At 37.5% G+C, this 105,470-nt stretch overlaps 1 protein-coding gene across 7 annotated transcripts; it reads right to left on the reverse strand.

The window, feature by feature from the left end:
* Positions 1 to 4,582: 4,582 nt before the first annotated feature.
* On the reverse strand, positions 4,583 to 89,695 carry RPRD1A (regulation of nuclear pre-mRNA domain containing 1A). Of its 7 annotated transcripts, XM_058557003.1 has the most exons (9): positions 89,423 to 89,694; positions 86,241 to 86,339; positions 55,882 to 56,011; positions 52,612 to 52,718; positions 52,424 to 52,521; positions 49,290 to 49,416; positions 49,005 to 49,180; positions 19,920 to 19,989; positions 5,877 to 6,045 (listed from the first exon to the last, which is right to left on the reverse strand). In XM_058557003.1, exons 1-9 carry the CDS (start codon positions 89,571 to 89,573, stop codon positions 5,954 to 5,956), a joined length of 1,050 nt encoding a protein of 349 aa, XP_058412986.1. In that variant the 5' UTR covers positions 89,574 to 89,694; the 3' UTR covers positions 5,877 to 5,953. The 7 variants fall into 7 exon arrangements, with proteins under 7 accessions (XP_058412988.1, XP_058412992.1, XP_058412986.1 ...); XM_058557005.1 differs by lacking the exon at positions 19,920 to 19,989 and having other exon boundaries at positions 4,583 to 6,045; positions 89,423 to 89,690; XM_058557007.1 differs by lacking the exon at positions 86,241 to 86,339 and having other exon boundaries at positions 89,423 to 89,688.
* Between the last annotated feature and the right edge of the window lie 15,775 nt (positions 89,696 to 105,470).

Genomic DNA, 105,470 nt, shown 5'->3' on the forward strand with positions numbered 1-105,470 from the left:
ATTGCTTTTGTTGGACCAAGTCCTTTTACTCTCTCTAAAGGCTTCCTATACTTGAGAAGGAATCGATCTGAGGTAAAGCGTTGGGGGCCTAGAACAGTGGTGCATAAAACAAACCTGCAACTTGAGTGTGCATCAGAATTACCTAGAGAGCTTGTTAAAAAGATATATGGCTGTCCCCCAACCTCAGACTTTTCTGATTCAGCAGCTCTAGAGCACAAGAATTTGCACTTCTAACAAGTTTCCAGCTGAGGCTAATACCGCTGGCCTATGGAACCACTGGCTTAGAAGAAATATGAAAGTAAGCTTTGGTCAATTCTAACTGTCACTGTATTCCACTCCCACTGGATTGTAAACTCTTTGAGAGCCCATATGCAGTTGAATAATCTCTGTATATCTCAAAAGATTTAACAATATGCCTTAATTTTATTTATTTTTTCCCCCAAAGCCCCAGTAGATAGTTGTATGTCCTAGCTGCACATCCTTCTAGTTGCTGTATGTGGGACGCGGCCTCAGCATGGCCGGAGAAGTGGTGCGCGCCCGGGATCCGAACCCGGGCCGCCAGCAGCGGAGCGCGAACACTTAACCACTAAGCCACAGGGCCGGCCCAACAATATGCCTTAAACACGTAGGTTTTCATTAAATGTTGTCTAGAATATCCTTATCAATAGTTCATTCTAACTCTGTTCATGTGAATGCAAATAACTGCTTTGAAAAAAGCAATTGGAAATCAAAGCAGGAAGTTGCACAAATATTTATACACCCATGTTCATAGCAGTAATATTCACAATAGCCAAAAGGTAGAAGCAATCCATGTGTCTATCGACAGATAAATGGATAAACAAAATGTGGTATATCCATACAACAGAATATCATTCAGCCTTAAAAAGAAATTGACACATGCTACAACATGGATGAACCCAGAGAACATTATGCTAAGTGAAATAAGCCAGGCACAGAAGGACAAATATTTTATAATTCCACTTATTTGAGGTACCTAGAGAAGTCAAATTCATAGAGACAGAAAGTAGAATGGTGGTTGTGAGGGGCTGGAGGAATAGGGAGTTATTGTTTAATGGGTAGAGTTTCAATTGGGGGAGATAAAAAAGTCCTAAAGGTGGATGGTGGTGGTGATAGTTGCACAATATTAATTATCAATGTACTTAATGCCAGAGTACACTTAAAAATGGTAAATTTTACATTACATATATTTTACTTCAATAAAAATAAAACAAAAAGCAACTAGGTGTAACATCCTTTCACAAGCCCCCATCCTTCAGTAGTGCTTTTAGCTAAGCTGTTGCTTTTTAATTTGAATACTTGCACAGTTATAATTTCACTGTAACTTAAAATGTTATGCAAAATGTGGATTTGCATAACATAACATTTGATGGTGGAGCTGCTACACAACATATCACTATAACAGGCAGCATCATGTAGTGGTTAAGCAGCACAGGCTCGGAGCCAATCTTGGAGCTGGATCTCAATCCCAGCTTCACCACTGTTGTTTAGGGTCACACAGATTTTACAGTGTCTTAGTTTCGCCATATGTAAAACTGGAATAATCAGAGTATCTATCACAAAGGATAAATGAAGTGCTTAGAACAGTTCCTAGTGCACAGTAAGTACCATATATGTGTGAGCTACCATTATTATATATTTATAGACTATAATTTGCATTGTAGGGCATTGTTTCTCAAAGTGCAGTCCATGAATTACCTGCATCAGAATCATCTGGGTAGTTTGTTTAAAATGCCGATTTCTAGATCTATCCCAAATCTTCTGAAACAATAGCTGGATATAGGTTCCACTGTATAAAACTTACTGCTGCAAGGAAGAAAAAGTGGAATGGGAATGGGAAGCACCTGAATTCAGATAGTGACCAGAGGCCATCCAGGAATGGAGAACCAGGGGCACTGGCCAGAGGATACATCTCCCAAACTTTCTAGATGATGAGAATCACAGAATTTTCTGACTCAGATTGTGCCTCTTCTGCAAATGTCTTTTCAAAAAAGTTAGTCTTTTCAAAGAAAGTTGGGCAAACACTGCTCCAGAGATTCCCACAGATTTCTAGTATTCCCCAGTTCTGCTTTAAATTCCAGGTGTGGCTAGACGGCCTGTGCTCTAGGAAGAAGTTCAAGGTACCAAGTGAATCCGCTCACTGAAAAGCACTTAAGCACTACTGAGCAGTAGGTCACAAAAGATGTGGTCTTGTTCTCTACCCATAAAGAACTTGCTATATAGTGAACTGTAAAACCCGTACTTTATCTTCTTACCTGGAACTTTAAATTGTGAACCAAGTCATAGACTTCAAAGTTGGTCTAGAGCAATGTGGTCCCTAAACCCAGCGGCATCAGCATCAAACTGTTAGAAATGTAAACTATCAGGTCTTATCCCAGAAGCTCTGGGGTTGGGGCTCAGCAATTTGTAGTTTAATAAGCCCTCAAGGTGATTCTAATATTCTCTCAAGTGTGGGAACCACTGGCCAAACAAAAGGAATCTCCTTCAGCACTTTCTCCACCATAACGTAGACGAATACTTCCAGTACTTTGCTTCCCTCCCAGTCTATTAATCTCTCCCCTCCCCACCCCATATCCAATTAATCAGATTCACAAAAATAATCTATACATTTCAAAAAGAACATAAAACTTTATTAAGAACATCTTATATTGTCATCAGATACAGCCAAAGAAAAAGGGGTAAAGAAACAGGGAAACTTCATCTTCCCATGTGCTACTGCCACCTCAGAACAGACTCGTGTGGATGGCTAGATTACAGATGGCAACAAATGCTCTGTATAAATAAATTCAGTAAGTAACACAATGCTCCCTTTCTACACAGAGAACTGGGTTTACTCTTTAACAAGCTTTCATATAGTGCAACAACTATGAAACAAGACTACATCTTTAGGAGCTATTTCTTAATAGAATACAAAGCAGTTTAGTAGCTTTATGTTATTTCATATAAATTTTTAAAATGGAAAATTCAGAAAGGACATTTTAACCTTCCCAATTAATTTGTACTTCTGAGTTTTTAGATTTCTCAGAACCAGTTCAATAACCACACTTTAATAGATGAATTGCTCATCTACAGTGACAACTGACAAACTAGTTTTGTTCTTTTAATTTTGCAAATCAAAATAACCAGGTCATCCCAGCTTTTGCTGATTCTGAAGTTCTTATAGAAAAACCTGATTCAGAGTGCACGTGAGAAGAGGTACCAAAATAGCTGCATCTGGACTGGTTTTCCTAGAGGGGGAGGTTGGCTATTGAGCACAGCTGATTTTCTCAGACTCCGGGGTTCCCCCATGTGGTTCTTTTATTTACTGTAGTAATGGAAGGAGCAGAAGGAACGCCAGGGAATCTGTTCAAATTGCCAGTTCAGACAGCTCTCTGCACTGTTTATGGAGAAATGAGTGATGGCATCCATTCAAACTACAGTACCCCTGCTGCAAGTGTGGTGACACGCTTTTCTCTGGAGGGGCCAGGCCAAATCTAACCCCATTTCTTGAGAAAATGTAGTCTACCTTTTAGAAAGGAAGACTCTTTACTGCTAAGGCTTACCATGTTAACTATCATAAGGCTGAAAACGTAACTTCTAATGCAGACTATATCATTTGTGTTTACAGTCAGTGAATTAACCAATAAGTGAAGGTTTGTGGAGGATTGGTCAAAAGGTGGGATTGGGGGTAAAATTCAGGTTGAGTACTATCACTTATCACAAATCGCATCAAGCTCTTTAAAAAAATAATGCATTTTTATCATAAATATTTAGAGCAGATATTGTCATTAAAATCAATATCTAAGTCAGAAGTCTGTCTTAAATGGTGAAAATATTCCAACAAACTTCTAACAGATTTCAAATCTTCCCAGGAGTACATAGTTTATAAATTAGTTTTAAATGGAAAAAAATAAATTTTGAATGGATAAATCACTTTAACAGATCATAAATAAGGTCAAAATGTTGAAAATAAATTAATACACAAGTTTTTGCTTTCACTTTAACAACAAAAACTAATATGGTATACTTTTATAACAGGTATAACCAGGTTTTTATAACTGTGCATTTGTTACCCGCCCCCCGCCCCCCGCTGAATCTTTTTCTTACATATCCTACACCTAGGGACAGACGTACACAAGTGAGACACCCCAATGTGTGACTCTGGCTGCTGCACACCATATCCTTAATTAGAGTGACGGTACAAATGCTGGTCAGGCCCTACTATTAGTAATTTGTCAACCACTTTACAAGTTAATTACATTCATGATTAATTAAGTGGATTAGGTTCCCAGGTGAGCTTTCTGTGGTAGTGTTCACAGGGAACCTAACCACTGTTTCTGTGAGAAAATGTGCCCGAGTCCCAGAAGCCGATTAAAAAACTTTGGAATATAAACCATATATGGATGGGGACTACTTATACGTGTGTCTGTTTTGGAGAAAGGTCAAATTGTTAAAAGAACTGTTACAGAACCACTGGCTATTAAAAATAAACATTTGCCTTCTCCTTCACATATAAATTCATTTTAACTATAGTCTCTAATACTGAGAAAGAAAGAGTGAAGCCATTCAGACTAGTGAGACATAATTGGCTTGTGGGATTTAAAAGATGTTTTATTGACTATCTAATTTGAATCTGCTTACAATGAAAAGAAAATGTCTAATATGTAAAGTAATGAATGAAAAAAATGTTTATCCTAAACCATTATTGAGTACAAATCCACAGCTTAACAATGTGATTTAAAAAGGAAGCAGGAGAGCATGCAACTGCTCTAACACACAGGGTTAGAAATAAAAGGCTAAAGTACATTTGTTTTGGTAATTCTAAATATACAAATATAATATTTACCAGATCTACCCTGTAGTGTAGCACTGCTTAATTTCCAAATATACAGTCATTCAAAAACCTTAAGGAAACATTAAAAATGTTCCAGGCTACTTTACTGAACGTTAATGAATATTGTTTTCATGAGATATTAGAGCTAAAAATGCTATTGTTTTAAAGTTAAATGGCTAAAGGAATAATAAAAGTATCATTATTTTATGTTTCTTTTAATCCCATGAATGGCTTTATGTTAAAGGGATCAATTATGTTAAAAGGAGACTGATCTGACAAACAGAAATCAGTTCCAGAATCAGAGTTGTCTTCTTGGTAGGATGTCAAAATTTACAACATCTCTAAAGCATTTTCATATTAATCTACTCAAATAATTCTAAAGTTAATCAGGGGGTCCCTATTTAACACTCCCTTTATTCTACACTGGCAGTTGGAATGGAACCCCTATAGTGCTACTGAGGAAAAGTTCTCTAGGCTATGATCTGACCCTCAAAATGACATCCATGTTTAGTGTTAAATTACTGACCTCTAGGGAATAAGGAATCAAAGACATTGAGAGGCACAGAAACGATATTTTGGTGGGGGACAAGGGTGAAGATTAAGTTGGAACATTTAGTCCCTTCTACAATCAAGTCCTAATTATACCATAATAAAGTCTCAAACAACCCCTGATTAGTTCTTCCCCTTTAGGAATTACATACTATATAGTGATTAGATACTGAAGAAAATAAAGAAAAACATTTGAAAATACATGAAGAAACAGAAACATGGAATTTCTCACAAGGCCCTGGATCAAAAAAATTTACAAAGAGATCTTTTGAAAATAATCACTATTTGTGAGCTTATTAATACACAGAGATCATCACTTTGTTTAAACTAAGTCAATGTTAACTTACCAATAAAATAGTAAACAAACCAACATTTTAAACAATTTTATAAATTACTTGTCGTTTCTTTTGTTAGTGTCACTCTCTCAACAATATACAAAAATAACGCTACAGGACTATCCACCTAACCTGTCTCCATCTCTTGCAAAGTCCTGGGCCCTAGAAAGAGACTGGTCATCAATCTTCACTGTAGATGTCCCCCGCAAAGGGCAGGTGCATGTGGCTGCCAGTGACATTAGGCAATCGAGATAAGTCTGGCAGGCTCTGGATCCGGGACCTGAGTTCTTTGCGCACCAGGGAAACTCTGGCTAACTTGCGCTTGTATTCCTGTAACATCAAACCACTTTCATTAGCATTCTGGGAGTTCAGAGAAGAGCTATCTAGCTAATGCTCTGCATAAAATCTGGTACTATACTCAGTTAATTCTGAATAAAAAAAGAGGATTACAATGCCAGCTTTAGGATCAAAAGAGGGACTTGGGAAATATACAACTAAGTAAATTCTATTATTATTATGAAAAACCACAATCTTAATCTGTTGTTTCATACCTGTAAAAAGACTAGTGTATTAATATACTTAACCTCAGCACATAAGATTTTCACAAGTCCTTGAGCTGGGACAAGAAAAATTACACATTTATTTTCACAAACCAAAACTGAAAGTTAGCATTGTTTCCATTGTAAATGTTGGCAACAAACCAAAGAAGTATTATCAGGACCTGTGCATTTATCTCCAATAGACACCAATTGCTTTAATATTACATTACAGTTTTTTACAACTATCTTGAAATACTGTTTACATTTATCATTACTTTGAAATCATGGTAGTAGTTAGACCGACCACAAAATGTTATTTAATGTGTCAATAAAGAAGCATATATTACTGTACAAATTTTATTATTTCAATAACTGCGCTTCAATATAACTTGTTTCCTTTGTAATGCTATGCATTTTATTTCCTATATCTAAAATATTTAACTTGAGAAGGGGTCCAAGGCTTCACCAGACCACCAAAGAATTCCAATGGCACAAAAAAGGTTAGGAAACCCTGCAACAGTAGCAGCCAGAGACGGGAAACCAATCAAGATCATGTTTGGCTTAGAGGGAAACAGCCCATTCTCTAGAGTGGAAATATCTCTTTTTAACTGAAGTTTCCAGACTTCCACATGGGGAGAGAGGATCTTTCTATAGTCCACTACCTAGTGGACGTGGGATGTAAAGGGGGGAACCTAGAAAATGGGTGTTCTTCCTTCTGGAAAGAATAGAACCTCTTCCCTCCCTCTAACCAAGGCTGATCTCACAAACAAGACAGAGCAGGTGAGTGATAACCTTTCATTTTGGGTAGAAGGCCTATCCACAAAGAGCCATTCTTCTTTAGTGTTTCTCAACTCTGACTGTACACCAGAAACACCTAGGAAATTCTGGAAGAAACTCAGATTTTTCGAGAGAACTCCAGCCCCACTACATATCAATTAAATGTGAATCTCTGGAAGTGGGTCCAGAGCTCGTGAATTCTGTAAAAGTTCCCAAAAGCATGTTAATACACAGCCAGAGGGGCCGGCTCCATGGCTTAGCAGTTAAGTGAGTGCGCTCCACTACTGGCGGCCCGGGTTCAGATCCCGGGTGCGCACTGACCCACCGCTTCTCCAGCCATGCTGAGGTGGCGTCCCACATACAGCAACTAGAAGGATGTGCAACTGTGACATACAACTATCTACTGGGGCTTTGGGGAAAAAGAGGAGGAGATGTTAGCTCAGAGCTGGTCTTCCTCGGCAAAAAGAGGAGGATTGGCATGGATGTTAGCTCAGGGCTGATCTTCCTCACATACACACACAAAAAATATACAGCCAGAATTGTGAACTACTTCTCCAAAGTTTTTCTGCCTAAAATGAAATCAACCAATGAGGTTTCTTTGTATTACTGACCTCCTCTTTTAAGGAATAACTACAACTGGGGAAATGGAAAGTGTTAAACAAAACAGATGAGGTCTCCCGCCTTCACAAAGCTAACATTTCAGGGGGAAGGAGGCATAAAAAACATGCAAATACTATTTCATGTATAAATACAATGAAGAAAAGAAAGTTGGGCAACAGGAGAATAAAATGGAGCAATGTAGGGGGGAGAGTCAAGGCTACTTTACAAGTAAACAAAAAAAAAGAGGATTAAGGGTTTAAAACTTTTAAGTTTCAGAACCACTGACCTAGAGGAGACTGACTTCCAGCACAACAGCAGGAGGAGCTCAACTGACCCACTTCCCAGGGAAACTGGTGAGGACTATTTTTAAAAACCACAATAATCACTTAAAACCTCTGGAAATGATCCTAAGGGCAAAGAAACATCTATTCAAGAAAATGTATGAAAATTCAGTAAGAAAGACAAGAATCTGTGGCATCTAAACCAAGATGCTCCCTCCCTCCCCACACCCAGCTCAGTACTGCAGCCTCCACTTTAGACTGCTGCAGACCAGATCACAGGGATCACTCTCCCTGCAGCACCCAGACAGAGGGCTTTATTCCTGGGAGGGCACCAGCATTTCTCAGCCTACCCCCAGCTACTTGATACTAAGGCTAAGTCTCAAGAGAGTGTGTAGTTAAGAGTCTCATTTGTGAAACAGAGGCTCTACCTTGCATGTGGCAAGCTGAGAATACTGGGGCACTGGTAACCCTTGCCCCCAACTCAAGAGGTGGTGCTCTACACCAGAAGAGGCATGCTGAGAGGAACAAAGGTTGCTGCACTCCTCCCCTTCACCAAGAGCTCAGCCCCTATAGCGGGGTTTTACTCCAAGAAAAGCTTGCCATTGTCCCCACCCCTAGTTCCAGAGCCCTGACTCAAAGATTTGGCTGAAGGAAGAAGCAGACAGTAAAACAGATAGATCCTAATCTCTTCACAAAGGAACTGACTTTATTAACAAAAACAGCAAGCAGAAATTCAAGCCTAAGGGTGCTGTCAAGAACAGTGGAAGTTATGATGAAAGGCAATTAGGAAGAGATTATGATAGAGGCTGAAGTGTAGGCCAACTAGTTTGCAGGAGAGAAACAGGGAATAAGACAGCTCGGAAGAGCCCTCCTGGTGTCCGAACAAGTATCTAACACTGACATGAGAAACAAAATCAGTACCTTGAAGAGATATCTGCACCCCCATGTTCACTGCAGCATTATTCACAAAAGCCAAGATATGGAAGCAACCTAAGTCTCTGCTGACAGATGAATGGATAAAGAAGATGTGGTGTATATATATACACAATGGAATATTATTCAGCCGTGAGAAAGAAGGAAATTGTGTCGTTTGCAACAACATGGACAAACCTAGAGGACATTATGCTAAGTGAAATGAGCCAGACAGAGAAAGACAAATACTGTATAATCTCACTTCTACATGGAATCTACCAAAAAAAAAAAAAGGTGAACCCACAGAAATAGAGTAGAATGGTTACCAGGGGCTGAGGTGGTGGGGCGGGGTGGGAGGGAGATGGGGAGATGCTGGTCAAAAGGTACAAAGCCTTTAGTTATGAGCAAACTCTGCAAATCTATGTACAGCATGGTGACTAGAGTTAATAATACTTTGTTGTGTAGTTGAAATTTGCTGAGAGCAGACCTTAAGTGTTCTCACCACACACACAAAAGTTAACTATGTGAAGTGATAGATGTGTTAATTAACCTGATTATAGTAATCATTTCACAAAGTATAAATACGTCAAATCATCATGCTGGACATTTTAAATTTATACAATTTTATTTGGCAATTTTACCTTAGTAAAACTGTGGGGGGAAAAAAGAAGAAATAGCTCTCTTTTTTCTACTAGTAAACCAAAGAAAACTACCCTAAGCATGACAGAGAAAACAAACATAGGCCCAGTGGCAAATATGTATCAAAGAAAGTGAGAGGTGTTGCAGCCTCATCTGAAAAGCCAATCAATAGGTAAAGCCACTACATGTTTTATAAATCCCTCTCACACTCTTCTCATTCTTTTCTAACAAAACCAGCATTTTGCAAACAGCTTTCAAAATGCTTATTTTGTGTTTTAACTTAAATAACTTTTCTTTCTAAATGAATTTAATTCTGTTCCAGCCCCAAAGGAGAAGGACCTGAAATTTAAATTTAAATAAAAAATTGCCCAAAAGCCAAACCATTAAAACATTAAGCCTCTCCTTTTAGCAGTGAATACTAAACTGATATATACTACTTTTACTGCAAATTTATAATATTCTAGCCATTTTGTGGGTTTAAAAGCCTTTTGATGCAAATCAAAAGCACAATGAGGTGACGTACGGATCATGGCGGAGTGAGCTTTCCCCAATGAACTCTCCCCCTCTAAGACACAACAAACAAGACATTCATATACCAAGAGAAGTTATTCACACAACACAAGGGACATCTGAGGGACCCACACAGCCGTACATCCAAGGGCGTAGGCGCTGGAATCCCCAGAGGAAGTGCAAGGAGGTAAGAGGAGCTCCCTGCCTTCCCTAAGGACTGCGAACCTGAGACGGAGACCACGTGGCTCTCTGAGTGAGGCGGGTAGGGGCGGCCCTCCAAGGAAAAACCAGTGCTCTCCAAGATCCCTCACAGCCTGTGGGGAACTCCCCTATGGAGGGAGCAGAACTGTGGCACGGATGCCTTTGACAAGCCAGCACTTCAGGAGAGCACAGAGTGACAGGGAAGCAAGAAACCCCTGGGACTGGGGAGGCGAAAGTAAGCGCCCCGCTCCCCTCCACCCCCGACGTCCACCCGGTGCTTCAGCACAGCAGCCCTGCAGCTTCAGCTCAGCGGTGCTTCAGCTTGGCTCTGACCCCAGCCCCAGTGGCTCCGGCTGGCTGGGACAAGATCGCGCCACAGCCCCAGCTGCCCTGGCTCGACCGTGCCACAGCCCCAGCTGCTTCTGCTTGGCCGCACTCAGGCTCCAGCTGTTTTGGCGTCAGCTACTTCGGCCCAGCTGCACTCCAGCTCCAGCTTCTGTGGCCCACCTGCACTGCAGCTCCAGCTGTTTCGACCCAACTGCACTTCAGCTCCAGCTGTTCCCTGTGCTCCAGCTCCAGTTGCTTTCGCACTGCCACCCTGAGGCTTGGGTGTGCTCCAGCACCAGCTTCTACTGCCCAGTCGCGCCCGAGCCAGCTGCTTTGGCCTAGCCATGCTCCAGTCCCACCTGTTCCCAGGCTCCAGCTCCAGCCCCAGCAGCCTCCGCTTAGCCGCACTTCAGGTCAACCATGCTTCAGCCCAGCCACAGGCCAACCAGAGTACCCGCAGATTGAGGAGGGCTCAGAAGACACAACTCTTGACCCTCACTGAGTGGCGGCAGGAGGAAATTGCGACCAGATATCTTCAGAGTGAGGAAAAATAAGCCAACACCATCAGGCACTATGCAAAAATATATTAAATCTTCAAACGAGAAGAAAAATGACAAACACCCAGAAATCAACCCTGAAAGCACAGAAAGGTATAACCTTAATGACAGAGAATTCAAAATAGCTATCATAAAAAACCTCAACAAAATACAAGAAAATACAGATAGACAATTCAATGAAATCAGGAATTTTTTCACAAAAGAGATTGAAACTATAAAGAAAAACCAATCAGATATCTTGGAGATGAAAAACAGAATGGAGAAGATAAAGACAAATCTGGAAGCCTTAAGATCACAGGTGACAATACAGAGAAAAGAATTAGCAAGATTGAGGACAGCAATGCAGAAATGCTCCAGATGGAGGAGGAGAGAAAACTAAGACTTAAAAGAAATGAAGAAACTCTCCTAGAAATATCCAACTCAATTAGAAAATCCAACATCAGGATTAGGTAGTCCAGAGGAAGAAGAGAGGGGAAAAAGGAGCAGAGAACTTGTTCAAAGAAATAATACCTGAGAACTTCCCAAATCTGAGGAGGGAGCTGGAAATACCAGTGAATGAAACCAATAGATCTCCTAAATATATCAACACGAAAAGATCCTCTACATGGCATATAGTAGTACAGCTAGCAAAAGTCAACGACAAAGAAAAAATATTAAGGGCAGCTAGACAAAAAAAAAAAAAAATAACGTGCAAAGGAACTCCTATCAGGCTCTCAGCCGATTTCTCGACAGAAACTTTACAGGCTAGGAGAGAGTCGAACGATATATTTAAAATTCTGAAAGACAAAAACTTTCAGCTAAGAATACTCTATCCAGCGAAAATGTCCTTCAGATATGATGGAGAAATAATAACTATCCCTGATAAACAAAAGCTAAGGATATTCATTGCCACAGACCTCCACTACAAGAATTGCTCAGGAAGGCCCTCAAGCCTCAGAAAAAAAAAAGAGAAAGGGGATACGAAGCTTTAAACCAGGAAAAAAATAGGTAGACAAAATCAGAAAAATTGCAGCTCTATATCAGAATAGATTAGCAAACAATTATAAAACCAAAGATCAAGGGAAGGAAAACACCATGAATAAATATAACCTCATCACTTTAAACACAAACTCACAACATAAGATGGAATAAGTTGTGACAACAGTAACTTAAAAGGGGAAGAGGAAAGGGATCGAATCAACTTAGTCTAAGGAAATAAGAGGCCATCAGAAAATGGACTATCACATCCATGAGATTTTTTAATACAAACCTCATGGTAACTACTAATAAAATCATCAGAACAGAGTCACACACGATAAATAAAGAGAAAACTAAGAGAACCACCATACAGAACTACCAAACTGAACTGGTAGCCTGAAACACATGGGACGAGGAACAAAAGAAATGCAAAAGAACCAAAAAATGAGCGATAAAACAGCAACAATAAGCCATCTTATATCAATAGTTACCCTAAATGTAAATGGACTGAACTCTCCAATTGAAAGACAGAGAGTGGTGGGATGGATTAGAAAACAAGACCCAACAATATGCTGCCTCCAGAAAACACATCTCAGCTCTAAAGGCAAACACAGGCTCAGAGTGCGAGGATGGAAGACAATACTCCAAGCTAATGGCGAACAAAAGAAAGCAAGTGTTGCCATACTTATATCAGACAAAGTTGACTTCAAGATAAAACAGGAAATGAGAGACTAAAAGGGGCAATACTTAATGATAAAAGGGACACTTCCCAAGAAGACATATTACTTATAAATATATATGCATCCAACACAAGAGCACCAAGGTACATAAAGCAACTATTAACAAACCTAAAAGGAGATATTAACAACAACACAATAATAGTAGGGGATCTTAACACCCCAATTACATCAATGGATAGATTATCCAGACAGAAAGTCAATAAGGAAATAGTGGACTTAAAAAACTTGATGAGATAGACTTAATAGACACACAGAGAGCACTCCATCCAAACACAGCAGATTACACATTCTTCTCAAGCGCGCATGGAACATTCTCAAGAATAGACCACATGATGGGAAACAAGGCATGCAACTATAAATTTAAGATTGAAATCATAAGAAGCATCATTTCTGACCATAATGCCATGAAGCTAGAAATCAACTACAAGGAAAAAACCGGGAAAGTGACAAAGATGTGGAGACCAAACAACATGCTACTGAAAAACCAATCGATCACTGATGAAATTAAACGGGAAATCAAATCATATCTGGAGACAAATGAAAATGAAAATACATCATACCAACTCAGATGGGATGCAGCAAAAGCAGTCTTGAGAGGGCAACTCACAGCAATACAGGCCCACCTTAACAAACAAGAAAAAGCCCAAATAAGCAACCTCAAACTACACCTAACAGAATGAGAAAAAGAAGAATAAACAAAGCACAAAGTCAGCAGAAGGAGAGAAATATAAAAAATAAGAGCAGAAATAAATGAAATTGAAACCAAAAAAACAGTGGAAAGGATCTAAGAAACAAAGAGCTGGTTTTTTGAGAAGATAAACAAAACAGACAAACCCTTAGCCAGACTCTGCAGGAAAAAAAGAGAGAAGGCTCAAATAAATAAAATTAGAAATGAAAAAGGAGAAATTACATGGATACCAGAGAAATACAAAGGACTATAAGAGAATACTATGAAAAACTATATGCCAACAAACTGGACAATCCAGAAGAAAGGGATAAATTCTTAGACTCATACAACCTCCCAAACTGAACCATGAAGAAACAGAAATCTGAACAGACCAATCACAAGTAAAGAGATTGAAAGAGTAATCAAAAACCTCCCAAAAAATAAAAGTCCAGGACCAAATGGCTTCTCTGGAGAATTTTACCAAACACTCAAAGAAGATTTAATACATACCCTTCTCAAACTATTCAAAAAAATAGAGGAAGATGGAACACTTCCCAACACATTCTATGAGGCCAACATCACCCTGATACCAGAAAGAAAACTAGAGAGCAATATCCCTGATGAACATAGATGCAAAAATCCTCAACAAAATATTCGCAAACCAAATACAGCAACACATAAAAAGAACATACATCAAGGCCAAGTAGGATTTATACCAGGGACACAGGGATGGTTCAACATCCACAAATCAATCAATGTGATACACTACATTAACAAAACAAGGAATAAAAACCATATGATCATCTCAATAGATGCAGAGAAGGCATTTGACAAGATTCAACATCCATTTATGATAAAAACTCTCAAAAAATGGCTATAGAAAGAAAGTACCTTAACATAATAAAGGCCATACATGACAAACCCACAGCCAACATCATACTCAGTGGGGAGAAACTGAAAGTCATCCCTCTGAAAACAGGAACAAGACAAGGGTGGCCACTCTTATTCAACATAGTATGGGAGCTTCTGGCCACAGCAATTAGGCAAGAAAAAAGAATAAAAGGAATAGAAACAGGCAACAAAGAAGTGAAACTCTCACTGTTTGCAGAAGATGTGATCTTACATATAGAAAACCCTAAAGAATCCACTGGAAAACTATTAGAAATAATCAACAACTACAGCAAAGTTGCAGGGTACAAAATCAACTTACAGAAATCAATTGCATTTCTATATGCCAATAACGAACTAACAGAAAGAGAACTCAAGAAGACAATCCCATTTACAATTGCAACAAAAAGAATAAAATATCTAGGAATAAATTTAACCAAGGAAGTGAAAGACCTATACAATGAAAACTATAAGACATTACTGAGTGAAATCAATGACGACATAAAGAAATGGAAAAATATTCCATGCACATGGATTTGAAGAATAAACATAGTTAAAATGTCCATACTACCTAAAGCAATCTACAGATTCAATGCAATCCCAATCAGAATCCCAAGGACATTCTTCAAAGAAATAGCACAAAGAACACTAAAATTCATCTGGGCAACAAAAGACCCAAAATAGCTAAAGCAATCCTAAGAAAAAAGAACAAAGCTGGAGGCATCACAATCCCTGACTTCAAAATATACTACAAAGCGATAGTAATTAAAACAGCATGGTACCAGTACAAAAACAGACACACAGATCAATGGAACAGAATTGAAAGCCCAGAAATAAAACCTCACAGCTACAGACAGCTAATCTTTGACAAAGGAGCTAAGAACATATAACGCAGAAAGGAAAGTCTCTTCAATAAATGGTGCTGGGAAAACTGGACAGCCAGATGCAAAAGAATGAAAGTAGACCATCTTCTTTCACCATACACAAAAATTAACTCAAAATGGATCAAAGACCTGAAGCAGTGAGACCTGAAACTATAAAACTCCTGGAAGAAAATACAGGCAGGCAGTACAGTATTCGTCATCAGTCATAAAGGGATCTTTTCAATTCCATGTCTACTCGGACAAGAGAAACAAAAGAAAAAATAAACTAGTGGGACTTCATCAGATTAAAGAGCTTCTACAAGGCAAATGAAACCAGGATCAAAATAAATAGGCAACCCACCAGCTGGGAAAAAATATTTGCAAACCATATATCTGAAAAGGGATTAATCTCCATAATATATAAAGAACTCACACAACTGAATAACAGAAAACCAAACAACCCAATCAAAAAATGGGCAGAGGAAATGAACAGACACTTCTCCAAAGAAGATATACAGATGGCCAATAGGCATATGAAAAGGTGTTAAACATCACTAATCATCAGGGAAATGCAAATCAAAACCACACTAAGATACCTTATACTCTTTAGAATGGCTATAAACACCAAGACAAAAAAACAACAAATGCTGGAGAGGCTGTGGAGAAACGGGAACCCTAATTCACTGCTTCTGGGAATGCAAACTGGCACAGCCTCTATGGAAAACAGTATGGAGATTCCTCAAAAAATTAAAAATAGAAATGCCTTATGATCCAGCTATCCCACTACTGGGTATCTACCCTACGAACCTGAAATCAACAATCCAAAGAGGCTTATGCACCCCTATGATCACTGCAGCATTATTCACTATAGCCACAATGTGGAGGCAACCCAAGTGTCCCTCGACTGATGATTGGATAAAGAAGATGTGGTGTATATATACAATGGAATACTACTCAGCCATAAAACAAAGAAAACTGTCGCATTTGCAACAACATGGATGGACCTGGAGGGTTTTATGTTAAGAGAAATAAGCCAGAAAGACAAACACCGCATGATTTCACTCATAAGTGGAAGATAAACCAACACACGGACAGACAGAACTGTTTGGTGGTTACCAGGGACAAGGGGGGTAGGGGATGGGCACAAGGGGTGGAGGGATGCACTTATATGGTGACTGATAATAACGTAGAACAAAAATTTCACAATAAAGGGAAAAAAAAGCACAATGAGATACTACTTCACACCTACTAGGATGGCTTTAATCAAAAAGACAGACAATAACAAGTGCTGACAAGGATGTGGAGAAACTGGAACCCTCATACACTGCTGATATAAACGTAAAATGATGCAGCCAACGTGCGGAACAGTTTGCTAGTTTCTCAAAGAGGCATACAGGGGGGCCAGTCCCGTGGCACAGTGGTTAAGTTTGCACACTCTGCTTCAGAAGCCTGGGATTCACAGGTTCAGATCCCGGGCGCAGACCTATGCACCGCTCATCAATCCCTTCTGTGGCGGTGTCCCATATACAAAATAGAGGAAGATGGGCACAGATGTTAGCTCAAGGCCAATCCTCCTCAGGAAAAAGAGGAAGATTGGCAATGGATGTTAGCTCATGGCCAATCTTACTCTCACACACACACACACACACACACACACACACACACACACACACAGAGTCACCATATAACCCAGCAATTCTGTTTCTAGAAATATACAAATATACGAGAAATAAAAATGTATGTCCACACAAAAATTCATACATGAATGTTCATAGCAACATAATTCATAATAGCCAAAAAGTAGAAAAAAATGTAAATATCCATCAACTGATGAATAGAGAAACAAAATGTGGTCTATCCCTACAATGTAATATCATTTGTCCATAAAAGAAACGAAGTACTGATATATGCTCCAACATGGAAAACCCTGAAAACATTATACTAAATGAAATAAGCCAGTCAAAAAGACCTTATACTATATGGTTCCTTTATATGAAATATCCAGAACAGGCAAATTTATTGAGACAGAAATGAGATTTGTGGTTGCTTAGGGCTTGGAGTGGGGTGGAATGGAAATGAATAAGAGGTTTCCTTTAGGGTAGACAAAAATATTCTAAAATTACAGATTGCAGGAATGGTTACAAAATCCTGTGAACATAATAAAAAAACTGAACACTTTTACATGGCTAAGTTACATAGTATGTGAATTATATCAATAAAACTGTTAAAGAGAGGGGGGAAAAAAGGCTTTGTGAGTTAGTCTGAGAATCTGAGTACTACTAACAGTAATGTTTTTTATTGGGAAAATGGATTCCAAGTTCTGCTACTTTACTAAGAAATTCACTTTTTTTTTTTTCCGTGAGGAAGATTAGCCCTGAGCTAACATCTGTCACAGATCCTCCTCTTTTTGCTGAGGAAGACTGGCCCTGGGCTAACATCTGTGCCTATCTTCCTCCACTTTATATGGGACACCACTACAGCATGGCTTGACAAGTGGTGCGTCGGTGTGCGCCCCGGATCCCAACCTGCAAACCCTGGGCCGCCAAAGCACAGCGCACAAACTTAACCACTACGCCACTTGGCCGGCCCCAAGAAATTCACTTCTAAAATACAACTCACAAAGAGAAAGGAAAAGGTGAACTGGTCATTGTTGCAGTAAATACCAAGCTCATATAATATAAACATTCTCCACTCATTTCTAACCTGACTTCCTGGAAAGACCAATTTGATACCTCTTAACACAAATATTATAGTCCCAGTGATGAACATGAGAGATGGTCAAGAGGGTCAAAAGCAATTCCTTAGAAAATACAGATACTGTTTATGATAACTGTATTCTAGACGTCACCCGTATGTAACATGTAACACCTACTAATTTACATACTAACATCGTAATGTCAGTTTGACAGTCTTCTGACCTTAGATTCTAGCTCTTATAGCATATCACATTTTTTCAATCATGTGTACTGTTTTCTTTTATTTGATACTGAACTCGAAGGTCTCAAGTGATACACTTCATACTTCACTTCAGCAAACATTTCTTGAGCATCTACTATAGAATGTACCAGTCACTGTGCTGGGAACACAGAGATGAATCACAATCTTTACCTAGAAGACCATACAATTTAATGGGCAAGCAAACAAATAACTAATAATAATAAAGTATGATGTATTCCATCAGAGGCAAAAACTACTGTCTATGACCTACAAGAATTGGAGAGTCTGTCCTCCAACTGGAGGGTCTGTCAAAGAGGCAGAGGACTCTGCCCAACTGAGGAGTTCAGGGAAGGTTTTCAGAAGTGAGGAGAGGTGAGAGAACACAACAGGCCAAAGGAACAGTAAGATAACAGGGCAGAGGAGATAAAGGGCAGGTTATGTACATGGCAATTCAATATTACAACAGTGCATGGTGCAAAGTGAAGAAATTAATTCCCTTACCAAATATGGTTACTTTTAAATTGTGAGAGGATTAGTCTGGATACAGTATAGAAGAGGATGAATCTGAGGAAGAAACACAGCTGGGAGTTTACTGCAAGTGCCAAGGGAAGAAAGGACTAGACCCTGAACCAAGCCAGCAGTAGTAGAGCACTTCACAAACTACACTTGTGTAAAGTGGCAATGCACTTTACAAACTAGTTTGTACATTAATACCTTAATTCAAGAGACAAAAACAATGTGTAGTAAGAAAAATCAGCAAGACTTGAATATAGTTCTGATGTGAATAATAATGAGGTTTTAGGCTTGACAAGTGGTTGGAGAGAAGTGCTATTATCTGAGATAGCAAAAACGGGTAGAAACTCCTTTGGAGAAGATAAACAGTTTAGTTTTCAGCATGTTAAGTGTGAGTTATCCTTGGGACTTCTAGTAGTAGGCATTTGGAAATGTGGTTCTAGCATCTTGAGCTATATAAAGTTTTGGGCTTTGTCATCAGCAAATAAAGCCTATCTAAAACCATGAGATGTGTATAAGCTGATTAGACTTATCTGAGGGCATACACGGCAGTGTTTCTCAATCATTTTAAAACATTTTGCCTTATTATCCCCCCAGTCTATCTTTGCACATCCACCATCAGCCAAGATTCTGTCAAACTTTGCTTTTTATGGTTTGTTTCAGAAAAAATGTTTATTGAACATGATTTTCTGAACTATCCATCAAAACACACCACATCCCATGATTCTAATGTGCACCTAGAGGATGGTATGTCCCTTCCCTCCCCTGGTTGGGAATCACAGATATACAGGGAGGAGGAGAAGTAGGCTAACGGCAGAATGCAGAAATGTTCCCAGTGTGAATTAAGAAGGAATGTAAAAAGCGGGAAAAGTGAATCAGGAAAGAGTAGTAAGCATATATTTGGAAAGTTTTGAAATATTTTTCTTAAGACAATACTAGCTTTCCTGACACATCTTTTGGGTGCTGTGACTATAATCCAGCCTTTTGAGAACAATACCATTCACATCCATTACCTGAGGAACTCAGTATGTCTGCTAAGTTCTTATAAGAGAATTCAATAACAAATTGGTTGTATACTGATATTCAAAAAAGCTTCACATAAAGCATTTTTTATCTGAAAGTTTAATGGATTTCCATTCTTCAAGTGGGGCTGCACATGGTGACTTATTTCCAAAGAGCAGAGTATGAAAAGGGGAAAAAAAGACTAACTTTACAGCGGAGAAGCCTGACCAACACTACCTTAGCCAGGTGATCAAAGGCACATCAACACTGATAAGTTATGTTGAAAATACATACCCTGGATAAAATGTGATGAAAATGGCACTTTACTCCTGTGGTCTTCTTCCCCCAAACACATAACTCCAGTCTAATTGTGAGAAAAACATCAGACAAATCTCAATCGCTACATGCTACAAAATCCCTGAGCAATAGGTCCTAAAACTATCAGGGCATCAAACACAAGGGAAGTCTAAAAAAGTGTCACAGCCAAGAAGAGTCTAAAGAGACACGACAAATAAATGTAATATGATATCCTACATAGGATCTTGGAATAGAAAATGGATATTAGGTAAAAATTAAGAAAATTTAAATAAAGTATGGAATGTAGTTAATAATAATGTATCAAAATTGGTTCACTAATTTTGATAAATGTACCATACTAATGTAAGATAACTATTGGGGAAACTGGATGTGGTGTATATGAGAACTCTCTGTACTATCTTCATAGATTTTCTGTAAACCTAAAATAAAAAGTTTATTTAAAAAAAAAAGTCTAATGGAAAATTAAACATCTTCCCAGATTATCCAAGCCACTTTGCATACATATTTATCTTAATCTTCATAAAAATCCTGCAACCTGTGTCACTATCCTTGTCTTTTGGATGAAAAAACTGAGATTCAGAAAAGTGAGTGTAAATTGCTCAAGATCCATAAATGCCAGACACTACATATTTTATTTAATACCATTCATAAAAATTAATGAATAATAAACTAATAGATCTTAGTCTTGGTCAAATGATAAAACACCCACCAATCAAAAAGATGATACAACCAAGAACTATTTGAGATGTTTTGTAGAATATCATCTGTACTGTTATCTATCCACATTCAGAGGCAGAATTAAGAATATTGCAGAACTTTCTGCAATTTAAGATTCCAAATAATATATGACCATTAAAGCAATATATTAAAATTATTAAAAAACAATATGGGGAATTCTGTGGTATTAAGCCTAATCTGAACACAAAATTTTCTTGAATCCAAAAATGATACAATTCCTGTTGAGAATCTTTTGTTCAAATTATTCCTCTCTAACTTGTCCAGGATCCTCATCCAATTTCTGTCCATCCTTCAAGTGCCAGCTTAAATCTCAAGCCCTCTACTGAACCTTCCCTGATTAATTCTCTCACATCTGAACTTTCACTACTACTTGTTGGCCAATCAACAATGTACTGCTTTGACATATACCATTGACTATTCACATACTACACATATAGAATACTCTTTAGGGGCCAGCCCGGTGGCGTAGCGGTTAAGTTTGCGCGCTCCGCTTTGGCGGCCTGGGGTTCACAGGTTTGGATTCTGGGCACGCACCAACACACTGCTTGTCAAGCTATGCTGTGGTGGTGTCCCATATAAAGTAGAGGAAGATGGGCACGGATGTTAGCCCAGGGCCAATCTGCCACAGCAAAAAAGAGAAGAGGACTGGCAACACATGTTAGCTCAGGACTACTCTTCCTCACAAAAAACAAACAAAAAAAGAATACTCTTTAAAAACGTTGATAATCAAAACGCAAAAAAGTAACGGAAAAAGATTCTAATCATCTGAATGGTTGAAGTCCTTTCACACATATATCCACATATATGTCTTAAGAAACTTAACATTCATGGGCCAGCCCCGTGGTGCAGCGGTTAAGTGCACGCACTCTGCTGCTGATGGCCCGGGTCCAGATCCTGGGCGCGCACCGACGCACCGCTTGTCAGGCCACCCTGTGGTGGCGTCCCACATAAAGTGGAAGAAGATGGGCACAGATGTTAGCTCAGGCTCCTTCTCAGCAAAAAGAGGAGGACTGGCATGGATGTTAGCTCTGGGCTGATCTTCATCACAAAAAAAAATGAATAAATAAAAACAAAAATAAATCCCGGGTGTGCACTGACGCACCGCTTGTCCGGCCATGCTGAGGCCACGTCCCACGTACAGCAACTAGAAGGATGTGCAGCTATGACATACAACTATCTAGTGGGGCTTTGGGGAGAAAAAGGAGGAGGATTGGCAATCGATGTTAGGTCAGAGCCGGTCTTCCTCAGCAAAAAGAGGATTAGCACGGATGTTAGCTCAGGGCTGACCTTCCTCACAAAAAAAAAAAAAGAAAAGATAAGAGCAAGCCCTTCTCAATGAGGCTGCTCTGTCTTAAAATAAATAAATAAATAAAAAGAAAGAAGATTAATAAGCAAGAAGACAGATCTTTCCTTCATGTAATGATTTAGCCACATCCTTTTAAAAATTATTTTTGGAAAGAGGATGTAAATAAAATGAAGAAGTTACCTGAGTGTCTTAATTAAGAGACAAGTAAAATATTTAAACTTAACCACAGAACCAACTTTGCATCTTTTCCCTCTACAAATTCTGCTCTCCTTTCCATCTTACCCACTTTTGTTTAGCCAATAACTATTTAAATTCTTTTTTTTTTTTTTGGTTAAGACGACTCGCCCTGAGCTAACATCCGTGCCAATCTTCCTCTACTTTGTATGTGGGTCGCTGCCTCAGCACGGCTGATGAGTAGTGTAGATCTGTGCCAGGGATCTGAACTGGGCCACGAAGCAGAGCACGCCGAACTTAAACACTATGCCATGGGGACAGCCCCAATAGCTATTTAAAATTTTTTAAATGAGACACAACTTAAGTCTGTAACTAGTAAGTATATACTTCAATTAGTGTGTGTATATCCATCTGTGTAACCAACACCTAGATCAAAATATAGGCCTTTGCAGAATTCCAGGCTTCCTCATACCACCACTCCCAACTTTTAATCACTTTTCCAAACTTCATTTAGCTAATCGCCATCTTTCATAATGTCTTTATCACATGATATACTATTTACTTAATATTTTTATTATTTAAATCAACTCATTTTTTAACAGAGCTTTATTCTAAGAAATAACATCCATACAATCACAGCTTTGTTGTGCTAGTTTTTGTGCTCGATTTGAATTTGATGCACATATTAAAATAAACATAACTATTAGAATAAATGTTCTCATGCAGCATGGTGGCATGAGTGTCACTCTGGGAACCAATGCTTTACCTCATTCCTGTCAACTCTGTTTATGAGTCAATTTACTTCTCCCTCACTATTCCCCTTATTCAACAAGGGACATATTTCTGTCCTTAATTTACTGATTACCCTTTACTTGCCAGTGTCATTACCACTAGCCTAAAGCCTGCAACCCTCACGTCTGACTAGTGTTTTTAGTCTCAGCTTTATACCAAGATTCACTTCCACTGGTCATATCCTAGCCTCTCCTCTCTTCAAAATTTTATCCACGTTGTAGTCCAGGTGAATTTTCACTTTATCTAGAAACCCTTCCCCAGTTCCTGTCTGCCATCCTCATTCCTGGCTCCCAGCTGAAACTGTCTCTGTACTGTTTTATTTGCGCATGCACACACACACACACACACACACACGCATCTGTCTCCATCTCAAGGGCAGGAACCTTCTTTATACTGCCATGATACTTCAACAATAATGAATTAGAAGTGATCTGTCTTGTGTGCACCGAAAATAAGTTAGAGCTAGCTTGAAATCTGAACCACTGCTGGAAAAGCTTTTCTTTACAGCTAGTAACAAGCACATATCGAGTGTCCAAATCTTCTCCATTCTACAAGACCCACTTTAAGACCAAACACCCCCAGAAACTTTCCTACTCTAGCCTCACACTAACTTCCTATGATCTGCTATTGAGTTATTTCTGAACTTAAATGTTACTATACTGTTTTCTAGTCTTCATATCCATAAGGAAGAAACATACTTTGTATCTATATTCCTTACAGTGTCCAGCAGAGCACTGGGTATGAACAGGTCCCCAGTCAATACTCCTGGGCATTAAGTCAGAAGATCTGGATGCAAGTACCACCTCTTCAATATACTACCTATATGATCTTACGCAAGGACTCCCTAAGATCATCCAAGCCTCAGTTGCTTCCTTTACAAAACAGAGCTATCTATTTTACAGGGCTGTGAGGCTTAAATAAGTTAATGTGGATGTTTTCAAATTATGAAGTGCTATATATAATTGTAGTTATTGTTCTGGGATGGAACCAGAACCAACTTGCAGTAAGAACAGCTCAGAGAATAAATTTCCTGAAATTTGGAGTTATTCATTTTAGGGCTGACCCAGATACGGTTGTTCTAAAAATCCAGTTGCTTTAAATACAGTCATGCGTACACACCGACGCTTTGGTCAACAACGAACCGCATACACAATGGTGGTCCCATAAGATAATAGTTGAGCTCAAAAATGCCTATCGGCTAGTGATGTCTAGACATCGCCAAGTCATAGAGCAACACATTACTCAAGCGTTTGGGGTGGTGCTGGTGTACATACACCTACATACTGCCAGTCACATAAAAGTATAGCACATACAATTGTGTACAGTATATACTTGATAATGATAATAAATGACTGTTACTGGTTTATGTATTTACTATTATAGTTTTGTTACTTCAGATTGTACTCTTTCTACTTATAAAAAGTTTACTGTAAAACAGTATGCCATGTTACGCCAGCAGCAGCCTCATACATTTCATGTTTACTGTGTCTCTCGATTGCATCATTTTCTCTTGTGCTTGATTTAATCTCATGTTGTTTTGTTCAGCATGGCCCCTAAGCGTACAAAATCCACTGCTAATGTTACCAGTAAGACGCCACGTTGAGTGATTAACCTAGAAATGAAATTAAGTGATTAAGGACTACGAAGGTGGAAAATCACTGATGGTTATTGCTCGCCAGTCAGGCATGTCCCATTCCACCATAGCTACACTCTTGAAGAATAAAAACACAGTGAAGGAAGCTGTTAAAGGATCTGCTTCATGGAAGGCAACAAGACTAACAAAAATTCCAGAAACGCCTATATCAGACATGGAGAAACTGCGAATGACCCGGATTGAAGACTAGACACAAAAGTGTATCCCTCTCAGCACTATAACAATCACAGCCAAGGCAAGAAGTCTGTTTGCAACACTGAAAGAAAAGGTTGGATCCAACTACGATATTGAAACTACTGCTAGCCCTGGGTGGTTTAAACGATTCAAGAATCGTCATTCACTACATATTGTGAAAGCGAGTGGTGAACCTGCAAGTGCTGATGTGAAGGCAGCTGAAGAATTGTTGGAAGCTCTAGATAAGCTGATTGTGGAGGAAAATTACTTGCCAGAGCAAATACTCAATACGGATGGAATCTCCCTATTCTGGAAACAGATACCTGAAACGACTTTCATCCATAAGGAGGCCAAGTCAAAGTCAGGTCTCAAGGCTTTAAGGACAGGGCAAGTCTTGCTTGGGGACAACGTTGCAGGCTACAGATTGAAGCCCTTTGTGATCTGGCACAGTAAAAACCTCAGGGCATTCAAGCACATCAGTAAGCACACACTGCCAGTGTACTACAGGAGAAAGAAGTCGTCATGGATGACCCAGCTCCTCTTCCTCAATTACCGCCCTCCTCAATTACTATGCCAGCGAAATGCAGAAGTACTATTTGGAGGATAACACACTTTTCAAGATTTTGCTTATTGTTGATAATGCTCCTGGGCATCCTCCTTTCATTAGTGATCTTCATCCCAACATCAAAGTGGTGTTTCTCCCTCCAAACACTACTTCTTTGATCCAACCCATGAAAAGAGTTATAGCAGCTTTCTGTTTTGGTGAGGAAGATGTGCTCTGAGCTAACATCTGTTGCCAATCTTCCTTTTTTTTTTTTTTTTTGGCTTGAGGAAGACTAGCCCTGAGCTAGCATCTGTTTTGTATGTGGGTCACAGCCACAGCATGGCTTGACAAGTGGTGTAGGTTCATGCCCGAAATGCAAACCCGAGAACCTGGGCCGCCGAAACAGAGTGCACCAGACTTAACCATTACGCCACGAGGCCGGCCCCAAATTACAGTAGCTTTTAAGGCCTACTACCTGAGAAGGACCTTTGCCTAGGCTATCACTGCAACTGAGGGAAACACTGATGCAACTTTGGAAGGACTACATCATCTATGGCTGCATCAGGAACCTTACATGGGCTTGGGGTGATGTCACGAAGGAGTGTATGAATGGCACCTGGAAGAAGACACTCAAGAGGTTCATCCATAACTTCACAGCATTTGCCAAGGATGAGGAGGCTGCAAAAATCAACAAGTCTGTGGTTGAGATGGCAAACAATTTTACCCTGGTCGTGGACAAGGATGAGATTGAGGATCTCCTAGAAGTGGTTCCTGAGGAAATGACTAATGAGAAGTTGTTGGAACATGAACGCATAGCTGAAGAGGCAAGAGAAAAGGAAAACTGCAGAAAAAGAAGAAACATCAAGAAAATTCAGTGAAGTTTAGCAGCTTTTCTAGACCTCAACCACCTCATTAAAAAATTGGAAAACATGGGCCCCAACACGGAAAGGTTTTCATTAATAGAGAGGACTGTTCATGGTACATTACCTGCTTACAAGCAAATCTACGATGAAAAAAATGAAACCAACCAAGCAAACCACCATGAACATATTTCTGAAGAGTGACACCTCCTCAAGAAGAGCCTCAGGCAGGTCCCTCAGGGAGGTATTCCAGAAGGCATCATTATCATAGGAGATGACAGCTCCATGTATGTTATTGCCCCTAAAGACCTTCCAGTGGGACAAGATGTCGATGTGGAAGCCAGCAATATTGATGATCCTGACCCTGTGTAGGCCTAGGCTAATGTGTGTGTTTGTGTCTTAGGTTTTTTTTTTTGGTGAGGAAGATTGACCCTAAGCTAACATCTGTTGCCAATCTTCCTCTTTTTGCTGAAGAAGATTGGCCCTGAGCTAATGTCTGTGCCCATCTCCCTCTATTTTCTATGTGGGATGCAGTCACAGCATGACTTGATGAAGGGTGCATAGGTCCGCGCCCAGGATCTGAAGTGGCAGCCCCGAGCCACCAAAGCAGAGCACGTGAACTTAACCACTACACCACAGGGTCAGCCCCTTTGTCTTAGTTTTTAACAAATAAGTTTAAAAAGTAAAAAAAACCAAAAAAACCCCAATTTTTTAAATATAGAAAAACTTATAGAATGAAGATATAAAGAAAATATTTTTTGTACAACTGTACAGTGTTTCTGTTTTAAGCTAAGTATTATTACAAAAGAATCAAAAAAATTAAAAAGTTTATAAGGTAAAAAAATTACAGTAAGCTGAGGGTAATTTATTGTTGAAGAAAAATACTTTTAAAATAAATTTAGTGTAGCCTAAGTGTAGAGTGTTTATAAACTCTACAGTCGTGTACAGTAATGTCCTGGGCCTTCACATTCATTTGCCACTCATTCACTGACTCACCCAGAGCAAATTCCAGTCCTGCAAGCTCCATTAAGTGCCCTATATGGGTGTAGCATTTTTTATCTTTTATACCATATTTTTACTGTACCTTTTCTATGTTTAGTTATGTTTAGATACACAAATACTTACCATTGTGTTACAATTGCCTACAGTATTCAATACAGTAACATGCTGTACAGGCTTGTAGCCTAGGAGCAATAGGCTATACCATATAGCCTCCGTGTGTAGTAGGCTATACCATCTAGGTTTCTTAAGTACACTCTATGACGTTCACACGACAAAATTGCCTAACAACGCATCTCTCAGACCATATCCCGTCGTTAAGCAATGCATGACTGTAAATGTCTTAACTATTTCTGAATTTAAGTATATATATAGCTGCCTTTTTTTCTTGCAGATGCTAATAGTTCTGCTCCCCTCTCTCATACACAACTGTGACTTGTTAAAAAAAACACTTGGAGAATTTCAACTGCATCCACATGTGGATCTTCAGTAGCCACTAAATGCTGTGGTCAACAATTGCAAGCATCATGCCTACCATGTGACAGCCCCTTGCTTCCCACCCATGTCCTGAGAGACAGCTGCTGTAGCAGAAAGAGGACTGCATCAAACCAGGAAGCCCCATCCTGATTCTAGTGAGCAAGCTGTGTAGCTTTTGCAGGAAGCAAGTTTAAGCATAGTCCAGATTTCAGAATGCTCTGAAAACAAGGCTTATATAACTCATTCTCTCTCACTTTTCACTTGTGAAATCAATCTTTAGGGTGCCTTTCAAGTACAACAATATGATTGGGCTGGATAATACTCAGTTAAAAAAGATATACTAAGAATTTTTTTCAGCAAAGACACCAGGGTCATCCTAGCATGATGGTTAAAGACTTTTCCCTCAACAGCATTTCTTAAAGATGGATAGTGGTACACTACTTCCATATGACATCTTACTTCCACAGGATTCCAGAAGGCATCTATAAAAACATCTAAGCAATTAAATTTCTCTCTGTATATCTCAATATATGTGTCCTTAGCTGAAATCTGATTGATTCAGTTCTGGCAACTTAAAATTTGTCTATTTTACCATACTTATCAGTTCTCATTGTAAATAAACATTTGAGAATTAAAGTAGGTGGGTTCTTGGGTCACAAAAGAACAAAGTAATGTTGAAGGTAAAGCTAGTTATCCCCAGTCAAAATAGTCAAAATTCAAGACATCAATCTTCAGAACAGATTATAGAACACCTTAGGTTGATGGCAATCGTCACAATTCTGATTCCTTTTATTTGTTCTCCTGCAGATCCCTAAATAGTTTTGTTCTTTGATGTGTATTTCATTACGTCTTTTGCCTCTCTGAAGATGTTAACATATAAGCCTTTCTTAGGTGACTTTCTTCAATAAGTCTTTTCAGGATCCACCCACCACAATTGACTTCATTTTGCTTACCCTGGAATTGGGACTCTTTGCTAGGTTTGACAGGAAAAGTTAATTGAAGTATTGATCATTAAAAACATAAATTTTTTTAAAAACAAGGCCAAGAAATTCCGTGATGTCAGGCACTTTCTGAGACTGTGGAGATTAGTGAAGTCTATTGCCATCTCCAGGGGACAACGCACAAAGCAAGTCAAAATTTCAGTGGTTTGCCCTAACCTGTCTTCTAGAAATTTAGCTTGGGATTTAATCCTGCAACTGATAATTTTTTTAAATAGAAACCCAACTATCAAATTCTTTCTTGTTTCTTTTCACATTACCCCACACCTCTCTGATGGAGCCATTTTTCCTTGACTGTCTACAGGAAAGTTTTACCTTTTAGTGGCAAATACTTTAGTGTAAATGAATGTCATCTAATACATCTTACATCTTTTAGTCCTTTGAGCACTTACTATCATTCTCTTGAATGTATTCTAAAAGCACATTTTGCTTTAAAAATATCCTTGAAATAAGTAATTCCCACCTGTTACTAAATTGCAATTCTATTACTGCAAAGGTTCATTAGCCTTCTAGATTGTTAACAAACAAGTGGAAAAAAGACTTAAATGTTTTCCCAGGGCTTAAGTTTTCTGCAAGGAACCCCATGCCTACCTGCCTATTGCCTGGGTTTTGAAAAATCAATAATGCTCAATTGTAATGAGGGTAGATACTGTTATAAATAAGCTACATACATGTCTAGATTTTATCTAGCATACTGTGACCCCAACCAAGATTTTGAGGTGCTTACTAAAGGCCAACCATTCTTCTAAGTGGTCCATTTAATCTTCATAAGTAGAGACTAGGATCCATGCATTACAGGTAATGAAACTAAAGCATAATTAACCACTGATTAAGCAACTTACGCCACTGAACAGATAGGAGCAAACGGGGTTCAAACCTAGACAGTCTAGCTTCAGAGTCCTCATGCTTAACTGTTCTGCTATCCTGCCTCTCATATCTTGGAATTATTATTGGCAGGGGTATTCTGAAGAAGTATGTTATGCAACTGAAAGGTACCTTACATCACATATAGGATCACCATGGTGACAGGACTAACAGTCATGTCCCTAAAACTCAAAATCCAACAAGTTAAGGAAACAAACTGACTTGTATTAGGCAGTCTAATTCTGCCATTAAAACGTTTCTGCAACTCCCAGTAGTGGAGAGGAGTTGTCATTGTCTCATAAATAATAGCATATGGGCCTTGAGACTAATTTTTTAAACAAAGAGGGACCAATAATAGTAATAGCAGCAACATCATAAAGATGACACAAGAGAAAAGAAACAAGACAAGGAACCAGTCCAATAAGAAATGATGATGAATATTCCAGGAAAGCTGAACCTAATAATAATTATCAGCTTTGACCTTGTGGGGAGGGAGTAACCCAGCTGATACGCAGCATGTAACTCAGGCTACTTGTCTATTAAGCAACTTCAAAATAAAGTGAAGAGAAGGAATTTAAGGAAATGACCTATAACAATCAAATTAACTTCTCTAATTGTACTGATATTCAAATGAAGTAGACTTAATCATATTATCTTTAAATTACTTTCATTTTCTGTGTGACCTTTTAGCCTCAGTCCCTTAGTATATATTATCCAGTTACTAAAGAATCACACTACCTTGGGGTCATAAACGTCAGCTAATCTGGTGTTTCCCAAACTGACTGTTCATTGGAGCATTGTTACACAAGGTTTTAACAAGCAGGCCAAAAATCAGATTCTGGGCTGTATGGGAGCAAAACTAAGTTTCTTTGCAACATTCCTGCTTCAATCCTCAATATGCTCACGTCCAGAGTGAAGCTCCAAGAGTGGAACCTGGTTTTGTAACATTCCTCCAAGTCACTGAAATACATTTTATTTTAAAAGCATCAGTACATGGTTGTGTACCCCAGCTGTTGCTTTTTTAGTTCTCTGTGAGCCACTGCCACGGTATGACAAGTGACAGACGGGTGGTGTGGTTCCATGACTGGGAAACGAACCCGGGCCGCAGTGGCGAGAGCACCGAATCTTAACCATTAGACCACCAGGGCTGGCTCTGAAATATTTTTGCTGAATACATACTACCATCTCCCAGAGCTAATAGTTGATATATGGGATACAGTTAGGCAAACATTAAGACCCAACATTTCTCTTGTCCTTGTCATTCATCCTCCTCTTGACCACCTCCAACAACAGTAAACTCACTACTTTATTTATCCTTCACTTTTAAAGAATAGTTTCACTGGATATAGAATTCTAGGTTGGTGGTGGTTTTCTTTCAAAACTTTTCACCCCACTCCCTTCTTGCTCTGGTGGTTCTGCTGAGAAGTCCACTGTAATTCTTACTCTATAGGTAAGATGTTTTTTCCCTTGGGCTTCTTGCAAGGTTTTCTCTTTGTCTTTGGTTTTCTGCAGTTTGAATATGATATGCCTAAGTGTAAACTGTAGATTTTTTGGTATCCTGCCTGCTGTTTGTTCTTTGAGTCTCCTGGATCAGTGGTTTGATGTCTGTCACTAGTTGTGGAAATTCTTGGCGATTATTATCTTAAATATTTCTTCTGCTTCATTCATCCTCCTTCCAGTATTCCAAAGCACATGTGTGTTACACCTTTCTAAATTGTCCCATAATTCTTTAATGTTCTGGGGCTTTTCTTGTTGTTCTTTTTTCCTTTTGTATTTCAGTTTGGCAAGTTTCTATTCACCTACCATCAACGCCACTGATAATTTCCTCGGCCGTGTCCAGTCTATTGAGTTGACCTTCAAAGGCATTCTTCATTTATCAGGTTTTTTTTTTTTTTTTTTATTTCTGGTATCTGCTTTTGATTCTTTCTTAAGCATTTCCACCTCTCTACTTAAATCTGCTCTTGCATGGTGTCTACTTTTCCATTAGAGTTAACATATTAATAATTTATTTTTAATTCCAAAACTTGTGTCATGCATGAGTCTGTTTCTGGCCTTTTGGCATGCCTTGTAATTTTTCTGAAAGCTCAACATGATTATCAGGTAACAGGAACAGAGGTCAGTAGGTCTTAAGTGTGAGGTTTTACGTTAATTTGGCCTGGAGTTTGGCTGTGAAGGTTTGTTGAAGATGCAGATGGTAGAGGCTAAAACCCATTATTAAATAGTCCTTTCGCATTAGGCAGTTCTAACTGGCAAAATGGTCTTGTCTGTCATCTGTAATACATCCACCCGTCCTAGTTCTACTCTCTTAAGTAAACTCAACTCTACTCTTCTGATAGCTTTCAAAGCATCTGAGGACAAGTAGCACATAAATTATGCCTGTCCCTAAGTCTGATCTCAGACATCCCCATTTCCTGCGACTGTTCTCTCCAAGGTATTTTTGTTTTCATTTCTTTTGCAAAACTGGCCCGTGCCTCTGGATACACTGTGGTAAATTAATTCCTTTTGCTAATGTGGAATCCAGAGTTGAATACAGAAATCCAGTTGCACTTCAACCAGCATCCACTGAAATAGAACTAATTTTCCATATTCTGAACACTTAATTAGTGTAGCTTAACACTGTTTATATCAGGTATGTCACCATGCTGACTAAAGCTACGTGACCAGTGCTTTCTCCCATGAAGCAATGCCAAACCAGGTCCTGACCATATTGATGCAATTAGCTTAGGGGAATCTAAATGTAGGAATTGACAGTGGAAGTTTTTAAGCAGAGAAAGGGAATGATGAAAGCAACACACGATTCACACTGATCCCCATTCAAGTTGCACTAGTTATGGATCAATGGTCATTAAACTGTGAGCCAGGGTGAGTATCAGACGCAGCCCTAATTCAACTGAAGTTGTAAGCAAATTTGTGTAGATATATGCATTTTTCAAAGCTGTTGGCAACTCAAACAAGGATAACGTCTATGTTCCTCATCTATTCTATAATCTTTCTTTCTGAAGTTTCATGAACACAAACATTTTTTAATCAAAGAAAACTAAATACATTTAGCTATATTCCCAAGTCAAATGGTAACTAAAATCTCATTAGGAATCAGAATATAAAACATATTACTGTAGCATAATGTGTCTAGCCATCTAATAAGTTGCCCAAATTTATCAAGTCTACTGATAATGAGCCGCCTACTTAATATCTGTGCATTTCATTGTATGTAAGTTCTCAATTTTAAAATGTATTAATGGTTTATTCATCCTAAGAAACTCCCAAGAATATTATTTTATATTGGAATAAGATGACTGGATCTTAGGTTCCAAGAATGAAACAGGCTTTTCTCTGAGGCAGTAACTTTATCCATAAACTGATAAACATGACCAGACTTGGGAGATGCTTTACAAAGAATTCTTGCTTTAGGAAGTTAAGCCTGACAGAATCCTTTCCATGAGATTGTTAGTCTGAATGACATAAGGCTCTCCTTAAAATTTTGATTGATTTAACTACATAAGAGGTTCACTTTTTTTTTTTTTTGAGGAAGATTAGCCCTGAGCTAACATCTGTCACCGATCCTCTTCTTTTTGCTGAGGAAGACTGGCCTTGGGCTAACATCCATGCCTATCTTCTACTTTATATGGGGTGCCACCACAGAATGGCTTGATGAGCGGTGCGTAGGTCAGTGCCCGGGATCCGAACCCACGAACACCAGCCCGCTGAAGTGGAGTGCATGAACTTAACCACTATGCCACCCGGCCGGCCCTAAGAGGTTCACATTTTACTTTAACAAAGCAGATGTGTGCAATGATATCAAAATTATCAAGACTTAAATTCTAGTTCTAACACAAATCTTACTTCAAAAGCAAGGAGCAGATAAATAAATTAGATGGTAGAGTTACCAATAATAGCACTCCCCCAATAAATTACAGTGGTGTACTGAAGAAACCGGACTTAAGAAGGCAGTGAGGACTTTTATTAAACAAATAACTTCCAATATTCTTGACAGTAAGAATACTGCTAATTTGTCACATACACCTAGTTCTTTCAAATAGGTCCAACAAGTATAACTTATTTACCCTGATGTAGATAAATGAACGTAATTTTTTTTTTAAGTTCCACTCCTTCTTGAAAGGAGTTCTCAGTTCATTATTGTAATCCATACTCCATACTCACTGAAGAGTAATCAAGATACAGATCCAAGTAGGATGTAAATCTATGCATACAGTATGGCTATAACTATTTAAATTTTTTATAACTATGTTTACAATGATGTCTTTAATCTGATTTTTATACGACTAAAGGAAATATATTGAAATGTTACCAGGAGCTGTCTAAGTGGTTTTAATGTATTCATTTTAATGTAATTATTTTAACACATTTTTCAAACTTCCTTTGAAGATAACATATTAGTATTTCTGTGCCTCAGTGGTTCTCATTTGTAAAACAGGTATAATAATAGTATCCACCTCAAGTAAAAATAGGATTAGTACTTAGAATAGTACTTTGGCACAGAGTAAATGCTAAGTGTTATTATTTCACAATAAAATTTTAAATTTCAAATCATGATCTCCCCTACAATGGAGTTTAAGTGCAATAGCAGGGTTGCAGGTTAGATATAAAGATACTGGTAATTTTTTACCCATGTAACATATGGAAATGTTCCTTTATATAGTATTGGGAGATTTCATTCAAGAGGCCAAAGAATTCTGAAAATCTAAAAACTAATAAGCTATTAGAGGCCTCAAGAGCAGTTTCTTGATGAATATGAGTTTGGTTTTTTTTTCCCATTATGACTATAGAAGCTCAAATGAAGGGAAATGGTACTCACTGATTAGTCAGAAAGGGGCAGAGAGAATGAAACCTAGCAGGCAGAGCCTGAGTTGACATCCTAGAATTCAATCTCCCTCACTAGCACTAGTCATCCAGATGCTCCACTCCTCCTTGTGGATAATAAATTCTAAGACAGGTCTAGGTAGGGTTAAGGAAAAAGGGTCATCTGGTATACATGATACCAGCTGCTGGATGGGGACACAACGCTAAATTCTGGCAGGCATTTAGAAAGCTGTACTGTTTGTTCCTCTCTGTCTTCCTTCCTTTCCCAGTTTTCCTTCTGTCCTTCATCTTTTTCCTCTCTTTTACTGTTTCTGTTCCCTTGCCTCATCCTGTGTTCTAATGTCAAAGGAAACTCTTAATATTGTCATCTTTTACAACTGAAATGTAAAATTTTCGCCATTATCTACAGGGCATCTCCAAATTTCACAAAAAGTTCCTTTTGTGTGAAATGTATATAACTATATAACGATATACCTCATATACACTATTTATTTATATACACTATATACAGATAATCCTAAACAGCTTTTTTGACATCCAATTCAGACGTTCACACATTAGTTAGCAAACAGGTCAAAGCCATCCCATGACGATGCATTTCAGTTTTATATAGCATTCTGTGGTATTATGTGGGTACTGATACTTGTGATAAGAAACAAGGATAGAAATCAGACACTCGAAGAGTGGCAAATATTTAGGTCCACTCAGATACTCCCTGGACTTCAGTTGGTCAGCTATACATTCCATACTAAAGGAAAATGAGAACAGAATTCTATAATTCTGAAATGGGACTCAATGTCAAAAAGTCCCAGTGATCCAAATGCAAAGGGAATTTCACAAATCCAAAGAGGAAGATATTGCTCCTTTATATTTCATGAAAAGGCAAGAGAAGATGGCAAATTGTTACACATCTTCTCCTTCACAGATTGAAGGAAAGTTGATGGGACTGCCATCAAAATCAGCATCACAACCTCTAGCTCAATCCACTAAAAACCAAATCCTTCTTCCCAACTTGAAGATCAGTTTTCCTGACTACTAAATGTTATTCCTATTTAGCCAAGAGAATGACATATTATTTTAAAATTGCATTGTCTATATTTAATAAAATTGCATTGTCTATATTTAATAATTAATCTATGTCCTTCCTAATTCTACATCTCTAATAATACATAGGGGCTTAAAAAACATCAACAGCTATAGTAAGGAATTTTATAATTAAAAAAATCTCTGGAGAAAAATATTGTCCCTCATAGTATATGATTTTGTTGCTAAAATTTAGTATAATTTATTTTTATTCACATTTTTAGGAATGCATTATGCGCAAAGGTGGAGCACTGACTTACTACATTGTTTAAATTTCATCAGCACAATCTGTTTTCCAAAATCTCAGAGGATTTCACTTGTTCCACTGTTCCACTCTCATTTCACAGCCACTGACTTGAATGCCATCGTTTATGTTGTTTCCTAGCTTACCTGCCTAGAATTCCCAAACATTCCTTTGTTATCAGAAAAAGTAGCTTCTCATAAAATGGCTGTGAGGACACCGTTTTCTGATGGATACTAATTAGGGGTGGGGAGGGATGTCCAGGTATTTAGGCATTTTCAGTAGTTTATATTACTGTGCTGGTTTTTCTATTAACTATTTCCTAGGGGAAAGTTCTCCCCCTTGAGCCTGCTGTCTTATGTATTTGAAAACACTTGGTGATTCCAGTAATGTTACTATCTTTATGTAACTACAGATGGTATGTACAACCTGCCTGGGTTGTCAGTGAGGCAGACAAGATCCAAAAGGCATTATACCAGCAACTGGTTTTCCAGATACAGATGATGATCATCACTCCAGGGCCTCACCAGCCTGGAGGGGACACTGCCCTTTTCCTCTGCTCCAAGCTCCCATACAGACAGACTCCTCACCACTGCTACCTGGCCCAAGAAGGGGGGACGCACAGGAGTTGACTCTCCTGATCGTTTCCACTGCAGTACCCTTAGTCACTGTGTGTTATTCCAACCTTCCGCTTCCAGGTGTTCCACTTCTAGGCATAGAGCATTTGTGTAAATACTCCCACCTTTAGGAGGGTATATGCCAGGACGCGGTTTCTTTATTCAACTCAATTCCTGTCAGTAATCCATCTTCTAAGAATATTGCCATTTGGGGAGTACCCATAGCATTCCTTCTTTTATTAGAGCAGAGCTATTATATATATCATATATAGTAAATATAATTTCTTAATTTCTTATAGATTTACTTCTCCATTTTATCTATACCTATCTTTTTTTTTTTTAAAGATTTTACTTATTTTTTTCCCCCCAAAGCCCCAGTAGATAGTTGTATGTCATAGCTGCACATCCTTCTAGTTGCTGTATGTGGGACGCGGCCTCAGCATGGCCGGAGAAGCGGTGCGTCTGTGCGCGCCCGGGATCCGAACCCGGGCCGCCAGCAGCGGAGTGCGCTCACTTAACTGCTAAGCCACGGGGCCGCCCCTATACCTATCTTTTAAGCAATCATCAATCATTATGAATAGAACTTTCTGTGACAATGGAAATGTTCTATATCTGCACTGTCCAACACTGTAGCCAAGAGCCACATGTGGCTACTGAGCTTTTGAAATATTCTAGTGCTGAGGAATTAAGCTTTAAATTTTATTTAAGTTTCATTAATTTAAGTAACACATGGGCCTACTGGCCACCTATTGAATAGTAAAACTCTCTCTCTCTCTACATTTCACCTCAAACCCTCCATTTCATCTGTATCTCCTTCTATTTCATTTCTTTCTCCCCATTTCATCCCCCTCTCCATTTATTCCTCTCTCTTCATTATATGTAACTTTATATTTTATATTTATGTAATAGATAGGTAACACAATATATATCTTCAGATACATCTTTATTATACAGTTATTTGATAAAGACAGACTATACTAGATTTTATATATTTCTTTGTATTTTAATATATATTATCTTTTCTATAAGTTCTAGGAGAAAGGAAAAGGTGCAACTCAGTCTAACACCTTAAAATAGCAAGTCAAGGGTAGAAAGTCTAAGCACCTGTTCTGCCTTTGTGTCCTCTACAGAATACAGTGAAAATCTAAATCAGGCAAGGAAATAATGTGAACACATTTTAATTAAATCCAAGTTTCTTAACATAATCAATTACATTCCAGAACACTGGCATAAAAGGTAGAAAACACTTTAGACCAACTTGATTTCTGAGACAATTACTTGCAAGAAATCATGAGGAACTACAAAAAGTGTGAATACCAGCAAATACTGTGCCTAATTTTGAAAAGAGGTAGATTCCAGACACAACAGACAAGTAGGCCTGATGCAGGCAAGCCAGAATCTCAAAAAATGATTAAATGTATTGTTTATAAAAGAACTCATGAATCCAGGTGCAATCACTGAAATGCTAAGAATATAGCTAGCAATATATGCACTTTCTTTTTGAGAGGATTATAGATATAAAAACATTGCAGACATCTTATACCCTCTTACAGTATACCTATAAATAAGACATAATTTCACTGGTAAAATAATAAGATAATGATAAATGATAAGATAGCTAGAAAACCTCTAAGTTTTTTTTTTGTTTTGGGCTGTAACTTCTGAGATATTTACTATATGCTGGGCAGTTTTAAGCACTCAACTCATTTAAATCCCATAATAACCATATAAAGCAGGTACAGTTATTATCCCTTTTTTACAGACAAAGAAACTGAGGTCAAATGCTTTGCCCAATGTCACTGAGCTAGAAAGTAGTGAAGCCAGAATTTAAACTCAGGCAATCCAGTTCCACAGTCCCCACTCTTCACCACAAAGCTAAACTGCCTCTTGAAGTGTTCACTGATCTAAGACCAAAGTCAATCGAGAAAAATTTCTAACCATAAGCTTATGTTTCTGGACTTATCTCTTCAACACATAAAAATATTTTTACTTATAACTTAGAATATATCCTTAAGAAATCTGCAGAAGAAACAAAGCCAAGAGAGCCAAAATGAGAAATGACAAAAGTCATGTTTTTAAAAAACTCTACAGGCTAAAACACTGACTCACTAAGACAATAAAGACACATATACTTTAAAAACTATTTACATAAGAATCTGGTAAACAACTCCAAGATTAATGCATGATGTTAAAAAAAAAAAAAAGGTTTAAAGTAGTCTCAAAATGAGTATGAGAAAAAAAATGCCAATGCTACATTGTCAAAATATGTACACTCCACACACAAAAAAACTCCTCAGAGCCTACAAGTAAAAAATAGTTTACATGCAGCAAAAATAAATGCCACAAATTATTTATGCTATAGTAAAGATTTTAGTTACCATAAATTACTTAAATATTCTTTAAAGACTAAAAAACATAAAAAGACTCATTATATATTTTACTATAATTATTTACTTTGCTTACTGAAATGATGCTTAGATCCCTTGTCAGAGCCTATTACTTTCATCAAACATATACTTTCAAATATTTACTTGCATAATTCCTAAACCCACGGATTAGGAAAAGTAATCTAAAAGTGGGGAGAGAAAATGCTTTAAGCACTCATTGCCTGCAATAAAAAATATAAGAAGCTAACCAAGAGAGATACATATTAAGGTTTATAAAAAGCAGACAATAGCTAATTAAATACTATTTTACATTTACATTAAATAGGTCCAAACATTCCTATAGACTTCGCCAATCTCTGGAGGCATGACTATTTTACAGCTGCTCTGGACATTTATATTGCTGATTCTCCTACAAGTCACTTTAAGAAGGCAACCAGTGCCCACTGGGACTCCCAGCAGCACGGGGAGGATCCAGGGACCACAATAACCAAAGTGGTACTAGATGTCGTGGCTGGTGTGCTGGTAAAATAGAGGCATAGTTCCACTCAGGTCTGGGCTGACACGGCAAACTCAAAAAACTGGCACTAACATCTCTGACTCTGATTCCCTCTTGACTTGTACTGCAGTTGTAGAATCTGTGAACTGGCCAGGTAAAAGCTATAATAAACTTTTTTTTTCAACACAGACCCATGAAAATCTGACTAAACAATCTCCATCCCCAACATCAGAAAAGCATGCTGTAAGGAAGAACAAGTATAACAAAAACAACAGCTACAACAAAAAACTCACGAAAAATACTGAAGGAAAAGGAGAGAAATGAGGAAAAATTATGAGAAAAGATGAGCAACATGAAGTAAAGATTCAGAAGATCCAATATACATATAATAGGAATTTAAGGAGAAACTACAAAAAACAGAGAAACAAAAATAAAAGGCAACTTAAGTCTTCCCAATAAAAGGGCACATCAAATATAAAGCAAAATTAATGAAAGACCAGTATCTTAGCTATGTGCTAGGCAAAGTGTTAAATGTATAGGAAAAAAGAAAAAAATACAGTAAGGCCAAAACAGAAAAAGAAGAAAAATGACCTGAGAATTCTATATTCAGCCAAGCTGTAATGGGTGAGCAGAAAGGAAAGCCATTCTCAGACATGCAAGGACTTGCACTACTTCTGTTACTCTTGGTGACTTCTATATCTGTCCTTTATTCTGCCGTAGTTGACTAGATCAGCTTTTCAAGTGAAATTTTTAATGACAATTAAGACAAGAATAATGGTGGTTAAGACAAAAAAATAAGAAAAACACGATTATTTACACACCAATAAAAACATCTAAGATTCTATAAACAAAACTTGTCTGTAAAGATGAAAGGGAAGAGACAAAGAAACTAAAAGAGGGTTATTATTTCAAATTATGCATTTTCAATATCAATAGTAGGTTGTTTTTATCTTCCATTCTTTATTTTTGGTATTTTCCACATGTTCCTCAATGTATGAATATACGTGTGTGTGCACACATAAAAATATATATTTGAACACTACTACTTTTTTGGGTGGGGGAGGAGGACTAGCCCTGAGCTAACATCTGATGCCAATCCTCCCCTTTTTCTTGAGGAAGATCGGCCCTGGGCTAACATCCATGCCCATCTTCCTCTATTTTACATGGGACGCCGCCACAGCATGGCTTAACAAGCGGTGCATCAGAGCACCCAGGATCTGAACCTTCGAACCCCAGACGGCCGCAGTGGAGTGCACGCACTTAACCACTGCAACACCGGGCAGTGAACAAATACTTTTGTGAAATTTCTTAAATAAAAAAGTATATAATAAATTTCTAGCAATTGTCTAGAAAATGGAAAAGACTACTCTCAATACAGTGTGCTCTCTTGACATCAGAAATACTCAAGCAGAAGCTAGCTAATCTATCTCATCTTCTGGGAAATGTTCTAGAATTACTTCCAATACTAGGTGGATCAGATGATCTACAAACTTGCTCTAGTAACAAGTATCATCAACCTAAAACTATACTATCACATTATAACAAAAAACCAACAATCCGATTAAAAAATGGATAAAAAATGGACAAACGACTGGAAGAGACATTTCTCCGAAGAGGATAAACAAATGTCCAACAAGCAGATGAAAAGATGTTCAACATCACTAATTATTACGGCAATGCAAATCAAAACCACAAAGAGATACTGCCCCACACCCACAATAAAAGGCCAAGAGCAGAAAAAATCATTATGTAAAATAAGGAATCCTGATACTTACTGTCAACTGTCCTTCACACAGACTGGGTCACATGAACCTATATCAATAATATGTAATAATATGAGTTGTCACTTCCACCTCCCCTTGCTATCACAAAGGATGTCATTTTGTTTTCTTAAATCATAGCTGAACTGAGCATAAAAGTTGTATCACCTTATTGCTTTAATTTTCCTTTTTTCCCCTACTTCTAAGAATTTTCGAGAAAATTACCACAGATAAGCAAAGACTTAGGTAAAAGGGGATTCAAAACAGTATTTTTCAATAGCAAGAAACTGGAAAAAACATAAATGCTAAATAATAGGTAGCTGGTTAAAGAAATACTTCTTTAAAACAATATAATTTAGCTATTAAAATATTTATAATCATGGGAAAGTGTTTACAGTAAATGTGTAAAAAAGACAATGTATAAAATAGCATGTACTGTATGATTCCATCTTCCAAATTTTGTCAAAGGTTATTTATGGTGTGATGAAATTTCAGGTGGTATCTGCGTGTGCTTATCAATAGTTTCTAAACTATGAGGAGCACATACTACTTTTACAATTAAAACACAAAAACTTTAGTTTATTGACCTACCTAAAACCAAAATCATCCTTCCCCCGTCTCCCCAAACTAGTTTCCTAGTTTAATATCCTTTTAGTTAACCCCAGAATCATTTGCCCCATGGTTTTCAAAACCTCATTTATCACTCATTCCTCCTATTCCTCTACCCACAGATCCAATTAACAAATTTTGGTGACTCAACTGTTTCCCATATCTGTCCATTTTCTCACTGCTATCATCAACTATAGTTCAGGTCTTTATCACTCCACATATAATTTTCTAATCAAGTCCTATCTAGTCTCCCTACTGCAAATCTTTCACCACTCTAACCCACTCAGCAATTACAACCGGGTTTTCAAACAATGCCAATGCCGCCACTCCTCTCTATCCTTTGGACTTATAACCATCTGCTCAGCTTGACATTCAGTGCCTTCACATTTTGGCTCCAACCTCCTTTTAATGTGTTTAATTACAATGCCTCTATTGAAAGGTATTACTATTATGATTTCTAGTCCATGAATAAGTGAACAAGCAGAGGGCAAATACAGCTTAAATTCTTTTTATGTAAAAGAAAGAACACTGGCTTAAGGACTCTGATTTTATTTGTAGCTCCAGTTCTTCAAGGAGGTATCACTGTGACTTTTATAAACTCAGTGTTTATGAACTGCTGAGGACTGATCATTTGTTTTTCATGTTTTCTAACATATTAACATGCTATTCTACTGAAGGAAAAAAAGGGTAAACTCGTAATTTTACAATTTCAACATGAACACAGCCCACTTCTTATTTTTAAAGTATTGGACTATACTAATATGACTTAAAAATTAGTTAACCTATTGTACTGGATACAATTTTCTTCAAAAACTTCAAGTATCTTTAATCATTTTTATTTATTAAAGTATTATTCTTTTCTGGTTTAATTACAAAATAAATTACCAATTTAAAATATAAATATTATAGATTTCTGGCAAATTATATTGGTACTGCCATACATGCATTCATCATTTGATGGCCTACTAGCATTTATTCACTCACACCTGTGTGAGTACCACAAGAAAGGTTCTGCTCCAAGCACACTGAGAATATGGCAATAAACATGAAAAACAAAACCAAGTCCTTACTCTCATGGAGCTTATGTTCTAGTGGCAGATACAGAGAATAACCAAACATACAAAGTTTTAAATTTTAAATAGTGGTAAGTACCATGAAGGAAAAACAAAACCCAAAATGACAATGTAATACAGTGGAGGGAGGGGGGCAGGAGAAAAGGTCGGTGGAACCAAACGAAAGGAACAGAAGAGGGCTCTGAAGACGTCACACAGGAATATAAACCTGAATGAAAAAAGGAACCAGCTAAGTAAAGACCAGGAGAGCATTCCAGCCACTGTTAGCAATTAGCAAAACAAAAACCCTGATGTGAGAACATGCTTCATCTGCTTGAAGAGCAGAACGGATGCCTGTGAGATGGTACAAGATGAGTTTAAACGGAGACTCAAGACTAGTGAGCTCAGAGACATATATGGAGTTTAAAATAAGATTCAAAAGTGTACAGGGAAGCACTGGAGGTTTTTAGATGAGACCCGATTTCTTCTTAAGATCAATCTGGCTGCAGTGACGTAGGGAGTTAAGAGAGGGAACAGGAAGATCAGTTGTTCACAATCCAGGCAATGTATGACAACCACTCAGACAAGGATGGTTTGGCAGGTGTTATGAAACATATATAGCACAGTTCTATTTAATTAGACACAGAAGGTCTTTCATTTATACGACAAACTGAACTCATGTTTATCCCGACTCCCTCCCAAAAAGCCACTAAAATAATAAAGCAATTTATAAAGGCATAAACCCACGAAGATGGAGATGAGGGAACCACAGTAAACAGATGTCAAGAAACTTTCAGAAGGAGGAAAAAATTGAAACAAGGGATAATGACCAAAAGTAATGCAATTCATCCTGAGGAACTTTGGATGGGTTCAGGACTTTGAGATAACCAAGCTCCTTGAAATGTAATGGTGAGTCTTAAGGTTGACGATAAGGATCAATTAAAACTCTTTACACCAATCTGTCAAAACCCTATCCCATAGAGCCAAAAGATGGGGGATAAGAAACCAAGCCAAATATCTGCATTTGGAGATCCAAATCGCACAGACTAGAGGTAAGGCACTGTTCTGCAAACAGATGCCCTGTTATCTACCCAGCAAATTTGACGCATTTTCTCTGGAGAAAATGGCCCAGAAAAGAAAACCTATAGATAATATTTAGGAATCATCAAAGAAGACGATGATTTAGTACAATCTTACTGAAAGTCAGATTGGTAACATTTATCAAGTCTTTAACATGAATAAGTCTTTAACATGAATCAGCAATTTCATCTTTAGGAATTTATTGCAAGAGGTAATGATATACGTGAGTAAAGAGTTAACTAAAGAGATGTTCACTACAATATTGGTTATAATATCAAAGGAATGGAAATGCTTAAATAGACATAAGAACATACAGCAGTTAAATTATGATACATCCATACATTAAAAAGGAAAACAGTGAAATGATAAGACACACAATACATTACATGAAAAGGACAATATACAAAATAATACATGGAGCCAATACACACGGCTAACCCTTTTGCTTATGTAGCTTTTTTCCTACGATGAAAACAGATTACTTGCATAATCAATCAAAATAATTAAAAGACTACATGATTCTTGAAAAATGGATAAATTCACCATAAAAAATTTTAGACAACAATATTTAGGTCTCAAAAAGTAATATAAGAAACTAGTAACATTTTCTTCTTTGAAAAATCCATATAGCTCCATCTTATCAAATTATCTCTAAATTTAATCAATATGATTTCAATGGAAAAACAGAGTAAAACACAAAGAAGTAATTGAACCAGAGACAAAAAATTCCATAATCAGTTCTATATACTTCTTACAACTATGCCCTTGAATAATATTTATAATTTGAAAACTATCAAAAAGCGACATGCAGGTAACCACTCTCAGCAACAGATTTTTAAATTTTCATTTTCACTACTATATACTTAAAACATTATTTCCTACATTAATAGAGCATGACATTAGGAGTTTCTAATTGTTAAACGTCTCAGGTAAAACAAAATTTATCTTAAGCATTTAAAAAACTGGAAATTGAACTTTTTGGAAAACAAAAAGTTTTATAAAAGTAAGCATTCTTGAAAAATCTAGAAAATACTGTCTAGCAGATAGAGGACAAACAACAAAAGAAAACAATACGTCCAAAAACAGGGAAAAGGCAAAGTAAATTAAGAAATGTCTACTTAGCAAAACGTTGTCATTTAAAATATCATGTATGAAGGCAAACATGTATAAAACAATAAGTAAAAATTCATATACACAATAATCATGATTAGTTAAAATTATAGACAGGAACAATATCAAAAAGTAACACAAACAAAAATCTAATGTATAATTAACAGTGAGTAATACAAATGGGTCAGTAGAATAAATAACTATATTCCCATTAATCATTAATCAATAAATGACTAAGGGACATTTACTATCACTTTCAAATAATTAGATGCCTACATCATACACCCCATGAACAAAAAGTCCTAATTAATAAAATTACTAGGGAAAAAACCTATAGAAAAATAGCATAGTATTCTTATAGTTATAAATTAAGAAGGCCATTTTAACTATATCCAGAAAGCCCAGAATCTATAAAGGCAAAGACAAATATTAATACACAAACTTAGAACCAAACAGAAAAGCAGTTAAGGATATAAGGAATTTGCAGCAGAAATAAAGAGGATAATAAATATTTTTTAATGATGATCAATCTGAGTCAACAAAAAAATAATTTTTAGCCTATCGGATATGCAAAAACCTAAAAGATCATTGATATTCAGTGGGGGCAAGGCTATGTAGAAAAAGATGCATTCACATTGCAAGCTGTTTAAAAGTGCAGAACCTTTTGGAGGGCTTGAGTACACTATCAACACTTAAACATACATTTCCTTCGACTCAGTTATTCTATTTTACTTCTAAGCATCAATCCTGCAGATGCACTTGTACAACTATAGAAACCTGCATCACCAGGATGTTCTCTGTAGTACTACCTATAATGCACAAAACGAATAAAAGCAACTCAATGGATGCAATCTGACACCACGAGAGACAAACTACACAAACAACATTCATACAATGAATACTATGCCCTCATCTTTTAAAATAAAGTAAAGCTAAATATAATGATGTAAGACTGCATAAGATAAACACGTTCCTCTCTAACAGCTTTCCCATTCTGACTTCTAGAATTTGGAACTATGATTTGATTTCTCCCTTTAGGAGCCATCAAACTGTGATTTTCAATTTTCTATGGAAATCTATTCCATAGACTAGAAAATTCAATTTTCTATGGAAGTTTAGCAATTTAAAATGGATCAATGTACTGTGAGATAAACAGGGATTTTATAAAAGCATGTTTCCTTAAACCAACTGTATCATGAAAAAGAAGTATTCAAAATAAAGCAAAGACAAGACATAATTTCATTGAATATGGAAGAACGTCTGATCTCTATATTGCCCTCTCTCCAAAAATATCAAAATCAAAATGTCATTTTAAGTCCCCTATTCATAAATGCCTTTCAAGATAATAAGCTAGGTGAGCAATAGTTCATGCCATAATTTCAACTTCTGAATAGTTAAATATGATTCCTATAGCAATGTATGAAATAGATTTTATAAATATAAATTAGACTTATTAATAGTCTATTTTAACAATTATCTGCTTAATAGCCAGCCAGTCACAAGTTTCAAAAATGATGATTCATAATTTCCAAAGTTTTTACAAACACTTCATGTTTTCATTCATTACAAATGCTTTAATAGTGGCCCCCTTAAGAAATGTGAAATAGCCAATTCCTGAACTAATACTTTAAATTTAGGTCCCATTTTCAAAAAAAAAAAAAAAAGTGCAATTAACGACACATCAATACATGGCAATCACAGTTGATGTTCAAAGATGCACGATAACTGAAAACTATTTGATGATATCACAGCTGATATGGTTAAGTAAAAACCCTGACCTCTAAGGTCTCAATTTCAAAGTGATGCCACTTTAGACTTTAAAAATGTCTAAATATCTCAAAGCATTTTATCTTCTGACAAAGGAATCACTTAGTTATAAACAATAATTTACAAAGAGTTCCATGGAATAACTTCCTAGTTTATTAGAAATCTAAGTATTTCTTTACTTGTAAAAAATGTTTAGCATAATTTAAGTGGTTTCTTCATATGATAAAATCTAGTCACGCTAAAACAACAAAGAAAGTTCCTAGAACACTTGATTTCAAGACAGTGACTCAGAGGAAGCGGTAAGTAGACAGAGTTGGAAAGAGAGCACTTTAGCTTTTGCTGTCTTACATTTCTCTAAGTAAAAAGTGGAGGTAAATACATCTTTTTGGAGGCAGATTCCATGGTTTCTAAACAATTCACTATCTCTTTGTGACCTTGGGCAAGTTACTTAATCTCCCTGTGCCTCAGTTTCCTTTTCTGTAAAACGGGAATAATATTTCCTGCTATATAGGATTAAATGAGTTGATATATGTGAAGTGCTTAGAATAGTACTAATAACACATGGTAAATATTATTATCGTCAGTCTCACCACCTGTAACTATCAACTATGAAATCTGGCTGGGAAAAGAGGGAGTTGGGTGGTATCTGATCTTTTTTCTACACTTATATTCCAAACACAAAACTCTATTTTTGTAATCAGTGATAAATAAACAACTTAAGTGAGAAAGCAGTATAAAGCAGAAAAAGTTTCGGTCTTCTTTTCAATTTTCAAAAACATGAGACAATACAGGCTTTGGAGTTTGATATTTATTTTTAGCAGGAAGAATATGCTAATGATGATGACATCGTTAGAAGATACGCCCATGTCCAATACCTGCAACAGAAGCTCAACAGAAGTTAAAGAAACCATACCAAAGACTAAAGACAAAAATTGTATGACATTACTTACCCTTAATTCTGCTAACAATAAAACAAGTAACAATATGTTTAAGGTTGAAGTTCCATCACAAGATCAAAAACTGTCAACCATCAACTGTATGTTTTTTAAAAAGTCTATCTTTTCCTTTCTCCGCAGAACTGGGCAACGTCTTTAAAGGTAGAGCCTGGTGCCAACAACTATGCTCTCAAAGTATATATGTGAGCAGAGGAGGAGCAAATTGAAAAGTGGTAATGATAAATTAAGAGCTGAGAATTTGGGATGCGAGAGCTCTGCTGCTGATACTTAATCAAGTAGCTGCTCCCACAAGTAGAAATAGCAATCATCTTCGGCACAAGTACAGACTGCTGAAACAAGACCTAAACGCTAATAAACAAAAGCAACTTAATAGAGGCAGTATCATAACATACCTACAAATTTACAGAGAACTGTCTCTAAATACAGTCATGCGCTGCATAACAACGTTTCAGTAAATGACAGACCACATATATGACGGAGGTCCCATAAGATTAATAACATATAGCCTAGATGTATAGTAGGCCATACCATTTAGGTTTATGTAACTACACTCTATGATGTTTGCACAACAATGAAATCGCCTAACGAAGCATTTCTCAGAACACATCCTTGTCGTTAAGCAACGCATGGCTGTAAACAGATCCAGACAAATTAGAAATTCTCCAATATATTATTAGAATAAGAAATTGCTATAGCAGTAAACAATTTAAACAAGAACTATTCAAATGAAATTCTATTAAATAAAATCAAATCTGGCCCATCCACCCCGACAATGGCTACTCTGAGGAGAATTACCCACTCAAAGGAAATATGAGAGTGTTTCTTTTTTTTAATTCCTGTACCTCCAGACTTCTCATCAACAGTATTGATCATCACTAAATTTAAAGGAGCAATGACTTTCTCCCTAAGGGTGTGTATGAGCCAGGAGTGGGGTGGGACTATGGTAAGCATCAGAATCAGGGATGGAACAAAGGAGTAACTTGAAGACTACCTTCCTGAGCAAAATTAATGAATTGTTCAGGGACAGGGAGACTGGGGACTAGCTTACCCACAACAAATTCTATGCCCAAGAAAGTCTTTTTATTTCTTAATTGTATACTCAAAAGACTGCATGTACTCAGAACAGGAATTAAATAAATCCAACTATAATTTACTGTAGTTGGACACGAGACTTTATACCAACTGCTATTTTCCCATTATTTTCATTCTTCAAGATAAAGGTTTATACTCATAAGATGAATCACTATTATTGAAATTTCACACGAATAATTTTAAAATATAACCAATTCTGCTAATTCCAAATTTCTAAATTTACTTAGGCAGGTTAATTTGGTTTAAGTAGAAAGAAACCAACTAATGCAAGGAGTAGCTTACCTGGCCCACTGTCTAAAAAGGTCTGTGTCAAAAAAATGCAAAATGTGCAGGAACACTAAAATATTTTTAAATTCCCACCAAAAAATAAATTAAATAAATAAGCACTAAAAAAAGAAAAGGTTACGCACTTCCAATTTATGTTCTTTCTCTGCAAGGGCTTCCTTTTGACAACGAAGAAAATCGGCTAACATTCGAGTGAGTTGCTTCCTATCATCTATTTCAGCCGCCAATCTGCCATTGTAATCTGCCAGCAACATACAAGCATCCTCTACCATTTTAGAAAGCCTTTCTCCAGATTCTTTATCTAAGAAAAGCACAGAATAATAAAATTACTACAAAACAAAAACAATGCCATATGCTTTTCCCTCACTCCAACTACCAATAAAGTTCCAGATTACATTTTCTTTTCTCACCTGTTATTTTATCTAGTAGGGATACTTCTTGGACTTCAACAGGCAAAGAAGCTATCCTCTGATGAACTGCTGCATCACCTGAAGCTGCATTTTCTAGATCTTGTAAGGCTCTAACGAGATCTAGAGTCTAAAAAGTTATACAACTTTAGAATCAAAATAAATGAAGCTTAAACAAATATAAAAGACTTGAAATTTATATTCCTTAATCCTTATGGGCTATCTACTAGTTCAAAGTTTCAAATATAAACTGCTTTCAAAGACAGTCCATTTCTTTTACATAGAAGCTACACTATGCTAGGTATTGGAAATATATAAATTGGAAACATATAAATGAGACACGGCCCTCGGCCTTGAGGAGCTCACATTCTAGTGGTGGAGACAGATGGTGTAAAAATAATTATCTGACTATTAAAATGATGTGATTAATGTATATGCCAAATACATACAGTGGTAAAAGGGAAGGCAGACTGTAACTTTAACTTGGAGAATGCAAGTTTCATGTATGATATATTCATTATATTATCACTATATTTGAGAATAATTTTTAATATTAAATTGGATATTGGGGGAAGGAGGATACAAATCATCTTCTACCATAACATAGAAAAGTCTCCCCGATTCCATTTCTAAATGATGTAATTGAAGCACAAGAGAAATAGAGTTTTGGAATATGTTCAAATATGGTATCTTCAACTATTCTATGGTTTGTTAATAAGATCATTAAAATATTACAAAGTTCCACATATCTGACGACTAATATTTATATAATGCTTAAGTATAAAAATTATTTTATCATTAGAACATTTTAGTTGCATTGTTTTCATACCAGCTATAATTAGGAGGGAACGACAAGTCTTTGCTGGTGATTTCACAATTCATAATGTCTATGACGTAATTCTAAAGAAAAATGAGTAAATTTTTTTTTTACTGGTTTCCATCCCCTCCTCTTTTTTTTTCTTTCTTTTTTTAATCTCTAAGACTAGATCCTGAAACACTAGGAAATTACACACATACCTGAAAAATATATGATATTATCAATTCTGTGTATATATTAAGATGACACTGACAGTCAGCCACTGATTTTTCTTTAAGCTATTCCCTTACAAAAAATGCTATCACTGGGGTCTATAACATAGCAAATGATCAAACATGATAGAACGAATGGAACCTAATAAGAAATATACTATCCCAAGTAGCCTTTTAAATTCATTACTATGTGTTTAAAATCTCAATATTTTAAAAAATAAGTTCATTATAAGATAGATCCCCTCTACAATGAAAGTGAGCTTAAAAGCAATGACAATTACCAGGAAGCTTGTTTCTCGTGGTGCCCTAATTAACTTATATATTATTATTTTTTAATCAGTCTTTCTAGAGTTCTAAGAAGAAACCTGGCTTTATGGCCCTGACAATGCATGAATGCTTTAACTACAATGTACTCTCTTCACACCTTCACATTCCTACATGAGTTAATTCTAAGTTCCCAATGAGGGGTCAAGGATCAAATAAGAATGCAAAGTTGTCTGAAACAACGCTAGCCTAGAAGTTCCTAATAGAGGAGAATAAAATGAGTTCAACTGAATCTTACAAAGAATGCAAAGTTGTCTGAAACAACGCTAGCCTAGAAGTTCCTAATAGAGGAGAATAAAATGAGTTCAACTGAATCTTACAAAGCGATATTTTAGCCATTCTTATAAAGAATGACATAAATAAAATGGTGACTACAAAGCTAAACCACTGAGAATTAAGCAGTACAATTAATCTGAAAATGGTCATTATACATCGAAAAGTAATGGCATTTTATACCAGTACTAGAGAAGAGTCAGATGGTTACTCAAAGTTACTCCTAGGTACGAGTGAGGTTACTCTTTCATCAGGGAAAGTAGGAGAAGGTTAGACCCTGTATCTAGAATTCAGGTAAAATACTGTTCATGGAATCATAATGGGGCTCTTAGCACAAAGTGATTCTCTGTCTTCAATTATTATCAAATAGAAAGAAATATAAACCTTAGTGTTTGGTTGTTCCAAACGTTATGTTCTTATTACTTTTCTATTCAAGCTCTTGTCCATGGTGACCATGCTGGCTTCAGCATTCGTGTCATTGCGCCAACAGACAGTTTGGCTCAGATCCTAGCTGAACGCCCTGGTTGGATTCTTCGTCTCCTTAGTACTAACCTTGATATAAATCTACAGTTCTAGGCAGTAATTGGTTGTATCTTTCTTTCAAGCTTCTTTCATGGGGGAAAGAGCTCCACCCAGCCCCTGGCTCCATGCAGTGAGTTTGGGTCCAGTCTTCCAACTCCCACAGAGCACTGTGAGCTCTTGTTACCCTATAAGATACTAATTTCTGGCAACCCATGTCTGCTTCTAGACCAAAGCTCAGCAAGAACCAGTCCCTGGCTCACATATTGAGTTGTGCTTCTGTTTCATTTCTAGCCCACGAAGATATTTACCTTGTTTTAAGAGTATGGCTATGTCTTCATTTTCTCCTTTTAAATTTTATCTGTCCCTCCTATATGTTTGAAACATAGAAGGAGGAAGCTTTAAGACTCAATGCCACATAATTAAAAGTTAAAAATGTCTTTCTGGAATCATCTGATGGTTAAGGAATGCTATACTTACTGCACCAGCCTGAGAGTACATACGGTATTAAGATAATGATTCTAATTCAAGTTATTTTACCATGAAACTACATGGCTCTATATAGTTACTAAAACCATAGGAATACATACTTGTTACTCTAACACTCATTTTTACATGTTTAAAAGCAAAAAGACTTAAAAGGAATGGAATTTTTAGTGTACTTAAATCATACAACAAAATAGTCTTATCATATGTCTTATTTATTTAAAAGGAAATTGTTTAAATGGTGGATATGTCACCAGACCTAATCATACTTAGCAATCAGAAATCCTCTTTCTATGCAAAATATGACTGCCTAATATACAATACAGAACATACTGCATTAAACATAAACAATATGCTAATCAGAAAATAAGAGATATTCACACAGCTTCTTTCTTGTAACCAGAATTATAATAAAAATCAATTTACAGAGGTAAAACATCAAAATTAATAAATCTTGGTGGCCACAGAAAGTAACAGTAATGTAAGTCTCCTAACAGAAAAACTACCTGTGGTGGTTCACTTGGAGATCCCAGAGATGAACAGTTTTCATTTTCATCCACCTTTATCTGTTCATAAGTTCGCTTCCTAGGCTTCTTGTCGCCATCTGAATTGAAATAACATTTAAGTTTTAATGAAAGAATACATTTTAATGAAGGGATCATGATAAAAGATTATCATAAAAGACTATACTTACACAGAGCTTGCTTAAGCTGTTCTAATACATCATTTTCATAAACAGACCTTTCTTCCCAAATAGATAACACTCTTCCAAGGTGCTTCTTACAACTTTCATCAGTTTCACTAAAGAAAAAATAAAAACATCAACAGTAAAAATGCATAGTGCTATTGAAAAGCTAACAGTTATTTTAAATACAATTAGACATTCATTCCCTGAAAAAACCTGTCCGAAATTTTACTGAGCAACACTACATGACCAGTAGTTCAGGGGTGAAGTGATCAAGACAGACATACTCTCTGCTTCCTTTAAGAGCTTACAGACATATTATTAAACAAATAATAACCAAAAATGTAAAAGTGTTAGTACCGGCTACTAGGGGTTTACAAAGACGTCCCTAACCTAATAAGGGTTGAACGTGAGGCTACGGAAGATTTCTAATGGATGATTTTTTAAGTTATTTAACAAATACTTATTGATTAAGGCACTATCTTTGACACTGAAGATACAAACGGAGCTTTATGGCAGCGCAGCTGTTATTTATAAGTGCCACAAAGGAGAACAAGGTGTTAAAGACAGGTATAACAGAGAGACTTGCTCAGTTCAAGAAAGATCAGGAAGGGTATTTGAGGAAGTGATATTTAATCTGAGATCTGAAGACTGGATATACAGGGAAGTGGGAAACAGACCACTCTCAACCACTTCCTACTGCCTTCATCACTACCACTGTAAACTAAGCCACTATTATCTCTTGCCTGGATTTTTGTAAGAGTCTTTTCACTGGTATCCCAGGCTCTCCTCTTTCACTTTATTCTCTACTAACATAACTCATACTGCTCTCAATCCTCTTAGAGCTACCAATCACACCTAGAATAAAACCAGAATCCTTATCCTGGGCCACAAGGTGGACATGTTCTGCTTCCTGGCTACCTCTCAGTCCACATTCCCTAACTACCTTCTCCCTACCTAGAATCCTTTGCTCCTAGATAGTCAAACGGCTCATTTCATCCTTTCCTTTAGTCTCTGTGCAAATGCTATCTCCCCAAAACAGTCATTCTTTATCTCATGATATAACTGAGCAGCCAGCCCTGATGGTCTAGTGGTTAAGATTTGATGCTCTCGCTGCTGTGGCCCAGGTTGGTTTCCCCGTCAGGGAACCACACCACCCGTCCACCGGTTGTCATACTGTGGCAGCTGTGTGTTGCTGTGATGCTGAAAGCTACGCCACTGGTATTTCAAATACCAGCAGGGTCACCCGTGGTGGACAGGTTTCATTGGAGCTTCTAGGCTAGACAGACTAGGAAGAAGGACTTGGCCACCCACTTCCGAAAAAATTGGCCATGAAAACCCTATGAGTAGCAGCAGAGTACTGTCTGATACAGCACTGGAAGGTGAGAGGGTGGCGCAAAAAGACCTGGTAGGGTTCTGCTGTCTTGTACACTAGGTCACTTGGAGCTGGAATAGAATTGAGGGTACTAACAACTGAGCACTGTCATACTCTCTAGTTTCTTCCCTGCTTTATATTTCTTCATAGTATTTATCTTTTGACATTATAATATATATTCACTTGTCCATCTAGTTATTACCTTTGTCATCCACTGAAATGTAAACTCCACTAGAACATAACTTTGTCTTGTTCACTACTGTATCCTCAGGGCCTAGCACATAGTAGGCAGTCAATTAATACTTTATTGAATTCTAGGGAGAGGTAACATACATAAAAGCCTTAAGGTAGAAAGAACTAAAATAGGTTGAAATAGCTTAAACTGTAGACTACAGAGTGTATGTGTGGAAGAAATGTGACACAGGAGTCTGACGATGTAGACAGGGCCATGTAGACAGAACATCTTAAGTCTTGCTCAGGACTTTAGGCTTGATCTCTAGGACAAATAAGAATCACTCAAAGGCAAGGGAGTGTTATGATCAGCTCTGCAACTCTGGCTACAGTTTCCTAAATGGAGTAAACAATACTGGAGGCTACTGCGATTATACAGAAATGACTGTGGTAACTGGAATGGAAACAAATCTAAAGAACTGAAGGAACTATACGTATTACACGGAACAAGTGGAATAAAAAAGAAGAGTGTGATATATCATAAATCTCAGTATCACAGAGAGTTAAAGATGACACCTAATTTCTCGTGTGGGCACCTGGAGAGAGGAAGTTGCCATTCACCGAGAGTGAAATCTAGAGGAGCAAGTTTAACAGGGAGCAAGGACATAATGAGTTCAATATCAGACAGTGGGTCTGGGATGTTTGGAGGCATACAACTAGAAATTCAATAAGTAATTAAACATACAGGTCTAAAAAAAACCTAGATTGCAGTGTAAGACTGAGAGTTATTAGGGTATGGATAATAACTAAATACATGCAGTGTACGAAATCACCCAGAGGGCAAGTGAAGAATATAACCCCAGAAGACGTTCTAGGACTGAACTGTAAGAAACACTAACATCTGAAAAGACTGTATCTAAATTGAAGTATTTAAGATTGAAACTATCTTAAACAAATGATATTTATTTAAGAAAGTAACATACAGGAGTATTTCACACTCTGTAATTTTTTAAAAATGCATCCACTGTGACTAAAACTGCAGGGCATTTGGTGAGTATATTTTCATCCTTAAATCATTCAACACAGATCATCATTCACCACTGAATTCTATATTTAGACTGATTTAACAGTCTACACCAATAATGCTTACCCAGTAATGTACCAAATATTCACATGTAATGTTTGGAAATAAGCATTTAAAAGCATAAGCCAAAGTAAAGACTTCTACTCTCAGAATTTTTCTGTAGCAAAATTCTTCAACAGGTGTATGATTATTTTAAATACTCTATATTTCCAAAGCACTTAAAAATGTTATGACATATACCCACATACTAGAAAACCTTAAAATCAGTATAAGCAATGAGGGGAAAGGGTACTAAGTTTATCCAGAAATACTAGTTGGAAGATTGACAGCTTTTTAAGCACACAAATTTTCAATTCAACACCTTCATTCATTCTTAAAAGTTCATTTCAATATGGCAGTTGCTTTTGGTCTCTTAAAGGAAAGCTGCAATTCAAGCACTCCAAACACCCACCTCAGCAACAGTTCAAACAAATTTTCCTTCACAGAAAGTATTTAACACATTTACAAATGCCATTCAGGTAATTTCAAATGAAAACTCCAAAGAAATACATTCTCCATTTTTTATTTTAATGGCTTACGGCAAATTTTAGCAAAAGGACATATTATGCATTTAAAACAGATTACCTAGTATCCAGAACAATTATCATACCTTGAAACATGCTTAAAAGCCTCCACTATAACTGGTGCAAAATCTTTTGTAAACTCCGGCCCCTTCCTTTTGCTGTTCTGAATGACATCATTGGCTAGGTAGAGAAAAGTAAGCTTCCTGTTGGGTTTGGCTGAAAAATAAAAAAATTTAAAAATCTACTTAAAATATTCTCACTTAACTTGGAAAAACTTCCTCAATTCCTGAATTAAGCAGTTTGAGAACTACAACAAACCTACTAACCTTTATGTATCATGTTCAACCCTAGCTTCTCACTGTACTACCAAACTTATCAAGTCACTATTCTTAAACTCACCAAGATAACTACTCCACGGTTTCTGAAGATGAATCATGTGAGGAAAAAAGAGAACTCAAGAGGCAGAGGTAGTCAATGATATATCTTTCTATTTCCTTGCAGTTTTACTAAGTCATCCCAACTACTTTATCCTGGACTGCTAGTCCTATCACTATTCCCAAACTAATAGTTTTATACACTGAAATCCTCATGTCTGTGTAAAAATGCATTTTTGTGACTCTATCCTTACTAAATTTTGTTAAGACTATTAAACACTATATGAAATACAACCATTTAAAGTAAGATGGTGGGGTGAGCCCTGGTTGGTTAGTGGTTAAGTTCAGCACTCTCCGCTTTGGGCGGCCCGGGGTTCGGTTCCCAGGCATGGACCTACACCAGTACTCGTCTGTCAGTGGCCACACTGTGGCAGTGGCTCACATACAAAAAGAGGAAGATTGGCAGCAGATGTTAGCTTAGGGCGAATCTTCCTCAGCAAAAAAAATAAAGAGAAAATAAAAATAAGATGGTAACTGGTCATGTTATTAAGATGGTACCCTAAATCTTGAATTTATGATTGTTTTAATATCCATGTTGATTTAAAAATCAATCAAGTTATTGTAAAAGAGTACAAAATGTAAAGTCCGCTGAAAGAGACATCACTTCAATTATATATTTTTTATGAAATAAATATTTGCCAAGCTAATATAGTAAACGTTAGTGAGACCAGATGGGCAAAGTTTAGATTTTTTTCCCCCTTTGGATTACATGGCCTCAAATAACTGAATTTCATCTGGACAAAAATATGCCCCTACTCAGCATATTCTGTGGGTGTAGTCATCCTTCTAAAAGAACTGACAAGATCTCAACAACTGCAACCAGAACACATTTTTAGTGGTTACAATGTTAAGTGGCACAGTATTGTTGAATACGACTCAAACAAGATTCATATACAAAAGGGATATTTAGTTGAACATAATCTTTTATACTATTTTCATAATATAATTTTACTAGAATTAAACCTGAATCATTCAAAGTTGTACAATTATATTCAGAAACATCATACTTCATGGCATCCACATTACAGTGGTGTAGAGGACTTATGTTCAGGACTGATAATCCAGTGCACTATTCACATGGGCCAGTTTACTGGATTTAAGACAAAAACTTGGGCAGGCTGCATTTGGTACTCTAGATTTGAGTTTTCAATTTAAAATTTAAGCAAGCATTCAACATATTAAAAGCCATTTCTGAGTTCACATCTTTCTTGGGGGGAAACTAGTGGCCCAAACTTCTCACAAGAAACTGTAAAATACTGAGTCACAACTGATCAGACTTTACAAACCCATGCCGTCCATTGCATAACCTGGTTTGCCTGTCTAATGTCGCAGCTCACCACTTTTCATGCTTTTGAAAGTCACTGGCACAGAATAAAGATAAGGAAGAGGTGGCAATAACAGAGACCAACTTCTGATTCTTCTGGCTCTTGTCTGGTTAGACAAACCACAGTATAACTGGTTAAATGCCAGGACCCTTTCCCATGAAGATGATAATAATGACAACTATCCCAATCTTCAACCCTGTCTCTTTTTCACTTACCCCTGCCCAAAGAAAATACCACCCAAAGAAAAGGCTGGTATTATTTAATCCAAGTATTTGCCTTCTCAGCACCAAAGTGAGTTTCAAAACTCTAATTTTTATTATTACCTAATTGGGAGACTGTGCAGTATTTTGAGTGAGTAACTGAACTAATGGGCTCCTTTTCCTAAAAAATGGTAACAATTTGTGTTACATACTACTCTAAGCATTTAACATATATTACCTAATTTACTCCAAAAAATATAAAGTACCATTAATATCTGCATTTGGCAGTTGAACAAAGAGACATCAAAAAGGTTATTTGCCCACAGTGAAATAACCAGAAAGGTATCAGCCAGGATTTGAATCCAAAAACTCCAATTCCAAAGCATTCCCTCTTAACAACTAGACTATGCCTCCTGTAATAAATGAAAAAAGGATGTTACCTTTTGAGAAAATTAAGTAGCAACTCAATCAAAATATTTTAGAATGTTAGCATTACTCACAATAGCCAAAAGGTAGAAGCAACCCAAGTGTCCGTCAACAGATGAATGGATAAACAAAATGTAGTACATACATACAAACGGAATGTTAACCAGCCTTAAAAAGAACGGACATTCTAACACATTCTACGACATGGATAAACCTAGAGGACATTATGCTAAGTGAAACAAGTCAGTCACAGACAAATACTGTGTGATTCCACTTATAAGAGGTACCTAGAGTAGTCAAATTCAGAGAGACAGAAAGTGGAATGGTGGCTGACAAGGGCTGGGGAGAGGGAGATATGGAAAGTTATTGTTTAATGGGTATAGAGTTCTAGTTTTGCAGAATGAAAAGAGTTCTGGAGATGGATGGATGGTTGTACAACAATGTGAATAATACCACTAAACTGTACACTTAAAAATGGTTAAAATGGTAAATTTTATGTTATGTGAATATTTTACCACAAAAATTAAAAAGTATATATTTTACAATGTTTTTTTAAATTCATGGGCTAGTAATCTTTTAAAAATAATTCAGAATGGTTTCTAAAATGTACACTAAAGTACAAACTTATAAGACTTCAAAATATATTTCCCAATATATTCCAAAGGACAAACTGTACCAGAGGCATGGATTTGGTATGGGGTCCAAATACCAGACATTATTTTCATTTTTTTCCTTGTAAGACCCAGGCTAAGAGAAATACCTAGAAATTTCCATAATTTATACCCTTCTCCAAATTTTCAGGGAAAAAAACATTTACTTCCATTTAAAACTGTGTATACCTTTATGGAGAGCAAATAATAAACTAATGGAACTAATCATGACAAGAAATTCCAGAAGAAAATCACCAAAATGCTTGTCAAATGAATTTTGATAATTTGTAAAATAACAGAGCCATAAATTGTTATTAAAACATACAAAGTTAACAGAAAGGTCAAACAAGCCACTTCATAATTCTTTAAAGAAAAAAACTGTTGGCAACAGAATATAAGGCTAAATAATGGGTCTGACCTAGCCAATTCCTATGTTTCTACTGTTCACAGGATTCATTATTTTCCAAATCTTCCATTCAGTTTAATTAACACTGATTTGATGTTTGCTGTGTGCCAGGGACCATGCTGGGCACACACCAAAAATAACCTTTCCTGTTCAATCAGGAGTTTGCACGCTCCATACAAACTGGCATATGATAGCTCACATCACTAAAAATGTTAGTTCTCTTTTTTCCTTTATTCCTTCTCTCCATTAATGCATCACACCAACACTGGAAGTAATCATAAATATATTATTATATCCCAGTGTGTCTGTGTGTGAGTATACTGCTATATCTGTACCAAAAAAGTATAAGCCAAACAAGGAATAGTCAACATTTATATTGTGAGGAACCATTTTCTCATATCTCACCTCTCTGAACTAAACTCTTCTAGGTACTAAGTATAGTCCCTTGTCCTGGAGCCTTATATAAACAGGTACATCAAAACATACAAATAATAATAAAATTTAACTAATATATGAGAACATAATATTATCTAAAAAGCTGAGCATATCCCCCAAAAGGGCAATAAAAGTTTGGTTTATCACACAAGTAGGAAAGAGTTACATAGTAATTCACAAAAACTCAAATAAAAGATCAGTTACAAGGCTTCAAGAAGAGTGTGGGCTATCAGATAAACAATATGAAACAAACTTAGCCAGCCAAAGGATTACAGAAATGCCATCTAGTATCACTCATTCATGATCAACTCATAATCTAATTTTACATATTCATAATCAGAAAGTGGTAGGATCATTACTTATTTTCTTATACTGTACAGACCATATGCCTACTCATTCTGACAATGCAGATTATCGTAATCTAATTTAATCACCAATGTTTTTACGGAGATTGAAATTTAAAACCAGAGTAGATGAGAATGCTAATAAATACAACCAATAGCTAAAATTTTGATGTGTTATCTATAAACATAAGAACTCTCTTTCTAAGGGAAGCTTTCTCCATGGAGAGAAACAGCAAAAAGTTGAACAAACAAATACACATGTACATGCATGTATATATATACACACACACAATTGAGCATTACTGTCGTTCTTATAGGAAAAAAAATCAGAAGAAAAGCCATCATCCTCAAACAAAAAAGATTTATTAACAACTGTTGGACAGCCTCATCTATTTTCCTAGTAAAGTGAACCACTACAGGCTAGAAGACATGCTCACATGGATGGATAGGTGGTTTTAAGGCAGAAACTGCTTTAATTTGGTAATAATCTTTGCCACAGAAACTGCAAAATCAACAGATAATTCTTGAATGGATTCTATCTGTCCCAGACAGGACAAAGAGTTCAGTCAGACACAGCTGGCTGCTGCTTAACAGCTGAGGTGAGTGAAAAACGGATAGAGCTGGTGTATTCCTGTACCAGTGCCATGATACCTCAGACTTTTGGCACCCCATCCCTTACTTAAAACTCTTCAAAGATTTTCTCTTGTTCTCCAGATAACATTTTTTCCTTAATATGAACCCAAGGCCCACAAAAGCTCTGTCTCTTGACTCTTCATGCCCAATACTACTACTCCCCCAACTTTCCCAACTCCCACCCATCCTTAAGACTTCAGTTTAATGGGTTCCTCTAGTTTTCCCTGATCACCGAGCACACATAACTTAGGCAGCCCTGACATGCTCTCACAGCACCCCATACTTTTCCTATGGAGCACTTATCCCAACCATAATTGTTTCTATTTAATCTAGTGCTTCCCAACTAAACTAAGTTCCATCGAAAGCAACAACTGTCAGTTTCACCTACCAATCTGTGGAATCAAACCCAGCAGCTGATTCATAATTTGCTCAGTATTTACTAAATCAATAACTTTTGGCCTAGACCCGTGCCTTTAATTATTTGTTCCACTAACTTGGCTTCTGGTCTTAACCTCATCCAGCACAGCTGAAAGGAGAACATATGTAAAATTACACTTCTCTCAGAAACCTCAACTTCAAATTCAGATTATAAAAAACAAACATTCTTACAGATTTAGCTACTCTTGCTTAGGGGCCGACCCCGTGGCCTAGCGGTTAGGTGTGTGCGCTCCACTGTTGGCGGCCCCGGTTCGGATCCTGGGCGTGCACCAATGCACCGCTTCTCAGTCCATGCTGTAGCGGCGTCCCATATAATGTGGAGGAAGATGGGCACAGATGTTAGCCCAGGGCCAGTCTTCGTTGGGGGGGGGGGGGGAAGAGGAGGATTGGCCTGGATGTTAGCTCAGGGCTGATCTTCCTTACCAAATAAATAAATAAGTAAAATAAAATAAAATAGCTACTCTTGCTTATTTTCAGTGTACTCAGTTCAAATATTTTCATTGCCCCCCTCCATTCTAGAGTTCTCACAAATCAATAACCTATAGAGGGGCCGGCCCCGTGCCTTAGCGGTTAAGTGTATGCGCTCCGCTACTGGCAGCCCGGGTTTGGATCCTGGGCGCACCCTGACGCACCACTTCTCCGGCCATGCTGAGGCGGCGTCCCACATACAGCAACTAGAAGGACGTGCAACTATGACATACAACTATCTACTGGGGCTTTGGGGAAAAAAAGGAGGAGGATTGGCAATAGATGTTAGCTCAGAGCTGGTCTTCCTCAGCAAAAAGAGGAGGATTGGCATGGATGTTAGCTCAGGGCTGATCTTCCTCATAAAAAAAAACACAAAAAAACACATATTAATGGTTCCTGGGGCCAGTCCCGTGGTGTAGTGGTTAAGTGTGCGTGCTCCGCTGCTGGCAGCCTGGGTTGGGATCCCGAGCACGCACTGACGCACTGCTTGTCAAGCCATGCTGTGGCGACATCCCACCATGCCGTGGCGGAGTCCCACATAAAGTGGAAGAAGATGGACACAGATGTTAGCTCAGGGCCAGTCTTCCTCAGCAAAAAGAGGAGGCTTGGCATGGATGTTAGCTCAGGGCTGATCTTCCTCAAAAAAAAAAACACAAAAAACACATATTACTGGTTCCTACCCATACAGCATCTGAAGTAGGTCTAGGGTAGGGCCCAAGAATTTGCATTTCTGACAAATTCTCAGGTGATACTGATGCTGCAGTCTGAGGACCACACTTTTGAGAACCACTATTACAGTAGAATTCTGGATAATAAACACAGAAAGAAAGAATTAGATATTCACAATTTTGCAACCTCTGATAAAATAAAGAGTCTAACCCACCATCATCAGTGGCTGCTAAAATCACTGAGTGAAAGGTGATGGGGAACTTTAGGATGGATTCATAATGATATCAACTAAACCCATTCATCACTCTTATCCTTAAATATAAAACAATTTGATATCAGGTGTCTCTTAATGTGATGCAACATAAGTGCACAACATAGCCAATGAAGCATTCTTTGGGAATGACATCATAAGGATGGAATCAGCCAAGTGCATAAGGAGGGAAATTCTACAGTCCATGTGACAGTCTCCTCAACAGATAAACTCCATGAAAAAAATGGGGGAGGGGGCACGAAGTTAAGAGACTTGTTAACCAAATGTCATGAGTAAACCTTGTTGGATTCTATTTTGAACATTAACTATAAAGAGACATTTTTGAGGGAATCTGGGATACTGAACATGGACTGGGTTTAAAACAGTCAAGAATCAAAGTTAACTCTGTTAGGTGTGCTAGAGCTCTTACAATTATATTAAAGTTTTAATATAGGCCTTAATTTATCTATTATAAATACATACTTACATAGTTAAAATGGTTTGAAGCCTGGGATTTGCTTTAAATAACCAGGAAAAAAAGGAGGTGTCAGGGTGGGGAAGATTTAGGTAGATGAAACCAGAAAGATATACTGTTAATAATGCTAAAGCTGGGTAATGGGTTTGTGGAAGTTCAATATCTTATCATCTTTACTTTTGTGTATAATTTTAGAAGTCTATCATAAAAAGTTCATCTTAAATAAAAGTTGAGCATAAACAGTGAAATCTCCTTTCATCTCCACCCCCTCATCATAAATATGAGTTAATTATTTAGTGTATCTTCTTCGAACCATTTTATGTTCCTTTGGAAACACTATATACTTATTCACATATACACAGATATACACATACACAGGATTTTTTCATAAATGAGGATCATGCTACACGTTTCACAAACAGCTTTCTTCACACTTCATATATCAAAGACATTTTTGTATTCATAAACATCTGTTACCAAACTCTTTTTAACAGCTTCATTCCTTTTATAACAGTCACATAATATATACATTATTTCAAATCTTTAATACTTTTTATCTTTGTAAACCTAAGCAAGTATTTCTATAGGATAGATTCTGAGAGGCAGAGGTGATAGATTAGAAGATATGCAGTTTAAATTTTGACACTGTCAAGCTGCCAGCCAAAAAGGCTGTCTGAACACTTATCACATGAAAATGCTCATTTCCCTATATCATCAACATGATACTATTAATATTTAGAATCCTTGCCATTATCTGGGGAGTAAAATGATCATGTTTTTATTTGCAACTCCCTAAACACTACTGAAGCTGATGTCTTAGTCATTTATATTCCTTCTTTTGTGAACCGCCTGTTCATATCATGTTGCTCATTTTTCTACTGAGCTGTTTGCTTTTTCTTATCAATTCATAGGACCATTATATATGTTATGAATATTTCGTTATAGATATTGTAAATATTTTCTCCAAATCTGTTGCTTAAAACTGAAATCTGATATCTTCTGCAGTCAGAGATTTTACAATTTTATGTAGCCAAATCTATTTCCTACAGGACTCGTGGCCTACTTAGAAAGTCCTTTCACAATCCAAGACAAGAAACAATTATAAATGTATAATATATATTTTTCTTACATGGTTCTAGTTGATTTTTTCAATGTTATATCTTTAATTCAACTTGGTTAATTTTATATATGGTGTTAGGTAAGAATCTAAGAATCTTTTGTTAATATTCCCTCCCTTCTCCCATGAATTTAAAGTTCCTAATTTACCAAATGCCCAAACAAATGGGTCTCCTTCTAAATCTCTACTCCGTTCCTTTCATATATTTTCTTATTCCTGTACAAACATTATACTTTTCTAATGTCAATGCCTTTACAGTCTGCATGGATACCTAAAAGGGCACATTACCTCCATTATTGTTTTTCCTTCAAAACTGTCAAAATTCACAAGACAAAAATTGCCTTGGCTCTTCCTCCACACTTAACTTTTTTCCCAATGATCTTAGAATTAGCTTTAAATTTCTTGTAAAAAAAAAGAAAAACTAACAAATTCTTTATCAATTTCCCTGAATTTACAAATGAGTTTGGGGACAATGGACCTCTTTGCAATGAATTTTTACTTAGAAATTTTACATACTGCTGTACTGTTTTACATTTTACAACAAAGGTGTATGTTAAACCAATAAAAAGCAAAAGTTAGCGTTTAGCATAGTTATATTAAAATAAACTTGTTAAAATACTAATACAATATGCAAACCAGAAAGTATCCTATAACGTCAAAGACAAGAAAATACAAGTAGAAGGTACTAGAGTCTCAGAGTACCAAATGATGTGTCCCAATTCCAATAAAAAGACCAATTTGTAGGGGACTTCCTGCTTCTGGGAAGATAGAGCAGATGTACTTTTGGCTATTCCTCCTGAAAAGTACAACTACAAGTCCTGGTAATTATAAATAAAACAAACATAGGAAAAGAAGGCAGACTGGCTAGGGAACCTTGAGACCCAAGAAACAATACAAGGTGAATTCCCTGGATTTTCTTTTTGCCTTGTATATCTCAGATTGGGAGTTGAAGAAGCCAGCAACTCAGAAGCCTAACGGGTGCAGACATAAAAAACTCCAACAAAAGCCTTCTCACTCTAGCCAAAGGACCAGGAAAAGAGGAGCCTAGCAAGACAGAAAACTTTTAGACAATAACCAATCTACTCTAGAGACAATCCAGTCTAGACAATAACCAAGCCAAACACAAGAAAATAAAAAACTATGGCCCCACCCACAACCACACCAGGAAAGGCTAAATGGGAAGCAAGGCTGTAATGTGGAGCCTAACACCTCTCCAGAGTGGTGTTAGAGAAGGCAAAGTAGGGAACCTGGATTTCCACCTCCACCCAGCAGTTAAGGAGGCACTCCTCACTGAGATGGTGTCACAGAAGGCCTAGTGGCGAGTCACGATTTTCACCATGGCCCAGGAGTATTAGGGCCACACCTTCCTTCACCCCTACTCTGTGGTGTCAGTGGAGGTTGGGGGGGTGGGGGGGTGCGGCACTTGCACCCAACAGTAACAAAGAGCACCTCCCTCCCCTGACAGGGCAGTGTCAGGGAAATCCAGCTAAAACAGGATTAAATAAGGTCCAGAGTCTCATAACATATTACCAGAAAAAAAAAAAAATCTATGGATCAATCAAAAATCACTCACAATACCAAGAACCAGGAGGATTTCAGACTGAATGAAAAGACAATCAATAGACGCCAACAGTAAGATGACAGAGATGTTAGAATTATCTTATAAAGATTTTCAAGCAGCCATCATAAAAACACTTCAACCAGCATATGCAAATATGTTGCAAATACAACACATCAAAATTTGTGGGATAAAGCTGAAGCAGGGTTGAGAGAAACTTACAGCACTAAATGCACACATTAGAAAAGATGAACAAGTCTCAAATCAATAATGTAAGCTCCCATCTCAAGAACCCAGAATAAGAGCAAAATAAACCCAAGCAAACAGAAGGAGGAGATAAAAGAAAAAGCAGAAATCAATGAAACTGGAAACATAAAAATAGAGGAAAAGAATCAATGAAACAAAGAGCTGCTTTCCCCCTCCCAGTTTTATTGAGATATAATTAACATACATCACTGTATACATTTAAGGTGTCCAGCATAATGGTTTGACTTACATATATTGTAAAATGATTACCACAATAAGTTAATATCCATCATCTCACAAAGATGCAAAAAAAAAATTTTTTTTTCCCTTCTCCTTGTGATGAGAATTCTTAAGGTTTACTCTCTTAACAACTTTCATATATATCATACAGTAGTGTTAACTATAGTCATCATGTTGTACGTTACATTCCCTAAGTACTTCTTTATCTTATAAAAAGTAGTTTGTACCTTTTGACCACCACCTTCCAATCCCCTGTCCTCCCATCCCCCATCTCTGGTAACCACAAATCTGATCTCTTTTTCTACGAGCTTGCGTTCGCCTGGTTTTTTTTAGGATTCCACATATAAGTGAGATCACATGGCATTTGTCTTTCTCTGTCTGACTTATTTCACTTAGCCTAATACCCTCAAGGTCCATCCATGTTCTTGCAAATGGCAGCATTTCCTTTTTTTTAATGGCTAAATAATATTCCACTGTATATATACAACACAACTTCCTTATCCATTCACCCACTTAGGTTGTTTCCATGTTTTGGCTATTGTAAATAATGCTGCTATGAACATGGATGTGTAGATATCTTTTTAAGTTAAGTGTTTCTGTTTCCTTTGTATATATTCCCAGAAGTACAATCGCTGGATCATATGGTAGTTCTATTTTTAGTTTTTTGAGGAATCTCCATAGTGTTTTCCATAGTGGCTGTACCAATTTATAATCCTATCAACAGTGCACAAGGGTTCCCTTTTCTCCACATCCTTGCCAGCATTTGTTATTCCTTGTCTTTTTGACGATGGCCATTCTAACAGGCAAGGTGATAGCTCATTGTGGTTTTTTTTTTTTCTTTTTTTTTTTTAATTTTTTGTTTATTGCAGTAACATTGGTTTATAATATTGTAAAAATTTCAGGTGTACATCATTGTACTTCTATTTCTCCATAGATTACATCATGTTCACCACCAAAATACTAATTACAACCCATCACCACACACATGTACCGAATTATCCCTTTCACCCTCCATTGTGGTTTTGATTTGCATTTCTCTAATGACTAGTGATGCTGAGCATCGAAGAGCTGCTTCTCTGAAAAATATGGATACAACTGACAAACATCTAGCAAGAATGACAGAGAAAAAGGGAAAACACAAATTATCCATATCAGGAGTATCACTATAGACTCTACAGACATCAACAGGATAATAAGGGGATACAATGAACAACTCTAGATACATAAATTTGACAACTTAGATGAAATGGAATATTTCCTCAAAAAACACCAACTACCACAATTCACCCAATGTGACATAGAAAATTGGAGAAGCCCTATAGCTCTATAACAATTAAGGAAATTGAATTTGCAATTTTAAAATTCCCAAAAAAGAAATCTCCAGATCCAGAAGGTTTCCCCCAAAGAAATCTACCAAAGATTTAAACAAGAATTTAAAAAATTCTACACAATCTCTTCCAGGAAATAGGAGAGAACAGAACACATCCCAATTATTTTATGAAGTTAGTACTACTCTGATCTCAAAATAAGACACAATACAAAAAAAAAAGAAAAGAAAACCATACACCAACAGCCCTCATGAAAAGAGATACAAATATCCTTAACAAAATACTAGTAAATAGAATTCAGCAATACATAAAAAGAATTAACAACCACAATCAAGTGGAATTTATTGTAGAGATGCAAAGCTGGTTCAAGATTTGAAAACTTATCAACAAAATACACCATATTAACAGGCTATAAGAAGAAAAATTACATAATCATGTCAACTGATACAGAAAAGGCTTTTGACAAAATTCAGCAACCATTTACGATAAAATCTCTGACAAGGGGCCAGCCCGGTAGCACAGTGGTTAAGTTTGCGTGCTCTGCTTCGGTGGCCTGGGGTTCGCGGGCTCGGATCTCAGGCACAGACCCATGTACTGCTTGTCAAGCCACACTGTGGCGGCGTCCCATATAAATTAGAGGAAGATGGGCACGGATGTTAGCCCAGGACCAATCTTCCTCAGCAAAAAGAGGAGGATTGGCAACGGATGTTAGCTCAGGGCTAATCTTCCTCATACACACACACAAAAATCTCTGAGAAACCAGGAATAGAGAGGAACTTCCCCAATTTGATACAGCATCTAAAAATAAAACCTACTGGGGCCGGCCTGGTGGCGTAGTTGGTTAAGTTCACACGCTCCACTTTGGCAGTCTGGGGTTTACAGGTTCAGTTCCTGGGCATGGACCTACATACCGCTCATCAAGCCATTCTGTGGCGGCATCCCACATACAAAATAGAGGAAGATTGGCACAGATATTAGCTCAGGGACAATCTTCCTCAAGCAAAAAGAGGAAGACTGGCAACAGATGTTAGCTCAGGGCCAATCTTCCTCACCAAAACAAAACAAAAATAAATAAAATAAAAATAAAACCTACAGCTAACATTATATTTAATGCTGAAAGACTGACTGCTTTCCCCCTAAGATAAGGAACAAGGCAAGGATGTCCACTCTCATCATTCTTATTCAACATAGTGCCTGAAATTCCACAAGTTCAATAAGGCAAGAAAAAGAAATAAAAGACAGAGAAATCAGAAATAGGGGCCAGCCTGGCGATGTAGTGGTTAAGTTCACGTGCTCCACATTGGCGGCCCGGGGTTCACAGGTTCGGATCCTGGGCATGGACCTACATAGCACTCATCAAGCCACGTGGTGGAGGCATCCCACATATAAAACAGAGGAAGACTGGCACAGATGTTAGCTCAGGGACAATCTTCCTCACCAAAAAAAGAAATCAGAAAAGAAGAAATAAAACTGTCCCTATTTGCAGATGGCATTGTCCACGTAGAAAATCCCAAGGAATCTACCAAAAAAAACTTCTACAACTAACAAGTGTGTTCAGTAAGATAACACAAAACAAGGTAAATGTTAAAAGATCAGTTGTAAATATAGTCAATATATTAGCAATAGACATGTAGACAGCAAAATTAAAATCACAATACCATTTTAAATTGCCCAAAATAATTGAAACAAGTGTAAATACAGCAAAACATGTACAGGACTTGTATGTTGAAAGCTACATAATGCTGATAAAAACATCAAAGATCTAAATAAATGGAGAGATATACTATGTTCATGAATTGGAAGACTCAATCTAATAAAGATCTCAATCTCCCTAAACTGATATACAGATTAATGCAACTCTTATCAAAATCCCAGCAAAATAATTTTTATTGATATAGACAAGATTATTCTAAAGTCTGCAAAGGAATTAGAATAGCTAAAACAATTTTGAAAAAGAATATGGTGGGAGGAATCAGTTTACCTGATTGCAAGACTTATTATACAGCTATAGTAATCAAGACTACTTGATTTCTATGTATGGTATTGGTGGAGGGAGAGAGACATGGATCAATGGAACAGAATAGAAAACCCAGCAACAGACTCACACAAATATGCCCAAGTCAATTGTGACAAAGGCACAAAAGCAATTCAATAAAGAAAAGATAGCCTTTCAACAAATGGTGCTGGTGCATTTGAATATTCATATGCAAAATGTGAACCTTGATCTAAATTTCACACCTTATACAAAAGTTAACTCAAAAAATGGATGATAGATTTAAATGTAATATTATAAACCATTTTAGAACAAAACATAGGAAAAAATCTTCAGAATACATGGCCAAGCAGAGTCCTTAAACTTGGACTTAAACACTAAAAGCAAGTTTTAGAAATTATAGAAAGCTAGTTTTGAACAATGTTACCAGTGGGGAAGCTGGCAAAGAGTAAACAGGATCTTTCTGTGTTATTTATCACAACTGAATGTGAATCTACAATTACCTAAAAATAAAGTGTATTTTTAAAAATTTCACATTAAGACCTCTAGTTTCAAGGCTAAAGAATCACTATACAAGCACTCCCAGAAGAGGGTGGTTGGAAGAAACTCCAGACACTATTTACTCTACATATCCATTTAGAGACATTAACAGCAATTTCATTGACTTAACTCCAAAAGGATCTGAAAACTAAAGCTTTAAAAACTAAAACAATTACTACATTAAATTAGGCAAGATTAAGATCAAATAAGACAAAATTAATGTAAAGCATTCATGGTCTCTATCCATCTGAGAACAATTCTCAAACTTTCTGGTCTCAGGACCCTTTCATACTCTTACAAATTATCAAGAACTCCAAAGAGCTTTTGTTCATGCAGATTATATCCACCAATACTTACCTTATTAGACATTAAAACAGGAATTTAAAAAATATGTATTCATTCATTGAAAAATATAAAAAATCATTACACATTAACATATAATATTTGTTTAAAAAATATATTTCCAAAATTAAAAAAAAAACAAGTTGAGAAGAATCATACTGTTTTACATTTTTGCAAATCTCCAGCTCAACAGAATACAGTTGGATTCTCATGTCTGCTTCTCTATTAAATATACCACAAAATGTTGTTTTGGTGGAAGTAATGAAAAAAAGCAGGCCTCATTCAGATATACAGTTGGTAAGAGAAAAGTATTTTAATAGCCTTTACAGATCATTTGGATACTCTTCTTTGAAACTACACAAAACCAATAAGTTGTAGTTCTTAAAAGATTCTAGATTGTAATACGAAATCTGAAAACGTATCAATAAACTTTTTAAAACTGTTACTTTAACATCCTCTAGTCTACCATGCTCTTTTTTTTTTTCTTTTTTTTAGGAAGATCAGCCCTGAGCTAACATCCATGCCAATCCTCCTCTTTTTGCTGAGGAAGACCGGCCCTAAGCTATCATCTATTGCAAATCCTCCTCATTTTTTTTTTTCTCCCCTTTCTCTCCCCAAAGCCCCAGTAGATAGCTGTATGTCATAGCTGCACATCCTTCTAGTTGCTGTATGTGGGACGCTGCCTCAGCATGTCCAGACAAGCGGTGCGCCGGTGCGCGCCCGGGATTGAACCCGGGCGGCCAGTAGCGGAGCGCGCACACTTAACCGCTAAGCCACAGGGCCACCACGCTCTTTGAATGAAGCTTTTACTCATGCATAATTTTGTAACATCATGCATTGGTCTTTTGAAAATACTGGTTTGCTGAGTTACACATACACTCTGTTCTAACTAAGATTTCATTAGGCAGTACCAAAAATCACATTTGTAAATATCACTATTGATTTCACTGGAAAAGTGTTTAAAGTACTGGGAAGTTGTCAGGCTCATGGTGGCACATGCAAGTTTTGCAAAATTCTAATTTTTGCTTGAAAACTCAAATTTTGTAACAGGCAACAAACTGTCAGTTGTCTTCCCTGACAAAACAGGCTCACTACATTCATTTTTGAGAAGACACCTGCCAAACACCCATATGTTCAAATAACCAGTTTCTCCGTCAGTCGTTTTTTCAAAGAAAAATGATGCTCAAATAAAAATAGTTGAGCTCACAATTCACTCACTCACACAGGCATATTTCCTCCAGAATGATCAGTACATAGTACTTCATATATACTTACCATTTTGTCACACAGATTAATAAAAAGATGTGTACTCACATCTAACATCATATTCAATAGTGAAAGACTAAAAGCGTTTCCCCTAAGATCAAGAAAAAGAAAAGAATGCCCACTTTCACCACTTATATTCAACATAGGACTGGAAGTTCTAGCCACAACTAGGGAAGAAAAAGAAATAAAAGGCATCCAAATTAGAAAGGAAGAGGTAAAATTATCTCTGTTCACATACGACATAATCCTACTCAGAAAACTCTCAAGATTTCACAAAAAAAACTGTTAGAGCTAATAAATGAATTCAGCAAAGTCACAGGATACAAAACCAACTCAAAAATCAGTTACATTTCTATAAACTAACAATGAACAATCCAAAAAGGAAACTAAGAAAATTCCATTTACAATTATATCAAAAAGAATAAAATAGGAATAAAGTTAACCAAGGAAGTGTTAAGACTCGTAAGCTGAAAACTACAAAACTGTTGAAAGAAATGAAAAAAAACACAAATAAACTGAAACACACCCCATATTCATGGATTGGAAGACTTAATATTGTTGAGATAACATACTCAAAGTGACCTACAGATTAAATGCAATCCCTATCAAACTCCCAATGGCATTTTTGCAGAAATAGAAAAACCCATCCTAAAATTCAAATAGCTTCTCAAGTGATCTCAAATAGCCAAAACAATCCTAAAAAAGAAAATTAAAGTTGGAAGACTTATACTTCCTGATCTCAAAACTTACTAGAAAGCTACAGTAATCAGAATAGTATGGTACAGGCATAAGGACAGATATATAGACCAACGGAATAGAACAGAGACCCCAGAAATATACCCTTGCATATACAGTCATCACTAGTCATTATGGAAATGGAAATCACAACCACAAGCAGATCCCACGCCACACCATTAGGATGGTTTTCAAAACAAAAACAAATAAAAATAAAAAACAGAAAATAACAAGCATTGGAGGATGTGCAGAAATTGCAACCCTGGTGCACTGCACGTGGGAATGTAAAACGGTGCAACAACTGTGGAAAACAGTATAGTGGTTCCTCAAAATATTAAACATAGAATTACCAGATGGGGGCCGGCCCGGCAGCACAAGTGGTTAAGTGTGCGCGCTCTGCTGCGGCGGCCTGGGGTTCGCTGGTTCGGATCCCGGGCGCACACCGACGCACCACTTGTCAGGCCATGCTGTGGCAGGCGTCCCATATAAAGTGGAGGAAGATGGCCATGGATGTTAGCCCAGGGCCAGCCTTCCTCGGCAAAAAGAGGAGGATTGGCAGATGTTAGCTCAGGGCTGATCTTCCTCACAAAGAAAAAAAAAAAAGAATTACCATACGATTCAGCAATTCCACTTTTGGGTACGTACTCAAAAGAACTGAAGAAGGGACTCAAACAGATATTTGTACACCCATGTTCCCAGCAGCATTATTCATAATAGCCAAAAGGTGGAAGCAACTCTAGTGTCATTAATGAACGAATAAATAAAATGTGGTACAGGCAAATAAAATGTGGTACAGGCATACTTCATTTTATTGCAATTCACTTTATTGTGCATCACAGATACTGTGTTTTTTACAAATTGAAGGTTTGCAGCAACCCTGCACTGAGCAAGTCTACCGGCGCATTTTTCTAACAGCATTTGCCCACTTCATGTCTCTATGTCACATTTTGGTAAGTCTTCAAATATTTGAAACTCTTTCATTACAAGTATGCGCCACATAATGACGTTTCAGACAATGACTGACTGCATGTACGATGGTGGTCACATAAGATTAGTACCATATAGCCTAGGTGTGTAGTAGGCTATATCTTCTAGGTTTTTGTAAGTACACTCTACGACGTCTGCACAATGACGAAATCGCCTAACAACACATTTCTCAGAATGTATCCCCTTCATCAAGTGACATATGACTGTATTATTATATTGTTAAGGTGATGTGTAATTAGTGATCTTTGATATTACTATTGTAATTGTTCTGGGGCATCACGAACTGCACCCATATACGACGGTGAACTTAATCGATAAACGGTGTATGTGTTCTGACTGCTGCACTGATGGGCCATTCCCCTTTGTGTATCTCTCCCTCCTCAGGCCTCCCCATTCCCTGAGACACAGCAATATTGAAATTAGACCAATTAACAACCCTACAATGTCCTCTAAGTGTTCAAGCGAAAGGAATCGTCACTTGTCTCTCATTTTAAATCAAAAGTAAGAAATGATCAAGCTTAGTGAGGAAGGCATGTCAAAAGCCAAGACAGGCCACAAGCTAGGCCTCTTGGGCCAAACAATTAGCCAAGTCGTGAATGCAAAGGAAAAGTTCTTGAAGAAAATTAGAAGTGCTACTCCAGTGAATACATAAATGATAAGAAAGTGAAATATCTTTACTGCTGATATGGAGAAAGTTTTAGTGGTCTGGACAGATCAAACCAGCCACATCATTCCCTTCAGTCAAAGCCTAATCCAGAGCAAGGCCCTAAGTCTCTTCAATTCCATGAAGGCTGACAGAGGTAAGGAAACTGCAGAAGAAAAGTTTTAAGGTAGCAGAGGTTAGTTCATGAGGTTTAAGAAGAGAAGCCATCTCCATAACATAAAAGTACAAGGAGAAGTAGCAAGTGCTGATGTAGAAGCCGCAGTAAGTTATCCGGAAGATCTAGCTAAGATAATTAGTGAAGGTGGCTACACTAAACAACAGATTTTCAATGTAGATAAAACATATATTGGAAGAAGATGCCATCTAGGACTTTCATAGCTAGAAAGAAGAAGTCAATGCCTGGCTTCAAAGCTTCAAAGGACAGGCTGACTCTCCTGTTAGGGGCTTAATGCAGCTGGTGACTTTTGACTTTAAGTTGAAGCCAGTGCACATTTACCATTCTGAAAATCCTGGGGCCCTTAAGAATTATGCTAACTCTCCTTGGCCTGCGTTCTATAAATGAAACAAGAAAGCCTGGACGGCAGCACATCTGTTTACAACATGGTTGACTGAATACTTTGAACCCACTGTTGAGACCTACTGCTCATAAAAAGAGATTCCCTTCCAAATATTACTGCTCACTGACAATGCACCTGGTCACCCAAGAACTCGGATAGAGATGTATAACAAGATGTTGTTTTCATGTTTGCTAACACAAAATCCATTCTGCAGCCCATCGACCGAAGAGTGATTTCAACTTTCAAGTCTTATTACTAAAGAAATACATTTCATAAGGCTATGGCTGCCATAGATAGTGATTCCTCCGATGGGTCTGGGCAAAGCAGACTGAATATCTGGAACAGATTCACCATTCTAGATGCCATTAAGCACATTCGTGGACCGGCCCAGTGGCATAGCGGTTAAGTGCGCACGCTCCGATACTGGCAGCCCGGGTTCGCATCCCGGGCACACACTGACGCACCACTTCTCTGGCCATGCTGAGGCCCACGTCCCACATACAGCAACTAGAAGGATGTGCAACTATGACATACAACTATCTACTGGGGCTTTGGGGGGGGGGGAAGGAGGAGGATTGGCAATAGATGTTAGCTCAGAGCCGGTCTTCCTCAGCAAAATGAGGAAGATTAGCAGGGATGTTAGCTCAGGGCTGATCTTCCTCACAAAAAAAAAAAAGAACATTCGTGATTCGTGGGAAGATGTCAAAATATCAACAACAGGAGTCTGGAAGAAATTGATGCCAACCTTCATGGATGACTTTGAGGGATTCAAGACTTCACTGGGGAAAGTAACTGCAGATGTGGTAGAAATAGCAAGAGAACTAGAATTAGAAGCGGAGCCTGAAGATGTAACTGAATCACTGCAATCTCATGATAAAACTTTAATGGATGAGGAGCTGTTTCTTATGCATGAGCAAAGAAAGTGGTTTCTTGAGATGGAATCTACTCCTGGGGAAGACGCTGTGAAGATTGTTGAAAGGACAACAAAGAATTTAGAATATTACATAAACTTAGTTGATAAAGCAGCGGCAGAGTTTGAGAGGACTGACTGCAATTTTGAAAGAAGTTCTACTGTTGGTAAAATGCTATCAAACAGCATCACATTCTAGAGAGAAATCGTTCGTGAAAGGGAGAGTCAACAGATGCGGCAAACTTCACTGTTGTCTTATTTTAAGAAATTGCCACAGCCACCCTAAACTTCAACAACCACCTCCCTGATCAGTCAGCAGCCATCAACATTAAGGCAAAAAAGATTACAATTCACTGAAGGCTCATATGATGGTTTGCATTTTTTAGCAATGAAGTATTTTTTAATTAAGGTGTGTACATTGTTTTTTTAGACATAATGCTACTGAACATTTAATAGTCTACAGTATAGTGTAAACATAACTTTTACATGCACTGGGAAACCAAAAGACTCGTGTGACTCGCTTTATTGTGATATTCACTTTACCACCGTGGTCTGGAATGTAACCCGCAATATCTCTGAAGTAATGCCTCTATATACATACAATGGAATGTTATTCAGCCTTAAAAAGGAAAGAAATTCTGACACATGCTACAACATGGGTGAACTTTGAAGACTTTATGCTAAGTTAAATAAGCCAGTCACAAAAGAACAAATTGTATGATTTCACTTATATGAGGTACCTAGAGTAGTCAAATTCATACACGGAAAGTAGAAGGGTGGTTGCCAGGAGCTAGGAGAGGAGAGAATGGGGAGTTACTGTTTAATGGGTATGGAGTTTCAGTTTAGTAAAATGAAAAAAGTTCTGGAATTGGATGGTGATGATGGTTAAAAAACAATGTGAAATAGACTTAATGCCACCAAACTGTATACTTAAAAAATGATTAAAATGGTAAATTTATATTATGTATAGTTTACCACAATAAAAGAAAAAAAAGTTAAAATGTTAGATATTACGTATATTTTACCACAATGAAAAAATGGACACACACAAAAACAGACATGCGCTCAAGGGCAAGATTTAACAAAATTAGTAACCTGAACTGCTCTCAGGAAAGTGATATATTTCTTAGCTGTGAGTGTGTGGTGTGAAAAACACAATGACTACTGGTACAGTGTGGTGCCTCTGCCTGGATTAATGGTTAGGCACTATCAGTTTTCACTTACCTTTGTTTTTACACCATCAAAGCCCACGTCAACACAGTCAAAAGGAGGAAAAATGTCTTAGTAGTATTATGAAAATAATTTTCACGTTGTGGACCCATAAACCCCTAAAAGGGTCTTGGTGATCCACCCATGGGAATCTGCTGACCATGTAAGAATCACTTTTCTACGAATGGATAAACATGGGAGGAGCGGAATAAAATGACAGACTAAAAAAGCTGGAAAATTTTTAAGTCTTTCTCAATCAGGGAAATGTTTATAACTAGAGTTCATTATTTGCCTTAAGATAAAGTCAGAAGTTGCTAAATCAGGCACTATCCTTAAAAGAAACAGCAAAACATTCTGCAATACTCCTTCTAACTCTAAAAGTCTCAGATTCTACATGCTTTCCAACATTCATTCAATAACTCATTCAACACTTTTATTGAGTTATCTACTGAATGCTAGGTTCTGAGGGAATAAAGGAATAGGCTCAGTCCTCCAGTAGTAAGAAACTCAATACAGAACCATTAATTACAGTATGATAAATGCTATAATGATAGCAGAAAAAAGTACTTTGGAGGTGACACCACAGAACGTGACAGAGTAGGGAGAAGCAGCAAACTTGAAGAAAAAGAATGAAGAAAAGTGAACAGAGCCTAAGGGACTTGTGGAACACCACCAAGCCAACAAACATACACATTATAGGAGTCCCAGAAGGAGAAGAGTGAAAGAAGGGTGCACAAAGAGTATCTTAAGAAATAATGGCTGGGGCCAGCCCGGTGGTGTAGCAGTTAAGCTTGTGCGTTCCACTTCAGCGGCCTGGGGTTCGCCAGTTGGGATCCTGGGTGCGGACCTACTCACCGCTCATCCAGCCATGCTGAGGCGGCGTCCCATATAGAAGAGCTACAACTCCACAACTATGATACACAATTACGTACTGGGGCTTTGGGGAGAAAAAAGAAAACAAAAACAGAGGAAGGCTGGCAACAGATGTTAGCGCACGGCCAATCTTCCCCAAGAAAAAAAAAAGAAAAGAAATATTGGCTAAAAACTCCCCAAATTTTAGGAAAAACATGCCACTACAAATCCAAGAAGCTCAATGAATTCCAAGTAGGTTAAACTCAAAGTGACCCACACTGAGACAAAAGTCACAGAGAGGAGTTTACACCAGAGCTTGGAGGCTAGGGGTCAGAGTAGAAATAGGAAAAGGGAACAGTATGTAAAAGCACACAGATTTTGGGGCCAGCCCCGTGGCACAGTGGTTAAGTCTGGTGCGCTCCACTTCAGCAGCCCGGGTTCATGGATTTGGATCCTGGGTGTGGATGTACACCACTCATCAAGCCATGCTGTGGCAGTGACCCACATACAAAATAGAGGAAGACTGGCACAGATGTTAGCTCAGGGCTAATTTTCCTCAGCAAAAAGAGGAAGATTGGCAAAAGACACTAGCTCAGAGCAAATCTTCCTCTCACACACACAAAAAACGCACAGAGGGGCCAGGCTGGTGGCGCAAGCAGTTAAGTGTGTGCGCTCCACTGTAGCGGCCCAGGGTTCGCCGGTTTGGATCCCGGGAGTGCACCGACGCACGACTTGTCAAGCCATGCTGTGGCGGTGTCCCATATAAAGTGGAGGAAGATGGGCATAGATGTTAGCCCAGGGCCAGTCTTCCTCAGCAAAAAAAGAGGAGGATTGGCAGATGTTAGCTCGGGGTCGATCTTCCTCACAAAAAAAAAAACAACACACACACACAGACACATAAAAGTGCAAGGTGTTTACAGCATTTTTTTTACTGAGAGGAAATTCACAGAACATAAAATTAACCATGTTCAACTATATAATTCAGGGGTATTTAGTACATCATAAAGTTATGCAACCATCATTTGTATCTAGTTCCAAAACATTTCTGTCACCCCCAAAGAGGACCTCATACCGATTAAGCAGTCATTCATTCCACATTCCTCCCCGCCCCCATCCCTGACAACCACTTTCTGACTCTATGGATTTATCTATTCTAGGTATTTCATATGAACAGAATCATACAATATGTGACATTTGCATCTGGGTTCTTTCACTTTGCATGTTTTTGAGATTCATCTACCTTGTAGCATACATCAGTACTTCATTCCTTTTTATGGCTGAATAATATTCCATTGCATTGATATACCGTATAAACCCATTCACCCATTGATGACATTCAGGTTGTTTCCACCTTTTGGATATTTTGCATAGCATTGCTATGAGCATTCTTGTAAAGTATCTGTTTGCATACCTGCCTTCAATTCTTTTGAATATATACTTAAGAGTGGAATTACTGGGTCATATGGTAATTCTACGTCAACATTAGTACGGAGGACAACTGGTTGTTGAATGAGACTAGATACAAGGAGATCAACAGGGAGGCTACTGCAAGAGCACTAGTGAAAGATCAGGACCTGAGCAGTGGGATGGGAAAGGAGATATTGCTAACACAGCAATAAAAAAGCTGAAGCTGAGGCATGTACAGACGGCTCAAGACAATCTTGAAGTTCTGAGCTTAGGCAACTGGTAGACAGTAATGCCTTTCACTTAAATAGGAAAGACAGGAAGAGCTACAGGGAAGTGGGACGGGAGTGGGCAAAGATGACACAAAGGGTTGCTTTGTGCCAGCTGTGTTTCAGGTGCTCAAGAAATACCATTCAGTGACATTAAGACCAAGGCTAAAAAAAAAAGGATTATTGAGTCATCAGAATATGGTAGAAAGTAGAAATAACATCTAAAGCATCAAATTATAAATACATAAAATGAAATTATTTTTAATCATTAAGGGTTTACTACATGCTAATATCAACTGCATTTTAAAAATTCTAAAATAATAACTTGGATTAAATTCACAATAACTATTAGTTGATTTACTAATTAAACTGTAGTAAATCTAGATGAAGTGCTGTATTACTCAGGGTTCTCCAGAGAAACAGAGCCAATAAGGTAGGTGTGTGTGTGTAGACATATATAGAGATTATAGTAGTATAAGAAACTGGCTCACATGATTATGGAGGCTGATAATCCCAAGATCTGCAGTCAGCAAGCTGGAGACTGAAGAGAGCTGATGGTGTAGTTCCAGTCAGAAAGCCAGAAGGGTCAAGACCCAGGAAGAGCGCATGTTTCAGTTTGAGTCCAAAGGCAGGAAAGAAGGCAGTCAGGGAGGAAGACCATTCCCTCTTACTCACAGGAGGGTCAGCCTTTTTGTTCTCCTCAGCCCTTCAACTGACTAGATCAGCTCCACCCACATTAAGGAGTGCAATCGGCTATACTCAGTCCACAGATTCAAATGATAAATCTCAGCCAGAAACACCTTCACAGACATACCCAGAATACTGTTTGACCAAACACCTAGCCACCTCGTGGCCCAGTCAAGTTGACACATAAAATTACTACCACAAGTGCTATTCAAGATAATAACTCATGATACTCTACTAACAAAACTGAATTTTTTGATAGTTCAACAAAAACATGGACCACCTAAACAAACTTCACTTGTTTTAAAGAATAATCTATAAAATAGAATACAGTACACACTATGATTTGTGCAAATACTAAAGAGACAAAGACAATTTGTTGAATTAAATAAGGTTTCTAAAGCAGAATTCTGTTTCTTGAAGCAGAATGATGTTCCTTGAAATAGACCAAAGTGTGCCATCACAAAAATCAACCAACGCAAACCATTTTCCCAATTTACAAAAAAATTTAACTGACATAAATTTTTTAAGTCTTTCTGCATAATGTAACTTAATCCTCTGACACTTCCTTCTATTAGTCTGTACTAGAATTAAATAAGATACATTAAAATTAGTGGTTTTAAACTTAAATGTGCGTTTCATGATGGTCTTTTTGGAGCGTTACAAAGCATCATGAACTAACACCCGAACAAGTTTGAGAACCACTTATTTAAACAATTATAATAAATACATTTAGAATAAAATTGTACAGTTCTCAGTTCTCACCATTATAAAGATGGGAATTCTCTTTCAGCTAATGTACAAATTGAAGTAATAACTCCAAAAGTACCAAAATTTTTTTTTCCTGTAAATGACAAGCTGATATTAGAGTTTATACGGAAAAAAACAAGAATATACAAGAAAACTCCGAAAAAAAGAAGAGCAATTTACAGGGGGCAGGGTAGGAATTGTGGGGAGATGTCCTACCAAATAAGAAAACATAATAAAGAGAATGATAGTGGTACATGAGTAGACAGACCAATGGAACAGAATGACAGTCTAGAAATATACCAAATACATATGAAAACTTAATGTATGACAAAGAAGCCATGTCAAATGAGTAGGAATAAAAATGAACTTAAAAAAAATGGTGTGTTATATTAGACATTAGATACACTAATGTCTACTACTTCTATCAGGGTCTCTTAAATCACCAGCTGAAACCATTTAGAAAATACCTAAAATATTTAGTAACACAAATTAATATTTATACATTGTAACAGAAAAAACTGACACAGCCTAAATGTTCATCAATACAGTAATGGTTATATAAATTTTAGTGCATCCATAAAATGGAATACAATGCAGTCGTTTTTTTTTTTTTTTTTTTGGTGAGGAAGATTAGCCCTGAGCTAACACCTGTTGCCAATCCTCTTCTTTTTCCTGAGGAAGCCTGGCCCTGGGCTAACATCTGTCCCCATCTTCCTCTACTTTATATGGGACGCTGCCACAGCATGGCTGGACAAGCGGTGCGACGGTGCACGCCGGGGATCCAAACCCCTGGCCTCCGCAGCAGAGTACGCACACTTAACCACCACGCCACCGGGCAGGCCCCACGCAGTCATTTTTTTAAATGAGGCTACAAACATCTTATATACAAATACATAACAATCTGAAAGGTAATAAAATGAAAAAAAGCAAAGCACAGAGAAGTCTATACAATACTCTACCATTTGTCTAAACAAGAAAGAGACTATAACATGTCTATGACTATATATGCATAGAAAATTCTAGAATACACTGTTAATAGATTGATCCTGGGTAGGGAAAAATGGATGGATAGGGAATTGAAGGGGAAGGAACTTTATTCCTCTCTTTATAATCTTTTTTACCTTTTGAATTTTGTATTATGTACATTTTATTACCTACCGAAATATATGCGTGTGTATTTATTAAATACACCTGGAAAATCCAACATTGAACGTGTGGTAAACTTTTTTCTTAATTTCTCTGTTATTATAGATAGAAGGGACTAAGGAAAAGCTATAACAAGAATAATAGGTCCCTGACAGCAGCCAAGAGTTATGATAGAGAACCACAACACCTAGATGATAGCAAGGTGACTAAATAAACAATTCATCATTATAATCCTCTTAACGCATTTTTACAAACAAAAAGATTAAAAATATCTTAAATCACTTCAAGTTCTTTGTAGATATAAAACATTAAAAGTTTATCTAAAATGTTTATTATCTTGCTTAGTTCCAAAAAGGAGTTATGAACTGAAATGTTGTATTTAAAATGCCAAATAACATTTGTTCTACATAAGACCACATTCAAATCGATTAAAGCAATAGTCTATATACTTCGTATAGCTCCTAGTAAATTCTACTCATATTTCAAATCTCAAATCAAAGAAGCCTTCTCTGCTTGCCTATACTGGGCTAGTTTCCCAGTTATATGTCTCCTTTGGATCACCATGCAGTTACTAGTTTAGTCAAGTCGGTTTCCCTGACTGCTATGTAAGCTCCATGAAGACAGCCATGTGTCTCTTATCTGCTGAATCATCCTTGGTCTAGCAAGAGTAGGAGGTCAATAGGTATTTGCCCAATAAAGGAAACCAATAGGAGATACTTTTACTGATACATTTTGAATGAAAAATTCATTTTATCCAAAAACACACCTATAAAATTATGGATTATTATGTTTGTTTAATGTAGGAGCACACTTTTATTTTTATTAGAAATTTAAGGGTAACTTGCTTAAATTAAATTTTGCAGCAGCAAAAACAGTACCAAACCATCAGTTTTTTAAAAAAGACTTTTATGTCATAGGAAAGAGAACCTAAAGAAAATTACATTATAGGCCAAAGGGAAATTTCATAAATTCAGTTTAAGTTCACACCGAGTAGGAATTAATATTTTGGAGAGAAGATGTCTGCTTAAGGCAAAGCAATGTGTCCTAGCCTCCTGATCTAATTACCAATTTATAGGAAATGGTCTAGTTCTCAGCATAGGCTCTGTGGACCCCTGGGGGGTCCACAAGAGCCTTTCACATGGTCCATGAAGTCAGAACTACTTTCACAATAATACTAAGACATTTGCTTTTTTCATTCTCGTTCTCTCAGACGTCTACAGTGCTGTATTCCAGAGGTCATGTGATATATAATACAGCTAGACTGAACGCAGAAGCAGACACGAGAATCCAGCTGTCTTCAATTAAGACAGATAAACATTTGCAAAAATGTATAACAATCACTCTTTTTTCTAACATTTTTAGAAGTTATTTTTCATTAAAAATGTTATTTTATGTTAACATGAAATCAATTTAGTATTGTCGTTTTAAAATAAATACTTATTAAATGTTTTTAAATGTTTTAATTTCTAATAGATCTAACCCACATAAATGAGAGATCTGAGGTCCTAAATAATTTTTAAGAGAGTAAAGGAATCCTAATCTCACTAGAGCCAGAATCCCTGGTCTAAACTGTGCGAATTTCTATGGAACAACCAATTTGGCTTTTCTAAAGAATAAATTTAAAATAAAAGACAGAGAGAATCTATAGATGTAATGGACTTAAGGAATACAATAATCAAATGCAATGAATGAACTCTACTTGGATCCTGATTCAAACAAATGGCTAAAAAAAAAGTGAGACAATCAAAGAAAAATACTGGCTGGATATTTGATGATATTTTAAGAAATTAAGTTTAGTTGTTAACAAAGAATATAACTGTTGAAGCTGGGTGATGACTACATATGGTTCATAAAACTCATGCAGTTTGAGAACATCAAATCCTTTTAAGTGTAAGAACTTACAAAATATAAACACTAACTTACTTAGCCAATTCTAACTCTAAAAGAGAAGCAAATAACAGTATCAGACAAGATACAAGCCAGTGAATTGTCAATTCAAATTAGAATCTCTTCATTTTAAGGATTTATATTGCTAAATGTTTTAAAGCAAATGAAAAATGTTCTTTGCCTTTCTATTTTCTAAAGCTAAATAAATTAGAGCCTCTAAGAATACACAGTACTTATTTTAGCACCTCTTAAAAACCTAAAGCCATATTCATGAATATAAATGTTAATTCAACATATTTAAGAACCTTCATCAAAGGTAATTTGCTGGCGTTATGGAGGCTAAAAATTGAAAAAGGAAAACCATCACCTAAAGGAACCCATTATCTACTTGATAACCAACACACAACATGCCAATTCATAATACAATATATATAAAGTGATAAATTGTTCCTGAAAGATGTCTAACATAGTTTATTGATAATAAAGTACTGATTTTAACAAATGATTACATATAAAAGCAAAATCTGAACTTTAAATGATCTAATATTTTAACTGTTGCCAATTCTGGAAAAACAGTAACAAGCATTCAAGGGTTGAAGGCTACCAGGTTTGACTCTTTGCATCCCAAGCTATTTCTCGCCTCAGCACCTTCAGATATTCCCAGTAGCTGAATGCCCCCTCTCCACTTATGAAACAGCTGGTTCTCAGAGGTCTTTTATTAAAGGTGACCTTACAGAGACGATTTCCCTCAAAATCTTAACTACTTAATGGACTTAATACAAAATTTATATTTACAATTTTCTTGCTTATTGTTCGCTCTCCCCATGAGACTATAAATTCTATGAGGACAGGGGCAAATTTTCTTTTTATTTTTTTATTAAAATATATTTGATGGGCCGGCCCCGCGGCTTAGCGGTTAAGTGCACGCACTCCAATACTGGCAGCCCGGGTTTGGATCCCGGGCGCACACTGACGCACCACTTCTCCAGCCATGCTGAGGCCGCGTCCCACATACCTCAACTAGAAGGATGTGCAACTATGACATACAACTATCTACTGGGGCTTTGGGGAGGAAAAAAAAAAAAGGAGGAGGATTGGCAATAGACGTTAGCTCAGAGCCGGTCTTCCTCAGCAAAAAGAGGAGGATTAGCATGGATGTTAGCTCAGGGCTGATCTTCCTCACAAAATTTAAAAAAAAAAAATTTATATATATATATATATATGACATATAAAAGCTTTGTTTTCTTTATCACTGGAATATTCAATGCCTGACACATGGAAGATAATAAATACAGGGTGAATTAATATACTCTGAAGGGCTGAGGCAGTTATGATTTTATTAACACTCAAGTATGAATAACATACAAAAAGCTGGTGCAAAGGAGTCAATCAACTAGACTAGTGAAGGCAGTGACTCTAAGCAACTGCAAAGAACTTCCTCCTATCTTGTTTTCTACCAGTCTTGCAGAGATTTTTTGTTGTTGTGTTTGTATGTAGAAAAGAGCCCAAATAGTGGTTTTTTTGTAAATTCTAGTACATTCATGGTCAGTATTTCTACAGCAGTGAATGTAAAATATAGTTTAATTAATAGTGTATATTAATAGTTTTATAATTTAGCCCAGTACTGAGTCATTTACGGTTTAAAACAATCACCTTCAAAAGACACTATTAAGAAAGTGAAAAGACAACCTACTGAATGGGAGAAAATATTTGCAAATTATGGATCTGATAAGGGACTTGTATCTACAATACATAAAGAACACTTACAATTCAATAATTAAAAACCCAATTTAAAAATGGGCAAGGATTTGAATAGACATTTCTCCAAAGATGATGTACAAATAGTCAAGCTCTACATCATTAGTCATCAAGGAAATGCAAATCAAAACCACCCTGATACCACTTTACACCCAATTAGGTGGCTATAATCAAAAAGACAGATAATAACAAGTGTTGGCGGAGATGTAGATAAACTGGACTACATCTCCACCAACACTGATGGTGGGAATGTATAATGATGGAACTGTAGAAAACAGTCTGGCATTAAATGTAGAGTTCCTATTCGACCTAGCAATTCTACTCCTAGGTATATATCCAAGAAAAATGAAAACACATCCACACAAAAACTTCTACACAAATGCTCACACCAGTATTATTCATAATAGCCAAAAAATGGAAACAACTCAAATGTCTATCAACTGATGAATGGATAAATTCATACAATGGATTATTTGGCCATAAAAAGGAATGAAGCACTGATACATGGTACAACATGGATAAGCACAGAAAACATTACACTAACCAAAGGAAGCCAGCACAAAAGACCACATATCATATGATTCCATTTAATGAAAGTATAAGAATAGGCAAATCTATAGAGATAAAGTAAATCACTGGTTGCCTGGGGGAAGGAGAGGATAGGGGAATGACGGCCAAAAAGCGTGGAGTTATTTTTTGGGTGATGACAATGTTCTAAAATTGATTACAGTGATGGTTTTACAACTATGTGATATACTAAAAACCAATGAACTGAATATTTTAAATGGGTGAATTGTATATTAATTATATTTCAATAAAGCTACTACAAAACAACAAAATGGTCACTTACGTTTTTGGTTACGCTCTATTGTATTCATTAAGGAAATTATAGCTACTTTGGTCTTCACAAATGCCTTGGGGTATATCCCTCCAAATAGAAATTCTCTTTCTTTAAAGGAGACAAAGATAAGGAAGATAAAAAAAGAGGGGAAATCTTCATAACTGAATGATTAACATGTCTGACACATCATTTTGCCTGCTCATTTTTATATTTCGAACAGTAATTTTTCCTACTAATGTCACATTTTTGTTGTCTTTAAACACTTCAAAAAACTAAAGAATGACTAGCTTAATATAGAATGTTCAACCAATTTTCCTTAGTTTATTTCTTGATTTCAAATTTGATCAATTCTTTTCATAAATACTTATTTTGCAAATATAATGTGAGGATTCAAGATATCATAGTAAGATGGCTAACACAATGCCCGGTATGCAGTAAATTATTGTCATTATCATTATGATACAGGAGACAGGATCCTAAAGTTGATGAGCAAAACTGCAGAGACGGGAGACACAAAGGCTATACCCTAGGGCAGTAAATTATTGTCATTATCATTATGATACAGGAGACAGGATCCTAAAGTTGATGAGCAAAACTGCAGAGACGGGAGACACAAAGGCTATACCCTAGAAAGGCACAGTCATGTGTCAAGGAAAGGAACTCCTTGGCAGATAATCCCAGACCAAACTGAGAATTGGAGCAGCAGCATGATCATCACCATCACTATTACTACCATTACTATCATCACCCAACATCATTCTCCTCCTAATTTATGTATACGCTTTTAATTTTTTCTAATTATGAAGCATTTAAACACATGGAAACATCCCCCAAACCCAACTAATGGCACATCTTATCATTTTCTCACATTTTTATCAATTTTTTAAAAAAATATATGAAATATCTAACACAGATCCACTTTCATTTCCTCTCTCCCTTGGAATATGGTGTTAAGTATCACTATGCATGTTTCAACTGTAACTATAGGTATCTATAAACAATATATTATTTTGCATGTTTCCAAACTTTACCAAACGGCATACTGGTCTGCACCTTGCTTTCTTAACTCAACATTTTGCTTGTTTTTTAATTCAGTCATGTTGTTTCATGTAGCTCTAGTTCATTCATGAAAACTGCTGGACAAATTATATCGTATGAATAAGTCATGCGTCGCTTAACCACAGGGACATGTTCTGAGAAATGTGTCATGAGGCGATTTCATCGTTGTGTGAACATCATAAAATGTACTTACACAAACCTAGGTGGTATAGCCTACTACACACCTAGGCTATATAGTACTAATCTTACGGGACCACTGTCGTATATGTGGTCCATCATTGACTGAAATATCATTGTGCGGCACGACTGTATCACTATATATTTTATGTGGCACAACTGTATCACAATATATTTGTCCATACTCTAATGAGATGTTTAAACTGTTTCTAATTTTGTTAAGTGGCTGCAACAAACATAATTCCTTGAGCACAGGTACTAGTTTCTAGCATATATTTCTAGAAGAGAACTGCTAGGTCAAAGGACATATACCTTCAACTTCATTAGAGGTTACTAAGTTGATCTCCTTTTTACACTCCAACCAGCACTGTGACAGAGTTCCTGTTTCTCCTCATCTTCACCAATTCTTAGTATTGTCATACTTTTTAATTTTGCAAACTAAAAGGTATAAAGTGGTACCTCATTGGTTTATTTTTTCCTGATTAGTGAGGTTAAGTATCGTTTATTGGCCTTTCAAGTTTCCTTTCATGTGAAATGCCTTTAACAGTACTGCCATTTTTCAATTGGTGCCATTTTTCTATGGATTTGTGGTAGCTCTTAAGACAGTCTGGGTATCAATCCTTTATTGATTATATGTGTTTCTAAATGATTTCCCAAAAAAGTATAAATCTGTTGATTTTGAAATCTAGTAAGGTATAGAAGCAAAGACAATTCCTGCCTTCTCCAAGTTCACAGCTATTTTCTGGACCCTTATATCTGTGTTTCTCAAACCTTTTTGGCCACTCATAAAAGATGAATTCCTCCTTGAGAGCCAATACACATACACTTACATATGAACTGAATAATGAAGCTCTAAATCAATTTCTTCTAAGAGATTAACAACAAAATACAAAAAAAGGACAGTTTGTCTCCATTCTATACAGCCAACGCTACATTTTGGCTCTCATGTTAATACATTATATAGCTTTCACATAGGTCAGTAAACAACCATCTATTTTGATTAATAAGTTTGGTAAAACCCCTAATTAATAAATAACCATCATATCGATACATCAGAATGTCTAAAACAACAATGAAGAGTGCCCAGTCTCTCTACCCAATAAATTATTAAGGCGCAAACCCAGACTAAGCAAATGAAATTTTTCAATTTTCAGTCGCACTAACATACAATCAGTTCTTACAGATAAAGTTGATGGGCAGAAGTGAAATGATTCTGGATATTTTAGTGACAGCAAACTACTGCTCAAAAAAGTTAACATCATTTACAGGAGCACAATCGAATGTTTTGCAAAATAAAGACGCTGCCCTAGAGGCATATAATCTTAGAGCAAGAAAGGACCTTAAATCACTTCATCTAACTCCCTCATTTTCAGGTGAGGCAACTGCAATCCGGAAATGAAGCAATTTGCCCAATCCAGGTCCTCTAAAATCTAAAATTTACAAATTCAGGGTTCTTTCCATTGCATCACGCATCTTCTTATTTTAGACTCTCCAGTTCTAAAACTCTGATTCCTCTATTAATTTTTACAAGATTGAGTTGATGTGTTATAGAAATGATGGAAGTAACTCCCAACCCCCCACCAATCTTTTCCTTTCCCCTCCCCTATCCTCCATTATAATCTACAGAAGGAAAAAAAATAACTGCCTGAATTTCTGGCTCTAATTAGGTGCAGAGTCCTGAGCCCCTGCCTACTGTTTCTGTGTTAAATCAATAGAAGTATTTTTTTAATCCTCCATTCCTTTATTCAATAATATCTACCAAGCGCCGACTTGGCCGGAAGCGCAGTGCACGCGGCTCCTCCTAGCCCCGCGGACCACCGACGCCGGGAGGCCGGGGGCGCCAGTTAGCGGGTGCCGGGCAGCAGGGAGCTGGGGTCGCTGGGGCAGCGGGGGTCCCGAGGAGCGGGGGTGCCCTGGGGCTCCCGGGAACAGGCCGGGTGGCGCGGGCGACTCACCTTTACGCAGCTCCCGCTCCCACACAGTGACGATGGGCCGCGAGTGCTTGCGGTGGTGGATGAGCCACAGGGACAAGGTCTGCACGCTCTGCTGCGAGTTGCTCAACTCCGACAGCTTCTTCTCCAGCGCCGCCTCGGAGAAGGCGGACATCCCTCCGACACCGCGTTCACGCCGTCCCACGCGGTGGGGCTAAGGGGAGGAGAGTTTCGCCGCCCTCGCCGCGGCCTCGCCCCCTCACCCCACCCCTCCCCACGCCCTCGCCACTGCTGCCGCTAGATCCAAGACTGGCCACAAACCAGCAAGATGGCGTCCGGCTTGCAGTGACGTCACGGCCGGCCAACGCCCCGCCCCCGGAAGAGGCGCGGCCGAGAGGTGGGACCTCCGAGCGGAAGGAGCGGTGCCGAAGCTAGCGCTGGGGATGCTGACGGGGGCGTGCCGCGTGGATCAGGGCCAGGCGCGGGGCGGGGTCTCCCAGGCCTAGAACACTGCTGTGGGAAAACTGTGTCTGCCGGAAGAGGAGTGATTCAAAATCTCTGAATAGGCTGAAAATTGGTACAGCCACTTTGGAAGACTATTTGGCATGATATATTACATTTTAAAATACACCTTCTCTGTGACACTGCAATTTCACTAGTTGCTATCAATGGTAGGGAAACACCAGCACGTTTGCTTAAGGAACTGTATGCTAGTTGTTCTGTCCAGGTCAGTAACATTGAGAAGTTGAGACATTCACAGCAGGTAAATGGCTAAATTAATTGTGATACATCCATATTACAGAATACATGCAGCAGTTTAAAAGATAAATCCAAGATATTGTGGATTTGAATTTTTTTAAGCTGCAGAAGTACAGTATAGCGTTTGTTTAAGTGTATATTTTATATGAATTCATAACTATGTAAATACATGGCAAAAGCTTTGGAAGAATACACACTATATTAAGAGTGGTGTCAGGAAATAACAAAAAAACAACCCTATCAAAAAATGGGCAGAGGAAATGAACAGACAGTTCTCCAAAGAACATGTACAGATGGCCAATAGGCACATGAAGAGATGTTCAACATCACTAATCATCAGGGAAATGCAAATCAAAACTACACTAAGAGATCATCTTACACCCTTTAGAATGGCTATAATTACCAAGACAAAAAAACAACAAATGTTGGAGAGGCTGTGGAGAAACGGGAACCCTAATTCACTGCTGCTGGGAATGTAAACTGGCACAGACTCTATGGAAAACAGTACGGAGATTCCTCAAAAAATTAAAAATAGAAATACCTTATGATCCAGCTATCCCACTACTGGGTATCTACCCTACGAACCTGAAATCAACAATCCAAAGAGGCTTATGCAACCCAATGTTCATTGCAGCATTATTCACTATAGCTAAGACACGGAAGCAACCCAAGTGTCTCTCAACTGATAAGTGAATAAAGAAGATGTGGCATATATAGACAATGGAATACTACTCAGCCATAAAAAAGACAAAATCATCCCATGGATGGACCTGGAAGGTATTATGTTAAGCGAAATAAGCCAGGAAAAGAAAGACAAACACTGCATGATTTCACTCATAAGTGTAAGGTAAACTAACACACAAACAGAGAGAACTGTTTGGTGGTTACCAAGGGCAAGGAGGGTGGGGGGTGGGCACAAGGGGTGAAGAGATGCATTTATATGGTGACTGACAAACAATAATGTACAACAAAAATTCCACAATAAAGAAAAAAATAAAATAACTAAAAGATGCATTTCCAATGCAATTCTACTTTACGTACATAATAAATTAGTTATCAAGATTAAAAAAAAAAAGAGTAGTGTCAGGGAGAGGATCAGAGTTGGAGCCCTTAAAGCTGTGTCTATATTGTTTTCATTTTTTACAAGAATGTATTCATGTATTATTTATATAATTAAAAATTAATTTCAGAAATCTCATAATTAATCCAGCACATTTTGACATAATACTTCTCTTAATTGTGATAGTTCACAAAGGAAACAAAAAGATGGACACTGTCACAGTCTAAATATCAATACAAGAAATTTCAAGAAAGATACATAAGAAATCACAGGAATTCCTAAGTCATCTTTTGAGAAGCACTGTTCAAAAAGTTTACACCAAGTAAGCATCAAATATGTTCATTTGTTTGATTATAGGTATAGAACTATACCTATAATCAAATATCCATACTTATACTTTCCCATTTTTAATGTTACTACAGCTTGAGGGTCAGATACCTCAGAAGTGAAGTAACTCTCCTTTCTCTTCCTCTCACTCCAATATCTATTCCTGTCTTTTCCCATTGTACATTCTTTTTATTTAATCCAATCTACTTAGTCTAGTTTTTAACCTTAACTTAGTCTGAGTTTAACCTGTCTTCCAAGACCTCAGTGTATCTTCAGCACTATTCTCTCCTAGGAACCCTGCAGCCACCAAAATTGCTACATATCATCTCCAAATTATGTCTTCACCTGTGATTCCAACTCTTCCCACTCTTTTCTTCTGTATCTCAGTTCTACCTGAACTTTAAAGACCACCTTAAATTCCACCTTCTTTTCTTTCCCAACCAATCCAATGCATGTAAGAAGTTCCTTCCTGTGTCATTTACTGACTTCAATGCCTTATTTAGCACTTACACTACTAGTCTATGCTATTTATAATTTTATATATATATTCTGTCCTCAGCTAGATTTTACTCTCAGTGACTCAGCCAAAGCATCAATTCTCCTGTTTTCCTTGGTACTGAGTCTGATTTGGCTGCTCCTGCTCTGGGCTCCCACAGTATTCTGTACATGAGTGTACCATGGTTTTCCAAATTAGGCTGTTAGATCTATATTTATTGACATTGTTACTTATTGCTGTATTTTCAAAATATTGACTGTAACTGTTTATGCTCTTAGAAAATTATGACTTATTTTCATATCTGTGTCCTCTGACTATACTTCTTGATTTTGTCTTCCCAAATACAGGCCTGAAATTCAGAATAACGCAATTTTTCCATAAACTATCTTTGGCTTTCCTAGAATGGCCAGCAAGTAACAAAAACATACGCTCCTTCAACTTAAAAAGTCAGAAGAGACTATAGACCAATATCACTTATGAATATGGATGCAAAATTCCTTAACAAAATTCTAGCAAACCGAATCCAGCATCTTATCAAGAGGATTGTACATCATGACCAAGTGGGATTTATCCCAAGAATGCAAGGGTGGTTCAAATACAAAAATAAATCATAGTACACCATATTAATAGAACGAAGGAAAAAAAAACAAGATTGTCTCAGTTGGTGCGGAAGAAAAAAAGCATTTGACAAAATCCAGCATCTTTTCATGATAAAAAAAAAAAAACACCTCATCGAAGTAATAATAGAAGGGAACTTTCTCAATTTAATAAAAGATGTGTGGAAAACCCCACAGCTAACATTACACTCAGTTGTGAAAACTGAAAGCTTTCTGCCTAAGATCAGGAACAAGACAAGGATATGTACTTTTTCCAGTTTTATTCAGTATTATCCTGAAAGTTCTAGCCATAACAATTAACAAAGAAAAAGAGATGTAAGGTATCCTAATTGGAAAAGAGGAAGTACAATTATCTCCATTTGCAGAAGACATGATCTTATATATAGAAAATCCTAAGGAATCCACAAAAAAACTGTTAGAGCTAATAAAATAATTCAACAAAATTACAGGATACCAGATGAATACGAAAATCTGTTGTATTTCTATACACTAGCAATGAACAATTTGAAAATTAAATTAGGAAAACAATCCCGTTGACAATAATATCAAAAATAATAAAATATTTACGAATAAATTTAACCAAGGAGATTTTAAAATATACACTGAAAACTACAAAATATTGTTGAAAGAAATCAAAGAAGCCCTAAATAAGTGGAAAGATATACCTTGTTCATGGACTGGAAGACCTATATCATTAACATGGCAATACTACCCAAAGAAATCTTCAGATTCAATGCAATCTATATTAAGATCTCAATGGCCTTTTGTGCAGAAATGGAAAAGCTTATCCTAAAATTCATGTGGAATTACAAGGGACACTGAATAACCAAAACAATCTTGAAAAAGAAAAGCAAAGTTGGAGAGCTCACAGTTTCTGATTTCAAAACTTACTAAAGGGCCGGCCCCGTGGCTTAGCGGTTAAGTGCGCGCCCTCCCCTGCTGGCGGCCCGGGTTCGGATCCCGGGCGTGCACCGATGCACCGCTTCTCCGGACATGCTGAGGCCGTGTCCCACGTACAGCAACTAGAAGGATGTGCAGCTATGACATACAACTATCTACTGGGGCTTTGGGGGGAAAAAATAAATAAATAAAATCTTCAAAACTTACTACAAAGCTACAGTAATCAAAAGAGTGTGGCATATTATCAGCCATAAAAAGGAATGAAATAGTAATACATGCTAGAAGATAGATGTACCTCAAAAGCATTCTGCTAAGTGAAAGAAGCTAGACACAAAAGATCACGTATTGTATGATTCCATTTATATGAAATATCCAGAATAGGTAAATCCAGAGAAAAAGTGGTTGCTAGGGGCTTGGGGGAGGAGGAAATGGGGAGTGACTGTTTAATGGGAATTTTCTTTTGGGGTGATGAAAATGTTTTGGAACTAGATAGAAGTGATGGTTGCCACACATTGTAGATGTACTAAATGCCACTAAATTGTACACTTTATTTTTTTTTTTTCCTGTGAGGAAGATCAGCCCTGAGCTAACATCCATGCCAATCCTCCTCTTTTTGCTGAGGAAGACCGGCTCTAAGCTAACATCTATTGCCAATCCTCCTCCTTTTCTTTTCCCCAAAGCCCCAGTAGATAGTTGTATGTCATAGTTGCACATCCTTCTAGTTGCTGTATGTGGGACGCGGCCTCAGCATAGCTGGAGAAGCGGTGAGTCGGTGCGCGCCTGGGATCCGAACCCAGGCCGCCAGTAGCGGAGCGCATGCACTTAACCACTAAGCCACGGGGCCGGCCCATTTGTACACTTTAAAAATGCTTAATTCTATGTTATGTGCATTTTACCTCAGTACAAAAAAAAAAGGAAGCCTAGTAGGAATAATTAGGTTTATTTCGCATTCTCCAAATTTTAATTGACCCAAAACTGCGGAGGGCTCTTATATTTACCAAACTTAGGATAAAAGAAAACTTACAAGCTAAACAAGTCTAGTCATTCTAAGTTAAATTATGTATAAGTAAACTATTAATATACACGTGTTTCAATGATGTATTTCTCAGGTTAAAAGAAGCATACTAATGTTCATGTACAAAGACTATACATTAACAGCCTACAAAAGATTTTACTTACAGGATTCCAGGTTTAAATATTCTTGTCAACTGATGGCATGTATAATATGAACTAAATTAAATGTCCTGGAGATTTTTTTTAATACTCTCAGGATAATCATAAATTATTCCTCAATACAGTATTCTACTCTCCTCTATTCTGATAATGGTACTAAATATAATAAATTATGGAAAGCTGTTTAGTCTTATAACCAATAGATATGAACTGCCACTGTCCTCACCAGCCATCTAATCAGCTTCTACATACAGAATCAACTGGGCTCAGCTAGGCAGTTCTCATTCAGAGTCTCACATGAGGTTGCAGCCAGACAGTGGCTAGAATCATCTCCATGTCTTCTTCACTCATATGTTTGGTGCCTGGGCTGAGAAGGCTCTGTTTGAGTTGGAAGACTCTGTTTGAGTCGTTTACTGGGAGATGAAACAGCTAGAGCCCCTCAAACGGATCTCTCTCGCACACGCACGCTCTCTTTAGTCTCCTCCAGTGAGTGTCCCAGGGGCAACTGAAAGTCACATAACGTTACTTCTGTCTTGTTCTATTAGACAGGACAGTCAAAGCCCACTTAAGTTCATGGGGGTAGGGACATAGACTCCACCTCTTGATGGAAGGAGTGCCAACAACTTCCAAACACGTTTTGGAACTACCACACACTGGAAGACTGTCCCAGCCAGAGACCTTCATCTGAAGAGTCTTAGGAATCCTCCAGAAGTAGAAAACTGCAGATAGGAGAAGCATCCACCCAAGACCTTCAGATTAAGTTAACATCTGCATGGAGTACACAGCTCCCACCCAGGACCCACAGAACTAGATCCAAATACCCAGAACCACAGATTGTCATGCTTTAATATGCATGCTCTTGTTCTTTATTTTCTAATTATTTTTCTTACTCTCTTCTGGTTTAAGACACTTGTTACCTCTTGACACAATACTCATAAGGCCTTATTGTTAATATTGCTCTTTTTATCTTTAGTTAGTCCTTGCTATGAGTCCAATACCTAGTGTGACTTTCTTGTGATTTAGCTAAAATATGCAATAAAACCAACTGTTGGGTTTGTACCCACTTTCCTTTGAGTGCCAGCCAGTTCCCTCTAGTATCTTCCCCTCGTTAAAAAAAATCAGTTGATTTCCTGGTTAATTAGATTCAATTACTAACAACTTTTTATATGGCTTACACCAACACAGGCAAGAAAATGCCTATTATGTCACATCTAAGAAGGGACATTTCTGTCTCTACCAAAAAGGAGGGAGGGGATCCTATGTCTTAAGGTAGGGAAGGAACAGAAAAGATAAATGAATGCCACTAAAGTATTAGAACACCTCTCTCAGAAGTTCATAAGCTTGGATAGGCTATGATCAAAACAGAACAGCTCTAGATATAATATTGGCCTCTCAAGGTGGAATGTGTGCTATCTTAAAAGAAAAATGTACTTCTATCCCTGAAGACTTCTCTGAAGTCTTTAATATTACTAAAATGTTTCAGGAAAAAAAAAAAGAAATTAGGAGATCAGGTACTTTGGATGATTTTCCTATACATGTAAATACTGCCCTATAGACATTGTCACATCGGATGACACAACAGCACATCTTCCAACAAAAGAAATATGAAGTACTGCCCATAGTTCAACAACAGACGATGTTCTCTAAACAGCCTTCTGATCAATGGAATCTTGTCAATGGATCTGAATCTCACAGAATAATATATCCTGCAGGCTGAATTCATCTGCCCTCAGTTAAGATGGGGAACTGAGAAAGTAAAAAGATAACCCTGGAAGCTGAGAGCTAGGCTGTAATGTTCCTAACAAAATATCAACTAGCCTCACAGTATATAAACAATAAGTAGACAAGGCCATTCTGTGACTCTAGTGGGACAAGACAGAGTCAAGGCCACTCTGACACCACGAAAATTGCTAATATCATCCTCTTATAACAAACATAAATGATTACAGCTCCTTCACCAATATCTCTAGCCCCACCTTAATCCTTTAGCATTCTAGATAAAGATTACCAAAGATCTACCCAGTTACCAAATTGCCCCTGCTTCCTGACAGCACCCAATCCAGAACAGACCCCTGTAAAACCTCCTTAGACTCACCAACACAAGCTCAAATCTCATAACAAGCCCTTCCCAATTCCTTCTTAATGACACACCCCTAGTTTCTCCGGTATGTGCTAAATAACCTAACTGGTTCTTGTGGTCTTTAGCTGGTGAGCTTTGATATGTTATATGTCAAACTTTCAATAGTGGTTAGTTCTATGGATAACAAAACAGGTAAGTTCTTCTTTCCAGTTTATACATTTCAGTATGGTTTGAATTTTTGACCACAAGCATATGTTAGTTATATAATGAGAAACACAATAAGAATATTTTGATTGGGGCAGGGGGAGGACCTCCACTGGCTCCCCTTTGCCTATAGAAAAAGATCATACCCTTAGCATGGCATACAAGGCTCGTATTAATTCAGTTCTACCATTCTCAGCAGCCCCGTCAGCCACAACTCCCCTCACTATGTTCTTGAGCCTCCAGCAGTGCCAAACTTCTCTAATTATTTCCCGAATCCTATACAACTCCATTTTCCAGTGCCTTCTATCCACTTAAGCATGCAAACAATAAAAAACAGGCAAAAAACGCCTGTCCCCTCCCCCTGACAAAGAACTTCCTTCTAAAAACTGGTTTGAATCAAAAAATGAATGAACAAAAAATTGCAGTAGATATAAAAAATGGGATATTGCGCAAAAATGGGATATTATAAAAAGGAATGAAATTCTGATACATGATACAACACAGGTGAACTTTGAAAACATTATGCTAAGTGAAATAAACCAGACACAAAAGGACAAATATTGTATGATTCCACTTATATGAGGTACCTAGAATAGGCAAATCCATAGAGACACAAAGTAGAATAGAGGTTACCAGGGGTTGAGGGGAGGAGGGAATGAGGAGTTATTATTTAATGGGTACAGAATTTTGGTTTGGGATGAGGAGTCATTGTTTAATGGGTACAGAATTTTGGTTTGGGATGAGGAGTTATTGTTTAACGGGTACAGAATTTTGGATTGGGGTGATGAAAAAGTTTTGGAAATAGATAGTGGTGATGGTTGCACAACATTGTGAATGTACTTAATGCCACTGAATTTACACCAAAAAATGATTAAAATGGTAAATTTGTGTGTATGAGTGTGTGTGTGTGTGTGAGGAAGATTAGCCCTGAGCTAACATCTGATGCCAATCCTCCTCTTTTTTTCCTGAGGAAGATTGGCCCTGGGTTAACATCTGTGCCCATCTTCCTGTACTTTAGATGGGATGTCACCACAGCATGGCTTGACAAGCAGTGTGTTGGTCCACGCCCGGGATCCAAACCTGCAAACCCCAGGCCACCGAAGCGGAGCATGCGAACTTAACCACTACACCACTGGGCCAGCCCATAAAAATGGTAAATTTTATGTTAAGTATATTTTATCACAATAAAAAAAGAAAAAATCTTGACTTGAATTTTTATTATGGAAAATTTCAAGAATATGCAAAAATTAAGAGAAGAATATAATGAATCTCTGTGTATCCATCAACAGTTTCAACTGTTATCAATTCCTGGTCAAACTTTTACCATTTCTCATACCACCACACCCCACACTGAATTATTTTGCAGTGAATTCCAGACATTATATCATTTCATCAATAAATATTTCAGACTTTCTCTAAAACAACTTAAGCATTTCTTTACCAAGGAATTTCTCTTCCTCCTTCAAAACCCAGCTCAGATACCACCTCCTTGTGTAAAACCTTTCCCCATGTCCCCTAGAGCCAGCAGGACCCATTCCTCCCTCTGTGTATCTATGACTATTTGCCTTTCCCTCTAGAACAGGGTTTCCCAACACTGGCACTATTGACATTTTGAGACAGATAATCCTTTTATGTGAGCACTGTCCTGTGCATTGTAGGATGCTTAGCAACATCCATGGCTTCTACCAGCTAGATGTATGCAGCACCCTCCTTCCCTTTGTGACAACCAAAAATGTCTCCAGACATTGCCAAGTGTCCCATGGGGGGCAAAATTGCTCCCAGTGAGAACTACCTCTTCAGAACTGCCCTTAAGAACTGCACTGCAGATATTTGCTTCCATGTCTGTCTCCAATTCTAGACTGAAATCCTCAAGGACCTAGACAGCTTCTTCTTTATCTTGGTGTAGCTAGTGTCTGATTCTTACTGGGAACTCCACAGGAAGAAAGCTGGAAGGCCAAGCGAGCTTGGGCAAATCTTTACAGAACCTCAGAAAAGTCTGAGGCCATTAGGCTCAGCCATTAGGTCCGCCTCCATTCAGTGCCTTAGTCATTTCTACAATATCCCAGTCCATTCTCTCTCCAGCCTCTGTTGGCGAGTCAAGTCATTGGAATTTATCTTCCTGCCAAGGGGCTAATTTTGTTCAAGTTCTCATGGTGAATGGAAGCTTGCTCACTCTGACTTTACCCGTTGTCCCAACTCTACCCTCTGAATTCTTAGAAAATGAGCCTAATTTCACTTTCATGTGACAGCTCTTCAGGTATATGAAGACCACCACCATTATTTTCATTCATTAAATCACTTAAAAAATACACACTTGAACAAGAGAAAAGCAACCACTGACCTCAGGAACTGGCCCTATCAGGTAGGTCTAGGCGGCATAAGAGCTGGCCTGGCATTCACAGGTAGCCATGGCATTTTCCTGATGAACATATACAATCTCACAGAACACCTACATCAGACAAGGCCACTCTGTGAGCTTGATAAAGCGAGACAAAAACGAAAGAAGACAAAAACAAGACCACTTCAAAAATCTTAAGCAGAGAAAAAAACAAGGTCACTGTGTAAACCACAAAAAACACCCAAGATCCCCCTCTTCCTGCTAATATCGCTGACTGCTGCTTCTTTACCAATTATAGACAGTTTTAGCCTTGCACTCTTCCCTGCACATAGAAAAAATTCATTAAGATACTCAATCAGAGACTTAGTCCTGCTTCCTGGCAGCTTCCAATCCAGAGCAAAGCCCTACTTCCTTGAAACCTCCCCCAAATCACCTAATATAAGTCTAAATGCCAAAGACCACCCTAACATGCCCTTACTGGGCAGCTCCATGGTTCCCCCTGGTGTACATTCTCCCTCAGTGCAATAAGCCAAAACCCCGTTTATTCAACTACAGGTGTGTTCCTGGTGGTCTTTGGCTGGAGAACATTGACATATAGAACATCTGATGTGAGCCAGGCTCTGGGGATACAGCAATGAATAAAACAGAAAAAAATTCCCGACCCTCATAGAGCTTACATGGAGGTGAAGAATGAACCATGTGTGTAAGTGTCATAGCTGGTATGTTAGGTTAGGTGCCATGGGGAAAAGTAAACAGGAAGGCGGGGGGGCAGTAATGTGTGTTGGAATTTTTAAATTGGTTAACCAGGGAAAGCCTTACTGAGATGACACTTTAAAATCTGAAGGAGGGGAAGCATGAGCCAAGCAGCTCTTTCAGGGTGTTCCAAGCGGAGGGAACAGCAAATGCAAAGGCCCTAGGACAGGAGTGTGCCTAGTGTGGCTCAAGAAACAACAAGGAGAACTCACGTGGCTGGAGGGGGATGATCAGAGAGGAGAGTAATAGGAGGCAGAGAGTAAGACGAAGTTAGGGAGCGAAGAATGATCTTACAGTGCCTTGTAGACTACTGCAAGGACTTTGGCTGTCACTCTGAGATAGAAAGTCGTTAGAAAGTGTTGAACAGAAAAATGACATCATCTTACTTACATTTTAATTTAAAAAACAAACACTCTAGTTGCTGTGTTGAGATGAGACTAGGGGAGAGAAGATGAAGGTGGAAGCAGGGAGACTAGGTACTTGTAATAATCCAGTGAGAGGGGATGGTGATTTGGACCAGCCTGGAAACACAGGAAGTGAAAAGCTGGCAGTTTGAACAGGCCAGATTTACCAGTATGGGGGCAGGGGTGAAAGAGAGAAAAGTCAAGGAAGACATTAAGGTTTTCAGCCTGAGCTAAAACTGGAAGGCTGACAGTTGCCATTAACTAAGACAGGGAAGAGAGTGGGAGAGTAGGATTTTCAGGAGGAAAGAGCAGGAATTCATATTATTTGTGCAGTTGTTGGGAGATATTGGGTAAGCGGAGATATTAGGTAAGCAATTGAATAGCCTACGATTCAGAGGAGGGGTCTGGGTTGGGGTTAATGACTTTTGGAGTTTGGCAATAGACTGGCAATAGACTTTAAATAGTGTTTAAAGTCATGAGACTGGATGAGATCACCAAGCAAGGGAGTGCAGAATGACAGAGAAGGTCAAAGACTGAGTTCAAGGCACTCCAATCTTTAGAGGCTGGGGAAACGAGAAGAAATAAGATAAAAATATCCAAAGAAATTGCCATTGAGATAGGAGGAAACCAGTAGTGTGGAATCCTGGAACCCTGAAGAATGCATTTGAAGGGGAGGAATGATCAACTATGTCAAATAGTTAATAGACTTAGACTATTAGACTTAGCTAATAGACCAAGATGAGGATGAGAATTGACTGTTAGATTTAGCAATAGCTTCCTTGGGCCTTTTTAGGAGAAACATCTGATTCTATAATTTTGTTTGTAAAATATCACTTCCTAATGCGCTATATAATTTACCTATTTATCTTATTGTCTGCCTATTCCTACTAGAATGAAAGCTCTATGAGGACAGGGATTTTTGTCTATTTTGCTAATTAACAAAATATTGCATACAACAGCGTCTGGTCATAGTAAGAGCTCAATAAGTATTTGTTGAATGAATGGTTTTCGGATCCATCTCTGTGTTGATCTGACATCTACGAACATGCTCGTTTGGCAACGTTTCTCCAAAACTATTACAGTATGCTCTAGCCACGTCCTGGAATACTAGGGTGGTTCTCCTTTGTTCCAAGCCTGGCATTTTATGGTGCAGCCCAGCAAGCCCAGCCTGTTTGGCAGGCAATCACCCGGCTAGTTCATGCCTCCCTTCACCACTACCATGTACTTCCCTGTGAACTGAAGAAAAAAATTCACAACTAGCCAGCCCCACAGAGCTTAGGATATGGGCCACATCTCTCATGGTGGAATCATGTGTTACAAAGGATGTGGAGAAAAAGGACATCAGACATCATATCGGGAAATCTCTTTTAAGATAAGGGTGCCCAACCTGAACTCTCAAATTTTTCAGCGTTGGAGACTGATAGACACGAGTTTAAGCCTCTTCTGTGGCATCAAGTCATGCTGGGACTGTTGTCGAACCAATGAATTTAACTGAGCTTCATTTTCCTCACCTGCAATATGTAACCAATCAGGTCTATATTGCAGGGTTGCCATAAGGATTGAGATAATCATGTACAAGCCTACAACATACCTTCATAAACACTCTTATTCTTACTCCATAACCCCTTCCCATTTGCCAAATGTTTTCAGCTAAGATAAAGTGAAAGTAAAAGCTTATTTTTTTTACAGTAACACAGTACAATAAAAAAGGACAAATAGAATATGTGGCCTTTTGTGTCTAGCTTATTTCATTTAGTGTAATGTCTTCAAGGTTCATCCATGTTGTAGATAATTATATATATATTTTGTGTGTGTGTATGTGTGTGTGTGAGGAAGATTAGCCCTGAGCTAACATCCGTTGCCAATCCTCCTCTTTTTGCTGAGGAAGATTGGCCCTGGACTAACACCCGTGCTCATCTTCCTCTACTTTATATGGGACGCCGCCAAAGCATGGCTTGACAAGCGGTGTGTCAGTCTGCGTCCGGGAACCAAACCTGCGAACACCGGCCGCTGAAGCAGAGTGTGCAAACTTAACCGCTCTGCCACCGGGTGGGCCCAATAATTATATTTTTAAATTGCATTTTTTCTCATGAGTGAGAAATTCTGCGATATGTAATCTTTTATATGATGAAGAGCAATTTGAATCTTCTCCTGTGACTGCTCAATTCATGTCTTTTGTGCATTCCTCCTAGCCAATAGGAAATATCTTTACATTTATTGAAGTATTTGTGTCCATTAGCAGCATTTTAATTTATCCTCATATCTATCTTGCATATATATGTTAAATAAAACTGGATCTTTAAATTGACACTGAAAAAAGAAAACTAATAGTTGAACACAAGTGGTATTTCTAAATTACAGTTGTCCTTAAATTTGGAAGTTGCATTAAAATTCCACAAGGTGGCAGACTGGTTCCATTAAATCAGCCTTACTGCACTGATTTAAATACATTCTAGATATTCCCAGTATTGGCCTAAGCATAAAAAAACTTTTATCCCTAAGCATAAACCTTTTACCCCTAAACATAAAAAAAACTTTCTAAGCAACATAAGGAATTTGTGAAGGTATTTTCTCCCAGAAACAACTTTACAAATGATGGTTAATTTTGTAAATCGGTTCACAAATCTTACTTACCATTAAATTAGTTGTAACAGAATCATAGAATTTTATATTTAAACCAAACTTAAGAAATAATTTAATTACATAATTCTTGCCCAAAGGCAAATAACTTTATTCTTGGCTTAAAACAAAACGAAACCAAACCACGGCACTGGGAATATAAAATGGTGCAGTTGCTGTGGAAAATGGTATGGCAGTTACTAAAAATATTAAACATATAATCATATGATTCAGCAATTCCACTTCTAGGTATATACCACAAAGAACTGAAGCAGAGACTCAAAGAGATATTTTGTCAAATTAATAAACAGAAACTTCATTAAACTAAGTTGAGAGGCCTAAAGGGGGAGCAAATCACACCCTATGTCCATAGCAGATCCCAACAGGAAGAAGAAAGACTTCCCCTTCTTGATGACAAGAAGCTCAGCCAATGAGAGACTGTCACAACTCAGCCAATGAAAAGCTACTACACATGGAACTCTCAATTCCTCCAATAGACTATATGTTTAAAATAGCCCTCCCAACTTCTTCTTCCCCTCTATAAAAGGGTTTCTCCTCTCTTGATGCTAGGGGCCTTGCACATAGCTTACCATGGTTGCAGACCCCGAATTGCAATTCTTTGCTGATCCCAAATAAACTCATTTTTGCTGGAGAAATAACTGGCTATCTATTTGTATAAGGTCAACAATTTGTACACCCACGTCCGTAGCAGCATTATTCACAATAGCCAAAATGTAGAAGCAATCCTACATCAATGAATGAATGGATAAATAGGATATGGTATATACATACAACGGAATATTATTCAGCCGTAAAAAGGAATGAGATTCTGACACATGCTACAATATGGATGAGCCTTAAAAACATTATACTACCCCAGAGCGCACTGATGCACCACTTGTCAAAGCCATGCTGTGGCGGCGTCCCATATAAAGTGGAGGAAGATGGGTACAGATGTTAGCCCAGGGCCAGTCTTCCTCAGCAAAAAGAGGAGGATTGGACACAGATGTTAGCTCAGGGCTGATCTTCCTCACACACACAAAAAAAACATTATACTAAGTGAAGTAATGGGGCTGGCCCCATGGCTTAGCGGTTAAGTGCACGTGCTCCGCTACTGGCGGCCCGGGTTCAGATCCCGAGTGCGCGCTGGTGCACCGTTTGTCTGGCCATGCTGAGGCGGCGTCCCACATACAGCAACTAGAAGGATGTGCAACTATGACATACAACTATCTAGTGGGGCTTTGGGGAGAAAAAGGGAAAAAAAGGAGGAGGATTGGCAAGGATGTTAGCTCAGGGCTGATCTTCCTCACAAAAAATAAAAAGATAAAAAAATAAATAAGTGAAGTAAGCCACTTAGTATTAGGAGCTTGGGGGGGAGGGTAAACAGGGAATTATTGTTTAATGGGTACAGAGATTCAGTATGGGATGACAAAAAAGTTCTGGAGATGGATGGTGACGATGGTTGCACAACATTGTGAATGTACTTAATGCCACTGAACTATCCACTTAAAAATGGTGGGCAGGCCCCATGGCCTAGCGGTTAAGTTCAGCACACTCCACTTCGGAGGCCCGGGTTTGGTTCCTAGGCACAGACCTACATCACTCATTGGTAGCCATGCTGTGGCAGTGACTCACATACAAAATAGAGGAACGTTGTAAATTTGTGTCATCTCTTTTTTTCCTTGATCAGTCTGGCTAAAGAGCTTATCAATTTTATTGGTCTTTTCATTTTTTTTTTAGCATTCCTAAAACATTTGTGGGAAAGACTATTGAATTCTCCATTGAGCTGCCTTTTCACCTTTGTAAAACGTAAGTTGGCCATCTGTGTGTGGGTCTATTTCTGGACTCTATTCTATTCTATTGATTTATGTGTTTATCCCTTGGCCAGTACCACACAGTCTTGATTATAGTAGGTTTATAGTAAGTCTTAAAGTCAGATAGTACGATTCCATCAATTTTACTCTTCTTCAAAATTTTTGGTTTTTCTAGTTCCTTTGTCTTTCTATATAAATTTTAGAATCAGCTTGTCTATCTGAAAAGATCCTGCTGGGACTTTGATTGAAATGGAAATATTTACTATGTTGGGCTTTCTAATCCATGAGCATGGTATATCTCTCATTTAGCTGTTTTTTCTCTCTTTTATAATCATTTTGTAGTTTTCAGCATGTTTTGTTAGATTTATAGCTAAGGGTTGCATTTTGAGGGGAGCTATTGTAAATGGAATTTTAATTTTAAATTTCAGTTTTCAATTGTTCATTGCCAAAAAATAAAAATATGATTGACTTTTGTGTCTTGACATTGTATACTGTAACCTTGCTAAAATTGCTTATTACTTCTAGGTG

Source organism: Diceros bicornis, chromosome 16, assembly GCF_020826845.1.
Source record: "Diceros bicornis minor isolate mBicDic1 chromosome 16, mDicBic1.mat.cur, whole genome shotgun sequence".
NCBI lineage: Eukaryota > Metazoa > Chordata > Mammalia > Perissodactyla > Rhinocerotidae > Diceros > Diceros bicornis.

Excerpts from the sequence above, each read along its gene's own strand:
- RPRD1A (XM_058557003.1), bottom strand. The coding sequence starts at position 89,573 with ATGTCCGCCTTCTCCGAGGCGGCGCTGGAGAAGAAGCTGTCGGAGTTG. Across the intron at positions 49,417-52,423 it reads CTCCAAGTGAACCACCACAG|ACTCTAGATCTCGTTAGAGC; the intron begins GTAGTTTTTCTG and ends ATAACTTTTTAG. Across the intron at positions 6,046-19,919 it reads TTCATCACATTTTATCCAGG|GAATACAAGCGCAAGTTAGC; the intron begins GTATGTATTTTC and ends TTGATGTTACAG.